Below are 137,488 nucleotides of genomic sequence, written 5' to 3' on the forward strand. Positions count from 1 at the left end.
GAATCATATTCACATGAAGGTAACTTACTTCCTAGGCTACACAGTTGTGGCTTCATCAAAATCACTTAAAGAAGTCGTTGCTACCCATCACTTGAAACTGAGCTGAGAATATAATGATCTAACTGAACCTGTTTCTCAAGCCTATGTCCGTCAAACTAGATCCATCATTTTAACTAAACTTTCCCACGTTTGGTTTATTCCATTAAGAAAAACTTCAGTGTACAAGGATATAAAGTCTCTTGATATTTCAAGGGCAGAGAAACCTCCCACAAAAAAGCCAGTGGTTCGTTGATTTAAATTGAAAACATTAAGCTTTACTATCCTAAAATGGCACAAGATGGGGATATGACTCCAAGAAAAAAACCCTCTGCTTTCTGTGCTGTATCTGTTTCTGTAGGTTTCCTTCTATTTCTATGTGTCTATTTTTCCTTTCTTCTCTAGTTGTTTATTTTTTCCACTATCATTCTTCCTTATATGAAATAGTTACTAGCCATTTTCACTGGGTGGGAAAACAAGAGGGTGATATGAAGTAAATTATGGTAGATTAACAGGCTGGAACACTATGTAGCTATTTTATTTTATTTTTCTTTCTCTTTTTAACATCTTTATTGGAGTATAATTGCTTTACAATGGTGTGTTAGTTTCTGCTCTATAACAAAGTGAATCAGCTATAAATATACACTATGTAGCTATTTCAAATGTATTTATAAAATCTATAGAAATATGGAAAATGTCTGCCAAAACATTAATTTTTGTTAAATTAATTACACTGAGGTGATCCTAATACCTTTGCTGCCTACATAAGCAAACCAAAACCTATAAATGCCTCAAAGTTAAGAAATCTAAACTTAAGGGCAACCAATCACAAATGGCCAATCAGGCATTCCAAATACTACAACCTTATGCTAAAGCTAATCAGATGATTTCCTTGCTTTGCTTCTACCTTTTCTCTATAAAAGTCTTTCCCCTAGCTCCTGTCAGTGGAATGAGAGTTCTTACCCACTTCTGGTTTGGTGCTGCCCAATTTGAATTGATTTTTTTCTCAAATAAACTCTTAACATTTTTTAAATGCCTCAGTTTATATTTTAACATTACAAAATGGTTTATATACTATCACTACAATAATTTTTAAAAGTGCAGAAACTAAGAAAATGATGGAAAAGTAATATGTAAAACTGAACGGTCTTTAGGGCTTGTGTAATTTTTTTCTCATTCACATTTTCTTTTCTTTTTTTAAAAAAATATTTATTTATTTATTTGGCTGCATTGGGTCTTACTTGCAGCACGTGGGCTCTTCGTTGTGGCACGCAGGCTTCTCTAGTTTCGACGTATGGGCTCCAGAGCACGCAGGCTCAGTAGTTGCAGCGCACAGGCTCTCTAGTTGTGGTGCGTGGGCTCCAGAGCGTACAGGCTCAGTAGTTGTGGCACACGGGCTTGGTTGCCCCACTGCATGTGGGATCTTAGTTCCCCAACAAGGGATCGAACCTCTGTCCCCTGCATTGGAAGGAAGATTCTTAACCACTGGACCACCAGGGAAGTCCCCACAAATTTTCTGTATTGCATCATCTTCTCAACAATTAAAAACATTAAAACAAAAGGACTTAAATGCTTGGGAAATGAAGATTTGTTTAGGTGACACGATTATGGGTGTATTTTCTTTCATAAAATTTCAGTTTGATGTTGTTGGGAAAATAATAAACATATCTTATTAAAAATGGACAGGTAATAAAATTTTAAAAATATATATTATTTATAAGAGTATAAAAAAAAACCAAATACCTAGAAATAAGTGTAATGAAAGATGCACAAGGAGATTGCTGAGAGGAACTAGAGAAGACCTAAATAAATGGTGACATATACCAGGTCATGGGCTAGAAGACAACATCAATAAGATGTTAAAAATAAATAAGCTACGAGGATATGTTGTACAGCACAGGGAATATAGGCAATACTTTATAATAACTATAATCTTGAAATACCATGAATCACTAAGTTGTACACCTGAAACTTACATATTGTAAATCAACTATACCTCAGTTTAAAAAAAAAAAGTCAATTCTCGCTAAATTGATTGACAGACTCAATGCAACCCAAGCAGGATTTCTGGTGAAAATACAAAGAACCTAGAACAGCCAACACAGTCTTGAAGTAAAATATCAAAGCTGGAAGACTTAACACTATGAGAAATCAAAACCTACTATAAAGACAGGTTGATGTTGGCACAAGGAAAGACAAAAGAGAGCAACAGAACATAACAGAGTCTGGAAACAGACCGATGCAGAGGTTGTCACCTAGTTTACAATAAAGGCACCACTGCCATCAGTGGAGAAAAGATGTTCTTTTTGACAAATGTTGTAGGGGAAAAAAAAAGAGCCTTGACCCTTATCTCATATTAAACAAAGTATTAAAAATGGATCATAGGCATAAATATGAAAGGTAAAACAATAAAGCTTCTAGGAAAAAAAAAGGAATCGAATATTTTCATGAACTTGAGGCAGGCAAAGTTTCTTAAACAAAACATACAACAGCACTAACCATAAAGGAAAATATTGCTAACTTAGACTTCATTACAATTAAAACCTCTGTTCATCAAAAGACACCATTTAAGAATATGAAAAAGTAAGGCATAGACTATATTTTACTGCATGGATGATAACCCCTCAATAAAAAATTGTTTTATATGGACAGATAAAGAAAACTCTGCTTCTGAAAGATGGGGTTGTCTACTGAAAAAAAATGCACAACCCAAAAGTTGAGAATTATGTTTTATTTGCTGGCTTACTAAAGACTTCAGCCTGGGAGACAGCCTCTCAGAAGCTCTGAGGGACTGCTCCAAAGAGGTAAGGGAGGAGCCAGGATATATAGGAGTTTTTGCAACAAACAAACAAAAACAAAAAAACCCAAGTAGTCAGAACACAAAAAGATTACTGCTAATTAAGGAAAAACCAGGCATCTCAAGTTAATGAATTTAGCACTTTTCTATGTATGGGAAGATGCAAGAGTCTGGGCTTAATGAAATTATTCCTTTGATATGCACCTTAACTACCTAGGGCCAGTACCCTAGTTTTTCCTCCATCTTGAGTTCCCCTCTGTGCACGACTAGGGGCATAGCTGCAGTGACTGATGTCTTTTCTTAAAAAATTAATTTACTTAATTTATTTATTTTTGGCTGCATTAAGACTTTGTTGCTGTGCGTGGGCTTCCTCTAGTTGTGGCGAGCGGGGGCTACTCTTCGTTGTGGTGCGTAGGCTTACTCATTGCGGTGGCTTGTCTTGTTGCAGAGCACGGGCTCTAGGCGCGAGGGCTTCAGTAGTTGTGGCATGCAGGCTCAGTAGTTGTGACTCACGGGCTTAGTTGCTCCATGGCATGTGGGATCTTCCCGGACCAGGGCTCAAACCTGTGTCCCCGGCATTGGGAGGTGGATTCTTAACCACTGCGCCACCAGGGAAGCCCAGTGACTGATGTCTTGATGGCCTCAACATCCTTTGTTTACTGAAATGTCAAGTGACATTCTTTGTCCACAGGGCAGACATACCTTTCCCTATCCTTCCCATTAAGAACAGCTAAAGGGCTTCCCTGGTGGCGCAGTGGTTGAGAGTCCACCTGCCGATGCAGGGGACACGGGTTCGTGCCCCGGTCCAGGAAGATCCTACATGCCGCGGAGCGGCTGGGCCCGTGAGCCATGGCCGCTGAGCCTGCGCGTCTGGAGCCTGTGCTCCGCAACGGGAGAGGCCACAACAGTGAGAAGCTCGCGTACCGCAAAAAAAAAAAAAAAAAAAGAACAACTAAAATCCTTGGACATTTTATATGAAACAAACAAAAGAAAACTCTGAAAGATGGAGAGAAGGAGGCTGACTAGGGACCCTAGAAGGACACAGTGGTGAGTTCCCTGGGTTTTCTTTTTCCCTCGTATGTCCCAGACTGCATGCTGGAGAAGATGGCCTACAGAAACCTCTGTAGGGAATTGAAGAAATGCGCTACAGAAACCTGTTCTCTTTAGCCAAAAGACAAAATAAAGAGCAGCCTAGCAACACAGAAAACTTTTAGACAATAACTACTTTACTCCAGTGCAACACTACAGAAAAAAACTGCAGCCCCATCATCATCCCTGCCACAAAGGCCAAAGGGGGTAATCTAGACTTTCACCTTCGCCAGGCTGTAAAGAGGAGCCCCACCCTGCTGCTGGGGCGACATCAGAGAAGGCTGAGTGGTAATAGCTTCCGCTAGTGCCACCCTGTGGTGTCAGTGGAGAACGTGTGGGAAGCCTGGACTTCCACAGCCACCCAGAAGTTACAAGGAACGCCTCCCCACCAGGTGTCAATGGAGGCCAAGTGGGGAACCTGGACGCTGCCCCTACCTAGTGATGTGGTGGTGCCCTTCTACCTCTGCTGGAGCAGCATCAGTGTGTTAACAACCTGGGCCGCTGGACTCTTTAATCAATAGATATTGAGAAGAGACCAGACAAGAATTCCAGGCAAGGCTTGATTGGGGCTCATGCTGCAGCAGGAGGGAGTGAAAACAAGAGTCAGGTGCCCATGCTCGCTCCACAAGAGGAGCTGCTTGGGTCCTTAAAAGGGGTAAGAATGGGCACGTACGTGGGTTGGGCAGGAGGTGTAGATTAGGTGGTCTGCCCACACTCTTGGTGGTGCTGTGTGAAGGGATCATAAACAGTACCCAGCTTTTGCTCCTGGAACCTTAGAAGTGGCAGTTGGTTTGAGTTTTTTCTGTATCTTATTGTTCATAATTGCCCCAACTGCCCATGCATGCAGTTATTTTTAGTCCCTTATAGTTGCTTTGTATTCTGTTGCTTGAGGGGACATTTGTCCAGGTTCAAGCACTCCAGTAAAGGGTCCCAGGTCCCAGATCCCAGCCCATCTCAAGTGGAGACCTGCTATAACAGAAGATTTAAATAAGATACAAAATCTCATAATATTAAAAGTGCTCAGGTTTCTAGCTAAAGTCATTCATCAGAAAAATCTCCACTTGAAAGACAATAGACAATCAACAGATGCCAATACCAAGATGACATAGTTGTTAGAATTATCTGACCAGGATTTTAAGTAGCCATAATAAAAATGCTTCAACAAGCAATTACAAACACATTTAAAACAGCTGAAAAAATTGGGTCTCAGTAAAGAATAGAAGATATCAAAAATCACCACATGGAAATTTTAGAGCTGAAAAATATAATAACTAAAATTAAAAACTCAATGTATGGACTCAACAACAAAATGGAAGGACACAGGAAAGAATCAGTGAACTTGAAGATAGCATTCACTCAATATGACCAACAGAGAGAAAACAGACTGGAAAAAAAAATGAACAGAGCTTTAGGGACCTTGGGACTATAACAAAAAAATCTAATAATCGTTTCATTTGATCAGAAAGAGAGGAGAAAGAAGGTGAGGCTGGAAAAAAAAAAAAAGGTGAAGAAATAATGGCTGAAAGTTTCCCAAATTTGGCAAGACATAAACTTACATATGCAAGAAGGTGAGTAAACGCAAAATACGATTAACCCAAAGAAATTCGTGCCAAGATATATCATAGTCAAACTTCTGAAAACTAAAGACAAAAAATCTTGAAAGCAGTGGTGGAGAAACAATACCTTACTTAAAGGGGAAAAATAACTCACGTGACAGAGATTTCCCATCAGAAACCATGGAGGCCGGAAGGAAGCGGCACAATTTTCCAAGTGCTGAAAGAAAACTGTCAACCCAGAATTGTATATCCAGTGAAAACATTCTCCAGGAATGAAGGGGAAATCAAGAAATTTTCAGATCAAGGAAAACTAAAAGAATCTGTCACCAGCTGACCTACCTTAAGAGAATGGGTAAAGGAAGTTCTCTGAGCAAAAAGAAAATGCTGAAAGAAGGAATCTTAGAACATCAAGAAGGAAGAACAATGGAAAGAGCAAAAATATGAGTAAACACATAGACTTTCTTTCTCCTCTTAAGTTTTCTAAGTTACATTTGATGGTTGAAGTGAAAATTATGCTACTGTCTGATGTGGGTCTCAATGAATGTAGAGGAAATATTAAGACAATTATAAATATGGAAGAGTAGAGGGAGGAATGCTTTCTACACTTCACTTGAACTGGTAAAATGTTGATATCAGTAGACTGTGATAGTGGTTGTGAGGTAATAGAAAATATATATATATATATATATATATATATATATATATTTATATATTGGTCTCTGTGCCCCTGGTTCCTGGCACAGAGCTCCTAAAATCCTTGTAATTTCCTAAGTGATAAGAGCACGAAGAGCATCTTTTGTTCTAATATTTGGTCTTTGACTTGGCTCCTGACACAAAGTTCCTAAACACTTTGGGATTTCCTGGTTGACAGCAGTGTCTTCTGTTCTAATGAGGTGACTCTTGGCGGGATCCTGGATGGCGGCTGATCACCAGAAAGACCAAGACATGATTAGAAGCTTGGGATTTTCACCTCCTATCCCCCCACCCCATTCTCCAGAGAGGGAAGACTGGCTGGAAATGGACATAATGGTTGATCATGCCTACATGATGAAGCCTCTATAAAAATTCCAAAAGTATGGGGTTTGGAGAGTGTCCAGATTGGTGAATCCTCCACATACTGGGAGGTTGATGCATGCCTACTCTACGGGGACAGAAACTCCTGCACTCAGGACCCTCCCAGACCTTGCCCTCTATATCTCTTCATCTGGCTATTCATCTGTATCATTTATCATATCCTTTATTAGATAATAAACTGGTAAACGTGTTTCCCTGAGTTTTGTGAGCTGTTCTAGCAAATAATTGAATCCAAGGGAGAGGAGGTCATGGGAACCTCTGACTTGTAGCCAAGAGGGGAGCAGTCTCATGGAACTGAGCCCTTAACTTGTGGGATCTGACACTGTCTCCAGGTAGACCGTGTCAGAATTGAGTTAAATTGTAGGATACCAAGCTGGTGTCACAGAGAATAATTGTCCTTGGTGTGCGACCCGCACCACCCCCCAGCTCCCGCCAACATTTGGTGTCAGACATGTTATAAGTGTGGTAGCAGGGTGAGAATAAAGGAGAAACACAGGAGAAGACTGAGTTTTTTTAAAAACAGTTTCATATATATAATGTAATACCTAGAGCCACCACTAAAAAAGCTACATAAAGAGGTATATCCACACTACATAGATAAGCCAAAATGGAACTCTAACCAAGATGAAATGTGTAATATTTACCTTTTGTATGCAAAGTAAATTATTTCTTGATCAGTTTCACAAACTTGCAACAAGCTTTTTAGTTCTTTTTGTTGGCTTTTTAAAAACTGAAGTATAATTGGCAATATTTATCTTTTTAAAAGGCTATTTATTTGGAATTTCTTTTCACTTAGATGGGCCTTTACTTTTACAAGTAAGTGGTCCTATAGAAGACCTACTCTCAGTTAACACAGTAGCAATAATCAGTAATGCTATATCATAAAAAAAGTAAATGGAATAAAAACTACAGTATAAGACAGTATTTTTAGAAAAACTACTCAATCTGTAAGTGTAAGTACTAAAAGAAAGCTCTAGAGAAGGGTTTTAAGAATCCAGCATGGGCCATAAAAATAAAAAGTTAACTGAATTCTTTGGCTAGATTTTTTTTCTTACTATTCATAGACACTCAGCTTCCAAGAAAAACTTCAGCAGTTGAAATAAGTACCCATTTTATCAAAAGTAGGTCAGATTAATCCTGTATATTGCCACCACAATGCTCAATGCATTCAAATATATTTCCTAGTTCTGTAGTCACAACTCTTTGGAAAGTGTATGCCCAGTTGTTCACCAATCATTTTTCTTTCCCCACTGGGCATACTGATAGACCATGTTTCCTGGCCTCCTTTGAAGTTAGGTACAGCCATGTTTATGAGTTCTGGCCAATGGAATGCGGGTTGAAGACTTGGCCTTAAAACCCTCCCATGCATGATCCTCCATGCTTGCCCCTCATCTGTTAGCCAGATGTAGAGGATCCAATGGAGGGGGCCCTGAGGAGGCCCCAAGGGATTGTGAAGCCACTAAATGGAAGGAGCCTGGGTCTCTGAATCACAACTTGGCAGAAATGATGGGTCATCTGACCACAAGCACCTAAGTGGAACTGTAGACAGACAATAAACCAACATTTATTGTGTTATGCCACTGACATTTTTTTAGTAGCAGTTAGCCTGCCTTGACAAATACAGAGTACATGTTTCTCATGCTTCCTTTCTCTGCTTCTCCACAACTGAATTCATGAGGGAATTAGCTGTGAGACTCCTTTAATGACCCTGCAAAAAGATATTACACCTCCTCGGAGAACCTTGCCAATTGCTAAGTCTAAGTTCTTTTCATCAGCCTGCCCTTCCTTGCTGTTATTTTCCACCGAATTTTTGAGGCTTGTGAATACTCTGAAGTCCAGCATTGAGAGACGAAAGAATCACTCCTTGCTGTGTTTACAGGGTCATGGGCATGAGAACTTGTTGCTTCATATCCCAGGCGGCATCTAAGTAAATAGCAAATACATAGATTTCCATTTCTACTGGGATGCCAAACTGCGTAATCGAGTTACCATGACACTGTGATCTGACAGAGCAAAGTGATTATAAAGACTTCAGAATTCTATTACCACACTATCTATCCCTAGAATGTGGTATTTAATATAATAATTTAATATTCAAAAAATTAAGTACTTTAAATATATTTAGGTGTCTTTTTTTCTTTCTATGACTCTAGAGTTGTGAAACTTCTGAGCCTGCACAGGTTCTTAACTTTTTTTGGTGCCACAGATCCTCTGTAAGTCCGGTAAACCTAATGGACCCCTTATCACAATAATCTTTTAAATGAATAAAGTACATAGGATTTCAAAGAAAACCAACTGAATTAAAATACTGTTATCAAAATATTTAAAAAATGTCTTACGGTAATAGGTGTCTCTATTGACACATTAAATTAGAAGATCTAGTAGTTGGTCGAATAATTACTGCAATTTTGAAGTAGTGATGAGTGGAAATGACATTTTGAGATAATTATTGTGAGATAAAGATATCTGTGGTTTCTATCGGTGACAAAAATCACAAGTATTGCTAATACTAACTGGTTTGTTGCCTAATTCATAATCAAAAGAAATGTTAAATTTCAATTATAAGTTAATGAAACTAAAGATGAAACTCTGATTTTATCTGTGAAGTGCAAGTTAAGAACTCCAGGCCTGGTGGTTTCCCCAAAACATCAACCCTGTTTATCTCGGAGTAGTGGAAATACAGATGGTTTAAACATTTTCTTCTTTTCTGTATTTTTCAAATTTTCCACAATAAGCAAACATCACTTTTGCATGATATTTACAAAAACAAAAAGGGGTGTATTGCTTGGTAAGATTCAGGGTATAAAAATAAAATTGGAAAAACAACAATGCTTGAAGAAAATCCTTTAGGAAAAGTAAAAAAAGGAAAACAAAATCCTGGATGAAGATGGAGAAGCTGAACCTGACTTTCATCGGAACACAAAGTTGGTGAGGCCTTTATGCCATTTATCTTTATACACAAATTCTTTCATACACGATGCTGCCTCAGGGCTGAAGCACCATAACTCTTTTAACGGGCCACACAGGCACTCTTGGGCCACATCCCAAGTAAAAAGAAAAAGGGGAACCCACAGGTCACTAGTAGTCATGAGTTTAGTAATTTTATTATCCATCCATACCTTCTGCATCTTCCCCTCTTGCTAACCCTCCCAGCCAGGACTTGTCTGCCTTCTCAATGCTCTGCACAGTGGTCTGGGAGAGAAAACTAGACAGTGAAATCCAAACTCCCTACGGGCCCTACAAGACCCTCCTGGATCTGGCCTCTACCTACCTCCCCAACTTCCAACTGCATTCCCCATGCGTCGGCCTCTCTGACCTTTTGATTCCTCCAATAAGCCAAACTTGTTCCAGCCTCGGGGGCTTTGTCTTTCCTGGTCCTCCTTCCCGGCAATTTCCTCCTCCAGAGCATCCCGAGACCAGTCTTGGCTCCTTATCCTTGGGGCTCTGATGTCTTTCCCCAGAGACTTTCCTTACTTGCCCATTGAAAGTCCCCAAGCAGCCCCTGCACTTAAAACTAGCTGGCACCGGAATCAAAGAATGAATGAATGAATGAGTGAAATGAACGAATACCTGCGGACTGCCTCCTTGGGGCGTACTCTGGCTTGGAAATCAAACTCAGTTTGTAGAGCGAAAGCACGTTAATAGCGGTTTTAACCTGTCCGCTCAGACGTTGGCCCCCCCACAAATCTCTGGAGGTCCGGGCGTGGAAAACCCAGAGAGCCTTGGGGGCTGTCGGCGCGAAACTGCGGCTGCGCGCAGCCTGGGGCGGGGCGTGGCCAACGCCGATGCGGGGAAGTGAGTCCAGAGCCGGCGAGAGGACGCTGGAGGGCGCGCTAGAGCGGCGCGGCCTGGCCTGGTGTGGGCGAGCCGGCCATGGAGGACGAGCAGAGCTTCTCAGATATTTGTGGCGGCCGCCTGGCCCTGCAGCGCCGCTTCTACTCCCCTTCCTGCCTGGAGTTCTGCCTCAGCTGCCCTCGGATCACCCTGCGTTCGCTCACCGCTGTCACCTGCAGCGTGTGGCTAGCGGCCTACGGACTCTTCACACTCTGCGAGGTAAGGCCTGCCGGCCTCTTCCCGCGATCTGAGTCGGGGTCTCGGGTTTCCAAGGGTCATTGGGGCCTTAGGGTCGAGCCCAGACCTCTCGCCGGACCCTCCTGCGATCGTGGGGCCTGGAGGGCGGAAACTCGCTGGTTCTGGGGACGCCATTCCGCTGCTGGACAGCTCTCTTCCTTACGTTTAGTGAAGTTTGTGCTCCTGTACTTTATCCCCCTCCTGGGTCGCTGCTCTGCTCCGTGGTTCCACCCAGCATACATCCAGTCCTTGCAGGACAGCCTAAAACTTTAACTTCCATGTACTCTCCGTAGTACATGCTCATAGTAATTCAGTTCCAAGGTCCTCATCCATAACTTTCACCCCTCAGAGGAATCACTGCTAACAATACCTTTTACAGTCTTCTAGAAACTGTCTTTGCCACCATAAATCACAAGAATTGTGTGCAAGTTAATTGTTTGATAGTTCTTCCTAATCTCTCTTTTTCAAGGCAATCTAACCCCCCCCCCCAAATCCCTTCCCCAACTTCAAGTATTTTCTAAAGAATTGTGAAATTACGGAGAGGAGTGGTTTCTGTGCTCAATTTCCAGACTCATTCCTATTTTCTGAGCCTCAGTTTTCACATCTCTAAAATGGAATTAATATCTGCCACACCAGCTTCACAGCATTGTGAGGGTCACATGTAGTAGCATTGTGACAGCCCTAAAATAAAAGGAATCATCCTAATTGCCCTTTTCAGGATGAATTTAGTTTCATATTTAGTGTCCTGTGTGGACTATATTATTTCAGGAGTGGTCTGACCAGAGCTGAAATACAGCAAGGCTATTTATTTCTATAATTTGGGTATTGTTTTCGATACTGCATCCATTTGCTTTTTTTTGCCATCAGAGCATATTTCAGAGCATGGTAATTTAGTAGTGTAGATATATGCAAAATATATGCCCTAATTTGTACCAAATTGTATCTAAAAGTTTGTTCATAAGTCAGTCAAAATGGTTAAGTTGCCAAGACAGTCCTTCCTCCTCCCCCCAGAAAGATTTCATATATAAAATAGTTGAATATCAATACTAGCCTGAGCTCTGGTCAGGTAGTCATGTGAGGAGGAGGGAACAGGTATTTATTAAATGCCCACTGAGTGCCAACTGCTTTACTGAATGCCTCATCTCAACCTTAGAAGAAAACCAAGACTCAGAAAGAGTAATAACTTATCCGAAGTGATAAAGCTAGTAAATGGCGTACGGGGGCTTCAAACCCAGGGCTGTCTGACTCTGAAACCATTTTTTTCCCACTATACTATGATGTCTCCTCATTGCAGGGGGCTTGCTTAGGCAAAATTTTTAAATAGAGGTTTGTGTTTACGCCAGCTCCCTTTTGTACTCACCTCTCTCATCCTGGTATATCCCACTTACCCTCAACAAATGTCCAGGGCTCGGTAACCTTATCTTCCTTTAAACTCCACTGCAACACTTCTTAAGGGCTCTGTGTACCAAAATTTCTTATCTTTCCTCCTATTCAAAACTACTAATTACTGAATCTCAGCTAGGATGAGAAGAAATCTGATGAAGGAATTCATTAAAACATGTGGCTAAACTTCAACCCAAAACGAATATTGAACTGTCAGATAGAATTTCAGAAAGAAAAATGAAGTATAGAAAATGCAGGGGTAATGAAGTTTGGGGCAGGGATTACTTTATAGAAAAGCTGATATGGATCAAATCCCCTAAGTATATACTGTTCTTCATCCCTTCTTTCCTCCCAGTTTTTGAATTCACAGTTCTATTAGAATTCTAGGTTTTTACCTTACTTATTCCAACCTGGAATGTCCTTCCCCCTTCCTTTTCTCAGCTAAGTATATTTGTCAATAACCACCACCTCCTCTGCACCTCCTCTGCTTCCTTGGAAGTCTTCATAGGATATTCCTGTGTGCTTTAATGTCTCTCTTTCTGGCTTTCTCTCTCTCTCTTTTAATCCTGTCTTAGTCACTTCTAAGTCAGAATCATAGTATTCTCCAAAAGGATTTTATATATGTTAATCTTGCCTCTAATAAATCTGTAAGGGCCAGAACTGAATTTTATCTCTCTATTCTTCCATAATGCTTATTCAGTTCACACGATGTACAAGACACTGTACTAGATACTAGACATTTAATTAGCTCAAAGTAGATATTTCTGGGTCATCAGAGACCCAGCACATAGATTTCTCCATCCTTTATTTGTTAATCAACAAATAATTTCCTAGCACAGCGGTCAGCAAACTTCTTTTTAAAAGGTCGAATAGTAAATATTTTAGGCTTTCAGGTCTCCGTCTCAGATTCTTCTGTTTCTTTTTCTCTCTTTTTATCAACCCTTTAAAAAATGTAAAAAACATTCTTAGCTTAAGGTGGACCAGACAAACACATATCACAGGCCCAAATAGTTTTCAGACTCCTGATCTAACAGTTAACTATGTGTTATGTAGAAAGAAGTCGAAAGGTACCTTCAAGGAAAACCAGAGCTGGTCAGTAGTTAAAGCAGTAAACACAGATTTTATTCAGAAACTGTTGCAATGGGAGAAAAGAGACTTAAGTATTGAATTGGGCTCAATTCTAAATATAGCAGGGACCAGTGGAAATGTATAGCTAAGGAGCAGGGTCAGGGGTCAGTGGATGGAAAATTACTAAAAAGAAACATCAGGGGTAAAGGGGGATTCTGGGTAAATTGATTTGACAGGATTCTGGCTGAAGGCAGGCCACGGTGATTAGATACCAAGGGTGAGGGTCTTCTTTAAACTCAGCAAGATTCTTGCTACAACTTGTTGAACAATGCAGGCCCAACAAGAATGGACACCAAGGTCCAGCACTTAGAAGAGCTTGACTAGAGTTAGGTCAAAGAGAGTATCTTGTCAGTAACAAAAATTAATAAAACACTTCCTATGCTCAAGGAATGACAGTCATAAATTAGTGAGTCTCTTGATTCTAGATCATCGATGATTTTTTTTCTGTGTCATCCTTCTAAATAGCTTTTTGGAAAAAAAAGGGAAAACAGTGCCACATGAAAGCAACATACCTTGATGGAAAGACACACTTCAACTTCAGAAATGTTAAAAGATTGTAGATGTGTCTTAGAATCAAAGAAGTAAATACCATTTTGGGGGCCCTTAACACATCAGTCATTTCATCTAGTCAGTCAACCTTAACACATTAGTCAGTCACAACCCAAAACAACAAAAAGAGCCCTAAATAGTAAGATCTTTATTATTTAACAAAACAAGAAGTCAGGACGAAGGAGGGCTCTAGAGGGCTTAAGAGGCTCTGTTGATTTTACTTTTTTCATCTTACTGCTCTTCCACCCTTGATGTACTCTACCTGTCCTCAGCCTAGCTTTCCACATGGTTTGGCAGAGGCCACGTAGTTGGTTTTCAGGCATCAAAACCTCAGGATGAAGGGGCCTTCTCTTCCTTAGATCTCTTGAGATGGACTTAGTTTTCCAGAAACCCCTCCAGCCGACTTCCCCTCACATCTCATTGGCTAGAGTTGTGTCATAGGTCCATTTCTGAACCAATCATTGGCAGGAGTGGGAACCAATCATGATTCCCTCCAACTTCTATTAGGAAGGAGGAGCGGCTGTTGAGTATTATCTGCTACACTGTGCTAAGCATTTTATTACTCTCCAGTCTGCGATTTTCCTACATATCTTACTGATGGAGCATGAGAAGAAAAGATCTGAGTCCTTAAGTTGCAATTTTGGAAGAAAAATCTCTGAAAGCGGTGTGATGCGTATTTTGCTGATGGAGGTTCACCTCCCGAGACCTATCCATTTGTTGTCTGGATGTATTTTATCATATGCTTTCGTAGCACTACAGAGCCCAAGTAAAAGTAGTTTCCTCTTCCTCCGTGCATGTTCTTCCCATCTGTTCACCTCACAACAGAACAAAGGCTTTTTTCCACAGTGCCTGGAGTTGACGTATTAAATAGCAGAGCTATATGTGGAGGACCACTTGGTAACCTTACCGCCTGTGTCTGGCTCTCTTCAGAACAGCATGATCCTCTCTGCTGCCATCTTCATCACTCTCTTAGGCCTGCTTGGTTACCTCCATTTTGTGAAGATTGATCACGAGACCCTGTTAATCATTGATTCCCTTGGCATCCAGATGACCTCATCCTACGCCTCAGGCAAAGAAAGCACCACCTTCATTGAGATGGGCCAGGTGAACGATGTTGTCATTAATGAGGCTATTTACATGGTAAGTACTTAAGTCATTACAGGCCTCTCTGGATGAGGCAGCGCATGGGGTATGCCTGGATCTAAGCTGAGTCTTAATGCGTAAAGTAACTGATGTCACAGAATTAAACTTGAGGGCTCTCTGTTCCAGTACCTGTAGTGTTTTCTTTTTGGCTGACATGTCCTTAAGCCATAAAAGTGAAACTTGTATTGAAAACATATGTCCTTTATTTTTAAAGAGATACTATAGGTTTTTATGGATAGGGAGTCAGCATTTCATCTTTATTTTCTAGCCCTGCTTCAAAGTCATCTCTGCTTGTTGTTGTTTTGTCTTTTTTAATCTAAAGAATGAGAATATACTTCTCCCTCACTTCAAATGCATTCTTTTTCAAGTGTATGAAAAAGTTTTAAGCCTTCCCTTGAGAAAGAAAACTGAATTTTACTTAGATCTCTGCTATTTGGTTTATTTTCTTACAGCAGAAGGTGATTTACTACCTCTGCATTTTATTGAAGGATCCAATGGAACCACATGGGATATCCCAAGTAGTACCTCTCTTCCAGGTGAGCATAGAATACTTGTTTCTTCTGCAAAGAAATCCTCTACCTTTCCCCTCCTCTCTGCATATCCACGGCTTCTTATGTTCAGTAGGAATGTGAACTTCTGTTGTCAAGAGTATTTGAGGATACCTGAGGGGTATTTTTACTGAGAATTAGGATTTTAGTTATTTCAGAAATTCCTTTCTGAGGCAAATAAGGCTTTCAGAAATATTATGAATTTATACAAATTTTAGAGATAAAAACATATATATAGCAACTTCTGCCTGTAGGTCATCATTCATCTGCTTTGACTCCGTTAGTCTGCCAATATGCGATTTTACATAGATGCTATTGATCTATACAGACTTTTATACACTATTTTGTGTCTTGTTTTTTTTATACATATACATTTATTTATCTATCTATTCATTTATTTATGGCTGAGTTGGGTCTTTGTTGCTGTGCGCGGGCTTTCTCTAGTTGCAGTGAGCGGGGGCTACTCTTCATTGTGGTGCGTCGGCTTCTCATTGTCGTGGCTTCTCTTGTTGCGGAGCACGGGCTCTAGGCGCGCAGGCTTCAGTAGTTGTGGCACGTGGGCTCAGTAGTTGTGGCTTGCAGGCTCTAGAGCTCAGGCTCAGTAGCTGTGGCACATGGGCTTAGTTGCTCCGCGGCATGTGGGATCTTCCTGGGCCAGGGCTCAAACCCGTGTCCCTTGCGTTGGCAGGCAGATTCTCAACCACTGCGCCACCAGGGAAGCCCCCTTGCTTTTTCAATATACATATTTTCATGCATTTACAAAGGCCATTATACTTATTATTTAAAATAATTATATCATGTCAAATATCAGTTTATTTAGCTACCTCATTTACTAGCTTTTGAAATCATGTTCAGATTATTTTTTGTTTTTTTCTTACCAAAAAACACTTATACAAAGACGCAGACCTACTAGAGAATGGACTTGAGGATACGGGGAGGGGGAAGGGTAAGCTGGGACAAAGTGAGAGAGTGGCATGGACATATATACACTACCAAATGTAAAATAGAGAGCTAGAGGGAAGCAGCCGCATGGCACAGGGAGATCAGCTCAGTGCTTTGTGACCACCTAGAGGGGTGGGATAGGGAGGGTGGGAGGGAGGGAGACACAAGAGGGAAGAGATATGGGGACATATGTACATGTATAACTGATTCACTTTGTTATAAAGCAGAAACTAACACACCATTGTACAGCAATTATACTCCAATAAAGATGTTAAAAAATTTTTAAAAAACACAAAACTTATACAAACATGATTATAATCAATTATTTTATAGGTATGTAAAGTATTTACGTATGCAGTTAACTCTGCCTCACTGCCCTTCCTTTTTCAAAGGATTTAAGGAAGCTAAGCTAAAATTCTTTTGCATTATAGTTCAAAATTATTTTATTAAAGCTTATGAATAGTTTCATAGATTTTAATCATGTTTGAGATTTGGCTCCAGAGATTGGACAACCTTACCGTACTTTTGTGAATTTGTACTTGTTTTCCTGTAGTCTTGGCTAACAGTGGGTTTAGCTATTTTTTAGTTTAGTATGTAGGGAAAGGAATTTAGAGTTATTAAATTTGTGTCTCTTTAAATGACAAAGAGACTTTTCATATTTCCTTGTAAGTGCTACCTATCAGTATTTTCTGTTTTAAACTATCCATCTCCTCTATTAGTCAAGTAGATACTAGATAGTGATTATGCATTGTAACAATTTATATATTTTGGGTAGCAAACTGTTATGAAATATGCTTTCCCCATATATTTTTCCCATTCTGTGGCTTTTCTTTTCATTTGGTTGTATTATATTTCATTATACAAAATAATTTTCAATATTTACATATTAAACTGCCCTTCCTGTCTCTGGGAACTGTTTCGCAGCTTGTGATACTTCCCAAGAGGGTCTGTCCTTGTTACTCTTCTTGCTTTGTCTTAGGTGGAGGTCATGAAATTTAGATTAAAAACTGTCTTTCGAGCTCCTGCTTCCACAGTTCACAGGCTGGGATGTGGGCCTGGTTAGGGATTCCTCCTAGGAAAATGCTGTGAGGCCTGAACTTCTGCCTCTCTGAAGCCCACACCTGTACCATTTAGACTCCCTGGTCGTGGGTGAGAGATTGAGGTTGCACATGGACACAATACCACTAAGCACTTTACATTCATCTTGTTTCTGCATTTCTCCCCTTTGGAATTCAGAGTGCCAAGCCCCGGCTGGACTGCTTGATTGAAGTGTACAGAAGCTGCCAGGACATCCTGGCACACCAGAAAGCCACATCAACGAGCCCGTGAGTCCCAGCGTTTAGAAGGCCAGTATTGTTTTCCAGAGGAGATGACTCCTAAGCCACAGTGGCTGGTTTATTTTCTGTATTTTAAACCATCAAGTGGGCACAGTCCTAGGAACCAGTATGGATGCGGTGGATCTCAGAGCCGTAGAGCAGGTGCCTGGAAGCCTAACTTATTGTGCGATGTTGAGCAAAGTATTTATGTGTATTTTAGTGTTCCCCTTGTAAGATTTCGTTTACCACCTGAGGGGAGACCTCGAAACAGTATGTCAGGAGTAATGTTGACGAAGAGCACTTTGTGATATTCCTAAGCACGTTCAAGTTTACTTTTTGTTGAAATTTGTAGAGCAAGACAATGGGAAACTGACATCAGATCTCTTGAGAAAGATAATTTTCAACTGCACAGTACCCCTGTATAAAAGCTAAGAGAAAAAGCAAGCCCTTCAGGGGCTGGTCAGTAGGAAGAAATGTCCTACAAAAGACTAGTCTCTGTCCACCTAGCTCCTGTGTTCTGTACAGGGTTAATTTATGGTGATTCTCTTAATAAACAGATCTCCTTCCAAAACATACACAATTGCTTGGTTCAGACAGCTGCTTTTTATTGACAAACACGATCATGGCATTTCAGTCACGGGTGTCTAGCACATTAATACTCTTGTTACTCAGCATTGTCTATGGTTTCAAAAACTTCTTTTGCCAAGAGGGGTGAGATAAAAGGCCAGACAGAAATTTGACTTTGGTTTCCAGACATGTTAAAGAAGGATAAACATACATACTGTAGAAGCCTTTGTTTATAAGGCAGTTTCTTTTATATAAAATTAATAAACTAAGGGAGGATTCCTGAAGGGTTGGGAAGAAGACAGGGCGGGGGAAATAGCTTGACCCCCAAATTCAATATGAACACAGCTCCATTCTTGCTTACTTTTTCTTTGGGATTTTTTTTTTTTTTTAACTCCTGGCCAGATGATAATTCCTTATTTGCCTTAGACACACTCAAGATATTACAAAACCAGAGCTGTAACTTCTGCCTTTTATACCAGCCCTGGAGGGGTTATTCAGGAGCCTGTGGGACATGTGACATGTGACTTGGTCGAGGTAGAAATGTCTCAGCTAAATCCCAAATGCTGGGGGAAAGGCAGGAACAGAAATGGGAGGCAGCTATGAAATTGCCAGCCTGGCAAGGTCAAGTTCGTTTAAAAAAGGTAGACACTCTGATGCGCTGCTTTTTTCATCATGCTTGTCAGTTTAATGGGTGAGAGAGGGGAAGCTTACAGCAGCTGAGGTGTTCAGATAAACTAGTTCCAGCCTTGCAGTTTTCACAGTGTGCAACACACACACACTTTGCTGGGGTTAAAGGCTTGGTTCTTGGATGCTATTGCTAAACCCATATAGTTTGTTTGGCACTTTATCGAAAAATGATAAGACTGCCTTAGAGCTATGAAATAAAACTCAGTTTCCTCAATGTTGGAAAATCAGAGTATAAATGAACTCTTTCGTCTTTTTTTTTTTTTTTTTTCCTGTTAAGGGAGGGTGGAGACAAGATCATCTCTGCATCCAACAGAAGGTCTCACTCGGGGATGGGGGCATATTGGCATCGTCAGGAAGACAAAAGGTGAAAGATACTTTCAACTGATGCTCTCAGGCTAGGACAGATAACGCATATGTGCATCTGCCCTCAAACATTCCCAGCGCAAGTTCGCCAGAAGTCTTAAGGAGCAAATCCAGGCCCATGGGCCTGCAGGGGTGTCTTCTGTTTCTGACTCATCTTTGGTGGCCTCACAGAGCAGCAAAACGCAGAATGCATTTGCTTGGTTTTTCAAAGAGCAGGGGGACAAGCGACGACCACCTTCTCCTACAGTAGTAAGCACAGCCTTCACTGAGCCCTGTCCAGTTGTTAAAATGAGACAGGGAGAGGTCAGGTTGGACCTAGCCCCTGCCCTTCCCTGTACCCAGTTGGGCTGACGGTCCAGTGTGAGGGAGCACAGCTTCAGTCTCAGGCGAATAGCGCCTTGTCCTGCAGAGACAGGTGCCGCTGCCCCAGAAGGGCACCGCCAATGCCTCCTCGTTCGCACCAGGGGAAGGGGAAAGGTGAGTCTCCTCCTTTTTCTCCAGCCCTGCCAACACCTTTCCCATATGGGAAAGGAACTCCAGTCTTAGTGAGTTCTAAGCTTTTGTTGGAGTTCAGGTGAATTGGAAATTCTAGTCCTTCCCTGTTCAGGGATGTCGGGAAAACTTCAAGTATAAACCCCTGCGTGAGGACCATACACAACATAAACATATTAGTCTCCCTGAGAGTAGCAGTGCAGGAAATTCTGACTTACAGCACTGATGCCCTCAGTAACCAGTAACAGTGGGCCATCCCTATCTGTGTCTAGAACTGGGCAGCATCCAGAGCTCAGTATTCTTATGAAAACAAAGTGGTTTTTATACTGGGTCTGCATTTTTAAAGGTTGGCCCTGAAACATTATAAGGCACCTAGAGAGTAAAGGCTGCATGGACACTGGAATACACATTTCACAGAACAACTGGGGCAGGCTGCAGGGGGCTGTTAGACCCATCACAGTAGTATCGCACCCGAGGATACAGCTCTCTAATCCCAGAGGCACCAGGTGGTGGTGGGGAAAGGGGTAGGAGGAATATTCACAGCAACGTTGGCCCCTTGGCAGCACATGGAACAGAAGCAAAGAACTGTCGTCCATCCAGTTCCCATGGCTGGCAGGCAGCAGGCGGGTTGGGGGGTGGGTCCACGGTTGTGGAGCAGTGGTTCATGTAGCTGGCCATGATGAAGGTCACCTCTGCAATCTAAGGAGAGAAAGAGAAACAAAGGAATTGAACACTGGCTTTGGCTTGAATCCTGGCTCTCTCACTCACTAGCTGTTGCACTGGTTATATAAGCTTCCTGGGCTTCAGTTTGTCCCTTAAGTTAAAATACCCACCTGGGAGGAAATGTCCAAAGGGGATCGTTCCTGTGAGGCTCAGAGGCCTAGTGAAATAGGCGTCTGGAGGTCCTGAGGTGCCCAGTACCTCCTGAGGACAGGAGGACCAACATTCCGCCCTGGCTGTCTCCAAGACAAGGCAAGGCAGCCTCCCTGGAGGAAAGGCTCTGTATATCCTCTCCTTTGGCAGGGACAGTATTGAAAGGAGGAGGTGGTTTGGCGAACTCCAGCTTTAGAGTTAAAACAACAGGGTTTCCAGTTGCTCAGAAGGGAGCCAGGAACTATAAATCAGAACTTTGGTTCCAGAGTCTCTGCAATTGTTATTTTTTGCATCAACATTTCCTGTACTGAGTAGGAACAAGGCCCTTAAAGTGAACAGTTCCTAGGACCCCAGGGAAGGGGGAGCATGTTCAGAGTGTCCCACTTGTGACTAGTGCCGGGACAGCAGAGCCCAAGGCAAGGTGAGAACACTGGGCCTGCTGCAAGGACGACAGCAGCAAGAGGGCCCCCATTCAAGCCTGTCCAGTGCTGTGGCTGACAGAACAGAGGAAGGTAACGTGAGGAGTGCAGAGTAGCTGGACCAGAGTGAGTTCCCTCTCCCGCCAGCCCCCCCACCTGCCAGCTCAGCAGTGACCGTAGAGACGCCACCTGAACCCTCTGGGGTACTGATGATAGTTTCATTTGGGGCAGGGCCCTTCTAGAGTACTGTCATAACCCCAGTTTCCTTTCTAAGCTCCGAGCCCATCTCATCAGACCACAGCAGGGTAAAATGTTTTAGCAGCTTTCAGACCCACCTTGGGAGCAGCCATCCGGAAGATCAGCTTCTCAACGTGGCCTTTTCCAGAGCTCTGGTCTGAAGTGGATCTAATCACAAGCATGAAGTCATCCCGGCAGCCACCAAAGGTCATCACTGAAGAGTAGGGATAAGTGACGTGCACTTGCTGTGGGGAAAGATCCAGTTAGTTCTGGAAAAACTTTCCACCTGCCTCCTGAGCTAGGAGCCAGCATGCCCAGTCTCTTCCAGACTAGGAAGGGAGAAGTCCGAAGTGGTCACACTTTGGAGATCTACATTTTGAATGTCTACAAGCTGTGTCTAGACTAGAGGACAGCAGTACTTGGGCAGGGGGTGGGGGAAGGAAAACCGTGGTCACTTAGCTCAGCCCTTTGAGTCCAGAGAGAAGAAGAAAAGATACTGTCAGGAGAAGGAGGGGTCAGGAAGCCAGCCCTCATCCTCCCGTACCATGGTGTTGTGGTCCAGGATGCTGACACCGTCCTCATTCACCGCAATCCACACCAGAGTGTTCTCCTTGGAAGACGGCTGTGCAGGCTGGGGGAACAGGAAAATCCCATCAGACATCCACAGCTAGGGATTCTGAACCACTAGAGCTTTCTGAGGAAGAAGGCACATCTAGGGATCTGCTAGGCAGTGATTTCCAACTTTTTTCTTTTGGAAAACATAGAAGATGGTATTTGTATAGCACGCGGGAGTAAACAGGCTGCTCGTGGCAGGAGGCACCTGGCTTGGGGCTCTGGCCACCTACTAACAACCCCGAGTATCACTTTCTTGTAGTACCTATAGCCCATCCTGCCATGGTACAGAACACAGTACACTTTGTTCCTGTTCCAGAACAGAGGCCAGCCCTGGCTGTTCTGTTACAGGCATGGAGAACAGGCTGTTTTTTCCTGGCTCTCAGAAACTGACAGCATTCCACCCACAGGCCCTCCTAAGTGCAAGCTGCATCTTGCTTCAACCATTTCCTAGGGACTATAAAATAATTAGGAAGACAGTAATGCAAGGGCTTTAGGCCCTGCCAGGGAGAAAACTGACTATTTGGTGGATAAGTCCTAGAATGACTAATTTTCACTGCCAGGGCTGCAGTAGGGCAATCTAGATTTCCTGTCTCCTACCCTGGGGAGGCTGGGGAGAGAGATGGACATGTCCCTTTTTTCAGGAGCTTCTCCCAACCTTCCAGACTAAGTGGGTCCCCATGTTATATGCCTTTATAACACCCCTGTACTTTTCCTTCATGGCACTTGTGACAGCTTCTAAAAAAATTATATGTGTTTTATATATATATATATTTAGAAAGAGAGAGTGTATGTGTGAAAATTTGATTAGTGTGTACGTCCCCCACTAGATGGGAAGCTCCATGAAGGCGAGGACGTGTCTGATTTGCTCACCTCTTGTCACCTCAGACAACTAGCACAATGCCTCAGATATAGTAGGAGCTCAACAATTCTTTGTTGAATGAATGAGTGAATGTCTGTTGTCTAATCTGTATCCTCAGTGAACAGGATCATGATCCAGCTTCGAGGATAGGACACTGTGATTACGTACAAAGTTTCATGCACACCAGATAGCCAGTGAAGAAAAGTTCCATCTGAAATTACTTTTAGCCACCTGGCCTTCCAGCAGGAGAAATTAACTGGTGCCTGAGTAGTCAGATCCCTCTGTGGCTGCACCAGGTCAGCAGAGATGTATTTGTTTAGGTTACACGTTGTTCTTTCAAACTTTTTTTAAAATAAAAACATTCTCAAGAGGAACATCATATCAAGTCTGAACTCTGTTGTGGATTAGTTGACCCTATCTTTTTTTTCAAAGGTAGGATTGGGAAAGAAGTCAATAAAGGAAAGTTAAGGATCGCCCAGAAATAACCCTGGCCCGGAAGCAATGAGTCACAACTGCTCTGGACCAGGGAAAGCTGGAGTAGGCAAGAAATGGGTGGAAAGATAGTGACCCCTAGTGGTTGCGGGTGGGCGCTGCAGACTGAACTGGCTCAAAACATGAACGAATCCAGGAGAAACTTAGGGAGTTCCTGAGGGTGTGGTAACCACTCCTTTGGCTGGAAACCACCCACACTTACCTGAGCAGCAAAGAGCTTAGCACCAAAGAGGGGCCATTTCCGGGCCACTGTCAGGTAGATGCGGATGCACTCAGGAGAGGAGCAGCCTTGCAGTGCTGCCCACTTTGTGGTCAGCTGATCTGCCAGGTGCCTGGTTTAGACGGATGGAGAGAGATGGTGCCATGTTTCTGTTGCAGCTCTGAGGTTTTTCCCAACTCTGCAGCCCATGCCTCCCTACGGTGACTCCCTGCAAGACCTTGCAGCCTACCTCAGCTGTTCCAGGGGGGCCCCGTGTCTGTAGCGCCTTGGGTAGAACCTGTCTAGGACCTGCTGGAGGTGATGCAGAGCCTTGGCAGAGGGTGTGCCCCCAGGTCCTGGCAGGATGGGCTTCTCCAAGTCCCCATACTCTACCTGTGGTAGAAGCACATGGAGGGACAAATCAGGAATTTGGACGTGAATGGGGTTGGGGGCCTGCTGAGAGGTGAAATAAACCATTATTTCATCCCTTTATTGGTGAGGTGTGAATGGATGTGAAAAAACACTTGTGTACAGACAGACCCTTTATCTCAAGTTTCACAGACACTAGAGAAACAACCTTAGGGTCCTAGAATATTAGAGATTGTCTAGATCACCTTTCCTTTTGCAGCTGAGGTTAAGTGCCTTATCCAAAGACACAGTTAATTAGTGGCAGACAAGGGAAAACACTGTAGAAATTCTGGCTCCTAATCCAAAAATATGGGATACAGGATTGAAGATGCTACAGATCCTTCAGTAGAGCTGACTGTTCCAAATGTGGCCATTAGAGTCAGATGCTTGGCTCAAATCCCAGCTCTGCCATTTACCAGCTCTGAAACCATGATCAAGTTAAACTCTGTGAGCTTCAGTTTACTCATCTATAAAGCGGGGGTGAGAACTAAATAGGGTACTACATATAAAATGTTTCGCACAGGGCCCTCTACAGCATACTCAATACGTGTTTACTGTATTAAAGGTCCACTGTTATTATTTCCCCATCCTCTCCAGCATGTAGATCCAGACTCTTTCTTACGGGAACCATGAAGGATCCCAGATTCCTTTGGCAAGACAGCCTCCTAAAGGTAATAGAAGAGTCAAAGTCTGAATGTGTGTTCCTTTTCCTACTTCTCATTACAATGTTTGACAGCTGTAATACACACTTAACCACATACATTATATGACATACATTATCTAGGAATTACACTTAGTACAACCCTGTCGGGGCAGGTAGGGAGGTATTTTTGTTTTCGGGATATGAAAAAGGGAACTACAGCACAGACAAGTGAAGTGACTTGGCCAAGATCTCATAGCGGGAAGGTGGCTAAGATTCAAACCCAGGCCCCTGGTTTCCACGCCCAGAGTTCTGCATGTAGCCTGAATCTGCAGCGAGGCACTCTGCTGGGTAGGAGTCAGCAAGGCCGCCCTCTCTGGCACCTCAGGACCCGCAGAATCTCCTGTTTCAGCCTGTGTGGTGCACTCCACCTATGAGTCCAAGACGTCTCCTGACCCTCCTGACTCCTGGACAGAACCTTACCTGGGCCATCAGTGCCGCCATCTCCAGAGCCAGCTCCTTGTTGACAGGAAACCTCCCTGCCACTATCTCTCCGCTGGTTTGGGAGGCAAGCAGCAGGCGCTCTCGCTCTGTCTCCCCTTTGACTTGACTCCGAAAGTACAGCCTACAGGGGAGAGAGTGAGAAGCCAGGGCTCAGCTGGGATCCCAAACGGATGAAGCTGTCTCTGCATCTGTTTATCTTGATTTACAAAGAAAAAAGAAACTACTCTTTTTATACCATCTGTGAGCCTATTTTCCACTGCCTCCAGAAAAACTTAACCAAGCATGACACAGAGCAGATAGAGGGCCATCAGGTCCCATAGCAACAGTAGCATGTGGTCGGTTCTGAATTCACCATTAAGACTTACTGGATTTGGTGAGGGGAATCTGGTACCTGGAATCATAGCTTATTAGGAAACTAAATGAGTTAAGATTCCAAGAGACTAATGGAAATCATCTGCCTGGAGACATACTGGGATGGAATTTTCTTAGTCAGATTGGTATAAGTCAGGATTTCTCCTTCTGTATTTCCTGGAACTGGTATATAGGAGCAATTTATTCTTTTTTTTTTTTTTTTTGGTACGCGGGCCTCTCACTGCTGTGGCCTCTCCCGTTGCGGAGCACAGGCTCCGGACGCGCAGGCTCAGCGGCCATGGCTCACGGGCCCAGCCGCTCCGCGGCATGTGGGATCCTCCCGGACCGGGGCACAAACCCGTGTCCCCTGCATCGGCAGGCAGACTCTCAACCACTGCGCCACCAGGGAAGCTCCCAGGAGCAATTTATTCTTTAGTCTTAAATATCTAGTGCTCAGACAAAATCTTCCTCTCCTGATGTAACACATGCAGCCACCTGAGGAAGTTGGTCTGTTTGGGGGGTAGGGGTGTGTGTGTGTGTGTGTGCATGCATGTGTGAGTGTGCAGACACAGTACAGGGACGGAGAGCCTGAGCTGTCCAGGGTCTCACAGAGGCCAGCAGAGCCAGCCTGGGCCTCCAGCTACTGACCAGCAGGCAGTGTTATATCTCTGGCCCTGCCTGTGCAGGACAGGCCTCCAGCTGGGGGAGTGATGAGCTGCACCCCAGCAGCAGCCCTCATGCTTGGTCCCCCTTGGCGGTGCCCAGGACCTGTTCTTGTACATCAGCTTCACGACACGTGTGCCACCCTCAGACTTTCCGGAGTGCAGCTCCTTCAGGGCTTGTTCCCACTTGGAGATGGCATCGCAGATCTGCATGAGGCAAAAGAGGAAAGTCAGAAAAGCCCCTGATGAAGGGAACAAGGTCCAGTCAGGGCTGGACTCGGGCAGAGCCGCGGGGCAGAGTTGAGGGACTGTCCATCAGGAGGCTGACCCGCGGGGCCTCATGCTCCCAGGACCCAGGGTGCCTGCGGCTTTCTCACAGACAGAGGTGTAGCTCTGAGCATGGCGTGGGCAGCAAACCATGGAATGCTGCCGCCATTGCCTGGACATCTGAGGGGGCCCCCCAGAGGCTAGGCAGGCCCCAGTTCAAAACCATGGCCCCTCATCACCGGCTCCACTTCCCTCCCACCAACCGCCATTCTCTTCAACAAATATAACCGGAGGCCTACTGTGTAACAGAGCCTTACAGATGCCTGGGCATTCACAGATGCCCGGGCATAGTTTTTCCAGGCAATGGTAAAAGACTACAGGAGCCTTTGTCCTGTCACCATAAAGAAAGCAGAGACTGCAGCCAAAACCCTCATCCTCATCAAGTGCTCCAGCACGTCCCACAAACACCCAGCATGCCCCGCGGCTCTAACCCCAGACCCTAATGCAACATAGGGTTCGAATCCCACTCAAGGGCCTTTACGCACAGAAGTACCACAAGGATCTACCTCTTTAAAGTTGGTGGGACCTGTAAGCAGAGCACGGGCCCTGGCAGACTGGGTAAGAGTGAGCTGCCAGCGTACAACACATCTGCTGGGTCCAGGCGTACAGTTGTCCGTCTACGCATGTGTGTACGAAACTGGCAGCGGGCTCCGCCCAGGTGGGGCTGCTGCTGAGAAGTGCCTCCCTGTCCTTCCTACCCTGAGCTGGGAAGCGGCTTTTCTTCTGGAAGCTGAACAGCCTCTCAAGGGAGGAAGGGAGGGAGGGAGGGATGTGGAGATCTTCTCTCCAGAGACAAGGGCACAAATGACTTTTCTCTGCCTATATGGGCACATTTTAAGATGGCACAGAAATGCTGGCCTCGGGCTCAGCCCCAAACCGGCTGGGAACACAAAATCCTGAAGACCAAGGTGGCTCAGTTGGCTTACGGGGGACCATCACCTTGACGCTCCCCTGCAGGCAGTGTTCCAGGTCCCTGCCAGAAGGGTCGTCTGTGAAGAGGGCAAAGCCAGAATGGGAGGACTTCCTCATGCCCGTCTCCTGGTTCAGCCGCTGGAGGAACTCGTCCACTGTGGAGGAGCCGTCAAAACCCACCACCTGCCGGGAGAGGGGACCTCCTGAGAGGGGCCCACGGGGGCTAGTGGAGGGGTCAGAGGCCGGGAGGTGGAAAGGCATGGCTGAAAGGAGCGAGGGCGACAACAGAGGCCAAAGAAAGCTGGTTTCCACATGCAGAGGGCGAGTGCTTAAGGGAGGAGCCCGCCCACCATAAACTGAAGTCCCACATAAGCTCCGTTCCTCCTTTGCTGTCACTCTTTGGGAGGCCCTTCCCCTGCCACTTTCTTGGTCAGTGTGTCAGCTTCCCTGTTCACGTAGTGGGTTCAAAAGGTCCTCTTCCCAGGCCCCAAAGAGTGAAGTACTTTTGTGATTCAAGCTCTGTACTCCCTCCACAGTGGCACGAATGGCCCCACTCGCCCCTGCACCCCAGGCCCATCCTTTGGCTGGTCTGCCTGTTAAGATCTGCTGGGCCTAAGGAGGCTTAGCACCCACTGGCCCCAAGGTGTTCTCCTCTGGGATGGCAATATGAGAAGATTCAGCACAGGGAGCGCGGCAGCCTTGTCACCTGGTAGGTCGCTCGTCACCTGGTAAGTCCCGTTGGCGAAGTGCACGGGGATGCTGAAGGGCGAGGAGTGGTGGAAGGGGTTCCGCAGCAGGATAGACACCACCTCCATGCGCGAGGGCCTGGCCTCCCGCTCCCCAGTCTGCAGCGTCCGCTCCACTGCCCGCTGGCAGTACGTGGCGTACTGGCCCGTCTCATTTCTAAAAAGACAGGCGAAGGAAGAAAGGAAAACCGGGAATCCACTCATCCCTACCACTTGACACCCTGGTTCCCTACCTACATGTAACCTATAGGACCAAACCTGCAGCTGGAAGGCTGTGACACGAGCCCCAAAGACTGGTCTGGGGTGTTAATTGGTCGTTCGGGGCCTATCTACTGCTGGTTGCTGGCACGGGTATTTTCTGCAGAAGCCAGAAAACATGGCAACAGAGAATGCAAATCTGGGGATGATCTGGGGGCGCGGTAGCTCCACATGAGGGCCCCCACTAAATACCCACACACACGTGGATTGGTGTGTAGAGGGTGCCCAGATCTCCACGTGCCCATCTGCGTACATGGTGATGGGCAAAGTCTACATGGCCACTGTGCAAACCCCAGAGGGCGGGGCGATCTCATCCATCCTAGTCTCCCCTGCGTCCCTCAGATCATGCCAGTCGGTAGTGCCAGAGCGGCAGAGGAAACGACATGCACTCACCGGGGATCTGCGTGGCGCTGGAGCTGCTGTTTGACGTACCAGAGGAAGTGGTGCTGAGGCAGGAAAAGTGGGGCACACAGAGCCAGGAGCTGCCAGCACTGCCGGGGGAAACAAGAAATGTGGGCTGAGCGCTGGGTCCGCCGTGCCACCACCATCGCAGTCCTGAGCTACAGAGCCTTCACCACCCTCTCCGAACCGCAGCCCCCAGCCTTCTGCGGGCACCAGGATGGCCAGCCTGGTTGGGCTTTGTGCAGAGCCGCAATCACACAACCTGACTGTGTGCAGACGTCCAGAAGGGGCACAGAGAGGGCAGCAGGACCCGGGCAGCCTTGAGTACGGAAGCCGCCTGCTGGCTGCCAGGCTCGGAGGATACCTGCCCGGTCACCTCCTTCCACCTTTCCCACGTCCTGGGCAGCCCTGGCCGACGGCTCCCGTCGGCCGTTCCGCCCCAGGGACGCCCACCTGCATGAGGGAGCACTTCTGCGGCGGGCGGCAGCTGGTCTGCTTCATGAGTTGGCAGTACAGCTCGCTCTGCAGCTCGGGGTGAACGAGGCAGACCTGCAGCGCGGTCTGGGCCAGGGACACGTGGTAGTCCACCGAGGCCGCTTCCACGGGCACGTTGATGAAGAGTTGGCACGACTGCAGGGAAATGACAGTGGGCACAGGTAGACTGACAGCCCCCTGACTATCGTCCTCTGTGACAGGGGACAGACTGGGCCGTCCCCCCGCCCAGGGCTCGAGGAAGGCTCTGGTTCACGGCAGACAGCCCTTTCTAGGAGGGAGCATCGTGACTGCTCGAGAACGTCTATGCTTACCGAGAAGGCTACTTTGGGATAGGATCTTTCCTTTACATGTTTCCATTACATAAGCAAGACATATTCATTTTTTTAAAAGACAGAATATTCAGCGGGGAACAAAGAATATTCTAAAATAGGCCAGAATCCCTCAGGTCCAGAAGCAACGTAAACCTGCCCTCTCCCGCTGTTCACTACAGGAGGGCAGCTCTTCGTTTCGCTAGTGCTCCCCAAGGGCCCATGAATGAAGTCCCAGAGCTTCCAGCCTCCCTGCCCTAAAGGACATGATGGGAGCCCTGAGGGACTTTCTTTCCCTTCCTCTTCAGATCCCTCCGGGAGCTCCCCCCCTAAACTGCACAGGTCTTCTCCACCCCGGCATCACCGTGGTGGGAAGAACTGCTCTGGGCAGAGCCTGGGCACAGGGCAAGGGCGCCGCCACCAGTCCATGGGCCCGGGCTCAGCTCCCACTTTACCTTGAAGAGCTTGACGGCCTCCGTCTGCAGGGCCTCGGAGGGCAGGGTGGTGAGGGAGGTGTACAGCCCGTCTTTGCTGTAGCACAGCATGGGGTGCCTCCAGAGCGGGGAATCTGCCCGGAGCACAGCACCAGAGAGCAGCAGCCATTACCGCTGAGGAGGGAACTCGCCTCCCCCGCACCCCGACCCTGATCTCTGGGGAAGACGGTGCTTTCACAGTCGGGACACGTGGGCTGTGCTGGATTTATATCCACAGAGTGTGGGCTGTGCACTGCATTTATTCGGCACACTCACGAGCATGGCTTACAGGAAGGCGGCTACTGCTTTGCTCGTGGGGCTGCAATAGGGGTGAACGTCCAACGCAAGGCATGGACATCGGAGTGCAAGCGTGCGTGTGCAGGGGAGGGCCTCTCCCTGCAGCGCTAGGTCTGGATAGAGGAGCGTATATCAGCCCGGAACAAACACGCCTCGGAGCAGCAGTAAAGCAGTGTGTGTTCTGGGTGCCCTTGGGTCCTCAGGGTCCTGAGAATCAGTAGCAAAATAAAGACCCCAAGAGGCCCCAGGCTTAGTTAGCCTGATCCTAACTTAGGCTTCATTCATTAACAAACTCTAACTATAGATTAACCAGCCACCTTCTTTCCTCAACCCTCTGCCCAGCCAGCAAAGTTGCAGTGAACAAAGTAAAACATTGACCAAGTGGCCGGAAAGTCTGCTCCCCAGACAACTGCCCCAGATACTGAGTGGTCTCCTCAGTAGCCTCACCAGAAACAGGGGTCCCGGAGCTTGGGACGGGAATGCCCTTCTGTGGCTCAGAAGGTCTCCAAACAGCTTCAGGGTACAGTAGTGCTTTCTTTGGGCTCCTGACCCACAGTTACCCAGCCACCACCCTCCAACCCAGCAGTGATGGCCACTCTCGCCTTACCTGGGTCTCCCTCACCATCCATCAGCTTTCCAATGAGCTGCTCATAGGCAGTGCCCACCTTGGCACTGCTGCCACCTGCAGCCACTGTGAGGTGGTAAAGCCATGTATCCTGGAAAAGGATGGAAAGCCACCTGATGGGGCTGGGCTGGGAAGAATGGAGGCAAGAGCTCCAAGGGAGCCTCCCTGAAGGGGCCAAGCCCAGGGTAAGGGTCAGCCTGTCTGGTTGGCACAAGTCAAGGCCACCGGTCCCTAAGGGGAAAGACTTGGGATCGGCTGAATGTGAACCCAAGTTCCTAAGCTTGTGGTTCCCTCCATCTCATGGCCCCAGTGAAGAGATGTTGGTCACTGGGAATGGATTCAATACAAGGAATATTCAGGAAATACTAGTTGCCAAAATGTCCAGGAGGGAAATAGATTCGAATCTGGGGAAGCTCAGAAGAGAGAAGGAAGGTGAGAATCAAAGGTACAAGCTTTGCCGTGGAGGCCCAGCCCCCTCCCTTACCTTTTCGTGCTTGGTGCCAATGAGGAGGTAGGTGGGGCTGTGCTCTGGGGGGTGGATCACAAGGGTGCAGTGGGAGGAAAGCAACCGCCGGGTCCCTCCAGCCTCATAGTCCTCGTCTGAGTCACAGGATCGATCTACTTCCTCTATGCGTGCGTCTTGCACAGGCAGACGGCCCAGGGGGCGCTGTGGACACGAGCCTTCCGTGAATGGGAGGGCCAGCGGGGAACAGAGGAGTCTCCTCTCTCTGAACCCTCAGGCCTTGTAGGGCTGGGAATCAAGGACGAGGGGGAGACTACAGCTCCCTGGCTGAGGCGGGCTTGGAGAAGCACAGACAGACCACACAGGCAGGATCTACAGACCATGCACACTGGTCACACACTCTAGAGGGATCTGGCCAGCCAGCTCTGTACTTGTTGTGGGGTTGGGTGGGGTAGAGGGTAAAGCTGGGCCTTCCATAAGGACACAGAGCCACAGGAATGTGGTTTGGGGGAAGCTTTCGGGAGGCCAGGAAGTACCTTGTCCTCGTGGCTTCGATAGTAGTAGAAGGTTCTCCCAACAAGAGCACACCAGACCAGTTTGGAATGGCCATGCTTGACCTGTAGGCCAGAAATGAACCAGCATTATTAGAACCAGAAGACCCCAGAAGAAGATCCGGGACTGGCAAAGAGAAGCCAAAGGGAGACAGATCTCAAAACCCCTGGTCCAACTCAGATCCTTTGGTCAATCCCAGGTCAAACTCAGATGCCACCCAGATTCTCTACTAACGGAACCAGCCCTTTCACAGCGAGCGTCCATGGTACCATGCGACACCCCATCCTCGTATGACCTGCCATTAAAAGATCGACCAGGCCAACCAGATATCCTGTCCCAGGAATATGATCACGAGAAGAACTTGCTAATCTGCAGAGGCTAGAGTCGGAAGGGAAGGGCCACGGTGGGCTGAAGCCCTTGGGCAAGTGTAATCGTGAAGTGTAAAAAGCACTGCACGTGGGCAGAGGAGATGGCTGTGAACACATACTGAACGGGGAAGCAGCGGCACAGGCAGAGCCCCAAGCACTGAACTTGCGCACACCATCATTCCCGACGGCATCCTGGCCTAGTTAACGTGCTTCCTTGTTAACTTCCCCTTTCTTGGGATTAACAAGTGCTTCTCAGCTCCCTGCAACCAGAAGAGCCCTAATTAAAACGTCTTTAGGGCAGCCTGAGATATTATAAGTCTTTGGCCACACCTGTCTCGCCGAGGTCACAGCTTCCCACTATTCACACTGAGCTGTGGTGGGTACAGGCAGGGGTGAGGGCAACTCCTAATGACCTCAAAATGGGTCCGATACATTCCTTTTCCCCCTGTCTCGAGAATAGCTGCTGTTGTAACAACACTGACCCCTATTTTTCCAGACACTCATTCACCGTCACCTTGTGTGGTTCAGCCCACAGGTAGTCAGTGTGAGGGGCCTCCTGGAGAAAGGAGCTGTGTGTCAGGAGGTGACCCACCAGCCCAGCACTCACTCCTGGCTCCCCTGACTCTCATGAGGAGCCCACCACGCTCCTCCCCCACCAACCCCACCCGTACCTTAGTCAGCCAGCCCTTCACAGCGGGCTTGGCGCCGCCCTGAGTCAGGGCCGGAGGCCCAATGGCCTGGACCTTCAGCAGGCTCTGCAGGACACGGATCCACTCCTCCAGCAGGCTGGGCGAGTCCGCTGTCAGGTAATAGGTCTTCTTCTCAGAGATGAGCTGTGGAGAAGTGAGGGGTTGGGGATGGGGAGACAGGACGACGGGAGAACAGGGGCCTGGCTCTGCGGTGGCGCAGATCTCCGAGCCACTGGCTCTTCCTTCCTCCTGCCCTGGTACTCCCTCCCTCCCTTCTCCTCCTCGTCATCTTTGCCTCCGTGTCTCTCCTACCTTCACTCCATCTCTCACATTCTGCCTCCTCTTCCTTCCTCAAACCCATAAATGAGGATCAATGCAAACGTCGAGGTAATGGCTTTCACACATGCTCATTCTGCCCCATCTTTGTTTCCATCCGAGCCATATCCAAACCCAGCACCTCTTCTACCTAAAGCACTGGCCGCCAGGAGCATGCTCACCTGGAATGTCTGTGCACCCTCCCCTCGAACAATTTGGCAACGGGAGTTCAGTTCCACTTGGCCTTGAGGTTTCCGGATGACGTCACTCTGTAAAGAAAGGGATGGAGAGGAAGGAGGTTGGAGCCTTCCCAGAGCACATCATTTCCCCTCAGACCTTATTCTAGGTCACAATGGGGAAAGTGATTCCTAAGCTTTCCTGGGCTGTGGTATGATGGATAACGTGTTCTGGATCCTGGTTCTAACTAAATGGAGCAATGATTAGAGACATGGGTCCTCCTGACCCAGGCCTCAAAAAGTATAGATTGAGCCTTTAAAAACTGGATGAGAAACCACCAGGTTATTCCTGAGCTACAAAGCCCTTAAATTCTTTCTACTACATATTTTATAGTGTTGCAAACAGGTGGCCTATATATATCACCATTACCTTCTCCAGTGCCACTGCAGACATAACTAATCAATCAGAGCATGCCTACTCATTGAGTGATACGGGACCTGAATCCTCCACATGATGCTCAAGGTAGCCACTAACAATCAACTGGAGTTGCACAAGAGTCAGGCCTCTTTGCCTTCTTTAAAACGTTAACATTGGTTCTCTAGGGAGGGCCTGTCAAACTAGGTCCCAACATCCTAAGGCTCCCTAATTCCAAACAGTGTAGGAAGGAGATGGAGGAGGTGACAAGCTCGCCTATTAGAACAGTCCTGATGATGTGAGGGCAGCCTAGCAATGGTTCATTTACAGGGCTCGGCTTCTGAAGGAAGAAGGAATCACCAAGCCCATTCATCTAGAAGTGCCCCTGACTGCTCAGTGCCTGATTTCACTGTGAGAACCAGTGACCAGCCTCATGGTCCCGTGTGGGGCTCAAAGCCTCAGGTGCCTGCCCAGGCTGCCTCTCCCTGCCTGCCAGACCTTCACCTCTGCCCTGCTTCCAGCCCCTCTCATGCGGTTCTGGGGCTGGGGTGGGGTCCTTTTGCCTACTGTCCTGGGGAAGGAGGGTCTCACCGGAGACTTGTAGTACATGATCTGTCCCTGTCTCAGGACAAACCAGCGCCTCTTCCACGTCTTCACCCGGCTCCCCATTTTCAGCAGGTAGCCTGACTTCTCCAGTGACTCCTGCAAGAGTGGAAGGGTGTAGGGGGATGAGGGATGGACAGAAGAGGGAAATCACTGGGGTTCCTGGACATCACACAGGCCAAGATGGCCCAGCTGAGTCACTGCTTTGTCATCAATTAAAAAAAATTACTGAGTATCTACTATGTGTGTTTTCAGGGCACTGCCCTGCTAAGGGTGCAGAGAGGACTTATAAAGCATGGGTGGTCCTGCTGGCAGGGGGAGAGAACACCTGACCCTGAGGAGATGGTAGATCAGGGGCTGCACAAGCGAGAGGCTGGCCAGGGAAGGCTTCTGGCAAGAGCCAGACCTGAACTGACATTGGAAGGAAATCAGCCTTTCCCTTGAAGACGAGCCCAGAGGAGGAAGAAGCCCATTCCAGGCAGCAGGAAAGGGCAAGAGAGGTTTGGGGAACATCAGGCAAACTGGGGTGGAGGGTTCGTGGAGGCGGAGATGAAGACGGGGCAGCACAGTGCTATGGAGCGAGGGCTGGGGAACGAGCCATCTGCATTTACCACTGGCTCTGGCGCATAACAGCACGCCTCTGAGCCTCAGGCTTCTCATCCACGAGATGGGGTAATAAGCCTCATTTGTGAGGACAAATGAGACAGTGCATACAAAGCCATGGGCACGGTGCCCGGCACACAAAAAACTCAATAAACGTATTGTTAGCTCTCGGCATCCCAGGGTCAGTGTGGAGCTAAAACGAGGTAACGTGTAAACTCCTCCTGGGCCCCGTGGGCCATAGTGATGGGGTCTGTGTGTGCCTGGCCCCCAACCGCACACCCCCAGCCCACTCCCCTTGGCCTCACATCATCAGTGGCAGCCCCCAGACTCCCGCCCTCCCTTCGGCAATCCCAGGGACCCTCATGCAGCTGCTGCCTGGGTCTCATGCTGGAGGTCCACTCCCACCCGGCCCTGCCTTGGCCCCATCAGGGCGGAGGCCAAGCTCCCAGCTCACCCCCCCTGGGCCCAGCCCGTCGGTGGAGTAGGATGAGGTGCGCTGTAGTTTGTGCTCAGGCTCTGAGTAGTCGCTGTCCAGGGAGCAGGCGTCCGGGGGGATGGCATAGTCGCCCTCAGAGCTCAGCGAGGACATGGAGACGCCTGTCCAAAGGGAGGAGGAATCAAGGCCCAGGTCCACAGCCTCCTGGCTCACACAGCCTGGGAGCTGCAGGGTCTTCCACACGCACGTGGGACTGCCCATGGGAGGAGATGAAGGGCCCTCATTGTTCTGCACCCCTCCCACCACCCTTCTCCATACCTCTCTTGATGGCCCGGGGGCTGCCCAGTCCACTGGTCTTCCTGGACTCAGAGCAGGGCACTGAAGTTCGGAAGCTCGCCTGGGAGCTGCAGTCATCATCGGACCCAGAGGACTCGTCCACAAAGGGCACCGTGCTGATCTGCATGGCTTTCTGCAAGACAGGACCCTCCCCACTGCAGCTAAGGCTGCAAGACAAGCCCCATCCCATCTGCACTTTCACTCCCGCTCCAAGTGCCTGGGGCGTGGCCATCACAGCCTGTCTAGAGCACGGGAAGCCATCACCCAGCTGGGGCACCCAAAAGACAACTGTCCCTTCCCGACTTGACGACCTTACCCCTGTGTCCTCACCTCCATGCTTCTCTCTCCCTCACACACCATCATCCTCTGTGGTCCCCAGTGAAGCTGCCCCACCAGGGCTGAACACCTTGCTCCCTGCCACTAGGGGGCCAGAAAACCATGCCACGGGGCCCAGTGTGAGACAGGAGCTTTAAAAGTGGGTGGGGATGACAAATCGAGAGATCATGGCAAAAATTTAAAAAGACCGATCACTTCAATATTGGGGAAACTGTGTGGAAAAGGGTACTCTATTTTATATAAAAGATTTATATAAAATCTTTTTAGAAGGTAATTTGGCACTACCTGTCAAAATTTAAAACATGCATATTATCTGCCCCTAAATTCCACCTCTAGAACTCTGTCCTACAGAAATATGCATATATAAGTGCACAGAGATGTATTTGCATGGTGATGTTCATTGCAACACTGATTTTACAGAAAAATAGAGACATGACCTACATTGTGAATCAGGGGAGGACAAGTTAAGGTAGTTATGGGGCATCTATACCAAGGGGTACTGGGAAGTCCTAAAAGGGGAGGCAGAACTGTGCTGTGCGTGGAGGTGGGGCAGGAAGACCTGACACATGGCTGGGTGGACAAGCAAGGGGTAGACTGACATGTATGACATCATCCTCTTTGCATGTGCGTGTGCGTAAGAGAGAGTAAATTTGTAAATGCATTTGTAAATGCATCAGAGGGCATTACAGAATAAACACCAAACCATCAGTGAGAGCTGCCTCTGGGGTTAGGAATTAGGGAAAAGCAATGTAAGAGGAAATTTCACTTTTGGCTTTTTATCCTTCTACAAAAAGTTTTACAAAATATTACTGTTACGATCTCAAAAAACATGCTGGGAATCTTTTCTTTTCCAGTTAATGTTGTAAGAACTCGCAGGCAATCTCAGATTGGTGGGGAATTTCAGTCTTTCCCTAAAGTTTTCCAAAAAATCTGGCTAGAACAGGACAGGAAACTGACAAATCTTTTCAGAGGTGCCCATCTGAGTTACCATCGGTCCCTCATCTCTTGGGGCATAATTAATGCGACTTATGAGTTCTTGTTAAAGATTATATGAAAGAAATCAGTTAAGTGCCATTTATCAACTGAACAGACATAAGAAGAATGCAGTTTGGTCTCGTTCCTAATTGGCTAAATACAAGTTGGTGTCGTAAGTCCAGGACACAGTGAATTATGGGCAAAGCTGTTTTCCTTAAGCACCAACAAATTCAGAATAAAAGGTTTCAGTAGGAAAAAAAAAAAAAGCAGACCAAAAAGTATACGAAAACATCATGTTGCAGCTATATCTGATTTTTGTTAAAAAATATGCAGAGATGTTATAGGAATACATATGGGAATATATGACATAATACATGAAAAGTTCTGGAAGGAGCCCCACTGGCCTCCGGGATAGACATGTGACAAGATGAGGAGGAGACGCAGAGCAGGCATTGGTTTAACCTTTAACATTTTACTTTGCCCATAATCATACTGATTCACATTTTTGTAAATGCAGAATTTTTCTAATGAAAACCTAATAAAGATATTGAATCACTGTGTTGTGCACCAGGAACTAACATAGTGTTGTAGGTCAATTATACTTCAAAAACAAAGAAAGAGACTCAGAGAAAAAGAGATCAGATTTGTGGTTACTGAGGTGGGGGAGGAGGGGGAATTGGATAAAGGTGGTCAAAAGGTACAAGCTTCTAGTTATAAGATCAGTAAGTCCTAGGTATGTGATGCAGAATATGATAAATCTAACTAACGCTGCTGCATGTTAATACATGAAAGTTGTTACGAGTAAATCCTAAGAGTTCTCATCACAAGGAAAAGGTTTTTTTCTATTTCTTGAATTTTCTATCTATATGAGATGCTGGATGTTCACTAAACTTACTGCGGTAATCGTTTCATGATGTATGTAAGTCAAATCATTATACTGCACACCTTAAACTTATGCAGTGCTGTATGTGAATTATATCTCAATAAAATGGGAAGAAAAAAATAAAGAGTTTTTTAAAAAACCTAATAAAGATGAACAAAATAAATAGATATATGGGGGGCTGAGCACCCTGCCCAGAGTTACGTGTGCGCAGACGCCTGCCCCTGGAGACCCACGCCAGCCACTGCCTGCCGACACGGTGGTGGGGCAGTGGGTGCTGGGCGGGGACACCCCGTCCTCGGACAGCAGCTTCTTACCCCCTTCAAGGCTGTGTAGACCGGCACGGTGATGTTCTTGCAGACCAGGCCAGAGAAAGGCCCAGGGGATGCAAGGGCTGGAGGGCTTGAGGCTGGAGGGGCAGGAAAGAGGGATGAGACTCACTCAGGTGGCAAAAACCAGGAAGCGGGGTGGGGGAGGCAGAGACCTGAGCAGAGCGAGGAGGAGAGAGATCTGTGCAGACAGCATTCCCTGAAACAGCACTCCGGAGACAGACCGGGGACAGATCTCAGGACGAGGGCCAAGGCCTTCTGCAGCCCCACTCTTGCCAAGGTGAGTTACAAGCCCTGTGACTATGGGGCACTCACGTCACTGTGGGGACTGGGCGGCCGGCGACTCAGGAGCCGCACTCAGGTGGGGATGCGGCTCCTTCAGGGGGTTATCTAAATCAAGGCACCGGGGGCTCCTCGGCCATAGCCCTTGCACTGCAGAAGGGAAGCTGGTGCAGGTGGGCAGCCAGGCTGGAGCGCCCTGCCTCCAAAGTCCCTTCCAGCTCTGTAATTGGCTACAGCTCAGTTCCCGCCCACTCCCACCCACAGGCAGGTGATGAGCTGAACCTGTGCAGCTTCCCTCTCTCTCCAAGGGAGCCGGGGCCACGTGCTTTCACCTGAACCTCACCTGCTGTGGGAGGGAATGGGCTGCAGGTGACCTGGCCCTGGGTGTTTCTCCGAGTCTTCTCCTCCCCGCACGCCCACCCTGCCCACCACGGGCAGTTCACTTGGGACTCACCGCAGCAGGTGGCATTACTTCTAGCAGACACTTCGGACAGCCGCATGCCTGACGTGGCCACAGCGTAGATCCGGCTCTCCTGGAACAGGAGGTCACAAGGGGTCAGGGTTCACCACCCCCGTGTCCACACCGGCCTCTGGCTTTGGAGGCGGGCAGACCTGGGTCCACATCCACGCTTAGCCAGTGACCGGCAGGGGGATCTGGGACAAGTTAACATCATTTCTGGACCTAAGATGGGGGTAATAATACTCACCTTTCAGGCTGTTGTGACAATCAAATGAAATTATTAACATAAACAGCTAACACTGAGGGCACGGTCAGTGCCCTGCAGGCGATATTTATTCCCTCTCTTGCTGCCACCCCTCCCTTGGGGCAAGGAAGTTCAGGAGAAGAGGGAACTGGGATGTTTTCTCTGAATCTTCCCCATCTTACAGCCCTTGAAGTTGGGGGGTTGGTAACGAGGACGTCCGAGCCCCATGGCAAGGATGTGCGTGCCCTTTTGTTTGGAAGCCAGTTTGGAAACTGGGACACATTTTTTTCCTACAGTAACAATGTCACATCATGGTTAGGCTTCAGGCTCAAAGTCCTGGCTCACCCAGACCCCTGAACCCCACCGTAGACGACACATCAATGCGAACTCCCACCCTCAACTCTTCCCTCGCCCCTCGGGGTCCCCTGGGTCTGAAGCAGGCCCACAGGCCTGGGAAGCTTTTCTTAGGTTTGGATCACTCCCAAACAACCCAGAGGCCCCACCTATCCTCCTCCATATCTCTTTTTCACTCAAGGTAAAGGGAAAACAAAGGCCTCTTCAGGTGAGAGGTGAGTCACAAGGACGGGGGAAGGCCTGCCCAGCTCGAGGAGGTAGCTGGGCTAGGCTGGGGCAGGAAGGAAGGTGGATGCTATCCGGGTCACCCCAGAGGGGAGCAGCAGTGCTGGGGCACCTGGGGGAGAGAGGGAGGGGCTGGCGAGGGCTGGGATGAGAGGCGGAGGTGACTGGAGGCAAGGGAAGGGAAGAGATGGGAGGCAGCAAGGAGGAATTTGGGGGGAGGGGCAGGCACTGGGCTGGGGCAGGGAATTCCGTGCTTATGTAGGGCAGATAAATTGGGTCCATGTGGTAAAATTAGCCATAAAAACGATTATTCCTGCCAGTAGTGGTAGTGGAATTCCACCACGGACAGGCCTCTAACTTCACAGAGAGAATGAGAAGTGTGAAGCTTGAGGGGTTTAGGTTCAACAAATGCAGGAGTGTTTTACAAAAGCTTATCTAATGCCTAACTCACACGGTTGTTTTGAGGATCAACAAAGGAACTCTAACTCAGCAAGTAAGTCCATCTGACTCCCTCAGACTGAGAAATGTCCTTCTCCCAATTCTCAGTCTTGATCTTCCCCACATGGCTACTGCCCAGCTGGTCCCACCTAAGAAGAGAGGTTGGGTTCTCGGGCCACTGTGGTTCCCTAAGGTAACAAGAGCGATCCTGTCTCGGGGACCGGAAGGACCTGAGCCCTCTTGCCACATCCCTTGCCGAATGCTCCCTCACTGCCTGCCTCTGCTTTAGGATTTCAGCACACCTGGATTTACAAGACAACAAGGAACAAGAGGAGGGATGATTCTGAAAGTGTTCCACCCTGGCCTGGCCCTTGTCGTTTCCAACAGCCTCTCCACGTATTGTGAACCACTGCTGCCACTACTCACCAAATACGTATTAACACACTTAATCCTCAGGGCAACGCTCTAAAGCAGGTACTATTATCCCCATTTTACAGAGAGGGAAATTGAGGCACAGAGGTTTAGCAGCTTGCCCTGGCTCACACAGTTTGATCTTGGGACCTCCTGGTTTGACCCTGGGACCCGTGCTCTTAGCCACCACACTGTACCTCCACGGAGAGTCAGGAAGACTACACGAGAAAATGGGCACCGAGCACCCAGCTTGGCTGTGGCCCGTGGTGAGCGCCTGCTCAGGAAACAGCCGGCCGCCGTCCAATCGGAAATCCTGGCTTCACCCCTTATGGGCGGAGTAGTCTGGACAGGCCCCGGGGTACCCACCGCCCAGAGGAGGTGAGGGTGACAGCCTCGTCCCACGCTCAGCACATGGCTGTGCCCCACAGCGTTCGCACCATCAGCCCGGCCCCTCTGTCCTGTCCCCAGGGGGCCTCTTACCCAGGATGGAAACCGGTGCAGGGGGGGTGTAGGTGGTTTGTTCCCCAAATCCACTTCCTCCATCTTCCCCGCTGGGGATTGCTCGTCCATCTCCATCTTCTCCGGTTCCTCCCGGAGCTCAGGGCCAGCCTCCACCTTGGGAAGGCTGGAGGAGTGGAGGGCTGAGAGTGTCCCAGTCTCAATGCTCACCACGTGGTCGAAGTGCGCAGGGCCCGCCTGGGGCTGGCTGTGGTGCCGCTTGGCCAGCTGGATGCTGTCCCGGTGGGTGCTGGGAGCCCGCACCTTCGGCAGAGTCAGGCTGCAGCCGGGGCCGCCTTCCCTGGCAGAGGTCTTCGTCCTGGGGAGCGTCCCTCCCTGAGCAGTGACCAGGCCTTCACCCCAGGAAGCCAAACCATGCCTCGGGGTGCAAGGCTTCAGGCACAGCTGGCCAGGAGAGCCCTGTCCTCCCAGATGAAGTGGAAGGGTCTCGGCCTCTGATATTTCTCCAGGGTGGACCATACTGGAACTAGAATCCTCCAAGGGGCTTCCTGCTTTAGGAACAGAGTCCTTGCTCTGCAGAGCACCTGGAGAAGGTACGGGCATAGCTGCCTTCAGGGCACCCTGGGCCTGAGCACCACCGTCCTGCCCCACTGGCTGGGATCCTGGTCCTGCAGGGACACAATCCTGCTCTGTGGTTCCCTGGGGGGCCACCAGCAGCTTCCCCGAAGGTGCCATCTGAAGAGCTGTGGTTGGGACAAAAATAGGCATGTTAAGAGCTCCCTCAATTCAGCCCCATGCACGTGCGCACGCACACACACACACACACACACACACACACACACACCCCACTCCCCCGACTCCCGCACATGCTGGCCCGCTTACCTTCTAGTGCACGTTGAAGGGCTCCCACCTGCTCCACCAGGTGCTGATTACAGCTTTTCAGGTGCTGATTCTCCATCTCAAGCTAGACAAAAAGAAAAATGAAGATTGAGAATAAATACTCAGCCCACACATTCAGACATATAATTCAAAATAAGATTAAAATCCTTCTTAACGATCAAATCTACACAAAAGAACCCGTGGTGCCCCCCAGTCCACTGCCGACTCTCCTGGGAGCCCTGATCTCCTCCTTCTCTCTGCGCTACCTGGTTGTAGATGGGAAAGAATTCCATTTGGCGGCCCCTGTGCTTTCTTTTCTAGGTTTTTGGGGGTTTATTTTAATAAATTTTATTTATTTATTTTTGGCTACATTGGGTCTTCGTTGCTGTTCGCCGGCTTTCTCTAGTTGCGGCGAGCAGGGGCTACTCTTTGTTGCGGTGCATGGGCTTCTCATTGCAGTGGCTTCTCTTGTTGTGGAGCATGGGCTCTAGACACGCAGGCTTCAGTAGTTGTGGCATGTGGGCTCAGTAGTTGTGGCTCGCGGGCTCTAGAGTGCAGCCTCAGTAGTTGTGGTGCACGGGCTTAGTTGCTCCGCGGCACGTGCGATCTTCCCGGATCAGGGCTCGAACCCGTGTCCCCTGCATTGGGAGGTGGGTTCTTAACCACTGTGCCACCAGGGAAGTCCTTCTTTTCTAGGTATCTTTAACCTTTTAAAAAAATGGTGAAATACAACACAAAAAAAACTGCATTCTACACCAATGAACAGCTTAACAAATGATTCTGAAATGATTACTCATATGACCGCCACCCAGGTTAAGAAAGAGGAATTTGCCAACACTCCAGACATCCCGGACTTGTCCTTCCCCAATCACATGATCCTCCCTCCCCACTAAGGTGACAACTCTTCTGAGTCTATGAGATTCATTTCCTTGCTTTCTGTGTTTTACCATCTAAGTATGCACCCTACACACATTAGTGTAGTTGTGCCCATTAGGACTTTATATAAATGGAATTATTCAAGATGTACTTCTGTATCTGGCTTCTTCTGCTCAACATCCTATCCATGAGATCCAGCCTCAGGGTGGCTGCATTTTCTTTGAAATGAAAGCCAACACACTTCTTTTTGTTGTTGTTTATAACACAAAAATTTTATTTCCTTGCTTATATTTTATATCATATGTATTCTACTCAGTTTCACACGCTTTATTTATACTGGATCCAGGATGAAGGAGAAAACCCTATCTCCTGGAAAAAGGAAAAGGACAATAATAAATTCATGTGATTGTTCTTTTCTTTTTTTTTAAACTTCTTTTTCCTTCTTTGGCTGCATTGGGTCTTCGTTGCTGTGCACAGGCTTTCTCTAGTTGCAGTGAGCGAGAGCTACTCTTCGTTGCGGTGCATAGGCTTCTCATTGTGGTGGCTTCTCTCGTCGTGGAGCACAGGCTCCAGGCACACAGGCTCAGTAGTTGTGGCACACGGGCTTAGTTGCTCCGCGGCATGTGGGATCTTCCCGGATTAGGGATCAAACCCGTGTCCCCTGCATTGGCAGGTGGATTCTTAACTACGGTGCCACCAGGGAAGTCCCCGTGTGATTGTTCTTGAAGTTTCTAATTGAATATAGTTTACATATATGTCCAGAGCAAGTCATATAAACAAGCATGATGTCCATGATCTGCAGAAGCATATTCCTTCCTCAGGGAGGCATAGCGTATCTTATGGCAAGGGGCAGGGATATATTACCCTTCTACTGGAAAGGAGTCGGGAACAATATACAACCTATAAAAATTACTTTTATCACAGTAGCAACTTGCTTGTATTTTTTTTTGTCTCAGTTTACTAATTGGTAAATTGAAGGTGGCAGTAATCATTCCACAAAGTTGTCATTGAGAGTAAATCAGTATCTATGTTTAAAATGCCTGCCTTAGAACTCGATGCATTGCAAGCGTTTAACAAATATTGGTTAATTACATTCTTCTTTTCCAATTACTCTAATGATTTTTATCCTGAGCTCTAGGACCCAGATTTTTCATTGTTTGATGTTTTATTCTCACCATATCATTTCACTATGTCATAATCCACAGGCCCTTAATTCCTCGTTATCTTCCCTGACAAAACATACTTTTTTTTCTTGTTTCAACCTGATAAAAGTAACTTTGACCTCTTATTCACCTAGGAGCAAAAAATAACTGTTCTTAAAAAAAAATAAAAATAAAAAATAAATAAAATAAAATAAAAAAAAAAAGGGCTTTCCTGGTGGCGCAGTGGTTGAGAGTCCGCCTGCCGATGCAGGGGACATGGGTTCGTGCCCCGGTCCAGGAAGATCCCACATGCCGCGAAGCGGCTGGGTCTGTGAGCCATGGCCGCTGAGCCTGCGCATCCGGAGCTTGTGCTCCGCAACGGGAGAGGCCACAACAGTGAGAGGCCCGTGTACCGCAAAACAAACAAACAAACAAAAACAAACAAACAAAAAAAACCTGTTCTTCCATTGTCTCCAGCCGATATGCCAGGTCCTGTTAATAGGCTGTCTAGTACCCATTCTCATTGGAAAGCCAACACACTTTCATTGAGCTTTTAGCAAGAGATCAGGGCTGTGGAAGATGCAGGTTATAGGCATCAGCTCTGTCCCCAAGGGCTTGTAGTCTAGCAGGTGACCTGAGATGATGTGTGTCCACAGAAAGGACAGGAGGCAAAATGAGCCGCTACCCCCTGCAGGTGTGAGCCACTTGTGTCAGGAGCGAGTGTTCACCCTTCTCCAAACTTCAATTCCCCTTCCTTCTGTTTAGAAAGAGGTTGTTTTTTGGTTTTTTGCTAGCAGCGCTGTAGCTTCTAGTCCTGAGTTTCCTAAATAAAGCTGCAGCAAGTGATGAGCTATGAAAACGGATGGACAGAGGTGGAAAGTAGAATAGAGGTTACCAGGGGCTGGGGGGAGAGACAATGGGGAGTTAGTGTTCAATGGGGATGGAGTTTGTTTGGGGTGGGAAAAGTTTTGGAGGTAGTGGTGATGGGTACACAACACTGTGAAGGTACTTAATGCCACTGCATTGTACACTTCAAAAACAGCTCAATGGTATATTTTACGTATATTTGAGCACCAAGAAAAAAAAAGTTAAAAAGAACGGAGAGGACAGAGGGTGGATGGTAAGGACTGTGTGTGCTTCTCAGAAGGAAACTGATGGGACTCCTCAGAAGTGAGACTCATTCCTTCTCCCCAGATACAAAGCAAACCAGGAGCTCTAGGGAAACCCAGCTCTGACAACAGGAAGGGAAACGTGAAGTGAAGTGTCTCAGTGTTTAAGCTGAATGAGAGACACGCGGTCAACAAAATGAAAAGCAGGCAAGGCCCCAGAAACAGATAGAGGCAGAAAAACGCAGAGGGACAGGCGCAACCCCACGCAGGTCCTCGCAGGCTTCCCAAGATAAGCTCTCACTCACCTCTGCTAACTTCAGGGTCACCCATTCCTTGATCTTTGCAGCTTTTTCTTGAACGATTTTTGCTTCCTCAGTTCTCATCTTCTTCTGCAAGAGAGAGAGGGCCTTTAGTTCGTCACGGTGGTCACCGTTTTAGTGAATAATTGGAGGTGGGAGGCCCTGAGAAGAAATATTAAGGGACTGGATGGAGGTTGGCCGATAGGAAAAAATACATTCATTTATGAATTCTTAGAAAATATTCTTAAAGTGGGAAAGGCCTTCCTAAGCATAATACAAATCGCAAATAGCCATGAAAGAAAAGACTAATAAATCTATATCATCTCTATAAATTACTATATGACCAAAAAAAAAAAAAAAGATGCCCTTAAACAAAATGAAAAGACCAATTGGGAGATGATTTGCAACACAAATGACTTACATACAAAAGGGATAATTTGACGTGAACAAACCAATAAATATATTCAAAAGATATAAATAGGAAATCAACAGCAAATAAAGGGAAAGAAACCCATGAAAAGCTGTGCAATCTTTATTATTATTTTTAAAATGCAAATAAAAGTGACACATCATTTTCCTCTACCAGACTAACACAATTTAAAAGTTTGATATAACCCTAAATTGTCAAGGGTGTTGGAAAACAGCCCACCTCATACAAATTGGCAAAGCCTTTTTGGGGAAAAACTTGATAATATTTGTCAACATTTTAAATGTCCATACCACTGAGCTAACAAACCCACTGCTTAGGAATCGTTAATTGCATTATTATTTGATAAAGCAACAAAAACAAAAAAACTCAAAACTGGAAATAACCTAAGAGTCCACAAATAAGGGCTTGGCTAAATAAACAAAATGAAAATGGAACACTGCTCTGATATACAGGAAATGGTCACAATGAACAGTGGTTAGTGGTGAGGAATGAAAATGAAGGATGGGGATGGAGGAAAAATGTCATTTTATACCCTTTTGGTCTTTTTGTATTTTTTACTATAAGCATGTATTACCTTTACAGTTAAAAAATAAAGGTAAATTAGCACATGAGTACAACTCCCTCAAAACAATCAACAGTATACAGTGATCCCTCGGTATCTACAGGGGTATTGGTTTCAGGACGCCCAGCAGATACCAAGATCTGCAGATGCTCAAGTTCATTATATTGATATAACGGGGTGAAGCACAGTCGGCCCTCCCTATTGGTGGGTTCGGCATCTGCAGATTCCACCAACCGCGGACCTAATTCTGCGGATATGGAGGGCTGACTGTCCTATGCCCTTTTATATAATGGACCTGAGCATCCACGGATCTCGGTATCTGTGGGGTGTCCTGGAACCAATCCCCTGTGGATACCGAGCGACCGCTGTAAAATGACTCAAAAGCGAGGTTTGTATCTAAAGAATAGCAGCCTAGGAGAAAACAAAATACAGGCTTTGGGGATTTGGCTCTGCCTCTGAGGCTTATTTGCTGTGGGGCACTGGGAAGGCCACATCAGCCTCTGGTGATGGCATCTCTAAAATGGGCGAAGATACATGTCCCCTCTGGACCATCTTGAGGATGAAGGGACAGAAAGTGCACCGCACAGTGCCTGAGGCACAGGTAATCAACAAGTTCTAGAACGAGTACTAGTTCCCTGCTCTAAAAGGCATGGAGGGACTTTGCTGGTGGCAGAGTGGTTAAGAATCCGCCTGCCAATGCAGGGGACATGGGTTCCAGACCTGGTCCAGGAAGATTCCCACATGCCGTGGAGCAACTATGCCCGTGCACCGCAACTACTGAGCCTGTGCTCTAGAGCCTGCAAGCCACAACTATTGAGGCCGCATGCCACAACTACTGAAGCCTGTGCGCCTAGAGCCCGTGCTCCGCAACAGGAGAGGCCACCACAATGAGAAGCCTGTGCACCGCAACAAAGAGTAGCCCCCGCTCGCTGCAACTAGAGAAAGCCCGCCCGCAGCAACAAAGACCCAAGGCAGCCATAAATAAATAAATAAATTTGTTCAAAAATAAATAAGTAAAAAGCATGGAGACAACTGGTGTACTCTCAGTTGTTTAGAGACCAGCAGTAACGACTTTGGTTACACTTCTAGGGAAAAACTGCCTCAAAGTTGTAAGATGATGGACATGAGCTCCCAACAAGGGAGTCTGTGGAAATGAGATGGGCATATGGAAATGTCTGACTCAGTATTTGAGAGCTGGCGAACCGGTAAGGTTATCTAGGGGTTTGCAGACGGGCCACAGGCCAAATCCCGCCTTCCACCTGGTCCCTCCCTGAACAGCCCTGCCCATTCATTTCTGTATTGTCTAAGGCCACTTCCAGGCTACAGCAGCAGAGTTGGCTAGCTGCAACAGAGACCACGTGGCCTGCAAAGCCAAAAATATTTACTACCTGGACCTTCGCAAAAACAGTCTGCTGACCCCTGACCTAGTTTGATACCCTGATATTTATGTGGCTGTGGAAACTGAAGCCCAGAGGGTGAAATGACTTGCCTCTGTCAGTTTGTGCCACGGCTGGGGCTAAAACCAGGTCTACTGACTTGCAAAACAGCATTCTCTCTCTTCTGATCTGGACCTATTATTATTGTAAAATGATTTTTTTTCCTGACCTAAGTAAGCTTTAGCAGGAATCATTTTGCCCACCAATTCCCAGGTGCTGCCACTTCTAACTATGAACCACTCAACAGAGAAGATAGGTATCTAATATCAATGGGAGGGCTTCCCTGGTGGCGCAGTGGTTAAGAATCCGCCTGCCAATGCAGGCGACACGGGTTTGAGCCCTGGTCTGGGAAGATCCCACATGCCGCGGAGCAACTAATCCCATGCACCACAACGGCTGAGGCTGTGCTCTAGAGTCTGCGAGCCACAACGACTGAGGCTGCAGGCCTAGAGCCCCTGCTCTGCAACAAGAGAAGCCACTGCAATGAGAAGCCCACGCACCACAACGAAGGGTAGCCCCCACTTGCTGCAACTAGAGGAAGCCCACGTGCAGCAACGAAGACCCAATGCAGCCAAAACTAAAAATAAATTAATTAAAAATAAAATAAAATCAATAGGAAATTGATGAGAGATTCCATGTGTCAACATTCTATTGATATTTTCCCATGATTTTTCAGGAACACATGGTGCCCCACACATTGTGGGAGGTACGTCCCACAAAGGAAATGTTCAGTGACTGTTGATGAATGATTACGAATGTGCCTATGATAGTGGGAAGGCACCAGCAGGATTAGCTGGGACCTCCATGGAGAGTACACATGTGGAAAATTGCAAGTTGGCCATGCTGTGAGGTCTTCTGTTGGAAACAATGGAGCTCTGGCACCAGGGAAAAGCTGGGTAGGTAAGACCAATGGCAGAGGGAAGGGACAGAATTAGGATGAAGTTAATGGGATTGTGAAGGGGAAGCTGGGCCTAGGGGACTGGCAGGGGGGTGTTCCAGATGTCCTCTCCAGAACAAAGATGCTGACTGTGGCTGGAATACTGGGCAGTGGCCTCTCCTGGGCTCCTATGCGCTTTTCAGAGGAGGTGGCAACTTTGGTCTCTGTCTACTCAGGTTCATTGAGAAACTTTGGCTGGGCAGTTGGCCAAGGCTGATGGTCCAGCTCTGTGCTGCTCTGCTACTATGTGTCCCACAGGTTGGCAGGGCACAAGACCAGGGTGGAAAAGGAAAAGCTCTCCTTACCAAACACCGACCTCAGGTCTGATACTGTACCCAGGTTCCCTGAGTTCATTCTGCCGACAGCCCTATGACGTACTACAACCCCCATTTTACAGATGCGTAAAACGAGAATCAGCGACTTAAGTAATTTGCTCACTGGTGCTAAAGGGGGGTTCAACCCAGATGAGTCAGCCTCCAAGGTCCCTTTCCCACCATATCCCCATGCCTGGCTCTTCACGCACCTTCCAATACATCTCCACGAGAAAGAACAGTCTCGTGAGGGAGAGAGTCCCCACCACCGGCGGCCCAAGCAGAGGGGCTCTGCTCAAGGAGCCGTGGGCAGCTGGTGCAGGCGCTGCAGGGGGCCACTGGCACTTACCTGCTTCTCCAACTGTGCCTCCAGCCGGCCGATGAGTTCGTCTTTGCCCTGCATGGCGTTCAGCAATTCTTGGTACTTCCGGTGCAGGCTGCCTGCTGAGTCCACATTCTTCAGATTGGACAATTTCACCTTCTCTTCCATCACACCCACCTGAAAAGTACCAATCGTCTCATAGGGTTGGGGTACGGTGTGTGAAATGGCCTCCAACATGGGATGGGATGGGATGGGATGGGATGGGATGGGATGCTTCCTGATGCCCCCATCTGTGACTCTCAGGCAGAGCCCATACCCAGGGCAGTTGGGGCCAATTAATTCAATGACCACTTATTAAGCCTCATCTGGGCAAAAGAAGGAATTGACAAGGAAGGAATAGCAGGGTGTAGGGCCATCTAACTCTGGGGGCCCCAGTAGGGACAAGCTGGGCAGGTCAAACAGCCCTGGAGAGGAATGCTCCAGCTTCACTGTGGCAGAGACATATGCTGCCCGCTGAATGTCCGTGAACTTCCCGATACTTTCCAGCCCTCTTGGAGTTAGATGGCCATGGAATTCACTGCAGCCAATGGGCCTGAGTGGAATGACGCAGTCATTTCTGGGCTGAAGTATTTAAGAGCTGGCACACAAGGACCCAGCTCTCTTTCCCTGCCACGGCAACCAAGGAGGCTGCATGTTCTAGCTGGTTCCGCTGGAAGATGGGCAGCTCCATTACCTTGGACCCCTGAATCACCGTGCGAAGTAGAATCCCTGGCTAACCCTCAATGGAGAGGTACCATGAGTGAGAACTAAATGTGGTAAACTGCAGACATGTCAGACTTCATTGGTTTCTCAGCATAACCTAGCCTATTTGGACTAAGCCCTCACCTGCTCACTGCACTGACCCTTACCCAAAGATTCCTTCATGCCCACAGAAAGCCCAGGCACCTTCATTTGTTCAGAAGGTCTAACGCATGACTGCTGGTTTTCCTCGTCCCTGTAAGAGGCTTATTGGTGTGACGTGTCCATGTGTGTCCACAGAAGGGGTCAGGAAAGGCCAATGGTCATTTCCGCTGCACACTCCTGCCATCCCCTCCCCGGTTACCTGGGTCTCTGCGTCCTCTGCTCTCTGCTCTGCCTCCAGCAGCCTCTGCTCCAGCTCCTGCATCTGCTCAACCAGAGAGGAAGGGGAGATCTAGGTGCAGTGTCCCTACTGTGAACATGGCATCAAGGCAATGCATGTGAATTGTGCAGATGCTACACGCAGGCCGGGCTCAAACTGCCCATCTCGAGGGGCTCAAGGATGTCAGGGTAAAGACTGCCATGGCAGCCCTCAGCTCCCTTATTCTGAATTTCTTGGGCAGGTGAAGAGCCTAGAGCTGCTGTCCTCTCTGCTGAGTGAGGAAAAACCTAGGTCCTTCTCCCTGTGTAGGGCACCCGGGGAGCGGGGGCAGTACCACCATCATTCTTCCTGAGGCATCCTCACCCTCACTGTTGTTTTCAGGCTCCTCTCCCAGACCTCCCTCTCCTCTCAGCACTGGGCTGCAGGCAGTGCCCTGCCACGTGCCTGGCATGGAACGTGCTCCCATGTGAGCCCCCATCATGTCGGATATTCCTTCCTCCTCCAGAATGGCTCCCTGGCTGGGGACAAATACTTCCTCCCCTTCTTTCAAGGATGCCTCTGACTGCAAATGGCATTCACAGGTATCACCTTATTTGACTTCTTTAATCTTAAGCACATTAAAAAAAAATTCTATCTAGCTACCAGCCTGGAATCGCATGCCAACTGGCCATGCCAACTGGCCCAAGAAAAGGGACCAATGTTCTCACACACAGAGCCTCATCAGGGACCAGATCTAAGGTGAAGCCTAAGGAGCAGCTCACCAGCCCACGGCCCACACGGCATCTCTGCAGCTTCATGAGCTCACAGCCCGTTGAGTGAAGTGTGAGCTGGATTTCAGCTCCCACCCTCCCCCTGGTCAGGGCTCAGAGTGCACTGCCAAAACCTTACACCATCACACAAAAGTCCTGCGGAAGCAGAGCAAAGTCATACATTCCACTCTCCTACCAAACGCCATGGGCCACAGCCTAGTCAGGCAACTGCTTCCTTCCCCGCCCCAGGGCAACAGGTATGCAGGAAAAATACACTAGAGGCATAACCTCCCAGCCTTGTCCTCCATGAGGATGTACAGGCCTTGCTTGCCAAGCTCCAGTCCAGCCCTCACCCAACTTATCTCTGCAGATTTGGCCTTTTCTCTGGCTACTCAACCTCTCCCTTTGGCCTGGACCCTGGCTTGATATTTACCAGTGAACTGAGCAATTAATTTTTTCTCTTTCCCAACCTCTCATCTGCTCAGCTGAAATGCTGCTTTCCCTCCTTGATTAAAAGATGAAAGAAAAGGAGCCCTCCAGCCTGGCGCTGGACAGTGAAAGGAGGGTTACCCGAGAGCAGTTCATGTTTGAGAACCTGGGGACACTCTGTTCTCAGGGCTGCCTTCCCTCATCCGTTTTTTTCCTCCTTGGGGTTGGGGAGAGACAGATGTTTTCTGTACACAGTCCCTCTGAAAGGACTGAGGATCCCAAATAAAACTCAAGATTTACAACCCATGTGACAAAGATGCCCTCTGGGCTCCCAATAGACAGGACCATCTTTGACAGGCATTCCTGTACTCAGGCTTTTTTGCGGTATGCAGGCCTCTCACTGTTGTGGCCTCTCCCGTTGCGGAGCACAGGCTCAGGACGCGCAGGCTCAGCGCTCTGCGGCATGTGCGATCTTCCCGGACCGGGGCACGAACCCGTGTCTCCTGCATCGGCAGGCGGACTCTCAACTACTGAGCCACCAGGGAAGCCCCATGATGGAACCTCTTGACTCAAGCCTGAGAGAGTGGGTTGGTTCTGGCCAGACTCAGGCATCAATTACAGCCAGACGGCCTTTCCAAGATCACACAGCCCTTGGCCCTTTGTAGCTATGGGGGAGGTAACAGCGTAGAATAAACCAATATTATGGTTATAGGGGTGGCTTCCTAGCACACAAAAAAATTCTACTTGGTGGCGGGGTTGGGGGGAGTGGTTGACACATAACCCATGACCAGGTTAGTACTATATAACCCTTCCCCCTTGGGCACCAGACTCGACTCTCTCCCCCCAGGAGCGAATCAGGTTCTCTCTCCCCAGGAATCTGAAATGTGGGATTAAGAGGCCAGAGATAGGGCTTCCCTGGTGGTGCAGTGGTTGAGAGTCCCGCCTGCAGGGGACACGGGTTCGTGCCCTGGTCCGGGAGGATCCCACATGCCGTGGAACGGCTGGGCCCGTGAGCCATGGCCGCTGAGCCTGCGCGTCCGGAGCCTGTGCTCCACAACGGGAGAAGCCACAACAGTGAGAGGCCCGTGTACCGCAAAAAAAAAAAAAAAAAAAAAAAGAGGCCAGAGATGAGAGCCAGGGGGCTGCACCAGAGAACGTGCACAAACTTTACCAAGTCCTGATTATTAGATAGGTTCTTCAGTTCTCTGAGATGTCCCAGGCTCCTCCTAATAAATTCCCTATTTACTTAAGCTGGCCAGAGCTGGTGTCTCTGCCCTCATCAGAGACACCCCTAACTAATACAATTACTGGGAGCATTTAATTTTTAAGAATATAATGAAATACTGAATGGGAAGGCTTTGGATTCTTGACAAGTTTCCTAGATTAACCTTCATTAATTTACTTATTTTTAACTTTTTATTTTATATTGGGGTATAGCCGATTAACAATGTTGTGATAGTTTCAGGTGCACAGCAAAGCAACTCAGCCGTACATACACAGGTATCCATTCTCCCCCAAACTCCCCTCCCATCCAGGCTGCCACATAACATTGTGCAGAGTTCCTTGTGCTCTACAGTAGGTCCTTGTTAGAGATGAACCTTCATTTAGATCTGACATCTGCTCTGTAGCTCAGAACACATACGATTTCCATAGGAAACGATCATTCATATTCGTGACTTTACAGATGGAGAAACCAAGGTAGAGGGATGAATAGAATGTATTTGAGTCCTACCTCCCACTTGGGCATTTCCATTTGTGTCAAGAGTGGTCAATAACACTGGTCAAAGGCAGAAATCACTCTGTCACTGACAACATGGTGAGTATTTTATGCCCCCAAGATCTTAATATTAGACATATTTTAAGGTATGCTATCAGCGAAGCGGATGGAAAGGAAGGCGCCCCTCGGAGCCTAGGGTCTCCTCCCAGTCTTGGCCCAACAGACACCTGGTCCTCCTTGCTGCCGACCCTCCAGCCATTCTTATCTTCCGGGCAAGGACACTCGAGACTCAAAGCGTTCTGTATTCACCTTTATGCTAGAGTATTCTCTTTTCTCTAAAGCGAATCTCTGAACATTAAAACTATTGGGAACATCTGGAAGTTTTTTAAAAGAGAAGAGTACAGTGACCATCTATGTATCCATCACTGTGCTCCAACAATTACCAACATCCCGCCACCCTTGTTTGAAGAGAATCTCTTTAACATCATGTTTCCCTCTGTTTTTATGAAAACACGTTTTCTTCATTGCCACTGGAACACTCCCAGGGGTGTCTATGCTGGAATATCATGTTTGGGGTTTTCAAACTCTTCTTTTAACCCCAGCATCAACACTTCTCATGACAGCAGATCATTCCTTATGCTCACTTAGAGGGCCACACCCGGACCTCTGAAAAGCTGAGCTACTCGCAGGCCCCCCTTATTTGGGTTCTGTTTCTCCTTTCAGAGGGTTCCCTGGGACCGTGTCCTCAGCTATCCTTTTAGCTTGTGGGTCTGGCTGACACACCAGCCAAGGCGGTGTCAGGTTTGGGCAGCTGACTTTTAGGCAGGATCGACTTTCACCAGCTGCAACTTAACCTGAGACTCGTAAGCCACCCTAGAACAGGCTGCAGCGACCTGATGAAATGCACTGGGCACCAGCCTGGTATTTAATCCCCATGTCCACAGCTCCTTGTTACACGCGGTGACGCTGTGAAATACTGGCCCCAAAGGCAGCAGGCACCCTCTTGCGCACCCAGCACAGACCTGCGTGCTGAGCCCAGAGCCACGCCACGCTGGGTCTCAGCTACCCCTCTGCAAAGGGTTCAACATTCTTACCACTGCTTTGCACCGGCTGGAGAGAATGGTACAGGTAAGCCTAAGGCTCTGGAGCCCGACTGGCTCCACCCCAGTGTGGCTTTAGATAAATTCTTAACCTCTCTTTGCCTCAGTTTCCTCACCACCTCCTAGTATCCACCTCCTAGGACTGCTGTGAAGATCACAGGAGATGCCTCATGTCAAGCTCACATGCACAACCTGGCACTTACTGAGCAGTTCGCAGCTATAAGCCACTTGTTGGATTTTCATATACAAAGGTGGCACTTAGGATCAGGGTCAGCTTGCCGGGACAGTCCAGTGGTCACCTGTCATCCAGAATAAATAGTCATAGAGCCTTCTTTTCTCTCTCCAAAGCGTCCCGGTTTAGATGATAAATTACCCGGCCATCCTACTTATGATCCATCTGCAGAAAGAATGGCTTTAAGTCAGAGGTTGCCAACTATTAGCCTACAGAGCATCACGTAAGACCTACAGTGCTGCGGGCATTGTGGCGACACAGATATAACTAAACAAGGCCACTTGCTATGTGTCCAGCACTGGTTAAAGCACTTTAGGTGTATCAACTCATTTAATCTTCAACCCAATCCTAGAAGGCAGGTCCTATTATTATCCCTGTTGTACAGATAAGGAAACTGACGCAGAGGGGTTAGGTAACTTGCCTAACGTCACACAGCTAGGAGGCAGAGCCGGGATTCAAACTCAGGAGGACTGGCTCCGGAGTCTATTATACTCTTAGCCACCGTGCCCCTCACATCCAAATCTCACGCCCCGTAAAAACCCAGATTCCACATGCAATCCCCGATTTCCAGCTTCTCCTGAAAACTCAGGAGATCTGGACACACTAGGATTACCTTTTCTCATGGCAATACCTGTGCTACCTCAAGCGGTAGCACACTGCCCCGAATCCTCACTCATGTAAGTTTAGTTACGTGCAGGCCTTTGAGACTGCAACCTACAGTTTTAGCTGTTAAATGGTTCTAACTCTGTTGTAATCAAAGACAATGATTCTCAACTTTTTGTTTTTTTAGTATCAAATCTTTTGTCCAATTGAAATCATATGCTCATTCCCAAGATAAAACTGGGGGGCCGCCCTGCTGTCTGAGTGCAGAAGAGGCAGGAAAGAAAGGACTCCAAGTCTTGTCTGTGGGTCCACTGCTCCCCACCCCCCCCACCCAGAACCCCCTCTGAGGCTCAAAGGGCTCAAGGCGTCCACTAGAAGGACAGGTGAATGAGCCCAGGGACATGGCCAGGGCAAGAGTTCTGCACCCTCAGGGGCGTAAGGATTCACATGGAGCTTGTTACAGACTCCTGGGCCTTGACTATAGAGGTTTTTATTTAGCAGGTCTGAGGCATGGCCCAGGAATGTGCTTGAAAAGAATATCCCAGGTGATCCTGATGCAGGTGGTCTACAGACCACACTCTGAAAAACACTAGATTGGCCGCTGAACACACAGCAAGCACCCCAGGGCAGAGCCCCTATTGGCAGAGGATCCTTCTCGAATGGCTTTATAGGAGTACAAAGCTCTAGCAAGACTGCGGTTCCTGAGAAATACTACAGTGGGCCTTATTAAAAATGCGGGTTAGGAGAATAAAAAAATTTCTCTACACGCACGCACGTATGCACTCATACACAGTGAATAAAAGTTCTAGAAGGCATCTACTCCCAAAGCAAATCGGATCCATCAGCAAGGAGATCTTCTAAGGCTGATTCTGTGATGACTTTATGCAGATTTTATTTCCAACTGGTCATGACAGCCCTAGTATTCTCCTTTTATAGTACCTGGCCTTTTCACAAATTCTGAGGTATTTAAGGATATGTTTTTCTGGGCCTTGTGTTCTATCAGCACGTTGTGAAGCTGGTGTCTAAACTGAATCACCGCCTCTGTATAATCCGTGGTCAGAGCGGGGAGAAGCAATAGTCATTGTTCCTTTGTTTAAGGGACTGAACTGAACCATTTATACACTCAAAAAAAAGTCCTGAAGCACAAATTTTTGGTATATAAATACAAAACTGAGTTACTGTATTTCAAAACATTGGTTGGAGAAACTAGTAAGGGATTCTAGAAAAAGAGGAAGTGCACACAGTCCCACCGGAACAGGCTTCGGGAAGAGGTGCCTCAGTGAAAACTATTCAAGCTCAAAAATGACGGATGTTTTATTACGTAATGTCTTCTCTTTAATAGATGCACGCAAATCCCTTTTGGAAGCAGAGAGGGAGTAAATAAATCAAAAATTTTAAACTTGTTTTAGTCCTAATATTGATGCCATGTATTCATCATGATACAAAGCTCTTTTGAGTATAGACAGTATACTCCCACTTTTCTGATGAGAAAACTGAAGCACAAGTTTAGCAAGAATGAACAAAGTCCAAGGGATTTTTAATATCCAGCTCGTAGAAGAGCATCAGTTTTTAGATTGATCTGACTACCTCTGTGACTTCTTCAACCAAGAAGAGCGCTGGGGAAACGGTTCCCAAGAGCAGACAAGATGTGAGCTCTAAGACATGAGCCACTCCCTCAACTTCTGTGCTGGATGGAAAGTGACCCACAGCTCACCTGGCTTCGGAATGGGCGGCCCGGGCAAGGGCACATCAGACGGTGACAGGTGTCCCAGCGGAAGCAAGGTCTAGGGCTGCCTCCTCTCCTCATCCTTCCTGCCCTCTCTCACCCTTAGGTGAGGGATTATCCTGTCTCGAATGGCAATTCTGCAAGAGGGAGTCAGGTACGAACAGACTGTGCGGTGGGGAAGGAGGAGGGCTTGCTTCCAAGCCTTAGTGGCCAGTGCGCAGTATCTGATCCCAGGCAGGGCCGGGCCCCTGGGAAACACACAGGCTTGGCCTGCCCTATACGACCGCCTGCAGCGAGTGAGTGGCCATCCGTCATCCAGGCAATGCAATCTCCACGGGCGGCCGGGCGGGCTGTGCGGAACGGCAGAGGTGGAGGGGACAGGCGAGGGAGGGGGCTGGCCAGAGGGACCCAGCTGACCTGGCTCACCTGGGTGCAGGTGGGTGCTGATGATGACTAACTAGTAAGTTCTGGGAGCAGCAACAGAGACGGGGCCCAGGGCCCAGGCCCGGCAGGAGCTCTCCTGAGAAACCTGGGTCATCTCTTCCTCTGACCTGAAAGTTACCTTGACGTATTGGGGAAAACCTCTAATGAATTGTTGAACCTGGCCTACTGGTTTGGGGATGACAGCAGGTGATAGGCACAGCCCTCACATTGAGCAACATGGTGTTTACGGCCTTAAGGTTTCCTGCCAAGAGGTCCAGTGTCGGGCTAATGTCCCAGCCCTCTTCCCTACTTAAGTCTCCCAGCCCATGATTCCTAGTCAAGATTTTTTTCTCTCCCCTCCCGAACCGCCAGGCTCTTCCGCCCTGTGTCTATACACTTCTCCTTTCTTTACCCAAGTCACGCTCTGAGCCCCCAACATTGTTATGGGAGGGCATTCTGGTTACTTTGATGGTGAGCAAATACAGTCTGGAAGAGAAGAAGGGGCCGATATTATAGAAGTTCAACCTACCCAGACCCAAGGGGCTGTGGAAGAAGAGGGTGTTTGTTTATAATGTGTTTGAGGCCCCTGGGGAATAGAGGAGGAAGGCATTTAAAAATATTTTTCTATCATGAAATATTTCAGGCCAACAGAAACATGCAGAGAATATTTTTTTAAAACATGTATCCACCATTCATCTTGGTCAAATCTTAATTTTTGTCATCTCTGCTTCTGCTGTTCCTAAGAAATGGACCACAACAGACATGTGAAGCCTCCAGTGTACCTCTCTCCAATGTTACCCCTCTCCTTCCAAGTGTACTTACCCTATGCTTGGCTGTGTTTACATTTTTGCCTCATTTGTATACACCCCTAAACAACAGAGAGTACTGTTTTGTGCAGGTTTTAAAACTTTATATAAACTGTATTGTTCTATATATATATCCTTCTGATCTCTTTTGTTCAATGTTGGTTTTTGAGATTTATTGACCTTATACATGTAGCTTTACTTGACTCATTTTTAACTGCAATGTACTATTCCATCGTACAAATACATTCAACATGGTTATCCATCCCCCGTTGATAGACATTTAGAGTATTTCCAATTTTTCATGCATCATTGCTGCAAAGGACATTCTTGTATAGGTCTATTTATGACCAATATATTTGGATTCTTTCTTTGTTTTTTTAAATTGAAGTATAGTTGGTTTAAAATGTTGTGTTTGGATTTATTGCTACCATTGCATTTTGTGCTATGTATTTCCTACTTTTTTCCTATACTCCTTTCTCTCTTCCTCACCTGGATTTAATAGACTTTATTCCATTTCCAGTAGCTGCTCTCCTGATTTGAAAGTTATACGCTCTATTTCTATTTGTTATCTCTATTATTCTAGACTTAAAATCTAGACTTAAAGACTGCTTTTTGTTCCCCACGTTCTGTTCTCTACTGCTCTTTCATACGAACTCTGACTTTTAACAGAGCATATCATTATCCAGAATAAAGACTACACTTTCCAATCTTTCCTGCAGCCTGGTATAACCACATGAATATGTGGCCAATGGGATGTGAGTAGAAGGAATGAAGGCAACCTTTGGCCCGTGCTATCAAAGGGAAGGAGTTGGAATGTGGACATGAGGGTGAACCACCTTCAAACATGTAGCAGACCTCCCCCCAGAGCTAGATTGCTTATGTCTGGAATGTTACATGAAAAGGAATGGATTTTTTAAACATATATACTGCTTGGTCTTATCCTGCTTCCTAAGTCTGAGGCTTTAAGTCTTTCACCCAGTTTGGAAACTTTAAAGCCATTATCTCTTTGAATCATGCCTCTCTTTCACTTTCTTCTCCACTTCTGGAATCTCTATAAGGATCCTGCCATTCTGGCAACCACATCTCAGCCTGTGTCTTCATCTCTCTATGCTGCCCTCAGGTCTATCTTTCTGTTCGTGAAGTCTGTCTCACATGGTGCCTAATCTGACATTAATCTATCCACTGAACACTTAATTTCATTGCAAACATTTTTCATTTCTGGCAGTTCTATTTGGTTCTTTTTCTCACCTTTTTGGATGGTGTCTTGTTCTTGTCTTATATTTTCAATTACTTTATTATGTCTTCAATAGTTTTTTTTTGGTGGGGTGGGGCATACCACGCAGCTTGCAGGATCTCAGTTCCCCGACAGGGATTGAACCCAGGCCTTCGGCAGTGAAAGCAGAGTCCTAACTGCTGGATCGCCAGGGAATTCCTTTCAATAGTTCTGAACACATTGATTTAGTGTGTTGCCAACGGTTCTATTATTAGAAATTCTTGTGGTGATCGAGTCCAGTTGTTTGTTGCATACGTGGACTCTCTCTCACTGTGGGTTATTCTCCCAAGTATTTAGTCATCGTGGATCATATATTCATCTTCACTAAGGACGTTATTTTTCTCTGTGGGGATCCTGTGTAATCAGGGCTGAGGTCTTGTTCCTCCAGAAGAGGTTCTGTGTCTGCTTCTACAAGGTCTCTGGGGTTATCACTGGCCCAGAACTTCACGTTCCTAATCCACACAGATAGTATAAATTCTCATGTTAAACCACTAACGTCATCAGGCTCTCGGGAAACAATTTTCATTTTCTTTATTTTTCTTTTTTCTGCCCAGAGCCTTGGCTAAGTATGAGAAGCTGTTCTGTCGTCTCCCTGTGCTGGTGGGTGATTTTCTTCTCCTTGTGCACCTTTTTATTTCGTGTAAATTCCTTTGATAGTCCTGACTTTACCTGGGAAGTTTCAGTTTCAGCTCCAGCCTCCAACTGGCCAGACCTCATCTCTGTCTCCACAGATGTTAAAACTCAACCTTGACAGTTGCATTACTAAAGGGAGGTCACACTCACCCGTCCCAACTCAGCTGCCAGTGTTGAGTTCCACTCTGGTTTTTCCTCTTCATTTTGCCCCCTGAGGATTCCTCTCATTTTTTTAGTACACAGCTCTGCACTTAGAAGGATATTTTAAATATTGAATCTAGTATGAGTAGGTGTCTCATGGTGGTCATTTTTAGGTTATTACTAGAAACAGAAGTCTCCTGGCTCTGAGATGTGCTTTAGACCAGCTGGCTGAATCAATCCCTTCTTATCCCTTCCTTCCCTCGCACACCTCCAATTCCATACACAAGACAAAGTTCTCAAATTTGATAGCGTACAAGACCAACTTCTGGGCGCTTCTGAAACGTACAGATAATTAGCAGCACGAGACTTGCATCAGGAGGACTGGGGTGGGGCCCAGGAACATACATGGTTAACCAGCACTCTAGCTTTCTGGCATAGGGGGACCCAGGACCACACCAGTGTCTAAGGTTTATTTCCCTTTCCCCGAGGTGGCTGAATTCTACTAGCAGTACCTGAACCACACCCAAAGGAACCCTGCCAGTCTCCAGTCTGCAAAGCCTGAACTAGGAGACAGCAATGCCAGCACACCCAAGGTTCATGAATTCTAGTCCAAGCTAGTCTAGGGCCACTCCCCTCAGCAGTGGAAGGGCAGAGGTGATGTCAATGACTGGTCTTCTTGGACTCCAGGTTGTGGGGTTGTCAAGAAAACAGGTCATTTATGCAGGCTTTATTCATCAAGACTTTGGCATTACTTAGAGGTGGACTGAATTTTACTTTTGTACTAGGAAAGAAGGGTTTACTAGCAGATGGCTACTGTAAACAAAACTATAGACAGAATGGTTGATTCAATTAAGATATATATAATTTAGTGTAGGTTGCCACTTTCTAGATGGGTTATGCTCCAAAATGCCTCTGAAAACAGCCGTTTAGAATGTATCTTCCCATGGAAACATTATGAATAATGGTCAGTTTCCCAGCCCAGCCCACCCAAACCTGTAAAGATAATAACTGTTCCCATTTAAAACCGATTCTATGCCAGAACCTTTATATATGTCATCTGATACAATTCTCAAAATAATTCCGAAAGGCAGACATGTGTGTCCCTGCCTGAGAAGTGAAGGGACTTGCCCATGGTCACGTAGCTAGGAAGTGGCAGAGCCAGGCAGGTCTGGCTCCAAAGTCTGTATCATTGTCACCAGAAACCAGCCTGCCTTCCACAGCTCATAATCTTAATAGAGGGTGAGCAGCAGGGTGGGGATATCCATTCTTCTCTCCTAAAATATCGTCCTTCCCCACATTGAGGAAGAAATGTTAGGGGAATAATAGAACCTCCACTGTACATACACGTGACTCAAGAGATGATGCACGACCGTGAAGACCTGTATCGTTTCTTTGGTGTGTCACATGGAGAAGCAGAGCAGGAAAGGATGCAAGATGACAGATTAGTCAACTGCTTAGAATTTGGTCTTTGAAAAAACAAACTACCTTGGGTTTCATTTTACAAGAATGGAAAGCACCTTATTAAAAGTTCACCTTCCTGCAACAGAGAATAAATAAGCCCTGGAGATCTAATGCACAGTATAGTGAATACAGACAACAATATTGTACTATAATCATCAAACCTGCTAAGAGACTGGAACTTAATTATTCCAACCACTAAAAAGAAATGATTATTATGGAATATGATAGACGTTCTAATTACTGCTACAATGGCAATCATATTAAAATATATAAATGGGTCAAATTAACATGTTCACCTTGAATTACACAATGTTATATGTCAAATATATTTCAATCTATCAACCAATCAAACACAATGTTATATGTCAAATATATTTCAATCTATCAACCAATCAGGAAAAAAAGGAAAAAAGAAAGTTGGCTTTCCCCAACTCTCCCTCTCTGACAGTGACCTCTGCAGAGACATTAGAGGCTGCCTGCTCTCCAGGACTCACCTTGTCGGCCAACAGCTCCCTTATCTTGCTGGCCTGCAGGCGGAACCGGAATAGCTGGCTTTCCAGGGCCAGGCAGCGCTTCTGCCAGTCCACACTGGTCCTGGTCTCCACCTTGAGTTCTGCCATGATGGAAGCAACTTCTGGAGATTCCAGGGAGCCCTGAGGGCCAGCACACAGAGAGGGGAAAAGATAAGTAAGTGTGTGAGGAAGAGTTCTCTGCGGAAAGGAGGAGGAGACCAAAGGAGGACAGAGGAAACAGGGCGGGGGAAGGTAAGTGAGCCTGGCTCTCCCTCTGTCCCATGGCCAGCTCTCTGAGCTCAGCATGTCCCGTTCCATCAGAAGGTAGCTGCGCAACCTCAGGAAATCACAAAACCCAAGAAACCGCAAGGAGAACCTAGTCTCATTGTTACAGAAGTGAAAAGTAAGGCTCATTTGTTTTTCATTCAACTATCCATTTAACAAAAATTTATTCATTCAACAAACATCTATGTGCCAGACACTGTTCTAGGCACTGGAGATGCAAAGGGAAATGAGAGAGGTCCCCTTGTGTTTTTGAAGAACTCTTAGTAAAGTCTAATTGCAAAATTACAATCTAGTCGCAATTGCTAATCAATATGCAGATAAATGGAAGCAGAGATATGGAGTAGACTATGCTGGGGGGAGGGTGTTTAGGGAAGGCTTAAAGTGGGTAACAGATTCATCCATGATCACGTGGCTAACTGGAGGCGGAACCCTGGTTCCCAGGTGAGTACTGATTCTTTACAACTATACAGATTTTAGATGGGAAAAAATGGAACGAAAATGTAATGCTTCAAATTTCCTTGACAACTTTCTATTTAGTTGGGATTTCATATATTGTCATCAAATCATCCTGTTTTGGAATGGATTCTCACTCTTTCCTTTAAGTTATAAAATGCAAATCAGAAAATTGGTAGATATTTTGCTGTAGCCTCTGGAGAAAACCACAAGTCTTTAGAAAACACTTTAGACAAATTCAGAACAAGCCAAGGAGACACCTATAATATTTCCAGGCAGGGGAATTTACCCAGATGTCTCCTGAACATATTTTAGAGAAAAAAATCTGGGTCGGGGATGAGAAAATGAAGAAGGATGTATGAGTGTGTATGAGAAGGGAGACACAGGCGCAGAGCGGGCACAAAGCAGAGAAGGGCCGGAAGACACATCCACCACCAGGACTTTTTAAATCCCCCTTCCAGGGTGCTATTAATAATTATGTTTGGCAACAAGCATAAATTTGGTCTGTCCCAAACCATGACATATGGTCTCCCTACTATCAGGTGATTTTAAAGAATAATTGTTAATTTTCTAGATTGATAATATATTTTTTATTTTTATTTATAATTTTTTTTTAATTATTTATTAAAAAATTTTTTTTTGCCCACGCCATGGGCCATACAGAATCTTAGTTCCCCGACCAGGGATCGAACCCATGCCCCCTGCATTGGGAGCATGGAATCTTAACCACTGGACCGCCAGGGAAGTCCCTATTATTTATTTATGTATTTATTTTTTTTTTTTAAGTTAATTTAGGTATTTATTTTTGGCTGTGTTGGGTCTTCGTTTCTGTGCGAGGGCTTTCTCTAGTTGCGGCAAGCGGGGTCCACTCTTCATCGTGGTGCGCGGGCCTCTCACTGTCGCGGCCTCTCTTTTGCGGAGCACAGGCTCCAGACGCGCAGGCTCAGTAGTTGTGACACACGGGCCTAGTTGCTCCGCAGCATGTGGGATCGTCCCAGACCGGGGCTCGAACCCGTGTCCCCGGCATTGGCAGGCAGATTCTCAACCACTGCGCCACCAGGGAAGTCCTATTATTTTTAATTTTTTTAGTTTTTATTTGTTTGGTTGCTCCGTGCAGCATGTGGGATCTTAGTTTCCCGACCAGGGATCAAACCCGTGCCCCCTGCAGTGGAAGCAGAGAGTCTTGATAGTATTTTTTAATGTCATCTGTTAGAGATACATATGGCTTACAGGTGAAATGATATAATGCCTCTGGTTTGCTTTAAAACACTTCACCGTAGGGGCGAGGAGCTGGAGTGGAGGGAGATACATGCAGTAAGATTTGTGAAAATGTTGATAATTTTTGAAGCTGAGTGATGTGTGTACTCGTCTCTCTACTTGAGTATATGCCTAGAATTTCCCATAATAAAAATTTGTCATTAGAGAACAGACTTGTGGTTGCCAGGGGGGAGGGAGGGAGGGAGGGATGGACTGGGAGTTTGGGGTTAGTAGAGGCAAACTATTACATTTACAATGGATAAACAACAAGGTCCTCCTGTATAGCACAGGGAACTATATCCAATATCCTGGGATAAACCATAATGGAAAAGAATGTAAAAAAAAAAAGAATGTATATATATGTATAACTAAATCACTTTGCTGTACAGAAGAAATCAGCACAACACTGTAAATCAACTATACTTAAATAAAGAAAAAGAAAGGTTAAAAAAATTGTCATTTAAAAAAAATCTCCTTTCCCTTCTTCAGGAGCCACATGGCTTCAGAAAACCCAGCCACCTCCTGTATGTCACTGAAATTACCCTGGAGCATCAGTGAGCCTGTCCTTGATAGGTTAACCACCAATATTGCTTCTCACCCCACATCTGACTTTTACAATATCATTCTCCCATTATACGCAACAAACAGCTATTATTTATTGAGTCCTTACTACATGCCAGGCACGTGTGGCCTCTTTAATTTTCAAGAGAACCCACGAGACAAGGAGTGGGCACTAGTCCATACTCTCAGGTGAGGACACAGAGGGACAGAGAGTTCTGTAGCTGGTAAGTAGTAGGGCTGGGATTCTCATTCCAAAATGCCTGTTTTTAGCTACTGTGCTCCTTACCCATCCAGAAACTGCAAACAATGTTGATTTCACAATGAGTCGGGTAGACTGTTAAGAATGAAATATTTTATAGGGTCTCTCAGGATCCTTGGCACTAAGGCGAACCTACACCCCAGATTTCCCAGGGTACCCTGGTCTCAAATATTCTGACGCTTTAACCTCCATAAGCACAGACATTTATCATGTGTCCTGACTTTTTGTTTAGAAAACAGGGTCAGTAGACCCGTAGAGAAAGGCCCAACAATTAAACCACTGACGGGTCAGGTGATGGAGTCTTTCGGTTCTGGGCTGCTCAGAACACTGGACACATGACCTCAGTCAGCCCTGCTCTCCCGGAACTGTCATCCCAAACAATCCGACATTGTGACCTCCCAGCAATCCCCACCTCAAAAGACTGGGACCAACTGGAACGGGCAGGAAGACAAAAGATGAAAACAAAACATGACCTTCTCTGAGCTAAGATCACAGCTGAAAAGACACAACAGAACCTTGTGGGGCCTCCACAGAAGGCCCGGAGGCTTCATGTTTGGTTTTCTTTGTCCTTTAAGGGGATTTTACTTTCCCTGCATAATTAAAAAAAAAAAAAAAGTGGCAGATCTGAAGGTAGGACCTTGGAGTCTTGCAACCTAGCCCTGGGCTAAGAATTAGCAGAAAAAGCACCCAAGTAAAACCCGAAGGGCAGGGGAAACTCAATCCTTTTGTGTTGTTAAAAAAAAGTTTGGTGAATGTTAATTCCCTCTTATTGATTGTTAAAACTGCAGCTCAGATTCCACTGGGAGAGCCGAAACCCAAATTATCAAAATCTCCAGGGACTTTGGAAACAAGATATGTCATTGGTCTCTGCCTCGCTGTGACACCTGAGATTCTACCTAGTCTGTAGGGAGCACTTTCCCCAATCCAGCATCCTCATGACATCAAGGTTTTGAACCCATCAAGTGCTCTGCTTAATCCTCTCCCTGCCTTGCGGATGCTGGCAAGGGAGACGGCACTCTTGTTAGGCTTGTCTCGGCATGTGAAGGGAGCTAAAAGGTTTCTAAATGGATCTGGAGCAAGGTGCCTGCTGCCAAGCCAAGGCCCAGAGGCTCTTCCGACAGAAGCAGGTGGCCAGAGCTGCGGCTATATAACACAGGATGTTAAGGGAAGGTACCAGTAAGATGAACCTCAACTGCTAAGTCACCTTGCACTTGTACCTCCCATAAAGATGCGCAAGGATAAGCAGAAAGAACTTGCAGAATGGTCCTTGACTCTTCAAAGCATTGCCTTATCAGGTGTTATTTCTCTCCTTACCCTCTGGATATCCCTGAGATGGAGGACAAGTGATATAATTCCCACTAAACAGATGAGAAAACTCATCACATCTGTGGCTTGCTTAGAGACACACAGCCAAGGAGTATCAGAGCTGGGCCAAGCATCCTGAACTCCCAACATCTAAAACTGTCCTCTTTCCATGAAGATGCTTCCGTAGTGGTGGTACAGTCTTATGCTACCAGGCTAGCCTAACGCACATATAGCATTAATGTGTTGTGTTAGATGAGGAAATGATATACGGGATGTGAACTGGGGACAAACCCCAGCTCAGTGGTTTGTTTCACGTTTTATTCTGGAAAACTTCAAACATACATACGTAGGGAGAACAGTACAATAAATCCCCCTGTGCCCTCCAGCCAGCTAATGATCACCAGCTCACAGCCACTCTCGTGAAAGCCAGTTCTCTTGAGCCCCACTAGTGCCCAGCGTGCTAAACTGCTTGGCAGGCAAGAGTCAAACGGTTGCCATGGCCTTGGCACCTACTTCGGAACTCCCTAAGCCCTCCAGCACCCTGGACTGACACACCACAGAAGTCAGCAGAGATATGCCTCAAGACGCAGGGGCTGCGTGTAGGACTGTGGTGAAGAGAGGGCGCAGGACGTTGTTAGGTAACTTCAGACTCTAGCCTGTCTCCGAGAAAACACAAACTCGAACTGGGATAGCTCTGGCAAGTTTAGGGATTTGACCAGAAATCCACAAAATGCTAAAATTTAATTTAATTTAACCGTCTTTTGTTAAGTGATTCCTGTGTGTGAAGTTGGGCACATAAAGATGAGCAAAGATCCTGTGGCTTGTGGGGCTCAGGTCTCCCGTCTGAATATCCTGGGACTTTCCTGCAAAGAGGGCCAATCAGCACAAGTGCCTAAAAGAAAGAGGTCAGAGGTCGCTGCAAGAGGCATCAGAAAGTAACAGGGACTCTGTTCTGGGTGTAGTTTCCACTAGGCTCTCCTCTGTCACCTCACTGTGGCTCACTCTCTGAGCGCGAGCACCTTTTGTCATTCCCACTTGGAAAGGGCTCCGCAGATGAGGCTAACCACGTGCCCAACGGTGGGCAAGTAAGAGCCCTGCGCCCCCTTTCTGGGGTTGGAGCTGGGGGGGGAGGGTGAGTGGACACAGGGGCACAACTCCCTCCATCTCTCACTGTCAGGTGATCAAACCAACAACATGCATTTAACCTCTTTTGGGTACTAAGCATCGCATTTCACAATGTTGGGAGAGACAGGAAAAGGTGAGCATGTTCAAGCCTTCTGGGATCTGAATACGAAAAGGGGCTAAGAGAACCACGAAGACAAAACCAGTAAAGAGAAACGGCAGAGTGTAGTCCGTAAGATCCTGAGTTCTGGCAGCAAAAAGACCTGGGTTTGAATACTGACTCAAGCACGAATTAATCCTGTGATCTTCGACCATTTGCTTAACTTCTCTGAGCCTATTTGAAATTGAGGGCAATAATATTTGAAAAGGAGAGCCATAATATTAGGTGGAACCATATGAAACTGTCAACATTTAACCATTTTTTGACCTTCGAAAATGGCAATTTCATAGACCACACTGTGTCGGATTTTGCTGAAAATTAAAGGAGGTATTACAAAAGCCTGGCACGCAGGAAGCATTCAATAAATGACAGTTACTATCAACAAACAAAAGGCCAACCCACAGCGCCCTGGGCATAGTAGGAGATGCAGCCCACAGATGTGCTCACCACCAGATCAGAGGGGAGGTCAGGGGATTTTTAAAAATTATTTTATCTCTTTATTTTTGAATATTAGGCAAAAGAGTATATGGTGCAAAGTAAGCCTTCTTCCCACCCCTGTACTCCAGCCATAGTTCTCCCCAGAGGCAACTACTGTCATGGGGATTTGTGTCTTTCAGTGCAAATACAAGCTGTTTAGTGCATATACGAGTGTTCTTATATACGATGCACACACATATACACACACAAATGGTGGATATAACTCAGAGTTTCCTACATCTATCTATCTATCTATCTATCTATCTATCTATCTATCTATCCCATTCTCCCTTCATGCTTTTTTTTAAAATTATTTATTTTTGGCTACGTTGGGTCTTCATTGCTGTGCACAGACTTTCTCTAGTTGCAGCGAGCGGGGGCTACACTTTGTTGCAGTGCGGGGGCTTATTGCTGTGGCTTCTCTTGTTGCGGAGCACAGGCTCTAGGTGCGCGGGCTTCAGTAGTTGTGGCACGCGGGCTCAGCAGTTGTGGCTCACGGGCTCTGGAGCGCAGGCTCAGTAGTTGTGGCGCACAGGCTTAGGTGCTCCGCGGCATGTGGGATCTTCCCCGACCAGGGCTTGAACCCGTGTCCCCTGCACTGGCAGGCGAATTCTTAACCACTGCGCCACCAGGGAAGCCTCCTTCATGCTTTTTAACGGCTTTATTGTATTCTACTGTATGGCTATTACATGATCTCATTTGAGTCCCTAATTGACAGGCATTTGGGTTGTTTTAAACCTTTTGCTAAAATAAACAATGCTGCAATGAATTTTCAATGAATAGACATCATTTCATACACATCAGAGTTTATCTGAAGGATAAAGTTCCAGAAATGGAATTGTAGGATGAAGTAATATACATTTTTAAATGGCCAAATAGTCCAAATTGCCCTCCCCTGAGGTTATTCTAATTCATACCCCAGCCAGCAACAAGGGCCAGTTTCCCCACAGAGCTGATCAGTTTTGAGTTCGTTTTTGACAGAAGGGAGAGACGGTTCAGGTGGGCTGGCCAGAGAATGCAGGATGGTGGCTCAGCGGCCAGCCTGCCATGAAGTCACTTGGACCGGGAGTGAGGGAATCCTGACACCTCAGCGTCAGCATGTAGAAAGCACTCTTCAACCCATAGGGAGCACAGAGATCCACACAGTTACACAGCCTCCCAGAGAGAAGGAGGGAACAGTAAAGAGCACTCCTCCAGGAGCACAGTGGGAAGAACAACACCCCTTGCCTGTAACTGGTGAAGGGGAGTCACATTTTCTCAGCTTACTTGTTAGTTTCAGTGAGTTTGGGACCACCGGGTGTACCCCACCACAACCCAGCTCTGAGCAGACCCCCTCAGAGGCCTATGGGAGAGGGAGGGGGGTGGACAGTGAAGCAAACCCCACATTTGGACTTTAGGAGGCGTCCGTTTGAGTCTTGCCTCTTCCACTTTTCTGCTATATGACCTTGGGCAAACCATAATTTTTCTGAGTCCTAGCTTCCTCCTTTATCAAATGGGGATAACAAGCAGAAAGACTAGAAGTTATGTTCTATAAAGTGTTTTTTGTTTTTTGTTTTTGCAGTACGCGGGCCTCTCACTGTTGCGGCCTCTCCCGTCGCGGAGCACAGGCTCCGGACGCGCAGGCTCAGCGGCCATGGCTCACGGGCCTAGCCGCTCCGCGGCATCTGGGATCTTCCCGGACTGGGGCACGAACCCGTGTCCCCTGCATCGGCAGGCGGACTCTCAACCACTGCGCCACCAGGGAAGCCCCATGTTCTATAAAGTGTTAAGTGATGTTACCATACACAGTGTCTGCGGCATAGAAGACAGTCCAAAAAGTTTAATGAAGGAACGAATGTCTTTTCCATTGAAATTGCTATTAAAATGATCTTTCAAGCAGAAGTTTCAGCTGGAACTAAGGCTCTGTCCGGAAGAGTTTTATGAGGGGTACTCATAGTAAAAGCTTATGAAGAAGACGTCCCCTGGCAGGGCCAGATCCAACAGAGAGCGGATCTACTCCCAGATGAGGGTCTTCATGGCGTCTGCTACCTCGATTAAGGTCCCCCTGCGCCCCGGTAATCGATTCCTTTCTAAAGCTCCTAGGACGCAGAGCTCCTGGTGTCATTCGGCACCCAACTGGTTTTCTTTTCTGTTTGGCTGACCTGCCTCTAGGAGTCTAGCCTAGGACCCCTAAGAGAACCACGCAGAAATCACAGAAGAGACAACCCGAGATGAGACTTCAAGGAAAGCGGGAGGAGTGAGAGCTAGCGAGAGCTCAGGCAACTTGGTGGAAAGCCTGCAAGTTCGCTCCGAGGGCCCTTCCCGGAGCAACTGGATCGAGCCGGTCCCAAATTCCGGATCCTCTCCAGGAAGGCTACTCCTCGCCTCTCAGTGCGGGCTCCCAGAGCCTAACCCGCCGCTCCCAGCGCTCCTGGCTGCTGGGAGCTCGTTTCCAGGTAGGGAGGCACCTGCTCCGGAATCGCCCTCCGGCCAGAGGGAGCCGATCCTCTCCGCCCAACCAAACACCCTCCCGGGCCCGCGAACCAACCCTCCACCCACCCCCCTGCACCAACCCCACCTCTGCCCGCGGGGCCGCTCACCTCCAGCCCGCTCGCTGGCGTCCCTGCCGCGCACCAGGCACCCGGTCCTCCCCCGCGCGCGTCCGCCGCTGACCTTGCGTCGATCTCGTCCGAGTCCGCAGCGGCCGCCGGGTCTCCGCTCCCCGGCAGCAGGGGTCGGGGTGGGCGGGGCGGGCCGGGCTGGCCCGGGAGGGGTGCCCGCCGGCTGGCCGCACAAAGCCGAGGCGACCTCGCAGCGCCCCATTCAACGCTCCGCCGCGCCCCCTCCTCGTCCGCTCCCCGCCCGCTCCTTAAAGGCAGAGCGCCGGACTCGGCTCCCGCGGCGGCTCGCGGAGAGGCACAGGAAATGACCTCAGCAGGCTCCAGCCTCCCACCTCTCCGCACCGCTGGGCTCGTCCCTGGAGCGGCGGGGACGGCGGCGGGGTCCCGTGGGCCGCGGGGAGGAGGGGCGTGTCTCCCGGACTGCGGCCCCGAGCTCTCTGTGGAGGTCGAATCGGCTGCCGCCCGGGGCGGCCGGGTAGCCCCGGCATCTGCTCAGCTCCCAACCAAACTGGGACCCTCGCGGGACGCGGCACAAGACCAGACCCTCCCCCCAAAAGGAGGTTCCAGCATTTGTCGGGCGACTTGCAGGAACCGTCACGCCCGGATATTTGGAGCAGAAGTCTGTCCCACTGGCAGACCAAATTTCTGATTTGTAATTTGAAACAAAACAAAACTCGCCACAGCCTAAAGGGTAATTTGCTTGCGTCTGTCCGACTGTATATATGCATGCACTCATTTATTTTAAAGGAGCCGGCCTAGGAGCCAGAAAGGCCAACAGGCCACCGCCTGCGGGCAGCTCGCTGTGCACCCTTGCAGTCCCTCAGCTCACCGGTATAATCCTACACCCAAAGGAGAGTGGAACACTCAATTTTTGATTAGGTGGATATGGGGTAAAGAAGATGAATATGGAGAATATTGCAGGGAAGAATCCGCATTTCAAAACAGAGCTTTCTTCCCCAATCCTGCGGGCTCTCATTATAAGCCTGAACAGGGGCGGACATCACCAGGGTCCGTTTCTCCAAAGGGGCGCTAGAAGTCTCACTCCTGGCAGTGGTACAGGCAGTCCCTGGCTGCACCCCAGGTTTGAATCTGAGTCTCTGGAGATGAGGCTGGGAATTTGCCCAGCTAATAAACTCTCCAGGTAATTCTCATGCACAATTTTGAGAGCCCAGACTCTATGGAATGCTGACCCCAGTAGTTCAGGAGGACAAGGGTGAAAATTCAACTGGGTCAGTGGGACTTCAGGGGCTGAGCTTGCAAATGGATTCATAGCTCCTGAGGATTGGAAGAGAACAGCCCCAGACTGTGGGACACTAGCCTCTGCTGTCCCCTTCAACACTGGAAGTGGTTGCCTAAGGAAGCCCAAAAGCAAGTCCTGTGGAGTTTGTAAGGGAGGCTCGTTTGTTCATTCATTCATTCATTCATGCATGCATGCATGCATGCACTCACTGATTTTGAACAGGTAATCATGCACATAGTATAAATTTCAAATAATACAGAAGGGCTAACAATGAATAGTAAGCCTTCCTCCTGCCCTGTCTCTTGTCCCCTAGATCACTCCCCCTCAAAAGCAGCTACTGTTGTAAATTTTTGTGTGTATTCCTTCAAGATATAAAACATACATAAGTATTCATGTCTTCATAAATGCATGTGTATTCATATATATATTTTTATATATCCCTTTCAATACTGAGGAAGGCTTTTTTCTCTTGTCTTTACCATTCCTGGACTCTAAGTGTGACACGTCAGCACACTTAGAGATGCCTTACTTTTTTCCCCCAGTTTTATTGAGATACAATTGATATATGGCACTGTATAAGTTTAAGGTGTGCAGCATTACTTGACTTACGTACATCATGAAATAAGTTTAGTGAACATCCTTCATCTCAAATAGTTTAGTGAACATCCCTCACCTCATACAGATACAAAATTAAAGAAATAGAAATAAAATTTTTTTCCTTGTGATGAGAACTCTTAGGGGTTACTCTCTTAACAACTTTCATGAGTAACACACAGCAGCGTTCATTGTATTTATCATGTTGTCCATTACACCCCTAGTACTTATTTATCTTATAACTGGGAGTTTGTACCTTTTGACCACCTTCATCCAATCCCCCCCCCGCCCCACCCCGCCTCTGATAACCACAAATCTGACCTCTTTTTCTAGGAGTTTGTTTGTGAATTACTTTGTGTTTGAGGTATAATTGACCTACAACACTGTGTGAGTTCCTGTTATACAACATAGTGATTCGATATTTCTATATGTTTCAAAATGATCGCTATAATAAGTCTAGTTATGATAAATCACCATAAAAGGTATTCCATAGTTATTGACTATATTCCCCACACTGTGTATTTCATACTCGTGAGTCATTTATTTTGCAACTGGAAATTCGTACCTCTTAATCTTCCTCACCTATTTCTTTCCTTCCCCCACCCTCCTCCCCTCTGGCAACCACCTGTTTGTTCTCTGTACCTATAACTCTGTTTCTGTCTTGTTATGTTTGTTCATTTGCTTTACTTTTTTAAATGGTTACCTAGCATTCCTAATGATGGATATTTAGGATGCTTCCAGTCCTTGGCTATTGTATACCTTGCTGCAATGAGTATCTCTTTACATACTTCTTGGTCCACATATATGACTATCTTTATGGTTTAACACTTACAAGTGGATTTGTTGGGTGTAAACACAATGTGAATTTTAAATTTCATTAGATGCTGCCCAACTGCCCTCAAAGGAGACTGCACCAACCTACACTTCTGTCCGTGTGTTTGAGTGCCCCTTTGTTCCCTCCCAGCGGCGACGATGAAGTGATTTATCGCAAAGCACAAAGCTTTTAGAGAGGGAGGATGAAATGAGTTAAACACACGGACGATTTTAAAACACTGCCGGCACACAGAAAGTCTCAATAAAGTGTTAGCCGACACTCCTCTGCATGACCCTCCCCTTGCTTTGGGCTCTGTTTCAATCCCTGTTCTGTAAACTTGGGCGAGTTCGTTAGCATCTCTGGTACTCGGTTTCCATATCTTTAATGTGAGAATCACAATATCTCCCTCTGGAGCTGGTTTCAGGATTAAATCAGATAATAGAGTTACATAAATATTGGGACCTGATCATTGTTCAATAAGTGATAGCTATTCTTCTTCCCTCAAATCTCCCCCCAACTTTTTATTTTGAAATTTTCAAACCTATAGAAGTTGCAAAAAACTGTGCATTAAACACCCATATACTCTTCACCTAGATTTACCAATTGTTAACACATTGTTACGTTTACTTTCTCTCCCTGATTCTTTTTTTCTCTCCATGTGTATATGTGTGTGTGTGTGTGTGTGTGTGTGTGTGTGTGAATATATATATATATTTTTTCCATTTGTGACTTAGTTGTACACATCATGACCTTTTGCCTATGGGTACTTCAGCATGTTCCTCCTAAGAACAAGCATGTTTTCCTAATATCATCACACTTACAAAATTTATCATCAACACAATACTATCACTGACTGTACAGGCGATAGTTACATTTCCCCAGTTGTCCCAATAATGCCCTTTAGAGCTCAGTTTTATAGCTCTCCTATTTACTGTTATAAGTCCCTACCTAGTACTCCCCAGGGAGAATGGATGCCTGGAGGAGGATGGGCCTGCCCCCTCCTCCACTCCAGGGAGAAAGTGACTCCCACAGCCCTAGACCCTGGCATCCTTTGGGGGCTGCAGGTAATCAATAAGCAGGCTGGCAAGGATGCACACAGGCAGAGCAGTTTCCCATCGAATGCTAGGGATTGTCCCACCAGCCTTCCTTGCTACAGTTGCCTCCTCTGCCTGCCCCAGCCACCCAGTGCTAGCAGCCCAGAAAGGTCCTGCCTGCCTCCCCCGAGCTCTGGTTGGGTTTCTGCTGTCTCCTCCACCTGCCCTCTCATTGGTCCCCAATCATCAGGGGCAGCTGTTCAGGCTCCAGTGAGGCCTGGCTCCCCAGCAGTGCCCTCAACCACAGCTCCCATGCCACGCCTCCCCCAGGATGAATTCTTTTGGACCTTCAGGGTGACCTACCCCTAACTTAACTCTGGGATCAAGGGTTGGAATGTCTGAGACACTGTCTTTTCCCCACAATCTTTTTGTCTTAAAGCACTTTCTTTGTTTTTAAAATTTTATTTATTTATTTATTTATATTTTTGGCTGTGCTGGGTCTTCGTTGCCGCACGCGGGCTTTCTCTAGTTGTGGCGAGTGGGGGCTACTCTTCGTTGCGGTGCGGTGGCTTCTCTTGTTGCGGAGCACGGGCTCTAGGCACATGGGCTTCAGTAGTTGTGGCTCGCGGGCTCTAGAGCGCAGGCTCAATTGTTGTGGCGCACGGGCTTAGTTACTCCACGGCATGTGGGATCTGCCTGCACCAGGACTCAAACCCGTGTCCCCTGCATTGGCAGGCAGATTCTTAACCACTGCGCCACAAGGGAAGTCCTTAAAGCACTTTCTATGCAGCCCTCCATGGACTGAGACAGAGTCAAACCATGGCCGCTGCCGAATCAGATGATAGTATCTGCTGACGCCAATATCCCTCTCTTCTTCCCTCCCTCCCACCATTTCATTCATTCATTCATTCATTCATGGTAGCTGACTTTCAAGTTGTTCCAGGGATTCTATTAGCTGCCCAACTATAAGCTTGGATACACCATCTCCTTGCTTCCTGCCTCAGTTTGTCCTGTTGTAAAGTGGGGAAATTATTTCCTCGGCACAGCTACCCTTCAGGTCATAATATCTGAGAGTTGGAGGAAAAGGCAGGATTATGAGGGAGCCACCACAGCAAAGGGAGAACTTTGCAAAACTGAGGTAAAGAAAAAAAAAGCCATGTTGGATGGGTGCTGTAGTGGGAGAGGGAGGGGAGCAGGCAGGGCTGGGTGGGAGCTGAGAGGAAGGCTCTGAGCCTCCAGACCCCTCTAAGGATTCACGGAGAGATGGTACCCACAACACCTGAAGCTCGTTTCTATCTGATGTTAGCTTATTATTACAAGTGGCCTGACAGCACCGAGAAGGGGAGAAAGTCATCATGTGCCTGGAGTCGAAGGCTCAGTTGGGCCACGGAAGCCGAGGGCCTCCTCTCACTCTTCCGAGAAGAGCATCAGGCCTGGATAGGCACCTGTTGTGAACAGATCCGAACTCCTTTGGCCCTTTGGCAATTGTCGGTTCTTATATTTCCAGCCACTAGCGATGAGAGGTGAGTGGAGGCCTCTTGTCCCCTTTCCATTACCTCCTACAGGTGGGGCATTAAACATGGCCAAGGCCAAAGTCTGCCAAATGTACAAACATTTATCAGCATCCCGGCCCCAAAAGTCCCACAACCCGCTTCCAGGGAGTTGGGGAGTTGGCCTGGTCTGGTTCTCACACATCATTCATCATCATCTTTCTGGCTACTTCCATATTTTGAAAGCCACTCATTTCACCAGTGAAAGATTATTTCTAGCATCCTTCAAGCACATCCAGCCCGCTAGTGTACATTTTGATGGCGTTTGAAGTGTTTATGTAACCACCCTCTAGAGTGCAGATTCCTGATTAGAGCACTTCAGGGGCTAACTAACCACTCTAGGAGTGAGAGGAGAGTCCATTTATATCCATACACCATACCATTTAGACTGAAATAGTTAAAAAAGAAATTCCTCCAGAGTCAATATCACAGCATCCTAGTCTGTGCCTGGTTCCCCGGACAGCACTGTGGGAAGGAATGGGGACCTTGGAACTGGCCAGGCCGCAGTTCAAGTCCCAGCTTTCCCACATATGTGCTGATGTAACCTTGGGATGGTTGCTTAAGCTTTCTGAGTTAATTTTTGTTTGTAAAATGGTGATAATAATTCTCGCATCTTAGGCTTGTTGAGAGGGTTCAGTGAGATAGTACGTGTCTGACACTTAGCAAGTGCTGTATAAATGGTAGCTTTTCTTATGCATTCTTTGAACAGATATTTGCTGGAAGTCTAATGTTTACCAGATACTCTCCTACGTCCCTCTCTCGGTATCTCCTCTACTAGGTCCAGAGGTGGTATCTGCTCCCAGAGAATTCTCTTTGTTGCAGGATAGCAATAGTTAAGCAAGATAGCTTGAGAGACAGCAGTAACTCTAGGAGAGCTGGTGAAATGTTTGACGGTTCATCCTTCCCATGTCCTGGGCCTTCTAGAGACCTCACTTCCTAACCCCACTTGTTTTCTCTGAGCAGGGCTCTGGGCTCCAGAGATCCATCCTGCCTCATGGAAACCCTCCCAAATCAAAGCAACCCTTCTTCTGCCTTCAGGGCCTGGTTCTCAGTTGCTGTTGGAAGGAGAGCAAAGGGAAAGAAGGAGAGCAAAGAGGAGAGGGGGGAGGGGCCTCAGATTCTCAGGAGCCCTAGAGCCAGTCCTGGTCCAGCCTTATGCCTCAGGAGCAGGGGCAGAGCTTGGTAGCTTTCGGGAGGCTATTTCTACTGCTGAATCTCTGGGACCAGCCAGAGCAACCATGGGCTGGGTCACAGAGGCTCAGTTATCATCCAAGTGAGGCTGGGAGGACAGTGATGGGACTTGCAGAGAGGTGCAGGGTAGGAAGGAAACGAGAAGGCCCAGAGGCAGAATTCTGTGTGTGTGTGTGTGTGTGTGTGTGTGTGTGTGTATTGGGTGGGTGTATCCTAACGTTGAGTGTGGATCCCTCTTTCATTTATTCATCCAGCTACTCACTAACAAGTATTTATGGAGCATTTCCTATCTTCCAGGCACTGTGCGAGGAAACAGACTGTGGCAAGTGTGACGGACGAACGCAGGGCACAGGCTTCAGAAGCAGACATACCTGCCATTGAATCCAGGCTCTTCCCAGTGGGGAACACAGGGAAGAACCAATGCAATTACCACCTGTATCCCCACAAATGATCCGTCCAGTGCAGCTGTGGGCTCTGGAGCCAAAGAGAGCCAGGCGGAGGAAGCGGGTGGAGGGGTTCTGCGTTTGGAAAACAGAGAGCAGGATTCTTATCTGCCCTGAGGGGTGGAGATAAAGGTCTGCCCCTGTGCATGGCATATGATAGGCACCTAGTAAGTGTTGTTCAATGAGGAGGGAATGTGAAGGTATAAAGGGGTAAAAGACTAGGAAGATGTGCAAAGACTAGGGACCTGGAAACTAACTACTAAGAGGATTAGGTGGAAGGAGGGCCTGAAGGAGAAGGATTCCAGTGAGAAGGTAGGCGGTGATTCCCCATCACGAAATCCTGGGGACACTTATTAAAAACATGCATTCAGGGCTTCCCTGATGGCACAGTGGTTGAGAGTCCTCCTGCCGATGCAGGGGATGCGGGTTCGTGCCCCGGTCCGGGAAGATCCCACATGCTGTGAAGCGGCTGGGCCCGTGAGCCATGGCCGCTGAGCCTGCGTGTCCGGAGCCTGTGCTCTGCAACGGACGAGGCCACAGCAGTGAGAGGCCCGTGTACCGCAAAAAAAACAAAACAAAAAAAACATGCATTCAGACTCAGGGCTCTGTATTTCCCGGCTCCTTAGGACCCGTAGGGTGCCTGGTATTGACTGGTTTGTCATACATCATATTCCAACACTCCAGTGATCTTCTCAGAGAGCAGCAACAGCCCCAGAGGGGAACACAGGGTAAAGCTGATGTAATGACAACATATATCAGTGCAAAATGATCTGTCCAGTGCAGCTGTGGGCTCCCCAAGCAAGAGAGAGCCAGGCGGATGGGGGCTGGGTAGGATAGGGGCCGAGAGGGGGGAAAGGAGATGGCAGGGAGGGAGAAAGGGAAGCTGAGTTGGGAGCTGATGGAGCTCAGGGAATGAGAACCTGGTAAATCCAGTCATCTAACTGGGATTCTAGATCATTTTAGAACTTGCAACATCATGGTTTGAAACCAGCTGTCTTATTTCTCCATTAGCTTTCATCACAGATGACAACAATGGCAGCTCACATCAGGGGGCAGGACGGGCTGGGCAGAGACCAGCTCCAAGTAGGTGGCAGGTGCTATAGCAGCCTGGGGAGCCCCTTGGCTTCCCCTCTAAGCAGCTGCTTCTGACTGGAAGAGGCCTATGAACCGGGGTGGGGCAGGGCTTGGAGTTCCCTCTGCTTCAGGGATACCACGCTCTCCTGCAGGGCGCCTTCCAGGGTGGCTGTAATACTGGGCCAGCAAACACCCCAGCATTCACAGAGAAGGGAAGATGTGAAATACCTGGATGAATGAGAAGGCATAGCCGTTGCAGCCCTTGCCCCACACCTGGGTGGTTTGGGATGAAAAGAGTAGGTCTCCTTTGATCAATCAGACCTTTGCTTCCTGTGCTTCTGATCGTTGTGCTCAGGCTCGGGGTTTTTACCAGAAGCGTCAGGGCTCATATCCTACTGGAAGCTGTTGTTGCCAACTCCTTTTTGTGAAGGGGGTTTAGTCCAGATGACAAACGTGTCTTCCGTCTCAGAGTCCTGGGTGTGACCCAGGACCCGCCAGGACGTCGGAGGCTATTGCTCAGCGCCATCTAGTGGTCGGCATTGCTTATTTTCCTAAAGGACCCTGAGCCCCAGCGTTCTTGCTCCCAGCCACACCTAGGGCTAGATCTGCTCCCTTCTCCTCGGACCGCTGCAGGCTTTGGTCACTTTGAAAAGTGGTGATTAACGAAGCTTTAAGCTCTGCCTAAAGTGGAGACTTTAAACTCTGTATCCTTTGTCCTTGTTCAATTTTACATAGTTTCAGGGAAGGGGATAGGAGAATTTAGTGGTATTAAAAGACTAAGGTGAAGTAAGGATAGATGGAAAGAACATTCTCCTTTTTCCCAGCTGCCTGGATCCAGCATGCACAGATCATCAGCTTGGCACTTTTTCCAGGTCTCTCTCACCCAACTGTACCATAAGAGGAGGACACAGGAAGAGTCTCTTCTGCACAAAGTCCAAGCTGAGCGTTTAGAATCATCTTTACTCCGCCACAAATAAAGTGATGGGACACGGAGCTGGAACCAGACTGCTTGACTCAGAGCACTGAGGGAATCCACCTATTGGGAGCTTTCCTCATGTAAAAGTGAGCTTTGGAGTTTTCAGAGAGGTCCTGTGGACAGTGCACCTTTCCAAAAAGGAATATCCACATTTCTAGGTTCTCAATTTCCTGGTTCAGGTCCAGAAGAGGGAACACTAGTCCTTTTCTTCTTACGGAGTTGGGTCCACCCAAAGGAATCAGGTAGAGCCTACAGACAGGTCTTGTACATAAGAAGGGAGGTGGGCTTCCCTGGTGGTGCAGTGGTTGAGAATCTGCCTGCCGATGCAGGGGACACGGGTTCGTGCCCCGGTCCGGGAAGATCCCACATGCCGCGAAGCGGCTGGGTCCGTGAGCCATGGCCGCTGAGCCTGCGCATCCGGAGCCTGTGCTCCGCAACGGAAGAGGCCACAACAGTGAGAGGCCCGCGTACCGCAAAAAAAAAAACAAAAAAAGGGAGGTAAGCGATGGAGCAGAACACGCCGATTCCTAGGATGGGAAACCAACAGGCATTGCTCTGGGAGTGAGACGTGACTGCTGCTCCTTCCAAGCACTATGCATTGTCCCATTGGCCACTGGATAAACATTCAGATGGCATCTGGAATTGCCTGAACCTGCAAGCAGGAATTTCCCTGCAGGGCACAGGGGGTTGTGCCTACGTGGACCCAGGATCTCTGGAACAAAGACACTCTTGGGAAGAACATGATTCTTTTGGGAAGCAAAATCTTAGTGTTGAAATAAATTCATTGGTGGGGACTTCCCTGGTGGTGCAGTTGTTGAGACTCTGTGCTCCCAGCGCCGAGGGCCCAGGTTCGATCCCTGGTCAGGGAACTAGATCCCACGCGCATGCCGCAACTAAGAGTTCGCATGCCCCAACTAAGGAGCCCGTCTGCCGCAACTAAGACCCGGTGCAACCAAATTAATTAATTAAATTTTAGAAAAAGAAATAAATCCATTGGAATATCCGGAATGAGAAATTTCCCTAAATATACTTGCCACTCAAGCCAGTGGAATAGTAATGTACATATGTAGTAATGTACATAAGATTGGAAACCATTTATGGAGGTAAAGATCACTAAAAATTTTCTAGGACCTTTTCCTCCACTCCAAATTCCTGTTCTCACTGACAGAGTTTTATGATTCTTGTGTCGTTCCTTGAGCTACATCATTCAATATTTTTCTTGTTAGGAGAAGGATGCTTGAAAAGACCGTGTCACCCCAAATATTTATAGCAGCAATAATAACAAAGTAAAGACAAAAAGATATAACCTAAATGTCCATCAGTTGGAACCTAGTAAATAAGTTATTAAAATTCATCTAGAAAATAAAATACTATGCAGCCATTAAAATTTACGTTGAAGAATTATTTTTATTGACATGGAAAAATATTCATTACTTAATGTCAAGTGAAACAATTTCTAGAAAAGTATAATATAATTGACTTTATGTAAAACTATATGTATAAAACTATATGTATGTAAATATGGGTAGAAGACTTTTTCTGCCAAATATTAACAATGATTATCTTTGGGTGTAGAAATTTGGTGTAACGTTTTTAGTTTTTGCTTTGTTCTTTTTATATTATGTGAATGTTTTATAAGGAATATGAATCATTTTTCTAATAAAGCTATTAAAATGTTTTAAAAATATTGATCTCATCAGTAAAGTAGAAAACTGAGATTCAGAGAAGTTGACAACTAACTCAATAAAGCCACAATCTGCCACTCGGAGAACCAGAATTTGCCCTCATAACTTCCCATCTTTCAAGTTTAATGCCAACTCACGGTCTCCAGCTGGTGAAGATCCTGGGCAGGGATTTGGCAAGGGGGCGAGCTGAGGACCAATGCCGAGATCAGAGGGGACTCACATGCTTTTGATATTGCCTGGGTCCTGTTACCTCTTCAGAGCAATTAAGCTATGACCACGACAGCAACTGGATTCCTATTATACACCATGTTCTTGTGGTCTGGAAGTTGTCCAGGTCTTGAAGGAACAGACACAAGTCTGGGGACAGAGTTAAGTTAGGCCTAGTTCTAATCCAAGCCCCTTTTACATCTTGCAAGGGAAATGTCGTATTCAGCCGTGGTCTCCACTTGAGGAAAGAAGGAATGTGAAGCTAGCTGGGTATAGTCCAGAGGCTTGACTTTGTGAGATTCTGGGCGGGAGCAGCATGGCAGATGATTTCAGGGAGCAAGTCTGGAGCCCCTGTTCCTTCCCTGTACCCCTTCTCACTCCTCCACACTCAACCACGTTTATCCTGGACTGCAGCACCAGAGACCCTCGTGAACCTTCCTTTGACATTCTTAGAGTTTCAGGCCATCATCCAGCTCCATTCAGTTAGGACGGGGGTGGGACCCACCGGGTCCAATGTTTTCCTACAACATGAATTTGGACTTAAATAGTTAAAGCTCCAGGATATGGTGTCGTGTTAATCTCCCATCATACAACTGCCCACAAGGGCACTTACCAGGTCAAGATGAGGCCTCGAGCAACCAGTTCCCTTCTTAGCCTGTGCACTCTGAACAGACATGCAGGTCCAGAACAAAGCACTTATCCCCTCTGTGGTCTTCCTTTTTCCGTTGGGAACCCCACTATTGTTCCTTCTCTGTCCCTGTACTCCTCTGCTGTATTCCCCGGGGAGATCACAGCTCTATACCTGACATTACTGCTCACAGATATGGAAAAATCCACTAAAGATGGCAATACCCCTTCCCAAGTCTGTACTTGCTGAAGGGCACAAGAGAAAGCAAACCCTTGACCTAAGCCGTGGACAAGAAAGAAGGGTAAAGAGTCTCTTGACAGAAAGAAGTGTATAAATTTGTAAATACTAGTCAATTTTGAGCCAGTGCCTGAGAGTTTACTTTACAAATCAAGTGTGGTAGAGATAAAGCTTGGCATGGAAACAGCTCCATCTGAGAACACAAATAATCACATGCCCTTCCACGGGAGGTACAAAATTTAAGTCACTAGGAGCATCGGGTAATATTGAGTTAGAGACTGTTGTGTATTGTTCCCATATCCATATGCTTAGGTCTCAATCTTTTCACCACTATGACCCTAATCCTTAGCACAGTGCATGGTACATTAAGGTTGTTAAATTGAATAACAATTTCCTTGAAGTCAGGATTCCAGTCCTCACAACAGCACAGGACTAGAGAAGAGAAGACATTAAATATATAACTTCTTAATCAGTTAGCATCTAAGACTAATAGGACACCTCACCTGAACTAATTCCCCAGACAAGATGGAGTCCCTGAGATCATCAACCCCTCAGGCTTACACAAGCTTTCCCGAAGGTGGCAGAGTTCTCCTAGCAGGGCTAGGACAAAGGGCATAAAAAGAATTGAAACAGATTTTATCCTACCCTCGGTGATACAATCCCAATACCACCGCCCCACCTGCCCCCAGTCCCCCCTCCCAGGCTGGGCTGCTTCTCAGCCAGCTCCTATGGGACAACTCTTTTGTCTCAGATCTACAGAAAGCAAGATTCTCCCACTCTAACCCAGCTCAGGAGCTAGTGGGGCCAGGAATTGGGTCTTGGATGAGATGTTGTGATAGAATTTCTTAACCTATTAATGTTGCTGAGTCCTAAGATATCCTTCTGCTATCACTGCGTCAGGCTGAAATTTCTCTTTGAACTGATATAGTGAAGTTGGGACAGGCACCCAGTGTCCCCCAGGCAGAAGGGCTTAGATAGCAGCATAAAAGCTTTTAGTTGCAAAGCCTTCTCATAACCAGGCTCGCCTTAACAATACTCCTTTGTCCCCCCTCAGACGACTAAGCTCCTTGTATCCTGGCAAAGGGAGGCACGGAGGGGAGGTGACTATCTTGGAGTTTGGTTTCTAATCTCCAGGGCAGAAATTCTTTCAAATTTGCCCAGCACCTGGGCTGACTGCTGAGTGGGAAATGAGAGCAGCTGCGGATGGGGCTGGCTCTCCCCATGATTCCCAAGTTTCATAATCAACTCTAGCCCTCCCCAAATTTACAACCTTCACAGTTAAACTCACACTTACAGCTGTGAAGTAGTGTAGTTCCAATGTATGTTCATATTTTCACTTTGATTTCTTTTAGCATTGGCCTCCCCCCCCCTTAATTTACTGCTGGTCTCATGAACCTGCACTCATTTTCCAGGCTACCTTACTGCACACATGTTAATGTCGTAATGCTTTATGGGTGAATTCACATTATCACAGAATGGTGAGTTCCTCATTTTCAGGCTCGAGGCGTTCATGAATACTGCATAGTTCTTATCCACTGCATTTTCTTTTTGATGACTGAAAAAAAGAGAGAGGACATGACTTTTAAATATCCCTAAAGTAGGAACAGACATTATTTTGAGAGCTCTGTGACAAGTACGCACGCCTTTCCCACATGGACGTGTTGGGTAGCAAACCTTCTGATAAAACTGCAGTCAACTTGACCATTTCCCTGGGGCCTGATGCCTCTTCCCCCTCCACTGGTACCACTTTCCACTCCTCAGAGGCATTTAATAAACATTCAAGGACATCCTTAATAACCTATTGCACCTGCTTCCCTATCACTGTTCATCCATCCCTGAGCACAGCTCGCAGCTGTGCAAAGTCCCTAAAACGTTGGCCTGTCTCTAGCTCTATACTCACCCCAGCACGAGCAGTGATTTTTGTCAACAGTCTAGGCCTTCCTGTCCCAGTACTTTTCAGAGCTTCCTGTTACTTTCTGAAGGCTTCTGTGCTTCCCCTTTCACCTTTTCTCATGGCTGAGAACTTTACGGGCCCCGAGTCAGGTGTACATTTCCTGTGCTCCTTGCTTCCCCCATACCATGGACATTCCCTTTTCCGGGGATGCCTAGCAACCTCTCCTTTCCTTTGGGTAATGGTAACAGCACTTTGATTTCTCTGTCTTACCTCTCAGTTGTGATGTGGGGTGCTGATAGAGCTTACATCCGGGTATCCTGCTGGCCCTTCCCTGGCCAAGATGCGGATGCATGACTGAACTTAGGCAAATTTGATTCTTACACTTGAGCAGAAGTGATAAAAAGATTGAAGCCCCTTTGTTCCAGCAGCAAGGCCCTGAGGAGGCTCTCAGTTACTTCCCATTCCCTGGACTCCCAAAGCTGTCCTGGTCCTAGCCTTTTCAAGTCTGTTCTGCCTGCATTCCCTCCAAATCTGTGAGCTACCTGGTCATAGCCTGGCAATAAATTCCTTTTAGACTTAAGATAGCTAAAGTCAGTTTCTGTTGCTTGCAGCCAAAGAATCCTAAATGGTGCAGGTTCATACTCAGCCTCTTGATGCCTCTTTCCTTCCTATTTCAAGAAAAGGCTTTTACAAAGAGATTCCTTCCCCCCCCACCCACCCATTTTCAAACTCCAGCAGATTACCTTGACCTCCTCTCTTACTGCCAAGACCATATCTTCTGGAAGACAAGAAATTTTCTGCCCTTCCACTAAGCACACCATCTAGAAAGCAGAAGCACTTGTCCACCATAAGTAATTTTCATGATGACTTTCAAGGGAAAGTTTCTTTCCTTTCTGTTTCAAAGGGAACAGAAATATTTCTGTATGCCTCTTCTGGAGGACTGGTTCCCTGGGGGTTCCCCCAGTTCTTTCTCACCCAACTTATTTTCCTGTTAAGCCGGTCCAAATAATTCCAAGCTCAAGATCGCCTTTGACTTCAATGCTTCCTCGGCCCCTACCTCACTCCTCTCTTTCTTATCACAGCATCTGGGACAGACTATACATAGTTCTCTCTCGGCCTCCAACTTCCATGCTCCAGCTCCCTCCTTCCTGGTCCTTCCTGCTCTGGCTGCTGGCCCAGTCCCTCCACTGAAATCACCCTCTGGAGCAACATCTCTCCTGACTTGTAGTCAGAGGGCAACCCCCAAAGAACCAGTCCTCTCTAATGAGCATACAGAAGTGTTTTTCTGGTGCCCCTTGAAAGTCATTGAGAAAACTACTTATGGTGGACAAGAGCTACGGCTTTTATGGAAGGTTTGCTTTGTAGAAGGGCAGAAAAGTTCTGCCTGTCTTTCAGAAAATATGGTTAAGAACCTAACATATTCAAGGCACTTTAGAAACACAAAGACACTTGAAAGACTGTCTTTTTCCCTGCCTAGTGGTAGAACAGAAAGAAGATGGTGAAGAGAAAGACCATTAGTTGCCTGTGGTGGCAGGGAATTCAAACTACGTATGTGTTCCTGGCACTGTGCTATGGTCCTAACACGCATCATCTCGTTTGTGCTTGCAACCGCCATGGGGTTGAGTTTTATCGCCATTTCCATTTTGCAGATGAGGAAATAGGCTCAGAAAGCTTAAATAAACGGCCTTAAGACATCTGGCTGGGATGTGGGGTCTGAACTCAGATCCAAGTTGCTCTGATAAGACAAGAAGTCAAAGGGCTGGCATCCTTTGGCGCGTGTTAGTGCAGTGGGGCTTGCTTTGCCCCATGGCCCTCCACCTTGAATCTATACTTGAATCACTGGAACCACTATCATGGTGCCTACCTTCACCCAGGGCCACCCCGCCCCAACCCATTCCCAGAACATCGCATGCTTGTCTCAGCATTCTTTGGGTGAAAAGCCAGGGGACTCACTTGCTGCTACAGATGCTATTTTTAGGTCTGCTTCTGCAACAGACAGCTCTGTCCTGTACACACCTGATCTTATTTGAAATCTTCTAGGTGCAGATGGAAAGGACCTTGGATGGGGTGCCAGAAGACCTAAGTTTGAACTGCATTCTGCCTTTACTAGCAATATAACCTTGACCATATATAATCTCTCTGAGCCTTGATTTCCTCGTTTATAGAATGGGGATTAAAAACAGCTGCCTTACCCAAAGAGAGAAGATATGTCCATTGTAAGGCATTATATAAATTTTTATTAGGAAGAAATGATTCCTAATTTGGGAATGAGGAAGACCCAGATGATGGAGTTAAGTCCATAGGAGAGCTGGTTACAGGAGAGAGTGACTGATGCCAACTCTTGTGCCTTAGTTCCCAACTCTTCCTTCTTCAGATTCTGTAACTGGCACCTTGGCTTCTATATACTATGGCTTCTATACTAAAATTATAGAGGAAAACATTTTCTTTGACCTCAAAGTTTATTTTTTGCCTCTGATTTCAAAAGAAATTCAAACATTTTTGCTGGCCCCCAAAATATTGTGGGTGCTAGGCACTGCAAAGTACCTAATGGATAAGTCATCCCAAATTCAGATCTTCTGCCTTAACAGACCGCTGTGCTTTCCTCTGAGCAATGCTGCCTCCCCCAGCCAGAAGGGAGTAGGATCAGCGGCCAGCCACAGATTGAGAACCAGAGCAGAACTGGTCCTCCGAGGCAAGGGGGCGCCAGGGAGGTCCCTCTGCAGCAGGTGGGCTTTGCTGCCAGACTTACTGAAGCCTCTTCTTGCCAAGGTGTTTCTGGGAGGGGGCTGTCTCCTGCCTCTCTGACAGTGTTCTAGGACAGCCCACATGCTTCACTGTAGCTCTGGTCGCTTCTCCCCATCCCTGCTTTACCCCCAGCAGAAAACACTTTCCTGTTATTGAAGGCCTACTGTACTGAGGACTCTACATACATTGCTATTGGGTCATCACAATATACTTATGAAATAGGCGAGATTATCTCCATCTTAGAGGAGGAAACTAACTCAGAGAAGCCAAGAGCTCTTGTCACTGGCACCGCATGGCTGTGCACTTCCTCTGTGGGTTTGAGAAACCCAAGACTTAGGATCAGATTAGGTTCGGACTGGAGGACAGCAGCTCAGCTTCTCATCCAGAGTGGGGCAAGGCCAGCTGGATGAACCTCAGGTTCCTTTTCTTAGAAGACTCTGTGCTGCCTTGGACCTCTGAGAGCTCTCTGTCACTGTGGCATGTGACAAAAAGGGGGTGAGGGCTAGGAGGGAAGCAGCCATCAGACCTCACAGATCAGGCCTTGGCACACATATGGTCTGTGTGAGAATTAGAAAAGAGCACCCCCCTCGATGGATTATTTACAAAAAGATACCTTCAGGGGGCATTAGAAGTTGTAAAAATGTCCTTCCCTCTGGGCTGCAGAGCCCAGGGCCAAACCCAGGCTTGGTGTAGGGATTGGGGTTGCATTGCCTTCCTACTCCCTGCGCAGCCTTTCTGCAGGACCCAGGACCCGCCTGAGGGGCCTGTCTCAAGGCAGGGCCCTCTGCCACTGATTTCTCACAGTTCCACATACCAAAATCTCCAGGTTTTCTAGATGACATCCATTATTTTCCACCTTCCAATAGAAGAATCGAGATTGACTTCAGAAGGAAAATCTTATGTTTAATCTTTGTGGTATAAACCAAACTGTGGGCCTTGGACGTTCAGGCTCTGCCTTAGGTAGATTCCGTAACTTCCACAGGGCTCAGTTCTTCCATCTTGAAAATGGGGATAATAAAACTCATCTTGCAGGCCCGTTTCAATGAATGGACGGCACGGAACATTATGCTGGCATATAGTGGGTCTGCAATACCATGTTGACCGTGGCCCTCAGGTAGCTGGGACCTACAGGCTACCCACAGTGGACATTGTACACGCAGTCCACACAACTCCTACAAGCTGGGAGCTGAGGGGTCCCGGCTGGTCCTCTCCTCGGGGCTCCTGCAGACACCTCAAACGCAGGCGCGGTGGCAGAAGCTGGGAGGGCCGAGGAGCTCTGCACTGCAGCCACCTGCGCCGCGGCCCGGACCGAGGGCGCGCTTCCAGGCGCCCGGGGCGCCGCCGACTCACGGCGGCGCGAGGCGGTGCGGTCGGCCGGGCAGCGGACCCGGCGGGGGAGCGGGGAAGCGGGCGAGCAAGGAGTTAAGCGGGGCCGGAGGCAGAGCGCTTGTCAGACGCGAGCATGTGCAGTTTGCACCGCATCCGTACTATGGGTGAGTGCCGCCGCCGCCGCCGCCGCCGCCGCCGCCGGCTCCGTTCTGCCCGGGCAGCGGCGACAACAGCCCCCCGACCTCCGCACCGCCGCGGCGGCGGCCGACACACAATGCGGGACTAGGCGCCGCGCGGGAGGACCGGCGGCGTGGGGGAGGCAGGGCCGGCAACTCGGCGCGGGGGGAGCCCGAGCGCCGGGCTTGGGGGCGGGGAGCAGGCGGCGCAGGAGAGCGCCCCGAGCACCGGCGCGGGAGGAGGAGCGGGAGCGAGCAGGGGAGACAGCGCTCCCGGCCGCACCTGCGCCCGGCAGGCGGCCGGCCCTGCCCTGCCCCTGCTCGCGGCCCCGGCCCCGGCCCCGCACCGGTAGGTGCCCCCGATACCCGCAGAGAGGCCTTTCCGCCGCCGGGAGAGGTGGCCGCGCGGGGCGGGCAGCGCCGAGTGCGGGGGGGCGCGAGCGATGGTGCGGTGATGGGGAAGACCAGGCGACCGGGCTGGGGACGCTGCCGGATCCCGCTTCCTCTTTGCTTTCGGTTTCGAAGCGGTGCCCCGGCTCGAGAGCGAGCCGCAAATTAGATGGTGCGCCCAGGCTTGGATTCCCTGAGGGGGATGGGCACACAGGGGGGCGTGTTGGGGAAGGGGGTGCACGCTGGCAACTTTCACCGCCTGAAACAAAGGGGGCTTGGGGAGATGCGAGGGGAAGGGGTCAGCCGGGGATCTCCGGCAGCGGAAGGTTGACATCCCCTCTTCCTCCGGGCGGAGAGCATCCCCTAGGCCGCCTCAGGGGAGCGGAGGGGGCGTCAGGCTGGGTGGAAGCTAGAGAGGCTTGGGAGTGGGAACCACGGACCCTCCTGAGTTTGAGGCTGAGGACTTTTCTGAAGGGGAGGGAACCGTGCCAAGATGAACCCTCTCTCCAGGGTGCATAGAAAAACTAGGTGATGGTGGACTGCACACCTAGGCGTCCTCCCCTTCCCAGCCCCCTGGCTGCCAGCTCTCCATCTGCCCACCCTGATTCCGGTCCTCTGTGGGAGATGCGGGGCTGGGATGGGGACCATTACAGCAAGGGGAAGGCGATATTGGCCTCTTTCCCAGGTGTCTTCCTTTCCCTCTTCCTGTGCCCAGTCAGAAACTGATCCCCTTCCCTTCCTGCCCTGGACTGTGTCTCCCTCTTTCTCCACAGTTTCCTTGGGGGGTATGTTTGTTTGTTTGCCTCAGGTACAGAGCTTAGGGTGGCAGGTTGTTCTGACGCCACTTCGAGCCCTCCCAGGAGGAAAAGAGCAGGACCCTGGGGAGCTGTGCCAGCATAACCTTGGGGGCTCAGCTCACCAATTCTCCTGCGTTCTCAGCACCCAGTAGCAAAGGAGCTGTTATTCTGGCCTTCAGACTTGGGTCATCAGGGGGCCTGGGTTTTTCTCTTTGCTGTAACCAGGAAGAGGGGTCAAGGGGAGGGCTGAAGAGCCTTCCCGGGGCAGGGATGGGGGATACAGTGTCTTTCTCTCTAGAAAACAAATGGGCCAGTTTCCAGGTCCCCAGTCCCCGACCTTGTGTCTCCAAGAACAAGGTGCCTCCAGCTCTGATCTGGCTTGCATGTGACCACCGGCTTCTATCCTGTGGCAGGACTGCCCATTGCCTTTCTTCCTCTTAGAAAAGACAGCCCTTTGAGAGTCGGATTTTCCCCCTGGTTGCAAGGCAGTGCTACATCTGCTTGCCTGTGGAGACAGAAGGCACTGGATTGTGGGGGGGGGGGGGGGGGGTGGCGGGTGTTGAACTGCTGGGTGACTCTCCTGTCTGCTCCTGTGACTGAACTAATGCTGTGAGTGGTTGGGCCAGAGGTGGGCCTCCCAGGACACCCTAGAGGAATGGAGGGATGGGCTGAGATGAGGCTTGGCCTTTCTCCCCTAGGCTTTATATTTGGGGACAGAGTTGAGTAACTGGGGAGACAGTAGAGAGTGGGCCAACTTATTTATCTCATCCTTGGAGGGAAATTACAAGCTGATTTAGTGTTGACTTTGGTCACTTAAAGGTACAGGAGGGAGGGAGCAGTAAAGGATAGCAGGAAAAAATGAAGTCCCCTGAGCTATAGCTCTATATGGCCCTGGACCTTGTGGCTGAAGTCAGATGCAGGTGCTAGACCGGAGAGCACCACCCGCCCCACTTCTAGGGCCCTTTCCCCTCTAAATGGGCAGGGTTGATTATGGCTCAGTTCCCCTTTGGGTTAATCCCCAAGCTATTCTGAGCTGAGGATAATGGTATAGAGGCCTGACCTCCCCACCTCCAGTGGTGAGAGAGGGGCTTTTCCATGGACTGTTACTCAAATGTACTGACCATAGATGGGAAAATGATACTCCCTCCGACTCCCCCTTTTAAAGTGATGAGGCATGAGTTTTTACATTTATAAAGTGACTTAAGTGCCCTGGGTTCTTGAATGAAAGATGTTAAATGAGTTAGGGAGCCTTATACTGTGTTTAATTTCACTTGTATCAGATTCACATACTGTTTCTAAAGGGAAAGGTGTCATTTTGCAGGAAAGGGCTACATTACAGCATTTGTGATAGGGAAAGCTCAGTGTTGGTTTTAAAAGTGTAAGTTTTTAATCAGAAAGGCGCTTGCTGGCAGCAAGTGCTTTTCTGTCTGCCTCTGCTCTCTGGATACCTTCAGGTTACTTCCTAGTAGGGTTTTTTCTGGTAGATGGTGTCCAGCCTGGATGTCGGTGACAGTCACCCTCCAAGCTCTCAGAAGGGTCTCTGATGATGTTGGGGACGCTGATGTTATAAATTGAGACCTGGGTAAGGGCAGTAAAGTGAAGCCGCTTGACCTTATCAGCAGCCGTATCAGATCTGGCTGTCCTTGAGGGAAGGGAAATCTAACCCTGGCACAGCCTGACTGTTTTCAAATTTGTATCTCTTTACTTTCCTCCGCACTCCTCCCCCACCCCCAATTTACAGACAAGGTGGTTTGGGTTATTTTTTTATTTTTACTTTTTGTTCCAGGAACATTCCTTTTAAGGTGTGGATAATTTCTGACTTGTCAAACTCTCAGCTCCCTTTGTGGCAACACCTGGCTAAGGAGGGAATGTCGGAAGGGATACTGATGCTCTGAGCAAGAAGAAACTCAGCCTTACTGACCAGGTGTTCTGCTTCCTCCATCACCACCTCTCAGAAGTCAGAGGCTTTGTATTTGAAAAGTAAACTCTAAGCTGATTTCTGGGGAAGGGCTGGGAGGTGGTACTTTTGACTGTGGCTTCCATGGAGGGAAACTGAGTCACACTAAGAGTTAGCACACTGGCTGTGGTGTGTGTGAATGTCTGTGTTGGGGAAGTTTTCCTTTCCTGGGATTTAAGAATGTTTACCGTTAAGTACCGGAGGAGATCCACTGGTTACACTTTTTCATCATGAGATAAAGATGCACTGATAGAATTTAGGTACCTATGTGTTTGATTTCAAATGTACATTTGCCTCAGACTTTGAGCTGTGGGATGTGTCATGCTGCTGTGATTCAAGGAGAAGGAAGGGGTTTTCACCCTTAAAACTCACAGCCATAGATAGAACTGAGGCTGAATAAGGAATCTATCCCATTCTCTGTCCCATTCCCAGATGAAAAAGAGAATCTGCTCCCTTCCCTTTGCTCACATCCATCCTGCAGGTGTGAACTCCCACTCTGCTTCGCCCTAAGGCTATCCTCAATGTTCATTTTAACATCAGTTCCTTTATGTATAGATCTGGTGGGGTCGAGGTCACAGAGTGAGTGCCATTGGCCCCCTGGTCCCTTAGAGGATGGTTCTGAAAGGTAACTTTCCACCCTCCCCGGATGTTGGTGCTTCTGCCTTTGGGGTCGGTCACCATCAAGTCTGGCAACTCGAGGAGTAACCAAAGTCATTGCCAATTCCTGTTTCTGAACATCCAGCTCCCCATTGTTCTTTACTCTGCTTGCTCCCCAACAGGGAGTTTGATACCCTTTGAGGGCTCTTGGCTCTCACTGTGGCTGGTGTTATAGAGGGACAGCATCCTTGGAATTAGGGCAGACAGTCTACATGGGCAGGACTTGGGTCCTCAGATCGCTCCTTTTTGCTGCTCACTCTGGAAGCATGGCAGTTAAAACAAAGTAAGACTTGCATTGTTAAGTCCTAACTTACCATAGGGAGATCTAATAAATCGGGGGCGTAATTGGAGAGGGCTCTTTCTGCCATTCCTTTCCACGTCAGAAGCCCTGCATTCAGGACACACTGGATTAGCCATTTCTGACTGCTTTCGTAGTTGGACTTGAATGACGAAGGCCTTCTAGCTGGTTCATTCATTTGTTGTTTCCTTTCAATTTTTTTTTTTTTTTTTTGCGGTACGCGGGCCTCTCACCGCTGTGGCCTCTCCCGCTGTGGAGCACAGGCTACGGACGCGCAGGCTCAGCGGCCATGGCTCACAGGCCCAGCCGCTCCGTGGCATGTGGGATCTTCCCAGACCAGGGCACGAACCCGTGTCCCCTGCATCAGCAGGCGGACTCTCAGCCACTGCGCCACCAGGGAAGCCCTCCTTTCAGTTTTTAAGAGGCACTCCTGTCACGTGAGTTTCTGGAATGGTCCGTTTTCATCAGAAAGGTCACTTACCCTGAGTTTTCCTAAGGCCTTGACACCAGCTCCGAGCTAGGGATGCCAGCCAAGAAGGAGATTGAAGGGCCACAAAGAGAGGATTCTTTTCTGGAGTTCTGGAGTTCTTTGGAGCAACGGTGGGGACCACTGCCAGCCCCCATCTTCTTTTCCATAGCTGTCCTTGGCCAGACTCCATTTAGTCTTCAGTCCCTAGGACCCATACCCTGCCTCATTCCCGATCAAAAAAGCCTTTCTAAAGCCAGGAATAAGGCAGCCAGGTCAGTGGTCTTACTTTCGTCTACCTTCTGAAAGCAAATATGGACGAGAAATATTGTCACCAGTGGGAAACAGAAGCAGCGGCTCCAGACTTTCATTTTGTAAATGTGTTTTCGCCTGCCACAAACAAGGAGATGACCTTCCTATGCTGATCTGTAGATGCCTTAAAGCTTTCATATAGCCTGCCCAGTTTCCAGCACATGGCGAGTACCTATTACATCATCAGCTGTGGTACTTGGATATGATCAGAGACCCAGATTTCTAGGCTGTTGGGCAATGCTGTCGTTTGTGCAGGAGCTGATGGTTGGCGAAGGCTTCTGGAATTAGGAAATCCGGAATCCCTCCCTGACTCACTCGTGTGACCTTGGACAGCCCATGTCAGCCCTCTGGGATTTAATTCCACACAGGGAACTTCAGCTGGCTTCAGTGAACATAGCAATAATAATGACGACAGCCACTGTTTATTGAATACTTACTATATGCCAGGCATTGGGCTAAGCACTCGATAAAGAATAAAGTCACTGCCCATGTCACACAGCTAGCAAGAGTCCAAATTGGGATTTAAACTGAGATCTGTCTGATGCTACTGTGTTCAGTAGCCTTGGATAGCATGGTGGAACAAACGCTGGGGAGGAAGTAAAGTGGAGGTGGTGTTAGTTAAAGTATAGGAAGGAGAGCTGGTGTGGATTAAACACAGCTACTTAAAAGGAGATGAAAATTGAGATTCTTCTTTGAAAAACAATATCCTGACGAATGTTTGGGAAGAGAGGGGTCGGTACCCTGCACTGGGGAAGCAGACCAGATGGCCTGGGATTTGCTGTAAGAGGACCAGACTTCTGCTTGGCATAGGGATATGTCTCATAAACCCCATTTCATCTGGATGCCAGATTTTTCTCTTGCTTGATAGGCTGTCTGGGCAGCATTTTGCCTTCTGTCACCCTCCTTCCACTAGTCATAGTAGTTCGTCTTAGCAGATTCTTGACTCCAGGCCTCGTCCTCCAACCTAGTTTCTGGGCCTTCCTTCCCCTGCCCGTCATTATGGTCCAGCTGTGGAGACCCTGATTATGACTCCTGGTCCCAGGTATACTCTGCAAAGTACGGTAAGCATTGGACCATCCTGTTCTTCTGAGGAAGTACTTGTGGCCGCTGATTACTCCATTCAAAGGTGACCGGCCAGTTCATCGGGATGGTCCTCAACTCTTTTATCCTTGTTTGTTCTAGGCAAGTTAACTCTGGGGCTTTCCTACCACTGTGACGTGTTTGTGGAAGAGGAATGAAGATTGAGGTGGTGGCCTGCGGGAGGGGAGCTGACCTCCTTTGAGAGTTACCGTGACGGTGTATAATGGAGCGTTGTGCTGGGGTCTGGGGACTTTGTTTGGTTCTTGTCTCAGCTCATGTGACATGAGTTCGTTTCCTTGTCTGTAGAATGAGAATGTTGGAAGAGATATTCTCTAACACCTCCTGCAGCCATCATGCTTGGGTCATCTAGTAGAATCTGGATAATTTGGTTTTTTCTCAAACGATAACTCAGCTGGTCTGGAGTTGGAGGAAGTCACAGCTGGGAGAGCAGAGGTGGGGTTGAAGGAGAAAGAAGCCAAATTGGAAGTGAGGGGACTAAGATACAGTTGGAGCAAGTCCCTTCTTGGGAAGGGGGACTAGGTTGGATCATTCCTCGTTTGTTTAAAGGGGGCAGCCGAGAGGTGGCGTCTGTTCACCCTTATACACGCCATCTCCTAAATGATGAGGTACACCCCTTGTATCTTGTCTTAAAACTTCAACTTTACCCCGCCCCCGTCCTTCCGCTTTCCCCAAGTGAAGGCAGCAGGGAAGTTGTGCCTGGTGTATGTCTTAGCGTCTGCACTTACATGTGGCTGATGCCAGGGCCTGGTTCAGTCCAGGATCCTCCAGGGCTCCGGGACCGGAGGACTTTGACTGATGCCTTCCGACTGACTGAGAGTCAATGAGAACGTATCTCCCCCTGCTGCCCTAGCTCCACTTAAAAGAGCAAGATCATACTATGAGCTCAGCCTAGGAACTCGTGAAATTGGGCCGCCTTGATTTCCCTTTGCGCAAGCCATTTGTCCAAGGATTCTGTTCTCCATCGGTACGTCTTCTGTTTTAATTTCATCGTATTCAAGGTTGGGGAGCAAATGAGTTCCCATTGAACCCACCAAACCCATCTTTTCTGTCCCTACCTGCCTTGCTTTATTCCTGAGTTCCTTATTGCCCTATAGCAGTGATTTCTAATGGTGGTTACCATACCACTGGGAATATTGAGAGATGATTTTAGTTGGTAAAGGGACAAACATTTCATTTTAATAGCTATGTTTCTAATGAATGTAAAGAAACATGACTCATTGGGATGACTTAACTCACTAACACGACTTAATTGTGTCTCCTGCTGGACCTTTATGTTGATTTAGTGGGATTAATTGTTTCCCTGCCGTGGGAGGAAAACTCAATCAGGCCCCATAACTTTCTGGGTCATTCTTAGGCGGTAGGAGGTCCTGTGGTCACTTTAAGTCACAAACGGTCTCAATTCAGTACTTAATACATCCAGTCCTTTGTCACTGGCCTGAGAGGGACAGGAAAGGGCTTACTTGGCCAGCACTGTTGTCTGCCAGCTCCCAGCTTCCTGGGCTTGGCAGGTACTTAACGCTGAGTCTCTTCTTGTGGCCACGTTCATGGGTTTCTCAGACACTCTTCCCCCACATTTGCTGGGACCATTTACTCCTGGTTGTCTTGAAAAGAGCAAATTATCCACTATTCTAGATCACTGTTCTCTCCTCAGCCCCTAAAATCCGCGATTCACCTCCAGCCTCTTCCGGCTAAGGTCCTTCTGTCTGTCCAAGTGGCCCTCCTGGACAAGACCTGCTCTGATCTCTTGCCAGCCCTCACTTGCTTGTGGCCCACTTTAGCCCAAGGAGACAATCACACATCCTCTGGCGCAGTGAACCTGGGAATGCAGGCCCATCCCCCAGCTCAGCCGGCTCCCTTGGCTCCGCCCACAGCAGATGGCCAGCTTTTGTCTCACACCTTGTGTGTCTCAGGTATAGTCAGAGGCCAGTCCACCCTGTCCTTTCAGTTGCAAGGTCAGATATCAGATTTCCTGGGTGGTTCTTTTGGAGGCCCTCTTACCAGCTTGGGAGCGTCCTACCTGTTGTATTCACTGCCTTAGTTAACACTTTTGATGGACCCTCTTGTTACGTATCATCAAAACCACAGCTGTCACAAGAAGCCCAGGATTTCATGGATATTATAGCTTAGGATAAGGCTACAGTACCTATATAACTACAAATTTAACTTAAATTAACAACAACTAACATTTATTGAATACTTAAAATGAATGCCAGGTACTGTTTTCAGGACAGTAAACACTCTTTCATGTAACTCTTACAAGGGAGGTACTTCTTTATTTCTGTTTTACAAATGAGTAAACTGAGGCAAAGAGAGATTAAGCAGCTTGTCCAAGCTCACACAGTTGGCATCAGAGCCCGGATTCAGATGGAAAGAATCTGACCCCAGAGTGGGCTCATTTAAATAGCCATGCTCTGCCTCTTCCTAGAGGGTTGTGGGCAGCCATAAATCATGAAGGCAGAACCCAAATGATTGGGAAATGCGGCCTTAGGACATAATTGTAAGTTCTTCACTCTGGCATTTAAGCTCTCTATGCATTGCCTTTACCTGCTTTTCTAACTGCTCGTTCTGTGCCCTTCACCAGAACCTAATCCACATGCCCAACTCACCCGCCATGCACCCGCCCGCCCCGCCCCATACCTCATTATTTCCCTGCCAGGAGGTCCCTCCCCTGCTTTGCTGCCTCCCCAAATTACAGTCCTTGTAGAAGTCGGAACCCATCTTTGCTGCAAAGGTGTGTTTGACCAAAACCACTTCCGCTGGGATCTTTTACAACTCTTTTCATTTCCTCACTAAATTGGCAATTATTATGTGCTTTCCTGCAGAGAGCAGTGAAGAGCAGGTTTAGCACACCTGAGTCTGATCTCTCTGTGCCACTCACTTCCTGTTTCTAACTCGTGCAAGGCCTTCACCCTCTCTGAACTTCGGTTTCATCATTTTTAAAGTGTGGGTGTGGATTAGCCCTTTTCAGATTCCAATATTCAATGATTTTTGGTTACCTTCCAGTCTCCTCTAACTTTCCAGCTCTTGAGGGCTGGACCCGTGTCTAGTATGTCTCAGTACAGCCCAGGACTCTGTACAGGCTTTTACACACACACAGTATTTAACAATGTCAGTTGGTTGGTTGGCTGGTGGGAAATGCTTTAAGTTTGCTCTGGGCTTGACTGACTTTTAGAAATCGCCTTCCTCTGGGTGATCACTGCTGAGCACCATTGCAGCTCTCTTTTCTGTACAAGTTTGTAACAAAAGTTTTGGGTCCAATCTGCCGCCTTTTTTCTTTAAGAGACGTAATGTAATGCTATTCAGGGCCACACTTTTTTATCTGCAGTTTCAAAATTCAAAACATTCTAAAACCAAAAGGCTTTTCTTTAACTCGTGTGATGACAAATCCTGACCTGGACGAACATGAGGCCACCGGCAGTCTCTTTACTAGGCAGGGTGTGAATATTCATAGATCTGGCTGCAGAAATGTGCATGTGTTTGGGGGTGCTGCCCCCAGACCCTGCTGTGGGGATTATGTAATCTACTGGATGTGCTCTACGTTACCTTTAAAAAAAAATCTAAACAATTCTGAATGCCAAGGGTTTGGGACCAGAGATTGTGGTTCTGTGCGGTATTTCTTCGGAGATGCTATTGGCAGTAAGTGGTGGATAGGTCCTTGGGATGCGGGACTGTGCTAACATCACAGACCCTCACGTGACCTCGCCTCCTTGGCCTTGCTCTAATCTTGGCCCTGGTTCCAGTATGATAGCCCACGCCTTGGCTTTCCAATCTGTTTTTTTAAAATATTGCATTATGATATAATTTATCTTGATTAGTAAGTCTTTCTTGGCACCTCCTTAAGTTTTGTGCTGAGGCAAGTGTGACTTCTCCCTCACCCTAGTCCCAGCCCTGCTTGACTCCTAAACCAAGAAGGCTTCCCTGTTGCTGCTGTGGCATCTCAGGGATGAACTGATGTGTCCTCAGGGTGGGAGTGACTGCTGGGTGCATGTACGTCACTTTAATCCTGGGATTGGGGGTGGGGGGAAGGGCCCTGTTGGCCCCCTGGCTGAGTCAGCTCTGCAGAGGGACTTGTAAACTCGTTCCTAGATGCATGTCCTACATCTGGGTGTTTCTTCAGAGCCCAAGTGAGCCAGGTTCCTCTACTTCCTTCTGGGAAGGAATGCAGTAACTCATTTGAGAGTCAGTCTGCTTGTTAATCCCTACGGCTGCTTCAACCTAACATTTTAAAATTAAAAACAGAAAAAAAAAAGATACACACACACACACACACACACACACACAAGTGTTCCTGGAAGAACATGAGAACAACAGAAGAATGTACAGTGGTGGAATCTAAAGTGTTCTATTGTGTTTTCTTCATTTTTTTTGATGAGGAAACCAAGAGGAGAGGTAATAGAGTTGTGAGGGTTAGTGGAAGAGCCAGGCTCAGAAAGCCCTGTTTCCAGGTCTCCCATTAGCATCCAAGCCAGCAGGCTGTGCTGTTCCCTTTTTCCCAGTCCCCAGGTGTCCTCAGATGGGGAGGACACATGAATCAGTTAGCTATCCCATCTTGATTGAAGGACACGTTTTTTTTAACCTTTCATCCCTATTTGGCAGTGACGGGCATGCCTATGGGAATTTAGGCCACCTTTCCCCTCCCATTAAATAACCAGCCCCTCTCAGATTCGGAGCCCTAAGTATTTCTGGCCTGCCTTTTTAACCTATTACATACTGTTTACTCATCTTCTCATGCATTAAGAAGAGATTCCCCAGACCAAGCCTGGCACCTAGTTCTCTGACTTCTTCTAAACACATCCAGATATTCAAGCATTTGTCATTTCCCTGGGCCCTGCAGATGACGTGTGGTCTTCTACCTATTGTCATTACGTGCTGGAAAATGCTGAGGTATAGTATAATTTAAATTAATCGTGGAGATGAAATTTCCCAAAGGTCCCCAACTGAATAGTTGTCTTAAGCCCCATGGGTTGACCACGTCGTGTACCCATCGTTCAGGAACTTCATGTCCATATCTGTGAAAGACCATTGAATTTACTCTGTGGGATTGATCGTGTGAAGCCACCCTGATTCTACTCACCCCTCCATTGCCCTCAGCACTGCAGTTTCCCTTGCATCCCACAATCTGGGATGGTGCCCCTTTTTATTAGAACAATTATTTGTAATGCCTCCTAATTACCCCGAATAAAATTCATAGATAATATGACATACCTGTATACGTAAATTAAAAAAAAGTCCATATGCCTAAACTGTATTAAGAGAAATAAAGGAAAAGTTAATTATAATACAATATCACATATTCCAGTATGTAATTGTTTGGGCACGACAACAGAAAACAGAAGGAAGGAGTCAGATGCTTGAACCTGTACATAGAATCACTGAGAATGTAACAGCTACAAATACCCACAAGATACAGGTGTGTTGTGTGGGTGACTCAAATACCAGGAGAGGTGACGCTGAGGCTTTTTCCCAGCTGGTGGACCACTCTTGGTAAAGTTCCACACAGTACAGTATCCCCTCGACTTGCACTCCGGTGGCATTCCTGGACAAGTCAGTGTATGTTAAAACCATGCAAAAATCCTCTGTTTATTTCAGAAAGGGAGTTTTGTTCTAGATGCCGATAATTATGAATGGGCTTTTCACCTCTGCGAATGCCTAGTGGAATGTTCTAAAGTTATGTGTGTGTGGGGGTTCTTTTGTGGGTTGTTGTGGGAACTGCAGGGCGTCTGGCATTCCAGGTCCCCACTAATAAGTACCTGTGGTACTCCCCACCCACCATGGTGCTGACGGAAGGCCCTTACCCCCGCCATCCCAGGGGTGGCCCCATTGAGAACAACTGGTCTGGAAGAAGGACCAGGACCAGGAACTGGGAGATCTGTGTTCTGGGTCTGGGCCACAGCACCTTAGTACTTGTATGACCTTAACTCTGGCTACCTGGGTCTCCTCTCTGTAAAGGGATTATTATTATTATTTTATTTTATTTTATTATTTTATTTTTTTTTGCGGTACGCGGGCCTCTCACTGTTGTGGCCTCTCCCATTGTGGAGCACAGGCTCCGGACGCGCAGGCTCAGTGGCCATGGCTCACGGGCCCAGCCGCTCCGCGGCATCTGGGATCCTCCCGGACCAGGGCACAAACCCGTGTCCCCTGCATCGGCAGGCAGACTCTCAACCACTGCGCCACCAGGGAAGCCGCTGTAAAGGGATTATAATGACACACGTGTCCTTGGCCTTTGGGATTGTGGCTTGCTGTGCTCTCCCCATGACCTCAGGACAGCCCAGAGCATCTATATGTGCCCCACAACGTATGTCCCAGCCACAAGCTCTCCGTTGCTGTGTGTGTTTTTTATTTTTTTCTTAGCCTTGAAACATCCTTAGGTCTCTCTTATCTGGGAAAGAAGGAAGGAGAAAGGGAGAAGGGATGCCTCCCCCTGCCCCCATCTCTACATCTCCAGCAGATTTTCTCTCTCCTTTCCTTCACAAGTAAATTTCTCAGAAGAGTCATCTGTCCACACTGTCTCAGTCACCTCCCTCTGCAGTCACACCTCCTTCTTAAATGGTCCCCAGGGACCTCTTTCTGCTAAACCTCCTCGGTCCCTGTCTGGCTTGCCTCTGCCGTTGACTGTGACCCCTGACACTCTCCTGCCCCCGCTTCCCTGGCGGGGCCCCTTCCTGGTGTCCTCCTCCCTCCCTGGCCTTTCCACAGGCCCCTTCACAGTACCTCCTCCTCTGCCAGCCCCAGATGTCACCCCTTGCACCTTCTCCCCAGAGGGTCCTCCTCTCTGCTGCTCCATCCAGCGGGGGTCCCAGACCTGCCTCCAGCCTAGAGTCCTGTGGGCATCTCACACTTCGAGCATCTGAAATGCAGTTCATTGTGGGTCACCTCCGATGCACATCTTTGCCGGCATCCTCTTCTCTCAGGGAATGAGCCCGCTATTGCCCACGTCAGAAGTATGGATGCCATTCTCTCTCTGTCTCTCCCCCCCTCTCTCCCCCCCTCCCTCTCTCTCTCTCCCTCTCCTCCCCCACCCACAATAAATCTCTCCTGTCAGTCCTGCTTTCTTTCTTTCTTTTTTTTTTTTTTTTTTTTGCGATACACGGGCCTCTCACTGTTGTGGCCTCTCCCGTTGCGGAGCACAGGCTCCGGACGCGCAGGCTCAGCGGCCATGGCTCACCGGCCCAGCCGCTCCGCGGCATGTGGGATCTTCCCGGACCGGGGCACGGACCCGTGTCCCCTGCATCGGCAGGCAGACTCTCAACCACTGCGCCGCCAGGGAAGCCCAGTCCTGCTTTCTTAATAGCTCCGGAGTCTTCGCTAAGTTGAGGTGGCTGCTGACCCTTGTTGGCATTTAGGATTGCGACCCCTACTTACTGTTTGGCTGGATTGATATCTTTAGAGGCTCTCAGCACTGACAGGCTTAGGGTCCCCTAGGTAATTAAAAATAAGTTAATATAATTCTAAATTATAATATAAAATCATGTACTTAGAAACAACAACATTTATTTGTGCGCTGAAGCCACAGTAGCTTCTTTCTGATTCTCACTCATTTTCTCTTCTTTAGAATAACTTCCTCTGGTGTCCCGTCGTGGCTGGTGCCCTCAGTGTGTGTCTAGTGGGCCAATCCAGGATCACTTAGAATGTCAGCCACCTGTGGCCCGAGCTTGGCCCTTGGCCTCTTGGGTCTTTGCGTGTACCTGGTGGCATGACATAGATCCTGGGTAATTGTTTAAGGAACGTGTGAAGGAATGCATGAATAATGAGATAAACTTGAAGTAGGTTCATTTAAGTAAAAGGCACTGTCGGAATGGAGGCTATTATTTGTAGGCTTCTGCTATTTGACGCTACAGTAGAATTTCCACTGTCGTGCTTCAGCTTTCATACTCCAACCCACTTAGCATTGAGTAGTCTGTACATAAAAGATGCATATAAGTATTTCTGAATTAATAAATAAATGGAGTTGTGCAATGAGATGGTTTGCTCGATTCCCTTTCCTGCAGTGAGGCTGCTTAAAGAGACTCCATCAGCTGCCTCTTGTTTAAAGAGGTGCATTATTTAAAGTGGCTACCCCTCCTCATAGTACCTGGGGAGGGAGGCTGTGCTTGTGTGTGGGGAGGGGAGGGGAGGGCTGGGGGTTTACTCTGGAGTTAGGTGGTGGTGATGGTGGTGGGGTGTGGGAAACAGAGCATCTACCCTAGAAAGCCTGCATGAGATCTCAGAAGGGATGAACGTGGTCTAAAGGCCTAAAGTCAGACAGAATGAATAGGACTAACCACACATTTGCGGGGGGGGGGGGGGAATGAAATACCATGAAACACCTAGAAGGCTGTGGCTTAAAAAATATAACCTGACTCGTTAGTATGGGCTTGTGGACAAAACAGGTGTCAGAACATCTCCAGAAAATATTAACTACATATAAGAATAGATCCAAAAGGTTAACCAGTTCTGTCCTGTGGTACTGATAGGGCGGCCTCCTGGAAGATTGCTGATCTTGGGTAGAGGAAGGAGTAAATAGGTGGAGAAGTAAGAAAAGGGGAGGGCCCCATTGGAGAGGAAATGTGTCTGTGAGGGACATTGTGACAGGGCTGGAATTTTGGGGCTGGTGTAGACACGTGAGGACAAATGTCCTCCCTGGATTCACCCTCCATGTCTGCTCCACCCCACCCCACCCTGTCTAATGGAAGGGACCCCTTTGTTGTTGTTTTTTTCTCCAAACTTTTTGTTTTAAGTCCTTATTGAATTTGTTACAATATTACTTCTGTTTTATGTTTTGTTTTTTTGGCCACGAGGCATGTGAGATCTTAGCTCCCCAACCAGGGATCAAACCACACCCACTGCATTGGAAGGCAAAAAGTCCCAACCACTGGACCGCCAGGGAAGTCCCTCTCCAAACTTTTTATTTGGAAGTAATTTCAAACTTACAGAAAAGTTGCCAGAATAGTACAGAACACGCATATACTCTTTATCCAGATCCAGTATTTTTTAACATTTTGCCTCATTTGCTTTATCATTTATGTTTTCTCTCTCTCCCTCTTTCACCCTCTTTTTCCTGAACCTTTTTTTTTTTTAAATTTATTTATTTTTGACTGCGTTGGGTCTTCGTTGCTGCGCATGGGCTTTCTCTAGTTGCGGTGAGTGGGGGCTACTCTTCGTTGTGGAGCGCAGGCTTCTCATTGAGGTGGCTTCTCTTGTTGTGGAGCACGGGCTCTAGGCATGTGGGCTCAGTAGTTGTGGCACTCAGGCTCAGTAGTGTGGCTCTCGGACTCTAGAGCGCAGGCTCAGTAGTTGTGGCTCTCGGGCTTAGCTGCTCCATGGCATGTGGGATCTTCCCGGACCAGGGCTCGAACCCATGTCCCCTGCATTGGCAGGTGGATTCTCAACCACTGCACCACCAGGGAGGTCCTTTCCTGAACCTTTTTAGAGTAAGTTGCCTACATCATGGCCCTTTCTCTCTGAATATTTCAGTGTGGATTACTAAGAATAAGGATATTGTTTCACAGAACCTTCAGTAAATTGAACTTTGATATGATACTTTTATCTAATCTGCTGGTTATCTTACAGTTTTGTTGATTGACTTAATAACGTCCTTTACAGCATTTATTTCCTCTCCAGTCCAGGATCCAGCACTGCATTTAGTTGTTATGTCTCTTTAGTCTTTTCATCCAGAACAGTTCCTCAGCCTTTCTTTGTCTTTCATGACATTGACATTTTTAAGAATATAGCCGCCTCCTCCTCCCCCTTTAAAAAAAATAGAATGTTCTTCCTTTTGGATTTCTCTGCTGTTGCCTCACATTTAGACTGAGTTATACCCTCCTGGCTAGCATACACATGAGTGATGTTGTATCTTTTTCATTGTATTACATCCAGAGGCACCGGATGTCCATTCGCCCCTTACGTGTGATGTTAAGTTGGATCACTTCGTCAAGGTGTCCGATCTCTTCACTGTGCATTTACTGATTTTTCCTCGCTACTAATAAGCAATCTGTGGGGAGACAACCTAAGACCATATAAATGTCTTACTCCTTATCCACATTTTGCCCCGAGATTTACCAGTCATCCACCCTGGGTTTGCAGGTATTTCTGGATCCCAGGCAAGGCATGGGAGGTCAAGTTATCTGCGACCAGGTGACCCACTTTCGAGGGCATCACCCACATGGGAGGACCTTGCTGTGCTGTGCCCAGCCCTGCTGAGAAACCACATTTCCACAATAGTTTTCCTCTTTCTACTCCCACCAGGATCGGAAGCTAATTCATCGTTCATTCAACTGACACATAAGAATGTTCTTACGAAAGCTTCTCAGCTTTATTTGGGCACATTGGGGTATGGGACGAAAGCTAGTTCCCTCTCGGTGTCTTTAAGGAGCCTACCATTGAGTTGGGGAGACAAGACTTGGTCACTGAAAGGTAAAGGACATGTAAGTTGTCAGTACTGTGACCCCACAGGACAGCTCAGTGAGAGCTGTCCTATGACCCTGGAGAATTAAGTGCCCTTAGGAGTTTGGGGGAGGAGGGATCAGAGTGGATTAGGTACGATGAAGGGACATTTCATTAACAAGGGTAATCTTTGGGCCTTAAAGGACAGGCAAATCTGGGTAAATAGCGATAGATAAGGGCATTCCAGGAGGGGAACAGTGTGCACAGAGACCTGGAGACAGGAGCATGGATGGAGAAATTGGGGGACAGCAAGTTATGTACCAGTCTGGATGGGGCCAAGGGTTGGTGTAGGGGGTAGGATCTACCCCCTCACTGAGCACCTACCTCGCACCAGGCATTTTAAAAAATAACTTTCCCGATTCTGAAAGTAACACATGTTTGATATAGGAAGTTTAGAAAAATAGTTTTTCTATATAAAGAAACATTTTAATGAAGTCGCTCTATTCTTTCATCCAGAGATAAGTGGTTAACCATGGTGTATTTCCGTCATTTCTGAGATCTTCATCATCCTTCTGGCAACAGCTTCGTTTGGGTTCATAGACTCAGTAGCCCCTCTTATCCCTCAGAGGATATTAATCATACTTTGGAAAACATTTCGTTCTGGTGACTTTATTGATTTTGTTTTCCAGCTGGAACTTCTGTTCTCTAATTCGGTGCTTCTTTGGTTGCTTTGGTTTTTGTCAAATGTTTGCTAAGTCTTGGTTGTGTTTCTTCTCCCTTTGTATTTTCAGGTTTTTTAGTCACCTCTGTGTGAAACCTGATTCCGCGCTCTAGAGCCAGCTGCCCCTGGTTGTGGACAGGAGGGTGGGATGTGCCTGCTGGGGATGCAGGAGCCGTCTACGTGTCCCCTTGCCTCCCTACCCTAATGTCCCGGCAGGAGCCTGGGTGGAGAGGTGGGGCAGGAGCCCGCTTGCCTGGCTCCTCCAAATCCTATGACCAACCACTCAGGGCCTCTCCTGGGCCCCTAATCTCTTGGACCCTTGGACCCTGCAGAGCCACTCCTCTGACTGAGTGTAGAATCCTCAGCCGCACTGCTGGGGTTCAAATCCTAGCCCTGGCACTTACTAGCACTATGACCTTGGGAAAGTTGTGTAACTCTGGGTCTTATCTGTAAAGCAGGGAAAATAATAATCTGTATTTCAAAGGATTTTTGTGAAGGTTAGATGAGATAATATGTGCTTAGAACAGCGTCTGGCACATATATGTCCTGTATGAGTGTCATTATTATTATTATTCCATGATTTTATTTTGGGGGTTGTGGTTTCTGTATCTGTTTATTCTCATTTGCTTCCATCTTCAGGGAGCCCATATAATTCCCTCGCTTTCTGGTGCTGTAATGGATTTATTCTTCTTAGAAAATGTCTTTTCTGTCATTTTCTAGGACTTGGGGGATTTAGGCATTTGCCCCTGGCCTGCCATCTTGATATAGTCATACATTTCCTTCAAGTTCTTTCTCTGTGAGCCTGTATGAGTGTGTTATTGTTATCTGTAATACATACATGAAGGCGTCCGTTTCCATCTGTGTCCACTCACCCAGGAGCCTGGCCCAGGGCAGGACTCGCCACCTGGTCTAGGTTCCCGGATGCTGACTCTGTCCTGTGCAGGCCTGGGAGGTGATGAGTTCTCTTCTCGGCCTTCCTCAGGCTGGTCTGAGGCGTCCTAGTGAATGTAATGGGTCCTCTGCTTCCTTTGTCAAAAGGAATGTTAATTATTTTCAGCAGTCTAATTACGTGCCTAATGAGAGCCTGACTGAGATAACATTCCCTTTAATTACTCTTGCCTAAGTGCTGTTTGGAGCCATATTTGAGAGTGTTGCAAGGCTCGGTACTTCCACAGTAGATGAAGCTGTCTGGCGAGAGGCTGAGTGAGGGGCCAGGGTTGCTGGCCCACGGTGGAGGGGCCTGCTGCAGTCAGTGCCCAGCCCGGTGTATGCTGGCCTTTCCTCTGGGCCATTACTTAAAGAAAAGGGACAGTCAGATTGGGTCATGTATGGAGCAAACAGCACCCATCACGGCGCCCCCAGAACAACTCATTTCTCGGTCTTCCCCCCCAACCCACCTGCCCTTCAAGCTCCTCTTGGCCAGGCCCCTCACTCTTGGAGGACCTGCCCCCATGCCTTTCCCTCCATTCAACACTTGGATTTTGAGTCCCTACCGTATGTCAAATTTTATCCAGGACATGAGGATGCAAAGGTAAGGAACTCGTGGTCCAGATGGCTTTCTAAAACAAAAAATTTGATCATGCCCTTCTCCTCTTTGGCCAGGAGAAATGCTACATGTCTGATCCCTGCCCCCTTCCAGGGTTTATCTTCTGTACTTCCTTTGGTGGCCTTCCTTTTGTTCTGATGTGGTGTCTTTCAATAACCAGGACTTCATGGGTAGACCCTTGGAAGGCAGCTCTCCCAAGCCCCTGGGTGGGCTTGAGTAGGCTGGAAGGGACAGCTTACATGAGATTGTCTGCCCTGAGAAAAAAGGGCAGCTCTAGGTGGCCCACTGCCATAGGTAAATTAAGTCCCCTAATTCCTGTCTGCACATCTGCACCTCCCATGAATGGTGTAGCAGGGGGAAAGTGCTGATGAAACCCTTGGCCCTCCCATTTTCTAGCTGTCATTTAACCTCTGAGCTTCCCTTGCCTCCTGTCAATCAGAGTTAATGCCTGCTTCATGGGCTCATGGAGGGGACTCATGAGATGACCTGTGTGACACCTGCCTGGCACATAGAGGGTACTCAATAAATGGTTTGGAGTTTTTTAAATAGTCCAAGCAGCACCCCCTACACTGAGTTATAGCCAGAGACTCAGAGGCTGGCCTCATTTTACCCATGGCCAGAGCCCTCTCCTGGCCTCTTGGATAAAAGTCACTCTTCAGACAGTAGACAGTGACTTTCTTGGAACAAGGGTTCATCCTCCCCCATCTCACAATGGCAGCCTTGGTTAACTAGGCTTGAGGGAGAGAATGAGGGCAGTGGTGTCTGTTCAGAAAAGAAAGAGGATTTCCAAGAGCAAGGAAGCTCAGCTCAGCTCAGCTTTAGGTCTGCGTGTTTGGCAGCCTTCTCGTCACCCTTGGTAAGTTCTAGAGCAATGTCCAGTGGAACTTTCTGTGATGATGGAAATGTTCTACATCTGCACTGTCCAGTATGGTAGACACTTGTCACATGTAGCTATTGAGCACTTTAAATGTGGCTAGTGAGACTAAGGAACTGACTTTTTTTATCTTATTCATTTTTAAAGTTAAATTTGAAAGAGTCCCATGTAGCTAGTGGCTCTCAAACTGGGTAGTGCAGTTCTGCAGTTTTCAGAAAAATCTCTCTCTGTGCACTTCTTGATCTTGGCTTGGGCCTCATCTCTAGGCTACTAGTTTTCTCATGTCCTGTTTTCAGAAGTCAAGGTGTGCTAGTTGCTGGCAAGGACCAGGTAAGTCAAGGGGAACTGACAAAATCAGTGACCAGGAGGGTGATTTGGAGCCCCCAGAGCTCTAGCCATCCCGCTGAGATTCACCCACCATGCCAGGCATCCGACTTTCTTATTTGAGATTCTGCCCCTTACTGTCTGCAAAGGGCAGAGCCACTGGTTTTCACAGCAGCAGAGATGGGTAGGTGGTGCTCAGATACGTGACTCTCGTGCCAGCTAGGTGTGTTCTAGGTGAGGAGAAACCATCTGTGCTAGTTAGAATTTTCTTGATTGTAAGTGACAGAAAATCCAACAAACTACCTGGAGTAAAAAGGAATATTTACCTTCTTGTTAAGGTGAAACACCCAGGCTAGAGAGGACCTGGTGAAGTTACTTAAATTCTTTTGATCAGAAACAGATGGAAATTCCAGGCCATGAGTTAAAGGATTTCACCTTCCCTTCATGTGTTAATAAAATTGCCAAGCAACAGCTGATGAGGAATTCACGGTTTCCAGCCCCTGCCTGCAAGAAGAGTCTTCAGTTGACTAGCTACATTTATTTGGCAGTTGGGCACTTTGCCCTGACCTAGTTGGCCCTGTAGGGATCACCAGATGACCCTTGCGATAAGGGGCAGAGAATGTCTGACCCCTAATTACACAAACTTTAGCTTCTCTGGCCTGGCTGTTTCTCAAACTTGTTTAGCTTGTTTCACTTACTGTTCCCCCTGCCTGGAATGCTTTTCCCAAAGCTCTTTGCTAAGCTTCTTTGTGTCTTTCTGATGTAGGCCCTGATGCTAGATCCTTAGAGAAGTTTAAGACTCGCCCTCCTGCATCTAATTTCTTTCTGTCCCCTTCCAGGCCTTTGCCCTCCTTCGTGGCCTGATACCAGACATTACAGTATGTGCTGGCTGGCTTACTTATGGTCTGTCTCCCCACAGAACTGTGAGCACCAAGGGGGCAGGAACCTTGTCTTGTTCACACGGGGTACAGTGCCTGGCCTTCACCAGGTAGTCAATCTTTGCTGGAATACAACCCCTCGTATAAACAAACCAGCCTCCACAGGACTTCTGGGACCGGGTCCCCTGGCTGTTTAGAAATCTCTGGGGGTGGCTTGGCTGTAGCAAGCTGTGAAAAGTAGGGCATTGGGAGTCGCGCTGTTGAGATGCTCCAGATTTGTCCTCCGAAAGACCAACTGGGCTTCTTTCTGCCTCCACCGGGGAGGCAATGAAGGGGCAGGTGCGGTGGATTCACCTGTGGGACACCCGAAGGATGTGGGCCGTCATAGGGAGAAAGCAGATAAATTCCTGGTCACTTTGCGGGTGAGGCTGTGAGTCCGCTGCCTGTTCCTGTCCAGCTGACAGAAGGAGCCTTGCTGGTCTCACGTGATGAGGATTCCAGGGCCCCTCAGCTGCCGCCTGATGGGATCTGCACAGGGGATTATTGATGAAGGGGAGGTGAGGCAGCTCTTTACAGTAACACATGCCTTGCTCTGGGATGGCAGCCAGGCAGCTAATTAGAGAGCCCAGCAGCTGTCCAGCCTTTCAGGCAGTGAGCAGCAGCTACACAGTGCCAGAGGGTGGGATGGGAGGGAAAGGAAAGGAGCACAGGGCCAGAGGCCACCCTCTAAGGCGTAGGGGGTGGGTGGTCGGGGTTGGTTCCAGGGGGGGACATTGGGAGGGGTGTGTCAGGTGGAGTGGGCTGCATGGGGAGGAGGAAGGAAGAAGAGGAGGTTGTCAGGACAGGGTAGCCTACAGGTGAGACAGAAGAGAGGGTGATGAGATGTCCAGCAGGCAGGGTAACCCAGATTCCAAGCCCAGAGTGAGGGGCATGGAATGGAAGGACATGGCCAAGTGGAGGGGAGGGGGGGGTCCATCCCCTATCTACACCCTTTCTTCCGCATGCCAGCCAGGCCCCAGGGCCTGGGTCTCCTTGCTCCCAAGGGGGAGCTGACCAGATACAGCCTTTCCCCTGGTCGGGGGGGGTGGGGGTTGGCATTCCAATTGCATCTGTAGCTGAGCACGGTCACTCCTTGGTTTGGGAAGTTGCCAATCCACTTGTGTTCAGGGCTGGTCTTACTACAGGACAAGTAAAAGCAGTTGTTCTGGGTCAAAAGGGAGGAACTGGGGAGGATTTGAAAAACCAGAGGGCTCCCCAATGGGTCTCTGGGGCATCTTCTCTTTACTCTATGGGCACCTGGGTGGGGTGATTTGGGGAAGAGGAGAATAGGAGAGAAAAAGGGACAGTGTTTGCCTGCCACTTCCTGGCTTCACTCTTAGGTTCCAGGCCATGGAGAAGGGTGGTGGATGGGGGTAGATTTGATTTTGAGGTTCCGGTCAGAGAAGCAGAGATGCAATCCTGCAAGCCCAGCTTACCTTAAATAGTTATAGGGGAGGAGAGAGAATGATGCAGAGGGAATTTCCTGCCAGCAGCTGCTGGTTAAACCTCTTTGGGAAATGAATCCTACATATATGGAAACTGGACGCTTCTTTGGAGAGTGCCAGCACATTGTAGAAATAACAGAATAGGCACTGTTATTCTCTGACCTGAGCCTGAGCTTGGCTCCTTGCCCATATGAAAGCCTGCGGTGTCTCCCGGGATGCCTTGGACGCTCTGTTCCTGCCCCATCCCTCCTCATGTGACATGTCTTCTGTACTGTCCAGACCCAAGGCACTCACCCCATCTATCCTCACCTCTCAGCCTGGGTGATGGCTCTTGGAGGTGGGAGAAAGGATAGCGAGGACCCTCCTTTCTTCCCTGGTCTCCGGAGACAGCCCTGCCCATTGTAAACCAACATTTATGGTGCTTTGTGGGAGAGAACCCTTCCATGATGGTGGCCTAAAAATTAGAGAACACCAGACATCATTATGTTTGGTTAATAACACTGGATGTTGCAATCACCCAGTAATTTAGTTGGATCCTTCTCTACCTTGCTTGTCCCTCCATCCAACAGAAGTTTCATGGTCTCAAGGAATTCATCATGTGGAGGGGGAAACAGACACATAATCATTTTAAGATGGGGCAATATGTTTCAATAGGAGGCTGTTCAGAGTCCTGTGGGAACATCAGTGATGGAATACCTGGGGGGCTGTGGGAGGATGGCATCACAAAGGAATGAAGAGGGGGCAGGGTCTCAAAGGAGGAGTGGGTATGGTGGGCTGCAGAGGAGGGCAGTTAGAGAGGGCTTGAAATTGCACGGTAGTCTCTGCCCCTTCAAGCTTCTGGGGCATTGGGACATGTTGAAGGAGAAGCTGGACGGACTTGGCTGTACGTTTACAAATAAGCTGCTTACAGGATGGACTAAGTAGATTACACCGAATGAAGGATGAGTGCATGCAGATGTGTGCCTTGAGAATGAGATTGGGATGGAAAGCACTTTGAAGGTATGCTATACGGCAAGAGGGGCGACTCTGGAGCCCGAGGACCAGGGTTTGAATCAAATGTATGGATTTAGCCTAATCTCTTAATATCCTGAGGCTCAGTGTTTTCATCTTTAAAATGCAGCAGGGCTGGGGACAGGGTGGGGGTGGGGAGGTAGGATAATTCCTGCCTTCCCTGCAGGAGTCTGGGGAGAATTATGAGAGGTCATATACTTGAAAAAGTACAAGTACTACCACATGTTAGTTGTATAAGGGCTCTTCACACATTCCTCTACTCCAAAAACTTCTGGTTCAGGTCATGCTGTCCTCAAGGGAGCCTCATGCCCTCTACACCGTGGGACCCGGTCTAAGGGGCCCGAGGGTGTCAGAGGGGTCTGGGGACAGCTTGTGCACTTGGAGGCAGAGGTGGGACCCCATCACCTCCTCGTCCAGCTCTTCCCCTGGGGGAAGAGCCTGCAGACCAGGAAGCAGGAGGTGTCCAGCATGAGGCTGGCCCCAGGAGGGAGCCTGTTCTGACTGCCACGCTTCATCTGCCAGGGCGGCAGCCTAACCAGCCTCGGGCTCCCAGGGCTAACCGTGGCGACCAGCAGGCTGTGCTGCCAGGATGTGGGCTTTGGTTTCTGTTTCTGTTGGGTTTTGACTAGTGCTGTTAATGCGGCCTGCTTAGGGCCCAGAGAAGGGGAAGTGCCCGTGGGGGGATCGAACTCCCCAGGCACAGGGTCACGGTGGTGCTGGAGATGGAGGGCGCGCTGGACATGCCCCTGATAGGTATGTTCCAGGGTGATCCCTGCCCATGGCCCGGCAGGCTGGGAGAAGGGAGGGGTGGGGACGGGTGGGGCAGGGTTGAGGGCTCCTGTTTGTGGAGGAGCTGGGGAGGGACAGAGGCCAGGAGAGCACAGCAGCCCGCAGCACTTCACCCACTCTGTCCTTCACTTCTCTCAGTGCAGAGGCCCAGGGGAGAGACCCGGGGGTGCATGCCCTCCCTGCCTGCAAGCACAGGTGCACACAGTGAATTTCAGGTCCCCAAGCCCTGCACTTTCACTTCTCTTGGCTCCCCTGCTGCCTCGCAAGTTGTCACCTTCGGGAGCAAAGGCCCGAGTCACCCCTGCTCAGAGAGCCTGGGGGGTTGGGGGAGGGAGGAGGGTGGCCATGGGCATCAGCGCAGGGTGGTGCCTCTGTGGCCCACCCTGCTTGGTCGTCCACTGGGGGATGGGGGCAGTTCCCTCCGCCGGTCACACACTATTCTCAGCTTCTGAGCAGCCGGTCCGTCCCTCTGTAGGGCTGGGCTGGATCTGATCTCTGTCCCTGGGCTCGTGCAGAAGGTACAGTTTATCCAAGGGATTTTCAGGGAAGCTTCAGCACCTTCATATTAAAGCAAAAAAAATGTCGAAGTCTCTATCAGATGGTCAAGTCTTAGGGCTCTATTAAAAATATGTATGTGGCAAGGGGCATTATAAAGTCAGATTTATATCAGCTTATAGTCAATTACCGATGTTAATAGGAAGGGTCTCGACAACAATAATAAAATAATAAAGTGAAATAAATAGGAGGCAGTGGGATTGCGGGCGGAGGGTTTTAGCACACGTTTTGTCGGTGTGCTTGCTTTTGCACGTGCAGTTGTGCTTGGCTCCCCAAAGGCTAAAACAAATGCTCTACATCGTCTGTCTTCCGTGAGGTTCTTGACCGCCCTTGAGAACAGATGTACCCACTACAGGGGGAAGGTGAGAGTGTAATTTGAAGCTAAATTGAGAATGGAGCTGGATTCTAAAATTATATCCCTGCTCAGATTTACAAGTGTGCACACACTTCACTCGTGGCACAAGAAGCACCGAGTCCTATTAGCCCCCGTGTGAACTGCCTGGGATCCGTTCCAGGCTCTCATCTCCGGATTAACCAGACCTGGGCAAGCAGGATGGCAGAGAGGAGGTGGCAGGCTCCAGGAGACGCCCCATGGCCTGGGTGTGATGAGTGTCAGGTGCTGAGCCTGGAGCCCGGAGCTGTGGTGTTTGCCTCGAGGCCGCCTCTCTGGCTGGCCTGGTGGCTCGGAGCTGGGGATAGTTTAAGCTAATGAACTCCTCCTCTTTAATTCCAGGGACAAATGGAAGCCACCCATCCACTAGCCGAGGATCAGCTGAGCCCTGGGGCTGATGCTTGCCCACACTGTTGAGAATGGCACCGAGGCCCAGCCAGGCACCGGGACAAAGGTTAACCCGGGACACTCCTGGACAGTGATCCTGATGTCTGTTCGGAGCCGCGCACTCAAGGGTGTGATAAGTGAGTACGTTACTGGCTCCCAGGGGATCCCTGGCCCTTCCTGCCTCAGCAGCATGGGCACAGGCCTGAAGGTTCCAGTCCTGAGCCTGCTTCCGGTCCAAGGGCCTGTCACAGGGCTATGGTCCTGGAATGGGAGGGGGTTTTCCAGCAGTTTCAGGCTGTGTCACATGCTAGAGCCATTGTATAGCCACATGGCCTCTAAGAACTGGGTCAGACCCAGGTGGGCTGACATGAGTGATGTGAGACACCCAGCACTTAGGAGATGGCATCTTCCCCAGTTCTCTTTCTTATCTGTATGCTCATGGGTGCTTTGGGCCCTGGGCTTCACCTCTGTGCAGTGGGAACTGGATCTCACCTAGGCTCTCAGACTCTGCCCAGAAGCCATGAGTGGTTTGTGCGGCCTTGGGTAGAGCATCCAGGGCACTGGATGGTGAAGGCTTTGTGGTGCCTTAGCTGCCATAAGCGTGGCCACCAGGGGGTCAAGAGGAGCAAGTTCTCTGCTGCTTCTGCCATGTTTCAGCCATATCTCCTCCTCAGTCCAGAGGAGCGGCATGTAGGGCGAGGGGCCCCCTGGCTGGGGAGTCTCACCTGTCCTCACATAGCCTTTCTTTCCAGCCTCGGCCTCTGGCTTTTCCTTGATGATGCTTTAAAAAAATGACAGTTGGCTGCTCTCCCAAGCCCCAGAGGCTGTCCGGCCTAAAGGCTGTTCTGTCTGAAGAGGACAGACAGTCCCACTGTGGGACTGGGGGCCGGCAGGCAGAGAGCTCCCCTGGAAACCAGGGCAGGGAGCGCTGGTGGGTTGGTACTCGGACAAGTTTAGGAGCTGTTGGACTGGTCCATGGGAGCCCAGAGCCCTTAGCTTCTATGTAGGAGTTTGCAGAGAGGGAAAGGGTAACCAGGTATTTCTCAGCTTTAGATAGATCCTGACTCCACTGCTAGTTGAGAGTTTAAAACTCAAGGCTAGAATCAATTTTTCAGTCAACCGAGGCTTGCAAAATCAGTTTGTGATTGGAGGGTCTTTCAGGAAGTGTGTTACCGAGTTGATTTATAGCCGGGGTGGTGTGAGAGAGCCTGGACTGTGGGAGTGGGGTGGGGGGTAGAGAGATGGTCGTGGAGGCCACTGTGGGAACGCGGTGACTCAGACCTATTTCCTGCATTACACAGAATTCCCCAGAACAACCTACATCGTCAGCCTTAAAACAGTTTTACCCTTTTGTTCAGTGATACCACTTGTAGAATTGTTCATTAAGAAATCTTTCTTTAGGAAATAGTTCCAGCAAAGAAAAGGGCTGAATTCTCTTGTTACAGGCATAAGAAAGATGTTCTTGTGGTGTCATTGTCAGAGTAGAAATGGGAAACAGTTGTTCTCCCTTTGTTGAACACCTAGGTTAAGTAAATTATAGATTTCCACTTGGTGGAATATTACACAGCCATTATAATAAGGAGAACATAGGATATATGACAACTTGGAAAAATTGATTATGATGTAATGAGTGAAAGTGTCAGGTTACAGGATAAGTACATTATGGTAACTTGTAAAATAAACACATGAGAAAAGATCGCAAAGGGGCAATGATAATGGCTGCTAGTTTGCTGGAATTATGAATGCCTTTTCTTTCTATGATGCATGGATTTGTTTCTTTTAAAACTAAATTAAATCTCAATGAGTATACCACATACCACTAAAAGTGATTTTCTCTAAGATGTGGGATGATTGGGGACTTGCTTTCTATATCATTCCTTTCTGCAGTGTTTAAATTTCAACTGTGAGCAAATGTCACTTTTGTAATCAGGAAAAAGAAAGACATTTTAAAATGCTAGATATAAAAAAAATTTAAAGGCTATATTTCCTAAGAAAGAGGAGAAGAGAAAGGCTGAGCTCTTTAGCTCTTTATACCTGCTCTCATCAGTGTTTAAGGGCCTGCGCCTGTTTGGGCCCATTCATTCATTCATTCATCAATCCATTCATTCACAGGTATCAGTGGGTCTTACTGCCAGGCACTGTTCTAAGCACTAGTTACCCAGCAGTGAACAAGGCAGAGCCCTGCCCTTGTGGAACTTTCACTCCAATTGGGGGAGACAGACAATGAACAAGTAGCGAAATATCGGAAAGTGAAAGCGCTAAGACTAAAATGGGATGATGTGGGTGACGGGGAGGCTGTTTTGGATCAGAGATTCCTCTGAGGGGTGTGGGTTGAGCTGAGATCTGAATGACAACAGAGAGGCAGCCGTGTAAAGTCTGGGAAGGGTCCTGCAGTCCCCACCCGCAGGCTGCCCTTTGCTGCCTGAGCCCTGGTAAGCCTCGGTGCCAGGCTGACTCCGTTCCCCAAGCCCACTTGCCCCCGCTGCACCTGCCAGCTGGGATTTGCTCAGCATCTGAGGCTGTCCGAAATCCTCCCCGGCCGGCTGCCCTGCACGGTTCTGCTACTCCGGCTGCTGTCGCTGCTGCAGGCACAGGGCTTCTCTGGGCAGCCTGCACGCTGGCCGCTGCTCTTGGCTGGCATTTCCGTGGCAGGGCTGGGGCGTCTGAGATTCCCGGCAGCTTTGGGGCAGGCTGGCCATCGGGGAGACTCTGGGTAACGTGTGTCCTGGTGAGAGGTCTTTGAATGGCACGTGCCGTAAGGTCCAAAGGGGTGGCTGCTGCCATGGTCTTGTGAGGGTCAGCCGTGACCCTGGAGGATCTTCGTGTGGACGCTGCCAGAACGTGGCTTCAGAACAGAACTTGGCCTCTCAGAATAGACTGAGAGCCTTCAGGAGCTCTGACACCGGTTCTGGGCTTCGCTGATGATCTACCGAGAAGCTCACATCCTTCTTGCTTCCTGTTGTCTCCCCATATACCATCTCAGCCTTCCACAAGCAGAAACTCAGAAAACGGTAGTGCCCTCAAAGGAGCCTGTAGTCAGCCTCAAGAACAGTGCGATGTGCTGACTGGGAGTGAAGGCTCTGGAGCTGGGTTCGAATCCCAGTTCTGCCTCGTGGAGCTGTAAGAACTTAAGCTAATTTTCTAGCCTTTCTCTGCCTCGAATTCCCCATCTGTGAAATGGGCTTGAAGATTATCTGCGTTAGTACATGGGAAGTACTGAGAAGAGTGCCTGATTATTACTGTGACTTGGGAAGTGGCAGGAGGACCAGCCCAGGGAGCTTTCCTGGGGGGACGCCCACAGCAAGAGAGGGTGGAACTCTATGGTATTTGGGCAAGCCAGTGACCACCGGTATCTTCCCTCACTTGCTTCCCTTCTGGCCCTGAAGCAAGCCCATGTTTTCCTCCCCCTCAACCTCATGACCACAGGGGAGGCTCAGGACTGTTTCAGAACTTGCATCTGGCACCCAGAGGTAAGGGCGACCGCCCACCCCTCATTAATTCCACTACCCCACCAGGAGACTGCACTCAGGGTTGCTCAAGCTGTGTCCCCAATGCCTTGTCCTCAGAGACCCCTGGAAGGCCTGTGCATCTCCCCAGAGCAGTGGTATTAAGTAACTGTAATGGTTTTGTTGCCTAGGGATGGGGAGTGAAATTTGGGAAGTAAATGAGGTGAAAGAGGAAGGCTTGCCCAGCCTGTCTGCATGGAAGGGGAATCCTGATTTTCTAGCAAGACGCTCCTCTGGACAAAAATTCCCAGAGTTGTCAGTGTTGTTCCAGGAAGTTAAGATGCTACAAGATGGGGGGTTTTGGCAAAACCAAGAGCAATCATCCCATCCGGTTTTGCCTCCAGCCTGTCTTGGACTTTGATGGCATTCTCTTCGCTCCTCTCAACTGCTCACTCTGCTCTCTGTCACCCTAAGGAATAGCCCGGCGGGTTCCAAGAGCAGCAGGTGAGCTACTCCTAGGGAGCAGGGCTCTGAAAGCCAACCCTCCCCCTCCCCCACCTGTCTCCTTGGCGGGGCAGTGCCGTGTCCTGATGACTCGCCTCGGGCTCTGGCCCTTTGCTGGGACTCCGTGTGCCTGGCTCTGTCATCACACATGAGGGCTCTTGTACTTGAGTGTTGTTCCCTAAAATCCCGCTTGAGAAGCCATCCACTGCTCTGCAGATTCTTTTCTCTGCCTTCAGTCTTGCCCACGCTCTCCTCTCTACTCCACCCTGAGTTTTCATTCCTGGGCTGTCCCATCTTTGTGTCATGGTCCTCAGGATGGTTATGTCTGTCACCAGGAGAAAGAAGCAACATCCCGTGAACTGCTGGTTCCCCTTGATGCAGGTAGACCCGGGGCTCCGATCCCAGGGCTCAACAAGGAGGAACTGGAAGGGTCTGGGGCAACGGGCTCAGGTTGGGGGAGGCCAGGCAGGGATGGAGGCTGTTGGGCCCAGCAGAGGGAGGGGAGCCTGTCCTAGCTCAAAGTTCAGGCACAGCTCCGGTGACTATTAGAAGTGGGTTTGGGGAGTGGAGTTCTGAAAATCCACCCAGGCCAATGCCTGCCTTTAATTTTAGCATCTGTCCCATCACAGTGTGAGCTGCCATCCCACCTGACGACACTGTCTCACGTCCCCGCCCCTGTCCTCACCCCCGCCTCCTGGCTCCCGCCTGCTCTTCCCCATTCATCTTCCGTGGACCAGTCCAGGTCTCCTCAGACACGACCTGACCTCACCTAGGTATGCTTCCCCTCCACCTACCCATGTTCTTCCAGGCACAGAGATTCTAAAACCAGAATCCAGGCCTCGGGCTCGCCCTGTTCTCTCTCCCCACACCCTCTCTTCTGTTCGGCACTTGCCCTCTCTCCCTTTGACAGCCACTCCTTTAATCTTGCTTCTGCTCCATAGGGTTTGGGTGTCCAACTCTTCCAAGTCACCTGCTCCGGGGGTGTGGGCGTGGCTGGAGCCTCTGATCTGTAACCGACTGGGAAACCATTCTTGGCCTCCCCCAAAAGATCAGACCAAGAGGCAAGGAGAGTAGGGTTTTAAAATCAGCATCAAGGAGGGGACTGACCAGAGTGATGACTCCACCAGTTACATGAGGCTGCTGAAGGGCACATCTGAAGAAGTCCCTTCTCCGGATCCTGGGGGACAGAGGGGCCAGGGCTACGGGTGCCTGTCAGGTGGACAGACCTGCGTTCAGAGGACCCTGAGTCGGGCAGGAGGCAGAGGGGTCTCCAGGCCACCACTGTCCACCCACCTCGGACTGCGGACCCCTCCTCGCTGCTCTGTGTTTCCCCGGAGCCCAAGCTCTGTTCTGGGCAGAGCTTAGCAACCTGTTGGGAGTTCAGCATAAAACTAGAGCTTGAGAAACTGTGCCAGGAATGCTGGCCCTTTCACTCACGCGTCTTTTAAAGCCAGGCCCTCACAGGGCTGGTTCTGAGACCCCTCCCCTTTCATCACACCTCCTCAGCCACACGGGAGCCGGAAGCTCACTTCGATTCTCCTCAGCGGAGTTTTTGTTCCATGGGCTGTATGTGTGATTACTGTTTTCACGGGTAGCCTGGCTGCCGGGTTAGTGCTCTGGGTGGAGGTGAAGACCTGACTTGCTTGGCACAGAAGGCTGCCCGGCTGCTAGTGAGGACAGGGGCAGAAGGACCCTGCCACAGGTGGGAGGGAGACGCTGACCAGGAATCCTGGCTCTGTGCCAGAAATGAAAGCCATCTTTTCTTGAGCATTTGCTGTATCCCTAGTAGTGGATGTCTCCTGGCTCGTTCATTCTCACTGTAACCCTCAGAGGTGGTTACTCTTATTCTCACTTCACTTATAAGGAATCTGAGACAGAGAGGTCAGGTAGTGTGCCCTAGATCCCACAGGTGGGGGGTGTTATCGTCCACAACACAAACCCAGGCAGTTAGCATCTGGAGCCCCTGCACTTAACCCTACACACCATTCACACCTGTGAGTCATGGTGTGTTGTTGGGCATGGCTCAGGAGGGAAGAATGGGTGTTAATTTTACACAATTTCAGGTTTCCTTAAGTTCATTTGTCTGGCAAATTTACTGAGCATCTTCTATAGACAAGGTGCTAAGATGATTGATATACAGTCATTCAACAAATAGTTTTAAGGGACCTCCCTGGTGGTCCAGTGGTTGAGACCCCGTGCTTCCACTGCAGGGGGTGCGGGTTCAATCCCTGGTTGGGGAACTAAGATCCCACATGCTGCGTGGCCAAAAAAAGAAAATAAAACAAACAAACAAACAAAAACAAATGTTTTTAAGATACCATTATTTTTTTAAAATTATACATACTAGTTAGAAAAAAATTTTAGAGTCTACAGAAAAGTATAAAGATGGAAATAAAAATCACTTATGATGTCACCATCTAGAGATGATTGTGGCTAAATTTTTTGTATATTTACATGTGTGTATGCCTTTGCAAACTCAAAATCATACTCAGCATTCCACTCTGAATCCTGCTTTTTTCTCTTAATGTTGTATTAAACATTCATCAGGTGGCTACTGGTGCTGGCCTCCAGAGGAATCATGGCAAAGCTGAACGCTGTTATCACAGCAGTGAACGGGGTGCAGAGGTGGACAGGGCAATGGACAGCTCCAGGGTTGCAGGTGTTTAGGAAAGTCTTCACAGAAGAGCTGGATCTTGAAGGATTATGGCTTCGCAGGCCATGGTTGGGGGAAGGGCACCCCAAGTAGCAAAAACAGCAATGGAGAGATCGGGAGGACAGGCTCCGAAGCAGAAGTGGATCACGATGGGCTTTGCCAGTCATGCCTAGGGGTTGAGCCTTACTCTGTAGATGTTAGAGATCCACTAATGGGCTTTAAGTGGGGAGAAACACTGGATGTGCATTTTAGAAAGACTGCTGTTTCTATACACGCTTTCACAGTAGTGATGAGTAAATTGAAAGGAGCAATGCAAGGCTGGGAGACTGGCTAAGTAAGAGACCATTGGAGTCATCCAGGTGAGAGATGATGGGGCTTGAACTAGAGCAGGAATGAGAAACAGGAATGACGAGGAGGAGATGGATTTCAAAGATGTTTAAGAGGTAGAAAGGATAGGCGTTAATGGCTGACTTGGTGGCTTTGCCATGTGACTTGCTTGGGCCAACAAGATGTTAGTGGGTGTGACTTAACAACTTAACTAGTATTGAAAAGCACCGGTGCAGTGGGGTTGCTCGCTCTTGGGCCTCCGCCCTTGCCATGAGAAGACCTTGCCAGGGCTAGTCCACTAGGCCCAGAAGAAGGACAAGAGGCAAGTGGAGCAGAGCCATCCCAGCCAAGCATAGGACAGAGCCCCCAGATGACTCACAGCCTTGTGACTGAGGCCAGCCAAGATCTGCCAACCCATAGGCACGTGAGTTGTAATAATAAATGAGAGTTTATTTAAGCCATTGAGTTTGGGGATGATTTGTTATGTAGCAATTGCTGAGTGATAGGAATGTCTTCATTCTTTTTTTTTTAATGTATATATTTATTTATTGGCTGCGTCGGGTCTCAGTTGTGACACGCACAGCATCTTTCGTTGCAGTGCACGGGCTCTTCATTGCGCGTATGGGCTTAGTTGCCCGACCACGGATCGAACCAGTGTCCCCTGCACAGTAAGACTGACTCAACCACTGGACCACCAGGGAAGTCCCAAGAATGTCTTCACTCTTGAACTGAATGCTTACTGTGTGCGAGGCACTATTCTAGGCACCTGGGGATGCAGTGCTGAATCAAAGTCCTTACTTTCAGGGAGTTCAGATTAAAGGGGGGAAGTGGCAGAGGAAGCAAGAATGACCTCTCTCTGCTAACTGGGTGCATGGTGGTACCATTAATCAAGATGGGGGTCAGGGCTTCCCTGGTGGCGCAGTGGTTGAGAATCTGCCTGCTAATGCAGGGGACACGGGTTGGAGCCCTGGTCTGGGAGGATCCCACATGCTGCGGAGCAACTAGGCCCGTGAGCCACAACTACTGAGCCTGCGCGTCTGGAGCCTGTGCTCCACAACAAGAGAGGCCGCGATAGTGAGAGGCCCGCGCACCACGATTAAGAGTGGCCCCCAGTTGCCAGAACTAGAGAAAGCCCTTGCACAGAAACGAAGACCCAACACAGCAAAAATAAATAAATAAATTAATAAACTCCTACCTCCAACATCTTCTTTAAAAAAAAAAACAAAACACAGCCCAGGCTTTACCTCCTTTGTGAAGGCAACATTAAAAAAAAAAAAAAAAAAAGATGGGGGTCATACGATCCCTGAGGTGGACCTGGGTGACCTGGCCTGAGGCGGCAACTCCGGTGGGAGGCCCTCCGTACTCGCTTCGCAGCAAGGGAAGGTGACCACACCTTCTGCTGGACAGAGGACAAGCGGTCCCCTCCCGGCCACAGGTGTGGGACAAGACACGCTGACAGTAGGGCACCAGTAGGGACGGGAAAGCTGCTGGGGCTGGAACTGCCTTCCCCCTTCCCCCTCCCGGGCCCTGAGGGGCTGCTGTTCGGTGCCATGGCCGGAGCAGCGAGGGGAGCTCGAGCCTGAGGCCAGAGGCCTGGGCTCCTATCACTGGCCGGTCCTCCCACACTCTCTGTGTTGAGTTGTGTGCTGGGTGCTCCTTTAATTGCATAATTTAAAAAGAAAAAAGAAGCTAAGAGTGGACCAAAACATTGCACAAAGTGTTCTAATTTCCAAAAGAAAAAGAAAACAAATGATGGGGGTCATAGGAGATATTGGGAGAGAAGATAATGAGTTTGATTTGGGAAAGGAACATGAGGTGCCTATGTGACACTTAGGTGGAGGTGTTCGGGAAGGAGTGGGGTAAATAGGTGTAGAACACAGGAAAGCTGTTTGGCTGGGGACTGAAAGTCATCAACAGTGAAACAAAATCATCTGTACCAAAGAGAGACAGAGTACATGCTGTGGATATTCAGGGGAGGAAGAAAGGATTTGTGGTTGGGAGGATGAAAAAGATTTTGTTCTGAAGGTAACCTGTAAGCTGGGTTTGTACTTGTGGAGGCAAGAGGAGAAAGGCACATAAAACACATTAGATGGGATGGTGGTAAGACGCGGAGAGCTGGACTGTGAGAATTAGGCTGAAAAAGTAGATTGGAGTGAGATCAGGGAGAGTCTTGAATGCCAGGCCAACGACACTGCAGCGTTTCATTAGCAAATGGGGAACCATTGAATGTTTTTGAGCAGGGGAGTGACATTAGGCACGCATGTCTAGGAGATGGCTGAAGTATGATGAGTTTTGAAGTCGAAATCAAAAGATACGGATTCTAGTCTCACGTCTTCCATTCAGTGGCCCTGGGATATGGGGCAAATGACTTCTCTCTGAGCTTCAACTACCTCTCTTAAAAAATGGAAGTCAAACTACCTGCCCTTCACACGAGTCTTAATTTAGTAAGAACCAATGACAAAATGTGAATGAAAGTGATTGGAAGACCACCAAGCAATGTGCATGGGTAGGCATTATTGTGACTAGGTCTGCTTTAGCTGAAACGTAAGGCTGGGATTCCCAGACAGGTGGGCAGACTGCAAATGTCATCTTGTTAACCTCTGTCCCTTCTGCCACCTCGGAGAGAGGACTGCCAGAGCTGTCAGCCTGGAGTCCACTGGCAGCTGGGGTTCCTGTTCTCCTGCTCTGCCTGCCCGTTCTTGATATAACCCTGAACTCTCCCGCCCCACCCTCCACATAAATGACGTGTCATTTAGAGAACACCTGCTCAGGGGAGGACTGTACCAAGGCCACAGAACAGAGGACCGGGAGACAGCTGCTGCCATCAAGGAGTACACAGGCTGGTTGGATAGGAACTAGGGGTGGCATTGAGTAAAGGGTCAAATGAGTGGTCCACACAGTCGCTGGTGGAGGGCCAGGCCAGTCTTCGGAGAAGCATGATGGGGCCTTGAAGGCCAGTGGGGTTTAAAAGAGAGGATTGGAAGGGAATGAGAAGTAAAGGAGAGGACTCTCTCCTCTGTCAGCCCACTGGTTTCCTCTCAGTATCGAAACTAAACACCAAAACCCCACTTAATGGAGCAGTTAAAAACAAATGCGACCACAATGAGCAACCACTTCACACCCATTAGAATGGCCATCGTCACGAAACCAGAAAATAAGTGCTGGCAAGGATATGGAGAAATTGGAACCCTTGTGCATTGCTGGTGCGAATGTAATATGGTACAGCTGCTGTAGAAAACAGCAAGGCCACTCCTCAGAGAATAAAAACAGAATTACCATATGATCCAGCAATTCCACTTCTGGGTAAATACCCTAAAGAACTGAAAGCAGGGACTCGAACAGATATTTGTACACCCATGTTCAGAGCAGCATTATTCATAATAGCCAAAAGGTGGAAACACCCATTAATGGATGAATTGACACACAAAATATATCTAGGTAGATCACAACAGAATATTATTTAGCCTTAAAAAGGGAAGAAAATTCTGACACATGCTACAACATGGATGAACCATGCAGACGTTAGGCTCAGTGACATAAGCCGGTCACAACAGGACAAATACTGCATGACTCCACTTAAACGAGATACCTAGAGTTGTCAAATTCATAGAGACAAAGTAGAATAGTGGTTGCCGCGGGCTGGAGAGGGGATGGGGAGATAGACAGTGTTTCATGAGTTCGGAGTTTCAGTTTGGGATGATGGAAACATTTTGGAGATGGATGGTGGTGATGACTGCACAACAATGAGAATGTACTTAATATCACTTCAGTGTATACTTTAAAACAGTTAAAATGGTAACTTTTATGTTATGTATAGGTTCACATACACGCACATAAAAGACACATGTGACGGGCTGCTTAGAAAGAGCTCACTTGAAGTATGAGTGATGTGGAACTCACCTGAGTTTGAGAAGAAGTGGGGGAAGAGATGGGGACCCCAGTAGATGGGCCTAGTGAAAAATTAGCAAGTAGCCTGGAAATGGGGGTACTCTTCCACTGACTACCAATCATCCTAAGAAGTTATTATAGAGAGGGTAGTAGACAGCTCTCTCCAAGTAGCACTTGAGTAGCGTTTCTCAGAGGAAGCCAGTGGGGCTGTTTGTTTTCCTCCTTTTATTTCTCATGCCTCCCTGGCTCAGGTAAGGAATATGAAATAAAGTAATGAACATGGAATAGGGTTAGGAGTATGATGAGTAACTAGAAGAGAAAGGTAGAGGCAGGTTTGAAATCCCTTCCGCCCTGGTCACTCCAGAGACTTGGGGCGGGCAAGTCTGGGCCTCCTCCCTCACTTGTGTCTCCTTTGCGTCCCTAACAGCCAGCCCCAGTCAGCGCCATGGCTTCCGCCGAGCCCCTGACGGCGCTGTCCCGCTGGTACCTGTACGCCATCCACGGCTACTTCTGCGAGGTGATGTTCACGGCGGCCTGGGAATTCGTGGTGAACTTTAACTGGAAGTTCCCGGGGGTCACGAGCGTGTGGGCGCTCTTCATCTACGGCACGTCCATCCTCATCGTGGAGCGCATGTACCTGCGCCTGCGCGGCCGCTGCCCGCTGCTGGTGCGCTGCCTCATCTACACGCTCTGGACCTACCTGTGGGAGTTCACCACCGGCTTCATCCTGCGCCAGTTCAACGCCTGCCCCTGGGACTACTCCCAGTTCGACTTTGACTTCATGGGCCTCATCACCCTGGAGTACGCCGTGCCCTGGTTCTGCGGGGCCCTCATCATGGAGCAGTTCATCATCCGCAACACCCTCCGCCTCCGCTTTGACAAGAACGCCGAGCCCGGGGAGCCCAGCGGCCCCCTGGCCCTGGCCAACGGCCACGTCAAGACTGACTGAGCTGGGGGAGGGGGGTGGGCTGGGAGGCTCTCATGGATCCTGTGGACAAGGGTACCAAGCTGGTAGGGTTGCCCCCTCTGTACAGCACAAGCCCTGCCCCGTAGGGCACACGGAGCCCCCGTGCCCCACCCCCCGCCACCGTGGGCGGGCGTTGGGGGCGTGGTCAGGCGTTGGGGGCGGGGTGTGGAGGCGGCAGGGGCACTTCGGGTAGGGTCTGTGGATCTCAGCCCAGCTCAGGGGCGGGAGGCCTGTGGCTACACAGGGACGGGACTACGTGGGTGACTTTGGAAGCAGCAGGCCCTGTCCTGACTAAGGGACACAGAGTGGAGCAGAAGGTGGGAGGCAAAGCCTGAGGAGGCTTTGGGCTGTTGCGGGGGCCACCTGCCTCCCTCTCACCTGGTTTAGTTGGGCTTCAGCTGGTTCCATTAGGCAATATTCAGGTGCTTGCTTGCAACCAATACCTCCCCCAGGGGCCTGCTGAGCTGCAGCCTAAGAAGAGACTGGGCAGCCAGGAGGCTGCTGGGCAGGAGTGCTGGTCTGCAAGGGCTGGGAGGTCTTCCCTTGCCTCCTTTCCCCTCCCCCAGGGTCCCACGCTGATCCCTTGGCCTTCGGGGGCTCCCCCCCTGGTGCTGGATTCCCACCAACCTTGGGCTTTTGGAGGTTTCAATCCCTGTGTGTTCGGCAGCATTTCCCCCTTTTCTCTTATTTTCAAAGCCTTTACCACTAGCAGCCCCTTTATCCATGTAAGCACCCCACCTGCCCCACCCACAACTCCCTAGGCAACACAGCAGCTGCCAGAGATAGAGCCCTGAGCAGACCCCTCCCACCCTCTTGCAGCCTTCCCTCCACTATTGTCAATGGCCCGATTCCTGAGAAGTCCCCCCTTATGCCTCCCCACCTGCCCCAGTCTGGGGGATTGTGGCAGGGCCCCTGGTGCTCACCTCCTTGCAGTAGCTAAAAACGAATGATACCCCCAACGCAGAGTCAGGCCATCATGGGCCCCATGGATCCACAGTGGGGACCTAGAGACAAATCAGTGTGAAGGGGGGAAGTTGGGCAGTAAAGGTACCTGACTGGTTTATTTTCAAACCAGCTGGGGCAGTCTAGCTTTCTAGGTGGTAGAGGAGCATGTATGCAGTGGTGGAGAGTCATGGAGACTGAGGGAGGGAGAAAGAGAGAGCCTTTCAGCTTTGGGAGGGTCTTCGAAGCATCCTTAGTGGGAATGGGTCAGTACTGGTTCTGCCATAGCCCCAGCCCTGCAGCAAAACCTCCTCAGGGCTACCCCGTCCTCAGCCCTCCCAGAAAGGCTGACCCACTGAGCTTGCTCCTTAAACAGTATTAACCCTGCCGTGCTCATGGGCATTGTCCTCTCGGTTGCCCCGCCTTCCTCAGTGACAGGTCCATTGCTGGAAGTAGACAGGTGAAATCCTAACTCCAGCCCACTTCCAGCTCTGCCCCCTCCCTGAGTGGAGGGGTCCATCAGAACACAGCCTTTCCCACGGTACATGGTCTCTTCTTGACCACACTATGACTCTTAGGTAGAAATCAGCCTTTCCCTTTTTATAGAACATTAAAAGTGATAATACCACCTGTGGAGAGAATCTCCTCTTCTTGCTGTACTGCTCCACCTAGACTGTGCAGACAGCACCAGCTAGGGCACAGGCCAGGGTGGGGATGCGGGGGGTGGGCAGGGGCGGTGTCCTGGATTGGGAGAAAGGCTGGGAGACTCTGCCTTTGGCAGGGTTGTGTTCTGCAGTGACCCTGTCCAGGACAGTTTGAAGGGCGATCCCCAGCCCCTATGTCCTGGGCAGGCTCCTCCAGTCTAGGCACAACCTACATTCTGCAGGGGTTAACCCTACCTTTGATTTTACTGTGGCCCCAATTCCAGGGCTTTGGGGCTTCTGGAAGGGGTTCAGCCTTCCAGTGGGGGTCAATTGCTTTCCATCTACAGGTGGAGGGGATTCCAGAGGAAGAATAGTGTCTGGTTCCCGGTTCTGTCAGTAATTGTTTCCTTGGTCTTTTCCCCTTGATCCACATTATCTCGGTCTCCTGGACCCCACTACCCCTCTAAGCCCCTTAGACCACACTACTCACCTTTGCTCTCCCCTCCACGACAGAATCTGGTGGTCAGCTTGTTGATGTCTCCCAGCCCAAGGCCTCCATGATTCTCTGCCAGGGCAAGCCCTTGGGTGGCCCACTGGGTCTGGCCGCTCCAGAGGTTGCCCTGTCTGTTCCCTGGCACTATCTCTCTGGGCCCTACAAAAACTCCCAAGTGCGAGAGGTCCCCGAGTAAACCTGCCTGCCTGGCAATGTGCAGAGCACTGTACTTCTGCTTCATCCAGGTGCCCTGAGGCTCCTATTCTCCCTCGTAGGGGACAGAGCCCCTAGCAAAGGGAGGTGATGACCTGGAGCTTGACCACAGGATCCGTGTGTCTTCAGGGCCCCAATCCCATAGTGCCCAAGGACTCAAAGTTTGGAGTAATCCCAGCCCTGCAAAGCAGAGAATCTGCTCACTTTTTATGAACCTCTGGTGTCCTGGGCCTCTCTCCACAGGACATGGCAGCATCTCTGAGTCACAGATCGCCATGTGCTGCCCTGCATGGTTGAATCGCTTCTGACATCTGCTAGGCATCCTGTCCCTTGTGCCGTGTCCCCCCCCCCCCCACCATGCCAGTGAGTCACAATGGTCTATGCTTATTCACAGCAATAATACCTAGGGAGTGCCCATGAAGTCCTTTTGTCCTGGTCCCTCGCTTTCTGCATGGGTCTCCTGGGGAGGCAGCCACTGAGTGGGTCAGTTAGGAGAACCTGGATTTATAGAGCTCTGGGCTATGCAGACACCACCACAGGGGATGCAGAAAATTGGGAGGCTCAGGCCTGGAGGGCTTACGGCTAAGGCAGGGAAAGCACCTTCCACTCTGAGGCCACCCCAGGCCTGGAGGAGCGGCAGGTCCCTGCTCTACAAAAGGGGCTTTGAGGCGGGTGGGACTGTCTCCCAGCTATGACACCTCTTCGGAAGGATACATGCCTGGTTTGTGCACCCACTGCCTGCTCTGTCTCCATCGGTCTCTTTGTCTCTTTCTTTTCACGTTCATGCACACAAAATATACCGGTGTTTGTGTTCCAGGACTGGCTCTGACCCATCTCTGTTTCTTCTGTTTTGGAGCCCCTTTCCTAGGAGCTGCTGGAGGCCAGGCCCTTCACACTCTGGCATCACACTGTCCTGAAGCATGCTGGATGGGGCCATGCTGTGGGGAGGGCAGGTGGCATTCTCCACCAGTCCTTTCCACGATCTCTGTGCTGACCACCTCTGGTAACCTGAATTCTCCAGCCGACCCCCGACTCCCCATCATAATCTGGTCCAGTCCTAACTTGGGGACCAGGCTGCAGGGCAGATGGGGAGGCCCAGGCAGTATCCAGGTTGACTGTGGGTTACTGCATCTTCCCATGATATGGGCTTCTCTTGAAAATGCCAGCCATGACCTGCAATGTCTCATGGGGCGGGAGGGCCCATGGAAGGAGTCTGAGGGTACCCCAAAGAGCTGGAAGGCTAGAACCCCTTACTTGTCATTACCTTGAAAGTCATGCTTTTTAGAGTTCTGCTCTCCCCCTGGCAGTGCTGCCTTCCCCGAGAAGCACATTTGGAGGGAGTCATCCCTTCCTGCTCTGTGTACCTCTGTTCTGTCTAGCATCCCTTGTCCGCCTCTCCCCCCACCATGGTCCTGCCTACTTTCCTGCTTCCAGGAAGAGGATGGAGGGTTCAGAATTTGCTCAGCCAGTTTAACCAAAACCAAAATGGCCTGGCCCCCCTGGCATAGCCAGACTGTAGAATACCTGCTGGTTTTCCAGATGGAATAGGCATTGTGCTTTCTGAATCATTGAGAAAGCCCTCTGCCTCCCCCACTCACTCGATGGTGTTCATTTCAACTGAAAGCCCTTCCCCTTATGCAAATGAGCAAAGCCCCAACAGTCATTTACATGTTAGTATAAACAAATCTATAAGGCTAGTCCATTAGAGCAGGTGTTTATAAAAAGAAAGAGGCAAGCGTAATGGAACAGGGTCTACCTGATGGAGCTTCAGACAAGAGGCAAGAGGTAGGACCCAAAACAAGGAGGCTTGAGACCTTGGGGGGGACTTGAGACCCTTCTTCATTGGCCAGCTCCTTCTGTACTCTACTAAATGGGTACCTTTCTTTCTTGATACTTTCCTTCCTCACCTCCTCTGCCCCACCCTCACCCGATTCAAAGAGACCTTCTGACTCATCACACCACAGGTTAGAACAACTGTGGTCCCTGCTGCTGCTAGTCCTGCGACTGCGGCCAGGCACTGCACTGATTGCTCGCCCTCATTCGCAACTTTTCTCCCATCCGTGGTGAGCACCGTTATTTCCCTATTTTACAGAGGAGGTCTGGTGGCAACCAGTCTACAATCCCAATTTACCATGTCACTCTTTTGTTAAAACGTAAGCCAAAGACCCTTTGGGGAGAACTTGTGATGAGTCACGTGTCCTTTTGTACTTTGATGAGACTCTGGATGTTGTCAGAGTCCAGTCCCTCCAAATGCTATTCACAACGTGAAATTAATGTTCAGGAGGGGGAGGTTTTTGGGAGGAGAGACGGGGTTATAAAAAAGGAAGTATGGGATGCCATCTTGGCCAAGACTTAAACCAGTTGGCACAAGGATCCCTCCTCACGGAGGGAGGGTTGTGAAATTTTGGCCTCTGGCAACCCTGGGTTTGGAGGTGATATCTTCTCTACCTCCCACATGCAGCTTTATTTATTCCCCGGGCCTTTCACCTTTGATCCTATTTCCTTCTCTTGAGATTAAGCCTGGGCCCCTAGCTGTTCGTGCTGTCAGAGGGTTTGAAACTACCAGGTGAAATCGTTCTCCTTTTGAAAACTCAGATGGGCCTGAGAATTGATCTGGTTAGTTCTTCAACTACTTATTGGACACCTACAGTGAGCCAGGGACCAGGCTGGTTACTGGGGTGCTCACAGCTAGTCAGGAGAAAGGCGTGGACTGTTCTTTCATGAAGATAGTTATATCAGTACAGTACAATGTTGATCAGGCCTCCAAAAGAGAAGCCTCAGTCTAACAGAGGAAACTGACTCATCCACAGATATACGTAAGGCTTCCCCAGGGAAGAGACACGTAGTGCAAACCTGAAGGTCAAGTACTGATGCTTTCAGGGGTGGGCTGGTTTCTCACTGTCTGGAAATGTAGACATTGACTGTGCTCTGGGAGATACCTAGATGGGTAGAGTGCAGAACAAAGCCAGCATACAGTGGGTGCTTTAAGGAACTCTTGGTGAATGAAGTCTCACAGTATGTCAGCCCTAGTAAGCCCACCCTAAAAGCCAAGCTGAATGTTCCAGAGCACCACAGTCCCCTTTGGGAAACTGGAGTTGGGAATCCTGTTTGAACAACAATCCTCCCTGCCATATCTGTGCCCACCACCATAGAACAACTCACCGCCCTCCCTGCTCTTCCCAAACCATTAGTCCCCACACAGCCCTGCCAGCATTCTAGCTTCACTCTCAGAGTCCTTGGACCTTGGCCAAAGACCCAGCTCCATTGATTTGTCCAATGCTTCATTCTGGTGATATGCTTTCTAGGTGTGGGCAAAGGTGTCCTTTCAACGCCAAGCGGTACAAAGAAGAAGGATCCACTGATGGTCTAGCCTGGCTTCATGCCTCTGTTACAGTCACACCTTCTAAACAGAAAGGAAGTGTTCTGGTTCATAAGGGTCCACTGATGGTGAAGGGTCCTGAGGCTGAATCTTCCTAGTTACAGCATGGGCATGTATTAGTTTCCTGTGGCTGCTGTAACAAATTACCACAAGCTAGCTGGCTTAAGACAACAGAAATTTATTCTCTCACGGTGCTGGAAGTCATAAGTCTGAAATCAAGGTGACAGCAGGGCTTTCTTCTGGCGGTTCTAGGGGACCATCATTCTTCGCTTCTTCCAGATTCTGGTGGCTGTTGGCATGTCTTGGCTTCCTAGGCCTGTGGTGGCATCACTCCAGTTTTTGCCTCGATGGTCACATGGCCTCTTCCCCTTCTGTCTGTGTCTTCTCCTCTTTTGCCTCTTCTAAGGACATTTATCATTGGATTTAGGGCCCATCTAGATAATCCAGGCTGATCTCATCTCAAGATCCTTGACTTAATCACATCTACAAAGACCCTTTTTCCAAATAAGGTCACATTCACATGTTCCAGGGATTTGGATGTGGCTGTCTCTTTTGGGGAGCCACTCAGGTGTTAAGGAGGGAGATGTCTTCTGAAGCCCTGCATCCTATACCCATTTAGGGATTCCATTAAGAGGGAGAGCTAGAAGTACAGTGTGGGGTAACCTGGGAGAGAACTCAAGGATTTAGGTCGGGGTTGGAGCTCTCCATCCCAAGACACGTCCTGTAGCTGCAATGGTTTCTCTGTTTAGATGCAGATCTGATTACTTCACTCCCTACTCCAGACTCTTTAGTGATTTCCCACTAACTTTAAGATCAAGTTCACCACCTTGGCAAGGCTTTACACAGCCCTTTGTGGTTTGGCTTCATTTTTCACCTCCCCCTCAGTCCTGCACAATCCAGGGAGAATGACTTGTGGTTTCCCTGGCAGCTCCCTGCTCACTGCCTCTGGGCCTTTCCTCTTCCTGAAACACTCTTACTCCTTCTCTTAGCCCAACTAGAGATGGATGAGCTCAATTATAGCCAGCATCGTTGGTCTCTGTTTACTTCGAGCTCTCTCTGGACCCAGCTCTCAATTTAGTTCAGGCAAACTCAGGATGGAAGCTGTCTCCCTGGAAACTCTCAGCGTGACAGCTTCCAGCAGCAGTAGCTAAGTTCTTCCAGTGCTGTCCATGCAGCCGACCTTCGTTCGTTCATTCATCCTACTAAGCGCCAGGTCCTGTGCTGGGCCTGTGTACAGCAGTGAACAAGGCAGACTCCTCTTTGCCCTCCCTGCCTGATGGCTTCACCTGAATTGTGGGGTGCAGAGAACGCTGATGGGCTGATTTAGGGAAAAGGAATTAACTAGACTTAGGGGTCAGGAAATATGTCTGTGTCAGATAGCCAGGAGGGGGTGAAGTGCTGGACTCCAGGTAGAAAAGACAGCACACGCAGAGACTGGGAACTCAGAGAAAGAGCAGGGGCCCCTGTGGTTCTGCAGTAGCTCCCAGGGTGAAGGATGGAGTCCACAGGAAGGCAGGCTAGATCAGGAAATGTCTTGTAAACCAAGTCAGGGAGAGACAGATATAAACAAACAAGAAAACAACAGGCTGTAATACATTAACAGAGTGGTGTGCAAATGAATAGGGAGCACCTTTAGATCGGGTGGCCCTAAAAGGCCTTTGGGAAGAGGTGATATTTAGGTTGAATCCGGATAATGAGGAGGACCAGCCACGCGAAGATGGGGAAAGAGTATTTCAAGCAGAAGAAACAGCTGGTGCAAAGGCCAAAAAGTGAGAATGAGTTTGGATAGCTTGAGGAACAGATGAAAGGCTGGTGCAGCTGGAGCTTGTTGAGAAAGGGGGTGAGGAGGACAGTGTGGAGGTGAGAGAGGCAGGCGAGCGTCACAGTGTGTGGGGCTCTGGAGGCCTGGGTCGGGGGGAAGAGAAACGGAGGCGAGAGATCTCAAGGAAGGAGACTCGTGGGGCCTGGCCCAACCCCGGCCAGGGATCCCTTTCTGGGGGTGGGGCCCGGCAGGGGAGACTGCAGGTAGAGCCTGGGGTCCCGCATGCCCTAGCATCTGTCCTGCCCTCCTAGACGTGGGGTCATGGATTGGGGTCAGCATAACTGAGACGTGGGTGTGTTTGGTTTCTGCAAACCCTTCTCTCTACCTGTTATATAAGCACTCCTGCCCTGGGGTAGATTATTCCAGGCTGGGTCCTGCAGGGCTTAACAAACTAAACTTCTCTCTCTCTCTCTCACACACACACACCACATACACAACACACACATTCTCCTCATTCTGAGCAGCCTCTGAGGACCCATCCTTTGACTCACTCACCCTGACTCAAGCCTTCTCTCAGGATGCACAGGCCAGGGGTGTCTACTCCACCACACATCCAACCCATCTCACCTCATCTCACCCCACCTCTTACGCTTCAACCTTTGTGAGATGGGCCTGCAGAGCTGTCCTGAAGCTACCTGTGAGCCAACCCCCATCCCACCCACAGACCTTTGGGGTCTCAGGGCCCTGGCAGATTGGGGCAGCCCAGAGCAGGGCAAGGGTGGGGAACAGCATAAGTACTGAATCAGACAGACTTTAGGCCTAACTCTGGCTCTGCCACTTACTCTCTGTATGACTTCTGATAAGACACTGAGCCCCTTTGAGATTTAGCTCAGTGGATTTAGTTCACACTTAGTTTAGTTTGATTCACTGGGAGCATATCCTAGCCTTCCTGGCAAAGCTGAGTGTAAAAGTAACCACGCTGAAGGTCTGGAGCAACCAGAGGGGGCATTACAGTCCAGTTCAGCACAGCAAACATCTTACAGTGGACTATTTGCCACCCCTATTATTAAAAGTCTGTGGGCCTTGCCCTCAGGGAGTTTTAACTGGCCAGCTCTGGCCCATCACCGGTTGTAGGGAGACCAGCCCTCCCAGCTTGCCTGGGACTCAGGGGTTTCCTGTGCCAAAACGGGAAAAGTCTTAGCAAACCAGAGCAAACTGGTGACCCTAGCTGGTGGGCGTTTACAGTATCCTTACCAAATACAATACAATGCAGTTCCTGCTTTGCAGAATGACCCCTCTCCCCCTCGACATGATCTTGGCGGGTCCTCCTCTCCCAGGACAAGGAAGGACAAGGAAGGACAATCAACCCTTTTTTCTTTCATTTGAGTATCAAAACGAAGCCGAAAGGGACTGTCCAATAAATCATTCCTGCCACGTGGATCCCCACAGGACTTTGGGTTCCTGTTGTTTTCTCAGAGTGTTCTTTGGCCTTTCCTTAGACACCCTGAGGTGCCCCTCACAATTTTCCGATGAATTCCTTCTTAGTTTGTGTTAGTCAGTTGATTCCGTTGCTTGTAACCTAACCGACCCTTCTCCCACTCTCCGCGCAGCAGTGTTTTCACCTCTGTGTGTTGACACTCCAGATCCCTGCTACATATCTGACTTCTTTTAAGCATCCAGCCATCACTTGTGATCGTATCTTTAGCCCTCATGCTCCTCCTTCCTAATTCATGAGATGTTGCTCATGCCTTGAGCTAATCCCTCTACCCAGTCTGCACCCCACCTCTAGGAGACCTCACCCATTACAGTCTATGCTTGCCACACCTGCACCTGTGCGGAGCCTTAGGTTGACTGTTGAAAGCTGAGGAAGCTCCAACATGGGAATGCCCCAAACTAGGCCCTTCCTTTATAAACTGTAAAGCACCCAGAAGTGCGAATCATGACCTTTCAAAATTTGTGTATAGGGACTTCCCTGGTGGTCCAGTGGTTAAGACTCCGTGCTCCCAATGCAGGGGGCCTGGGTTTGATCCCTCATCAGGGAACTAGATCCCGCATGCAGGCCACAACTAAAAGATCTCTCATGGTGTAACTAAGACCTGGCACAGCCAAATAAATAAGTACATTTTTTTTTTCTTTGCCAATAACTACTTGTCATCACAGAAAACCAACAATTTTGGAACGTTTCTTATGGTAAAGGAAAATTGTGTGACATTTTAAGATTGGCAAGGTTTTTTTTTTGTTTTTTTTTTGCAGTTCGCAGGCCTCTCACTGCTGTGGCCTCTCCTGCTGCGGAGCACAGGCTCCGGACGCGCAGGCCCAGCGGCCACGGCTCACAGGCCCAGCCGCTCCGCAGCATGTGGGATCTTCCCAGACCGGGGCACGAACCCGTGTCCCCTGCATCGGCAGGCGAACTCTCAGCCACTGTGCCACCAGGGAAGCCCATAAATATTTTTTTAAAAATGCATGCATATGTAAATGTGTATGTGGTACTATTTTAAAAAAATTTGTGTATATTCCAGGATTCAGACCTGATCCAATTGGGAGTAATCTGATTTTTTGTGTGTGTGTGTGTGTGCTGCATTTGGTCTTCCTTGCTGTGTGCGGGCTTTCTCTAGTTGTGGCAGGCGGGGGCTACTCTTCATTGCGGTGCGTGGGCTTCTCATTGCAGTGGCTTTTCTTGTTGCGGAGCACGGGCTCTAGGCACGTGGGCTTCAGTAGTTGCAGCATGTGGGCTCAGTAGTTGCAGCACACGGGCTCTAGATCACTGGCCCAGTAGTTGTGGCGCACGAACTCTAGAGCACTGGCTCAGTAGTTGCAGCACATGGGCTCTAGAGCACTGCCTCAGTAGTTGTGGTGCACTGGCTTAGTTGCTCCGTGGCATGTGGGATCTTCCCGGACCAGGGATCGAACCCATGTACCCTTCATTGGCAGGCAGATCCTTAACCACTGTGTCACCAGGGAAGTTCCCAAGTAATCTGATTTAGGAGCTGTCCTTTTCTGCAGTAGGGTCTCCAGGAAAACTATAGAGCTCTGAACAAATATTAGCTCCATTTTCAGATGGGGAAACTGAAGCTCTCTAAATCCTTTAGAAGCAGGCAGTCTGCTAACCACCTCTGGGTGGACAGTGAAGGACAGCTAATGCCCACTGCCTACCTGGCTTGCCCACGGGCTGCTCCCTGGGACAACCTGTCCTGCTGAACCAAAGCCAAGGGTCAAAGCAGGAGGCAGAACCTTGTCTAGACCTCTTCAACACCAAAGAACAAGTGTCTTCCTTGAATCACTTTAGAAATGAGAACAAAATGATGTTAGGTGTTATTTTGCTGACTTTCACTCTATCTGTTCCCCCAGGGCCTCAGGCCTGCTGACCAGCAGGACCAGGTGGCACCTTTTGCGGGAATATCTCATCATTTCGGCCTGTGTGTAGGCCGTGAACATCCTAAGAAACGACTCACCTTCTCCTTCTGACTCACATATCCGTGCATTCCTTCTAGTTATCCATATATTTTCCTTTCTGTGAGTCTGCTAAAGGCACTCGGGACCCAATTCTAGCTTATATTTCACGTCCTTGAGATGCCAGCTAACCTTGTTGTACACGAGGAGGCAGGATGAGGGTAAGGGAGGGGGAAGTGAAGGCATAGAACCAGGAAATGGAAGGACCAGATTGTTCCACATTTATAACGCTATTTGTAACCAGCCCCTTTCTCAGTCTTTCCAGAATGTGGCCATCTACACTCTGTGTTCCCCTGGCAAATTCTTGATTGTTCAACAGAAGATGCAACATTCCAGGCTTTGGAGTCATTAGACTTGAGTTTGAATCCCAGGTCCCTGACTCACTTGGGCGTGTTATGGAAACTGTCTAAGCTTCAGTCTCCCATCTGGACACGGGGTTAATATTAGTCCACACCTCCCAGAGTTGAGGAGATCAGATGAGACAATGCTTGTCAAGTGCTTGGCATGCAATCAATATCAGGTATTAGGAGAAATATTCTCCTTTGTTAGTCTCATAAGTCAAAATGCAAGCAGATGTCACTCCAGCAAGCATCTCTGGACTCCTGCTGATGTGGTCATGGTGGCCAAAATCATGGGCTTTGAATGCTCCCAATCTGAACTGGGCCACTTATTATCAATAGGAAAGCAAATTAACTTCTGTACACACTAGTTTTCTCATTTGTAAAGCGAGAATGATCAAACCTACTCTATAGGATTATTGTGAAGGTTAAGTTAAATAAAATTATATGTCTAGGTCCATGA

General features: G+C 48.5%; 3 protein-coding genes across 7 annotated transcripts; 2 read left to right on the plus strand and 1 right to left on the minus strand.

The window, feature by feature from the left end:
* Positions 1-10,349: 10,349 nt before the first annotated feature.
* PIGH (phosphatidylinositol glycan anchor biosynthesis class H) lies at positions 10,350-17,686 on the plus strand. Of its 3 annotated transcripts, none has more exons than XM_079908425.1 (4): positions 10,350-10,605; positions 14,614-14,823; positions 15,279-15,362; positions 17,553-17,686. In XM_079908425.1, the coding sequence occupies exons 1-4, from the start codon at positions 10,426-10,428 to the stop codon at positions 17,643-17,645; spliced, it is 567 nt and encodes a 188-aa protein (XP_079764551.1). In that variant the 5' UTR covers positions 10,350-10,425; the 3' UTR covers positions 17,646-17,686. The 3 variants fall into 3 exon arrangements, with proteins under 3 accessions (XP_079764551.1, XP_079764552.1, XP_079764553.1); XM_079908426.1 differs by having other exon boundaries at positions 15,282-15,362; XM_079908427.1 differs by having other exon boundaries at positions 15,315-15,362.
* A 2,583-nt stretch (positions 17,687-20,269) lies between these two features.
* PLEKHH1 (pleckstrin homology, MyTH4 and FERM domain containing H1) lies at positions 20,270-71,783 on the minus strand. The gene is made up of 29 exons (XM_079908418.1): positions 70,879-71,783; positions 62,403-62,561; positions 50,598-50,660; positions 49,523-49,672; positions 45,504-45,587; positions 42,075-42,156; positions 41,214-41,935; positions 39,056-39,134; positions 38,308-38,399; positions 35,782-35,932; positions 35,482-35,624; positions 34,413-34,523; positions 33,413-33,499; positions 32,898-33,059; positions 31,843-31,923; positions 31,328-31,510; positions 30,826-30,934; positions 29,904-30,016; positions 29,099-29,275; positions 28,637-28,734; positions 27,965-28,142; positions 27,267-27,422; positions 26,107-26,207; positions 24,967-25,108; positions 23,686-23,828; positions 23,439-23,568; positions 21,815-21,901; positions 21,369-21,515; positions 20,270-20,440 (listed from the first exon to the last, which is right to left on the minus strand). Exons 2-29 carry the CDS (start codon positions 62,526-62,528, stop codon positions 20,279-20,281), a joined length of 4,059 nt encoding a protein of 1,352 aa, XP_079764544.1. The 5' UTR covers positions 62,529-62,561; positions 70,879-71,783; the 3' UTR covers positions 20,270-20,278.
* A 16,943-nt stretch (positions 71,784-88,726) lies between these two features.
* TMEM229B (transmembrane protein 229B) lies at positions 88,727-128,909 on the plus strand. 3 transcript variants are annotated; one of them, XM_079913401.1, is made up of 3 exons: positions 88,727-89,065; positions 113,975-114,156; positions 125,269-128,909. In XM_079913401.1, the coding sequence occupies exons 2-3, from the start codon at positions 114,030-114,032 to the stop codon at positions 125,784-125,786; spliced, it is 645 nt and encodes a 214-aa protein (XP_079769527.1). In that variant the 5' UTR covers positions 88,727-89,065; positions 113,975-114,029; the 3' UTR covers positions 125,787-128,909. The 3 variants fall into 3 exon arrangements, with proteins under 3 accessions (XP_079769527.1, XP_079769525.1, XP_079769526.1); XM_079913399.1 differs by lacking the exon at positions 88,727-89,065 and having other exon boundaries at positions 114,019-114,156; positions 125,265-128,909; XM_079913400.1 differs by lacking the exon at positions 88,727-89,065 and having other exon boundaries at positions 114,027-114,160; positions 125,265-128,909.
* Positions 128,910-137,488: the final 8,579 nt, after the last annotated feature.

This window comes from Stenella coeruleoalba (assembly GCF_951394435.1).
Source record: "Stenella coeruleoalba genome assembly, chromosome: 2".
NCBI classification, from domain to species: domain Eukaryota; kingdom Metazoa; phylum Chordata; class Mammalia; order Artiodactyla; family Delphinidae; genus Stenella; species Stenella coeruleoalba.

Bases quoted from the DNA above. Each gene is read 5' to 3' on its own strand.
- TMEM229B (XM_079913401.1), top strand. From the start codon at position 114,030: ATGCTTGCCCACACTGTTGAGAATGGCACCGAGGCCCAGCCAGGCACC. The intron at 114,157-125,268 runs GTGAGTACGTTA...CCTAACAGCCAG, and splicing joins CGCACTCAAGGGTGTGATAA to CCCCAGTCAGCGCCATGGCT.
- PLEKHH1 (XM_079908418.1), bottom strand. From the start codon at position 62,528: ATGGCAGAACTCAAGGTGGAGACCAGGACCAGTGTGGACTGGCAGAAG. The intron at 28,735-29,098 runs GTGGGCGTCCCT...TTCCCCCGGCAG, and splicing joins AGAAGTGCTCCCTCATGCAG to TGCTGGCAGCTCCTGGCTCT. The intron at 28,143-28,636 runs GTGAGTGCATGT...CTGTCTTTTTAG, and splicing joins CAGCGCCACGCAGATCCCCG to AAATGAGACGGGCCAGTACG.
- PIGH (XM_079908425.1), top strand. From the start codon at position 10,426: ATGGAGGACGAGCAGAGCTTCTCAGATATTTGTGGCGGCCGCCTGGCC. The intron at 10,606-14,613 runs GTAAGGCCTGCC...GGCTCTCTTCAG, and splicing joins GACTCTTCACACTCTGCGAG to AACAGCATGATCCTCTCTGC. The intron at 14,824-15,278 runs GTAAGTACTTAA...ATTTTCTTACAG, and splicing joins TTAATGAGGCTATTTACATG to CAGAAGGTGATTTACTACCT.